Below are 121,896 nucleotides of genomic sequence, written 5' to 3' on the forward strand. Positions count from 1 at the left end.
GCAGGGGAGAGATTTGCTGGGCATGGATGGGGAGAGGGGGCAGGGGAGAGACATGCTGGGCATGGATGGGGAGGGGGCAGGGGAGAGACCTGCTGGGCATGGATGGGGCAGGGGAGAGATTTGCTGGGCATGGATGGGGAGAGGGGGCAGGGGAGAGATTTGCTGGGCATGGATGGGGAGGGGGCAGGGGAGAGACCTGCTGGGCATGGATGGGGCAGGGGAGAGATTTGCTGGGCATGGATGGGGAGAGGGGGGCAGGGGAGAGACCTGCTGGGCATGGATGGGGCAGGGGAGAGATTTGCTGGGCATGGATGGGGAGAGGGGGGCAGGGGAGAGACTTGCTGGGCATGGATGGGGAGAGGGGGGCAGGGGAGAGATTTGCTGGGCATGGATGGGGAGAGGGGGCAGGGGAGAGACTTGCTGGGCATGGATGGGGAGAGACCTGCTGGGCATGGATGGGGAGAGGGGAGCAGGGGAGAGAGGAGAGTTTCAGGACATGGATGGAGGGGAGAGCAAGAGAAATTCTGGACATGGGTGGAGGGGAGGGAAGGGAGAGAGAAGAAATGCTGGACATGGAGGGAAGATAGAGGAAGGAGATTAGATGAGGGAAAAGGAATTGAGGACAGAAACTGCACATGGATGGAGAAAATAGGAAGAAGCTAGATCCATTGGACAATCAAGTCTGCGGAGGATCAGAAATGAAGAAGAAAGGAGGAAAGAAAAGAAATAAATGGAAAGGAAGCCCTGGAAACGGAGTCAAGGGAACAGATAGAGAGCAGCAGAATCAGATACTGGACCAGCATGATCAGAGAAACAAAGTCACCAGACAACAAAGGTAGAAAAAAATAATTTTATTTTCATTATAGTGTTTGGAATATGTCCACTTTGAGAATCAGGTGCTGAACGTTAAAAGTTTATATTTATTTACTTATTTATGGCATTTTATCCCATATTAAACATGAATTAGATTGGAACCTGGGATCATTTAATTTTTTTTCCTGGAGAGAGTAATGCATTGCCCCCTCCCCCCCGGCTATGGCCAGCTCTGCAATTTTGGGGGGGGCGCAGAGGTGGGTGGGTGGGCGCAGCGGTGGATGGGGGGGGGGGCCAAGGTGGACCGGGGAGAGAGCCTGTTGTTAAAAATTTACCGGCACACCACTGGCTGAGTGCGTCCTAACACAGGACTTTCCCGGGTTCTAAGCCTATTTCTTGCACAGCTGTAAAATAGTCATTTTTCTATTTGTTTCATTTCCAGCCGGATGCTAATGTTACCATTAAGCAGGTGGCAGTATAAAAAAATGTAAAGAGCCCCTACCATCTCCTATATAGTTAGCATGTGGAAGTATCAGTGCACTAACCCCCCAATTCTATAAAAACTGCCAAAAAATTACGTGCACACCTTTGGGCACACACCCAAGTTGCATGCACAATTTAATTGAATAACAAGCCAATTAGCGCCAATAATTGGCCTTTTAATAAGCAATTATTGGCACTAATTAGATTTAATTGGCATTTACAGTACATGTATATATTTAGGCATGGGATCTGCACCGAAAATGTACGCGCGATCTGAGAAGGGGCGTGGAAGTGGGAGGGGCATGGGCGGAACAGGGGGCCAAAACGTTGCCTGCAGTAGTGTGGATGCATGTATTGGACGCTCACTGGACCATTTCTTCAGCGCGTTTGGAATAAAGGTGGGTGGGGGCCAGGATATGGATTTGTGGCAAAATAAAAACCAGTGCATGTCTGTTTATGGCTTGAGCCCTTAACCCCGCCCATTGACTTAGCTGTAAGGACTAACCCGTACAATAACCATCTATGTTTCTATGTTTCTATATTTAACACTTTGTTCCATGTTCATTAACTGAACAGACATCTGATATTAGGTACAAATTGTGCTTGAAGAGAAGAGTTGAATAACTACTACTCTGTCTCCAATGTTATTTTCTTTCGCTTGCTTGTGCTTTGTTTTTCAGTTCCTCGTTATCGATCCAAGTCTGTTAGCCCAGATCAATGACGTTGTGGAGGACAGTAAAGGCCAATAAATAAACTCAGCCCTGATAGAAAGATTGGTCCCGGGCATTTATTTCAGACGTCACATCTCAACCAAAAATTAGCACAGATGAGGGTTGGCTGGCTGCCAGAGGACAAATTCTAAAGACATATACATTTTATTTTCTGGAGAGGGCAATCGATAGAGAGATAGACAGATAGAGAGATAGACAGACAGACAGTGCTTTTTTGTGCCGGCACCTTTTTTTGAGGTCCGGCTCATCTGCCCACTCCCTTCTGTTCTTGCATCCGTGCTTTGAAATCTTTAGTTTACCTGAAGTCGCGGTGAACCGGCAGTAAAGGCAGCAGGTAGGCAGGCACTGGCAGGCAGGCTCGCCTCCTCCTCGCTTCCCTTCCCTCTCAGCTCGTCTCACCTTCCTCTGATGTAATTTCCTTTTCGTGAGGGCGGGACGCGCTGAGAGGGAAGGGAAGCGATGAGGAGGCAAGCCTGCTTGCCTGCCTGCTGCTTTTACTGCTGGTTCGCCACGACTTCGGGTAAACAAAAGATTTCAAGGCAGGGAGCACGGGGGAGCTGAGGCTGAGGGGGGGGCTGGGGCTTGAACAAATCGCTGGACATGGATGGGAAGGGAGGGGAGGGCAGGGGAGAGAGGAGAATCGCTGGACATGGATTTGAGGGGAAGGCAGGAAAGAGAGAATTGCTGGACATGGATTGGAGGGGAGGGCAGGGGAGAGAGGAGAATCGCTGGACATGGATGGGAGGGGAGGTCAGTGAAGAAAGATTTGCTGGACATGGATGGGAGGGCAGGGGAGAGAGGAGAATCGCTGGACATGGATTTGAGGGGAAGGCAGGAAAGAGAGAATTGCTGGACATGGATTGGAGGGGAGGGCAGGGGAGAGAGGAGAATCGCTGGACATGGATGGGAGGGGAGGTCAGTGAAGAAAGATTTGCTGGACATGGACGGGAGGGCAGGGGAGAAAAGAGACTCATTGGACATGGATGGGAGGGAAGGGGAGAGAGGAGAATCACTGGACATGGATGGCAGGAGAGGACAGGGGATAGAGAAGAATCGATGGACATGGGCAAGGAGGGCAGGGGAGAGAGGAGACATGTTGGACATGGATGGAGAGGAGGGAAGACAGGAAAGAGATGCACATGGATGGAAGGGGAGGGCAGGGGAGAGAGGAAAAATGCTGGAAATGGATGGAGAGGAGAGCAGGAGATAGAGGAGAATTGCTGGACATGGATGGGTTGAGGAGTTGGTGGGGAGAGAGGAGAAATGCTGGACTTCGATGGAAGAGAGGGGAGAGAGAATTATTGCTTTATATGGATACAGGGGAGGGATGAGAGAGGAGAAGTGCTGGACATGGATGGAGGGGAGGAAAGAGAAAAAGAAGAAGATGCACATGGATGGAGATGAAGGAAAGGGAAGAGAGGAGAAAAACTGCACATGGATGGAGAAAATAGGCAAAAGCTGGATCCACGTTATACCTCCTCCAGTCAATTCCACGGAGGAGGATCCAGCTTTTACTTATGGATGCAGGGCAAGAAATGAAGAAGAAAGGAGGAAAGTAAAGAAATAAATGGAAGGAAGCCTCGGAAACGGTGTTAAGAGAACAGATAGAGCGCAGCAGAATTAGAGACTGGGACCAATATGGATAGAAAAACAAAGACACCAGACAACAAAGGTAGAAAAAAATCATTTTATTTTTATTTTAGTGTTTGGAATATGTCCAATTTGAGAATTTCCATCTGCTGTCTTATTTTGCACTGGTGCTGTAACAGCTTACAGAAATTATTTATAATGAAAAAAAATTGCTTAATTTTTTTCTCCTATACTAGTATAATATTTTCAATGATGTCTGTTTATATGTGCCAAGACTAGTATAAGGGGTGTGGCTAATGTGGGTGTGGCTATAATAGGGGTGGGGCCATACGTGGTGACCCCGCCCATAATGAGTACCGACACCTTTTTTTCTACAAAAAAAAGCACTGTAGATAGATAGATATAGGGAGAGAGAGAGGTCTTCAGATGCCCTATCACTTAAAAACTAAGGGCCAGATATTGAAAACAAGCTGAACTCCTAAGTTTATGCTTCTAAGTTAGAGGGACTTTTACAAAGCCGCCCTAGCATTTTTAGCTCATGGCAAAAATCAGCTGGCACTAAAAGCTGAGATGCCCATTGCATTCCTTCTTTATTGTAGTGGCCTAGTGGTTAGGGTGGTGGACTTTGGTCCTGGGGAACTGAGGAACTGAGTTTGATTCCCACTTCAGGCACAGGCAGCTCCTTGTGACTCTGGGCAAGTCACTTAACCCTCCGTTGCCCCATGTAAGCCGCATTGAGCCTGCCATGAGTGGGAAAGCGCGGGGTACAAATGTAACAAAAAAAAAAAAGAAAATCCAATTTACAGCTCAGTTACTTGTAAAGGAATTGTGGCTTTCTGCACTTAGTGTCTGTATCTAGCTACCTCAGAGGCAAGGAGATGGCCAGAACCTTAACCCAGCTGACAGGAAAAGCTGTAACACTCAAAGGGGAAGAAACTCAGGAAAAATAAATGGGGAATGACTTGGGAAGATGGTGAAAAAACTTGATGGAATTACAGTAGAACATCTGCTGATCACCAAGGCATGCTAGGAAGATTGGGCCAGCGTTGCCAGATAGTAAATCTTTTTCCAGCCCAAATAGCGCAAAAAGCCCCCAAATAGCCTAATATTAATATTAATAAGGTTTATATGAATACTAGTAAAAAAGGCCCGTTTCTGACACAAATGAAACGGGCGCTAGCAAGGTTTTCCTCGGATTGTGTATGTTTGAGAGAGTGTATGTGACTGTGTGTGAGAGAGAGAGTGAATATGCGAGTGTGTCTGTGAGAGAGACAGTGTGTGTGTGAGAATGAGAGTGTGTGCGTGAGAATGAGAGTGTGTGCAAGTGCGTATGTGAGACACAGTGTGAGAAAGAGTGTGTTTCACACAGATACAGTGTGTGCGAGAGAGAGAGAGAGTGTGTGTGAGACACAGACTCTGTGAGACTGAGTGTATGAGACCAAGAGAGTGTGTGAGTGACTGTGTGACACATAGAGAGTGAATGTGATACAGTGTGAGACATAGAGTGTGTGAGAGTGAGAGAGAGAAAGACATTGACTGTGAGAGAGAGAGAGTGTGTGTGTGTGACAGAGATAACTCTCCCCCCCTCTCTGGTGTCAGCCCCCCACTCCCTCCCTCTCTCTTGTTTCAGGCCCCCCTTCTCTCTCTCTGGTGTCTGAGTGTTACTGTGAAGGACGCTGAGCTCTGGCTGTGCTTCAAGGAACTGACCAATCCTATTTAATAGAATGCACCTCCAACATTCTGAAGCCGAGAAACCTCGTGTGGTTGGTCACTTCTGCTTGTGACGAACCCGGAAGTACGTGATGTCAATTCAGGAGATGTGGGTTTCACCACCATGCATTTAGAACGTTGGGAGTTGTGGAGGCTTCATAGAATGTTGGAGGTGCCTTTTATATAGAGAGATTAATAATGTCAATATTGCAATTATCGTACTCATCATCATCATAATTAGCATTATAATCAGTAGCATAATATTATTATTAATATTTTCAAACTATCTTCATGTTTCTTCTTCATACGCACTTAGCAGTCCACAACAAGTAAAGTCAGAAACAACACAGTTTATACCTAATTGTGCAACCACCCTTAGGATTCACCTTTAATGACTTACAATTTAGAACTACTTGATTACTCGAACTGATGAAACCAATACTTCCTCTCTGCACGGCCATACGCTGTACCAGCACGTTTGAAACTATTAGCGAGGTCGAATAAAAATGCTACCAACAATAAAGAACAACATGGATAGAGCAGCTGGGTGAATGGAGAAGACGACGGCTGCGTGAGCGGACTCCGTGGAAGAGAGGGAAAGGGAGAAATAAAAATTGGAAAATAACGTGCGCTGCTAGCAACTACTCAAAGCAGGCCCAAGGGCCCGACAGGCCTCTCCCATGCACTTGGTGGATCCCTTGCACAGGCTGCTCTCTCCTGTCTGCTGTCTGTCTCCCGCGCACCGCCCTCCAGTCCAGGGTCACCACGCATGGTTGGAGGAGATGCACGGGGATGCTCGGGCTTGGGAAGGAGGAGGTTGGCGAGGCATTGAGCGTGCCTCAGAGCCATGGTGGGCTTGACCTCCTTGGAGGCTGTGAAGAGGAAAATGAAGAGTTTGCCAGATGAAGTGGACCACGCCGATCAGCAGGGTGAGTGGCTTCAAGGAACTGGAGCAGGAGAGGAAGTGCAAGGAAATTGTAAGGACCAGTGTGACTCACTGGCGTTCAGAACTGGGAGGTGCATTTTCTTGGGCTGCAGCTGGGTGATGGGTAATGGCAGAGTCTCCTGCCCATGGCTGGTGTGCGCAGCAATTTAAGAGGGCCAGATTCCGCCTCCCTCGGCCTTCTCTTGGTCCAATAAGGACCAATAGGAGGGTGAGCAGTACAGAGCTCCCAACCTGTGGCCGCGGCGGTGAAAAACAGTCCAACCAGTGGCCATGGCACCAAAAAATAGCCCAAAAAGCTACGACCCACAGGCTTTCAAAAAAGGCAGTTGAGGAAGCGGAAAACTGCCCAATTCCGCGGTTTTCTGAGGAATTTGCAACTCTAGACTGGTCTCTCTCACACAGCCGGCAGGGGCGGAGAGGGAGGGCTGGCCCTAGCTCAGAGCTCACAGCCAATAGGGAAAGCTCACAAGGAGTCAATCACAGGAACTGCAAACTATAGGAAAAGCAGTCCTAATATACAGTGCTATGCATTACACAGACAATGCAATTGAATACAGATAATACCCATATGTCAGGTTCTCACAGATAGTCTGGAATCGTGAGCCCTTGGGCTGCTGATGAGGAGCGGCAGCAGCAGGCAAAAACCCACCAACTAGGACTGAAAAGGATACAGGATTCTCAAGCAGGATACAGGAACTAGCATGACTGGAACAATACTTCACCTGCGCTTGGCCGCCGTTCCCTAGGGGTTGAGCCCCTAGGTGCAGGCAGCCGGCAGGACTTACTGGACGGAGTGGAACAAGACAAACTTGGCTAGACAGGGATACAGGATACAAGGTCTCAAAACAGGCAGGAAACAACCACAAGCTTGGCTAGAACAGGGTTCAAGGTACAGGGTCTCAAGCAGACAGGAAACAAACACAAGCTTGGCTAGAACAGGGTACAAGGTACAGGGTCTCAAACAGGCAGGAAACAAACAAACAAACACAAGGTTCACAACCAGAAGGGAAAGGAAGCCAAAAGCAGACAGGGAGGGAGCAATCAGGACTGGATTCAAGACAGGATTCAGAAGACTCAAACAAGCAAGGAATACTGACAAGAAACAAGGCAAAATACAAGGCTGAAGTGCACAAAGCACACAAACCTCAACCTTTGGCGTTGCAAAGGCAAAGCAGAAAGTTTCCAGGTGGCTAATAAGCCCATCAGCAGCTGAGCTCAGCTGCAGCAATCTTAAGGCAGCTAAGGGTGAGGCTAGCTGCCAAACTTCCAAGCAAGACTGGAGGGCTACAATATCTGGACTGGACTGAAAAAAAGAGTCTGGAAAGTCTATGGCAGCCACCGGTTCTGGCCACCAGAGGGCGAGAGGAGCACAAACCAAGAAAAAGTCACAAACGTGAAACCATATCAGATCTACATAACAATGGGGTTCTTTTACTAAGCCATGTAGGCGCCTATGCGCACCAAATGCGTGCCAAATTGGAGTTACCACCCGGTTACCGTGTGGCCCTTGCGGTAATTTCAATTTTGGCGCACGACCGCTATGCGCCTCTGAAAAATATTTTTTATTTTTTGGCACGCGTAACAGAAGCGCACCAAGTGGCATTTGATGCCCGTAGGTCTTTATCACCCAGATTCTTTACCACTAGGTCAATGGCTGGCGGTAAGTTCTCAGACCCAAAATGGAGGCGCGGCAATTTTGATTTTGCCACACGTCTTTTTTTGGCAAAAAAAAAAGAAGCCTTTTTTACAGGTGCACTAAAATACGGATCGGCGCGTGCCCAAAACCCGCGCCTGCAGTACCGCAAGCCATTTTTCCGCACGCCCTTTGTAAAAGGGCCCCAATATATCCTGCCTCCATCGGTGGTTGCAACTGCTTCTACAACAGTCTCTACAACGTTTTGGACGTCCCTCCCTCCAGGTCTCTCTCAGCCAATCACAGCGCGTTTAGCTGATACTGGTAACAGCTAAACGCGCTGGGTTGGCTGAGAGAGACCTGGAGGGAGGGACATCCAAAAAGTTTTGATTTGGACGTCCTCGCACGTTCCGATCTTGTGGGGGGGGGGCGCAATTTGAAAACAACCTTGGAGGGGACTGTTGAGAGAACTGTGCTTGTGGTCAGTTCAGGCAGGTAAGAAAAACAGGGACGTCCTTTTTTTTTTCCTTCAGAGAAGTCCTTTCTAATTGCATATAAGAAAAAACGTCCAAAAAGGACGCCCATCACAAAAGCTGCAGGAACTACTACTACTACTACTACTTAGCATTTCTATAGCGCTGCCAGGGTTACGCAGCGCTGTACAAGTTTAAACATGGGGAAGGACAGTCCCTGCTCAAGAGAGCTTACAATCTAAAGGTTACAAACTATGTAGTCAGTGTAGGTATCATGAATGGGGAAGGTGGTTAGGCGCCAAAAGCAAGGGAGAAGAGATGGGCTTTGAGTAAGGACTTGAAAATGGGGAGGGAGGGCACATGGCGTATGGGCTCGGGAAGTCTGTTCCAGGCATAAGGTGATGCGAGGCAGAAGGGGCGGAGTCTGGAGTTAGCGGTGGTGGAGAAGGGTACAGATAGGAGTGATTTGTCCTGAGAGCGGAGGTTACGGGTGGGAACATACGGGGAGAGGAAGACGTCCAGCTCGTGTTAGACGTCCCTGACGAGCACTTGGATGGGTTTTTTTTTCTTTCCGATTCCCTCACAGCAGCTCCAACGAGAGGTGCAGACCTCCCGTTAGGGGTTTCCACGTTAAGGGAATCAGAAAATGGTAGTGCATCTCATTACAATACGGTTTCTACACATTATAACACTAATTTGCTCGTCTGCATTCCGTTTTCGTTAGCTGCTACCGTGATCGGAAAATGGCTGGGAGAAGCCTTTAGTGCATGCCAGGGTTTACTACTTGCTCGTTAATGGCTCGTTAAGTTTAGTGCATCTGGCCCTTAGACATGCCACAGGGCAGATGTTGATGTCTCTCTTTCCCCCAAACAGGCAGTGGCATACCAAGGGGGGGGGGGGGCGGTCCGCTCCAGGTGCATGCCGCTGGGGGGGGTGCCGCGCGCCGATCAGTGTTGTTGGTTTCCATGCTCCCTCTGCCCCGGAACAGGAAGTAACCTGTTCCGGGGCAGAGGGAGCATGGAAACCAGCGACGCTGACCGGCGCACGGCACCCCCCCCCCAGCGGCGTGCACCCGAGGGGGGGTTTCTTTCGCCGGGGTGGGGGGGGTGTCCCTTCACCATGGGGGGTCGTGCTGCCCGGGGGGGGGGGCGCTGCACCCGGGGGGGGACGGGGCGCATTGGCGATCCGCCCCGGGTGTCAGCGCCCCTCGGAACGCCACTGCAAACAGGTATGCGTTCCTTACATGAAACAGACCTGCCCAGAACACTCTCTCTCTCCCTGCCCTAACCAGCTTCCCCTTGTGTAAATGGCCCCTGTTTTGAAATGGGCTTCTCCAGACATTTTTAAACTCTGCCATTTACAAGTGGGGATGCTTCTAAAATAAGCACGTTAAAATTATTTGCTTTAGATGAACACACAGAGCTGGATTTAAAATGAAGAAATGTGGGCCTGCATTCTCCATATAAATCATGAAAGTGCATCAGCAAATATTGGACACCTATTACCATAGAGCTGTAAATCTTTCAGAGGCTGGCTGCATGCTTTAAAAAAAAAAATTGGTGATGTATTCTTCTGTCATTTCTAAACTTACAAATTTAAAAGACATTTCTGTACACCAAGCACCGTGGCTTTATATGCAGGGAAATAAAATTGCGAGTGTAATATGCATGTGAAGTTATTTGCACATATCCTGAGATTATGTGCATAGTTTATAAAATATATGTGCATACATGTAAATTAACTCAGGAAATCTGTGCATGCTCAAAAGCAGCTGTAAAAGTCAGCACTGAGGGGTCCTTATACAGAGGAGCGCTGAAAAATGGCTTGTGGTAGTGTAGGCGCGGGTTTTGGGTGCACGCAGAATCGTTTTTCTGCACACCTGTCAAAAAGCCCTCCCTCTTTTTCTCTCTCGAAAATGGACGTGCGGTAAAATCAAAACTGCCGCGTGTCCATTTTGGGTCTCAGACCTTACTGCCAGCCATAGACCTAGCGGTAAAGAATTTGGGCGGTAATGACCTACGCCTGTCAGATGCCACTTGGCGCGAGTCCGCTACGCGCGCCAGAAAATAAAATATATTTTTCAAACGCACATATCAGACGCACACCAAAAATGAAATTACCGCAAGAGCCACGTGGTAGTCAGGTGGTAACTCCATTTTGGCATGCGTTGGGTGCGTGTAGCTCCGTGCGAATTTGCATTAGCAGCTCTCCGGCTCCCACGGTCGTATGGTGAGGACCCTTGATATAGCGGTAGTGAAACGGGTCCGTCGGGACCTCACTCTATCAGAGTATCTACGGAGCAACGGAGCACTGACAAAAAGATAAGTGGTTTCTGATGATGACACCACGACTAGATCAATGAGAGGTTTTTTTTTTACCCATGATTACTTTTTCACCGTGAACCAAAAGTATTTTTCGGTTAAAGTTAACCAAGCAGTGGCGTTCCTAGCCTCGACGACACCCGGGACGGATCGCCGATGCGCCCCCCCCCCCCCAGCGAAATGACACCCCCCCCCGGGTGCACGCTGCTGGGGAGGGGTGCCGCGGCGCGCGCCTGTCGGCTGCGAGTTCGCTACGCTAAATTCTCTCGTTCGCTCCCTCCCTCTGCCCTGGAACAGGAAGTAACCTGTTCCGGGGCAGAGGGAGGGAGCTGCAGCGAACGAGAGAATTTAGCGTAGCGAACTCACAGCCGACAGGTGCGCGCCGCGGCACCCCCCAGCGGCGTGCACCCGGGGCGGACCACCCCCCCCCCCTTGGTACGCCACTGTAACCAAGTGGTAGGGAAGGGAAGGGAAATGGGACATGATATACCGCCTTTCTGAGGTTTTTTACAACTACATTCAAAGCGGTTTACATATATTCAGGTACTTATTTTGTACCAGGGGCAATGGAGGGTTAAGTGACTTGCCCAGAGTCACAAGGAGCTGTAGTGGGAATTGAACTCAGTACCCCAGAATCAAAGTCCACTACACTAACCACTAGGCCACTCCTCCACTGTTGCTACTATTTGAGATTCTACATGGAATGTTGCTATTCCACTAGCAACATTCCATGTAGAAGTCGGCCCTTGTAGATCACCAATGTGGCCACGCAGGCTTCTGCTTCTGTGAGTCTGACGTCAGACTCACAGAAACAGAAGCCTGCGCAGCCTTCTACATGGAATGTTGCTAATGGAATAGCAACATTCCATGTAGAATCTCCAATAGTAGCAACATTCCATATAGAAGTCGGCCCTTGCAGATCAGCAACGCGGCCGGGCAGGCTTCTGCTTCTGTGAGTCTGACGTCCTGCATGTACGTGCAGGACGTCAGACTCACAGAAACAGAAGCCTGCCCGGCCGCGTTGTTGATCTGCAAGGGCAGGCTTCTACATGGAATAGCAACATTCCATGTAGAATCTCAAATAGTAGCAACAGAATTTCAATAGTAGCAACATTCCATGTAGAATCTCAATAGTAGCAACATTCCATCTAGAATCTCCAATAGTAGCAACAACATTCCATGTAGAATCTCAAGTAGGGAAAGGGAAATAGTACTTGATATACCGCCTTGCTGAGGTTTTTGCAACTACATTCAAAGCGATTTACATATATACAGGTACTTATTTTGTACCAGGGGCAATGGAGGGTTAAGTGACTTGCCCAGAGTCACAAAGAGCTGCAGTGGGAATTGAACTCAGTTCCCCAGGATCAAAGTCCACTACACTAACCACTAGGCTACTCCTCCTGCCACATTAGTATGAGGTTTTTCCTCTCATTGTAAGTATAAATGCAGGCACCCAGTGGTTGTGAGTGTGCATGAGAGATTCACTGAGTGTATAGGTTTCAGTTATACAATAGCCCCTGCTCTCCCCCCACCCCCCACCCCAATCCCCATACGTGCATTCTCTGTCTTGCATATTTTGCTTGGAAAGGGCAATGATAAGGAAGCATTTTGGATAAAATTCTTATTTTTTTTTTCTCTCTATTTTAAACGCAGGTGACAGAAGGATGTATTCAAAGTGCTTTCCTGTTTCTAATATGCTTTGCTTTGCACTTCAGCCTTTACTTTTTCTCATCAGCACAAAACCAGTCTGTCCATGTGAAATAATGCTTTTCACTCTTTTGGTCCCATAATTTCCTCCTGTCTGCAATATTTTACAAATTTTGCTGTCATGCATAGAAATAAATTTAAACGATATGCCCAAGCGCTGAAACGTTTTTGTGTGATTAAATAACAAGGCACTGCAAACGAACAAATATTTTCAATGTCTCTTTTCACATAGGATCACAGAACTATGATTTATCAACCTCCTTTTTTAGAAAAGCTGCATTACTGTGCGGCAGCCGCTAAAGCGGCTTTGTAAAAAGGGGGGGGGGGGCAGATTCGGCATCGGTCTCAGTTTTTACTTATTTTAAACAAATTTAATTTCAACTTCTTACATTTTTTTTTTTAAATAGCAGTTATCTTCAGAGACGGACCCGCAACCAACATGACTCATGTTTTGCCAAAGGGCTGCATCAGGGTATAGTCCTCTGAAATTAATAAAATTTAGGATTATAAAAAGCATAAATCAAGATTCATCTCATATTCTAAATAGACATAATGGCTAAATCCTCTAATGTATACTACTAACTCCAACGGCTATTATCATGGATATTCCTCTCTGGGACCACGCTTAAACTCGCTGCTCAACTTCCTGTTCCCAGAAATGTTCCCTTAGTATATAGTATAATTATCATGTATATATGTATATCTCTTAGCTAATAGTGTCCTCAGCGGTGCTCATTACTAGAAATTATTATTATTATTAGCACTTGTATAGCGCTACCAGACGCACGCAGCGCTGAACACCTGATACAGAGAGACAGTCCCTGCTCAATAGAGCTTACAATCTAAAAATACAGACAGACAAGACAATTAAGGGCAAGGGAAGTACTGGGTGAGAAGGAACAAGGGGAGGGCAGTTGAGTAGTGGCTAGGAGCCAAAAGCAGTGGTGAACATAACATAGTAGATGATGGCAGAAAAAGATCTGCACGGTCCATCCAGTCTGCCCAACAAGATAAACTCACATGTGCCATTTTTTGTGTATACCTTACCTTGATTTGTACCTGTCTTTTTCAGGGCACAGACCTTATAAGTCTGCCCAGCACTATCCCCGCCTCCCAACCACCAGCCCCGCCTCCCAACCACCAGCCCTGGCACAGACCGTATAAGTCTACCCAGCACTATCCCCGCCTCCCAACCACCAGCCCTGGCACAGACCGTATAAGTCTGCCCAACAGTGGCGTAGGAAGGGGGGGGCGGTGGGGCGGTCCGCCCCGGGTGCACGCCGCTGAGGGGTGTCGGCGCCTCGCTGGTTCCTTGCTCTCTCTGTCCCAGAACAGGTTACTTCCTGTTCCGGGCGAGAGCAAGGAACCAGCGAGGCGCCGACACCCCCCAGCGGCGTGCTCTCGGCGGATTGGCCCGCCCACCTGCCCCTCACCGCCTTCCAGGTATGTTCTCGCGGGCGGGGCGGGGGGTGTTGCGCTACGGAGGGGGGAGGGTGTGTCGCGCTGCACCCGGGGGGAGGGGGTGCGCAGCGGCGATCCGCCCCGGGTGTCAGCTGCCCTCGCGACGCCACTGCTGCCCAGCACTAGCTCCGCCTCCCAACCGTCTCTGCCACCCATTCAAGGCTAAGCTCCTGAGGATCCCTTCCTTCTGAACAGGATTCCTTTATGTTTATCCCACGCATGTTTGAATTCCGTTACCGTTTTCCTCTCCACCACCTCCCGCGGGAGGTTCTAGTAATGTTCAGTTTCTAGTAATGAGCACCGCTGGCACTGAGGACACTATTAGCTAAGAGATATACATATATACATGATAATTATACTATATACTAAGGGAACATTTCTGGGAACTGGAAGTTGAGCAGCGGGGTAAATCTCTAATGTGCCATAATTATCCATCATCTCAATTCTAAAATGGCGCTGTCTCAAGAACGCCAACATTTAAATATCACATGACCCTTGCACCCACCTATCAGATAAAGGAGCCCCATAGGGGTCACTGTGTTTAAAGAAAAAAAAATCCATTGTTGTTCAGCAGATCAAGAGACTCAATTACTACAGCGCTCGTCCTTATTGGACGTGAATGACAGTTCAACCGGCCTATCGACACGGCGGGATCTTGAAAATCTGCAAAAAACATTTAGGGCCCCTTTTAGAAAGCGGCGGTAAGCCCAACGCAGGCTTACTGCTCGCTAAAAAGGAAGCACCGCTGGGCTACTGCAGCAGCCTGTCGGTACTTCCCACCTCCAGCACGCTGTCATTTCCAGCGCTAGATTAATATATTTATATTTGTAGCACCGGTGTGTACCTGGCGGTAATCGGCCAGTGCCGCGTGCTGCCTAGTTACCGCTAGGTTAGTACGAGAGCCCTTACCGCCACCTCAATGGGTGGCGGTAAGTGTCCCCCCCCCCCCCCCCAAATGGCCACACGGCAAGTGCTTTACTTGCTGCACAGCCATTTCCTGTAGAAAAGCAAGACCTACCTTTTAATCAGCTGTGGTAAAAGGGGGCCTCAGCACGCATGAAAAACACGTGCTGACACCAGTCGCCACTGATGACCCAACAAGAGCTGTCGCTAGCGGCCTTGTAAGGGACGGTCCTTGAGGCAGCCCTTGTTGGGCGAAACGTGATCAGGTCCCCTGCGTCTGACAGAAGCTAAAAATCTTTAAGCTAAGTATTTGTAATAATTACTTAATGGTCAAGTGAAAAAAGTACTAGTTTGAAGTGCTATAATTATTTCAAAAATTATAAAAAGCATAAAAATTCAAAATGTAAACCAATCAGTTAAATTTTACATATCCTTTACACCGATGAGGAGGTAGGTGCTGTAAATCTTGCAAACGTTGAAGTAGATCAGCGAGTTGCACCGCTGAGGTGTTTTGGATTAAATATCTTTATTTGTTGAAGATAGGACGTATTTGGATTTTTGAATATTCTTGGACCTGCATGCATAAGTGTTGGGCACACTCGACCCACCCATGTCCTTCCCAGGTCCACACCCCCTTGCAGTTACGCACTATGGGGCGATGCCATAACAGGCCTTTGTAAGCCACATTGAGCCTGCAAATAGGTGGGAAAATGTGGGATACAAGTGCAATAAACAATAAATAAATAAATAAATAAAAAAGTGGCCTGCGGCAGTGCGAGCACCTCTTTTGCGCGCATTCTGGATCAGTTTTTGTCATGTCATGGAAAAGGGCCTTTTTTAAGGGGCCCGAAAATGGACGTGCGGCAAAATAAAAACCAGCTCGTGTCCATTTTCAGCCTGAGACCTTACCGCCACCCATTGACTTAGCAGTAAGGAGTCACACACTACCTGGGCGGAAGGCATGCAGCATGCGCTCACTGCTGTTTACCGCCAGGCAGTGGCGTAGCCACAGGTGGGCCTGGGTGGGACAGGGCCCATCCACTTAGGGCTCAGGCCCACCCAACAGTAGCACATGTTTAGCAGTAGCTGGTGGAGATCCCAAGCTCTACCAGCTGAAGACTTCCCCCTGATGGTAATGAAAATGGTGTGCTCTATGTTACTGGCACCTGTGAATGCTCAGTTTTCAGCGCATGCCTGCTGCAGACTACCAAGGTGGAGAGAAGCATTTTCCTCTCAGCTGAGATGTCTTTTGGTGGTGGTGGTGGTGGGGAGGAGAAAATTTGGTGCCCACCCACTTCTTGCCTAGGCCCACCCAAAATCTGTTGTCTGGCTACGCCCCTGCCGCCAGGTAAGCGCCATGCAGTTGAAATGGAAAATATTCTCCACCTGGGGCATGTGGTAGCCAGGCAGTAATGCTGATGTGGCATGCACTGGATGCGTGTAGGCCCTTATGTGCCTTTGTAAAAGGTCCCTTCTGGATTTTGCATGCACAATAAGCAGAATCTAGACTAGGAGGATGCATAACTGCTAATAAGCACCAATTAAACATCAATTAAAGCCAATAATTGTTAGTTAACACCAATTAACAGCTAATTATTATATTACTAGTAAAGAAGGCCTGTTTCTGACACAAATGAAACGGGTGCTAGCAAGGTTTTCCTCGGAGTGTGTATGTTTGAGAGAGAGTGTATATGTGAGAGAGAGTGTGTGTGTGAGAGAGAGAAAGAGTGAGATAGAGAGAGACAGAGTGTGTGAGACACAGAGTGTATGTTTGTGTGAGAGTGAGAGTCTATGTGAGACAGAGAGATAGACTCTGTGTGTGTGTGTGTGTGTGTGTGTGTATGTGTGTGTGTGTGTGTGTGTGTGTGTGTGTGGTGACAGAGAGACAGAGAGAGAGAGAGAGAGAGAGAGTGTGTCAGAGTGTGTATGTGAGAGACAGAGAGTGAGTGTGTGCCCCTGCACCCCATCTCTGAGGACCCCTTCCCCCCTCTTTCAGGACTCCCTTGCCCCCCATTTATGGTCTCAGAACCCCCTTCCTCCCCCAACTCTCTGGTCTCAGGACCCCCTCCCCCCACCTCTCTGGTCTCAGGACCCCCCTCCCCACCTCTCTGGTCTCAGGCTCCCCACCTGTCTGGTCTCAGGACCTCCCCCCCCACCTGTCTGGTCTCAGGACCCCCTCCCCCCCCTCTCATCCCATGCACCCACTGTTGGTCTTTATGGCCTTGGACTGCAAGCAGGACGTGTGCTGCAGGCTCTCCCCTTCGTTATTCTGCCTGTTGTTAAAGGCTTTTACCTGCTGCTGCGCCACCAAGAGTGAAGGGGAGCAAGGACGGATGCCGCTTCAGAGTGCCTTTGTTTTCAGTTCAGTTTCAGCTGTTTCTGTGGTCCCGCCCTTCCGGAAACAGGAAATGAGGGCGGGACCAGAGGAACAGCTGAAATTGAAGCCAAAGCAAAGGCAGCCTGAAGCGGTTCAGCTGTCAGTCGCGATCGTGGGCTATTGCTCGAGTGTTGTAGCGGCTAACGTGTTCCGTGCTCCCGCGGTCCCACGTCCCAGCCCTATCTTGTTTGTTTTCGCCGCGCGCTTCCCGCCTCCTGGCTTGGAATTGTAGCATCTCCTGACGTCAGGCACACAGGGTTCTACTGTGGGAGAGTGACGTCAGGAGATGCTTACGAACACAGCCAGAGACATTGGAACATTGGAGGAGCAAATTATTATATTAGACTAGTAAAAAAGACCCGTTTCTGTTTTGAAGGAAATGGGCGCTAGCAATGGGGTTTTTGTTAGTGTGTTTTTGGTAATCATACAGTTGTTAGTAAAGTATTATAATGAGAAGGAATAATTGTTAAATTTGTAAATCATTCCAAGCCCCTCCCCCCTCTTTCTCCCCCTCCAGCCACCCATGTCCAGCGACCCTCCTCTCCCCCTGCCCCCCTCGGCGCATCACCCAAGTCCCTCCCCTCCCGGCACATCACCCAAGCCCCTACCCCCCACCCCCCCCCCCCCCCCGGGCACATCAACCCCCTCGCTACCCACAACCCCCAATAGTAACGGTGTCCGGCCGCTGCTGCTTCTCATGTTGAGCAGCAGCGGCTGGTACAAAAAGGAAAAAACAAAAAAAAAATTACAACCTGAAAAACGTGGCTCCGTAGACAGCCATCTGGCATTGGCTGTCGTCTCTGCAGCTGGGCCTCCTTTCCCCTCTGACGTCGCTGCATTCCTTCGGGGTCTTCCTCCAGGGGCAGTGATGTGCAGGGGAGAGGAGGAGCGGCTGCAGAGATGACAGCCAATGCCAGATGGCTGTCTACGGAGCCGTGTTTTTCAGGTTGTTTTTTTTCTTTTTTTTCTTGAGTGATGTGCCGGGGGGGAAGGGGCTTTGGTGATGCGCCGAGGGGGGGGGCACTGACAGCTGATTCCTAGGTAGGGGGAGGACCATTATCGACCCCCCCCCCCCCCCGCCGCTGCTGACTCCCTCCCCCGCCATTGCCCCCCCCCCCCGCTGCCGCCAACTTTGACGACCCCTTTCCGACGACCCTCTCGACCCCCCCTCCCGCTGCCAACCCTCCCCCCGCCGTCGCCTACCTTTGCTGGCGGGGGACCCCAATCCCCGCCAGCCGAGGAGGTCCTCTTCTTTCCGCGAAGGCTTCGCTCTGTTTCTGACGTCCTGCAAGTTGTACATGCAGGACGTCAGACTCACAGAAATGCAACGAAGCCTGGCTGATCTGCAAGGCTTTGATCTGTTTCTGTGAGTCTGACGTCAGAAACAGAACGAAGCCTTGCGTGGGAAGAAGAGGACCTCGGCTGGTGGGGATTGGGGTCCCCTGCCAGCAAAGGTAGCCCACGGCGATGGAGGGGGAGGGTTGGCGGTGGGAGGGGGGGTCAAGAGGGTCGTCGGCAGGGGGTCCAAGGCAAAATCTACGGGGGCACAGGCCCCCCTGGCCCCACGTAGCTACGCCACTGGTTGTGGGCGTTTCAAAAAAGCTATGTGTACTATCATGGAATACACCCGATCTGTGCCTGTTAGATGCAGGTATTTAGGCCTGGTTTTAAGTGACCTAAATGGGTGCACCTAATTTTGAGTCTCAAGAATGGCACATGTGCATATTCTATAAACTAGGCCTAAATTTAGGTGTAGTTTATAGAACTGTGCTAAGCTTGTGGTTTTTCAGTGCCAATTTTTAAGGCGCGATTTATAGAATTTGGCCCTAAATGTCACCAGAAATTGCATGTGCATATTTGGGCATGTGCCCAATTTGCGCACGCAATTTCAATTAGTGCGTATAATTGGCATTTTTAACAAGCAATTATTGGTGCTAATTGAAATCAATATATATGCAGGTAAATTTAGGCACGTGATCCGTGCCTAAATTCTACATGAATCCTCTGGAAAAGGGGGCGTGGAAATGGGAGGGTCATGGGCATTTCAGGGTGGAGCATGGGTGTGGATTTGAGTTGTATGCGCTATTATAGAATAAGAAGTTTCACTGCACAAATGTAGGCAGGGCATTTACACCACATTTTCGTTGTTGCAAATGGACACGCCTAAACTTACACGTGACCCTTGCGCTTAAATGCTATTCTATAAACCATGCCTAGGCATAGCTTATAGAACACCACTGAAGCATTTTTTTCCATGACAATTTTTTGGTGCAATTTATAGAATACTAGTAAAAAAAAAAAGGCCCGTTTCTGACACAAATGAAACGGGCGCTAGCGACCCTCCTCTGGACATGGATCAGCTGTGACGCATGTTTTTTTCCCCCCGGGTTCTGAAGTTGACATCATAATGGCTATGGTGATGTCAGCCTGATCTACGGAGCCTAGCAGACCAACTCAGAATGAGCCATGGTCCCAGGCAGCAAGTCAGAACGTTGGAGGTGAGAATTATTATATAGGACATCCTTAAGCCAATATTCTAACGTGGCTTAGTAAAAGGGCCCCTAAGACATGTAAATCAAGAAAGGCTCCAACCTGCCGAGGTCCTCATGCGACCTAATCTCTGTTGCCTTTTCAAATGCCCGTTTCTTGTTATTTGTTTTACTGTCCACTTTCTGAAATCTCTCTTAATTGCCCAGGGGCCCTTTTACTAAGTCACGGAGGTACCTATGCACGCCCAACACACGTCAAGTTTGAGTTACCGCCCGGCTACCATGTGGCCCTGGCGGTAATTTCATTTTTGATGCGCGTCCGCTAAGCGCGCCTATAAAATATTTTTATTTTCTTGGCGCGCAGGCGGTAATCGGGCGGTAATCATCATTCTACACGCACAGGCCATTACTGCCCGGTTACCGTGTGAGACCTTACCGCTAGGTCAATGGCTGGCGGTAAGGTCTCAGACCCAAAATGGACGCGTGGCAATTTTCATTTTGCCGTACGTCCATTTTGGGGAAAAAATGTTAAAAAGGCATTTTTGTTTTACAGGTGCGCTGAAAAAGGATTCTGCACACGCCCAAAACACGCGTCTACACTACCGCTGGCCATTTTTCAGCATGCCTTTGCAAAAGGGCCCCACATAGTCTCTCAACAAACCAAACATCAAGAAAGAGAATCATGTTCAGGCTTTATTCATAAGTGAAAGGATTCCGAGCAGGCAAAGATCACAAGCACATCACAATCCATTGATTATACATGAACAACTTTGTCATTCTCATACAAACAGCAAGAATGGGATAGCACCAAGAGTGGTGTGTGTAACACATTACATTAGACAATGTGTGATATGCAACAAAATCGAGGCCACAAGACTCATTAGATACTCTCTATCTGCTGTCTTTTCATGTCTATGATTTTATTAAGTGTATATCGTTTTGATGGTACTGCCCTAGGCGATTAATCAAATAAAAGTAACCTTGACCTTCAAACAGTGCCTAGCTGTAATCTGAACAATGCAGGGACCATTAAAAAGAGCAGACGGAAATGAAAGTGATAGGAAAACACAGGGCAAGATTTTGCAAGAAGGAAAGGAAAGGGGAGTGAAACAAGGAATCAAAACTAGAATGGAGATATGGTATCAGTCAACATTGGTCAGTGTTGCTTTGCTTGCTGTACTGATACCAGGCTAGTCTTGGCTGGAATATCCATCCCACTCTGCATCTCCATGGGATATACTCATTTTCAACCGAGCAATCAATTCAACAACCAAAGCAAACATAAATGAAGGATCTTGCCTTTTTCTTTCCCAGTGTGATGGTCAAATAACCATACAGTTAAGAAGGGTTCACGTGCAGATCTCAAACGTGTTGATATTCTAAACTCCACTGCCCTGCAGATGATTCTAGGCAACCGGAAAAATGCAAACATGTTAGATGCTACATTCTGGTGGAACACAGTATGTATGGTATCAAAATCTGAATTAAAATCTGAAAAAAACAAAACAAATAATCGACAGGCCATTCTTCAGACATGGAAACCTTTGGATACATATTTTAATACAAGATTTGTAATCACATTGACATTCTATGTATGGATATATAAAGGCTCAAGGCAACCAGTGTCTTATATATTTTGATATTCACAGAAAACGACCAGGTTATTATGTCTCTCTATATCATCTCCATTTTTTTTGATTATTGTTATTGTTATTTTCCATAATTATTTTATAGTTCTATTCATTTGAGCATGTAATGTATTTCTCTGATGAAACATCATTTTGTATACATGTTTTGTTACGTTAAAAAATAATAAAAAAGATTTGAACTATAAAGAAGGGTTTGTGTGTAAAGGACTAAAATACAAGCTGATACACGCCACCACCTTCTCTTACACGAGCACGCAGCTGTGGAATGCACTACCTACAGCCCTGAAAGCTATTGACGAAATAACCAACTTCCGCAAATCTTTGAAGACACATCTCTTCAACAGGGCCTACAAAGAGAACCCATAGCCTCACAAAACTACCTCACCAATCCACCCAGTTATTAAAGTCCACCTTCTATACCTTATATCCTGCCTAACACCTTCCTTCTCTCTTCCCTTACTTAATCTTTGTACATTAATAACTGTATCTGATATCATGGAATGACTTTGTCATAACAATACTCTCTGTAAGCCACATTGAGCCTGCAAATAGGTGGGAAAATGTGGGATACAAATGCAATAAATAAATAAATACTTTTGTGTATGTGCTTCCTTCTCCATGGCAGACATCACACCTGAGTGAGAAGCAATTGTAGAAAAGATCAGTGGGATGTGACAGTAGATAAGATTACACAACAAATCTAGTTTATCCATTTCTGGGTTATCCAACACACAATTTATCAGGTCAATATTCAAAAGCCACAGTCAGTATTCTTTTTAATGCTGGACATGACACCTAAGGGGTTGATATTCAAAGACTCTGTGCTCCTTAGGGGTACTTTTACTAATGTGCAGTGGGCCTACCAAACGGTAAAAGAGCACTACTCTGGGACATGCTGAGGTATCCTGTGGTCAGGTCCAGCCCAAGGCGAGATGCTACCTGAGGTGGAGCTAACATGCCGCCCCCCCCCCCCCCAAGCATTTTACCTTACATAGTAACATAGTAACATAGTAGATGACGACAGAAAAAGACCTGCACAGTCCACCCAGTCTGCCCAACAAAATAACTCATATTTGCTGCTTTTTGTGTATACCTTACCTTGATTTGTACCTGTCCTTTTCAGGGCACAGACCGTATAAGTCTGCCCAGCACTATCCCCGCCTCCCAACCACCAGCCCCTCCTCCCAACCACCGGCTCTGGCACAGACCGTATAAGTCTGCCCAGCACTATCCCCGCCTCCCAACCACCAGCCCCGCCTCCCGATCTTGACTAAGCTCCTGAGGATCCATTCCTTCGGCACAGGATTCTTTTATGCTTATCCCTTGTCACAGTAACGTTCCAAACCCAGCAGCGATACCCATACGCTGCCCTGCCGCCGCTGGCACCCGTCTCTTCCCTTTACTGCAGCTGCCTGAGCCTCTGACAAAACAGGAAGTTACTTCAGAGAGGCGGTCACAGTAAAGGGAAGAGGCGGGTGCCGGCAGCGGCAGGGCAGCCTATGAAAATCGCTGCCACTGCCGGGGTTTGGAACATCACCGTGACGAGGTTAAACACTGCGAAGCCGCTCCCCAAGATGCCGCTCCTGATGAGTGCTGCCTGAGGCCCCCGCCTCAGGTGGCCTAATGGTCGGGCCGCCCCTGCCTGTGGTAGTGTTCTGCTTAGCATGTGCTAATCCTACGCTGGAAAATATTTTTTTTATTTTACAGCACTGGAGGCATGTTTGGGGGTGGGGAGTAGGTGTGCCTGCGCTAATCTGGTGGCGCAGGCACATTACCGTGTACTAGTTGATTAGTGCAGGAGTAGCACGTCCTTACCGTCTCCTAAATAGTATTACATAAAGAGCATGAGTGACATAATAGAATTAAGCAATCAGTATGCAAAGGTAGTATTCGGAATAATAAAGCGTTAATGCGATATAGTTCTTATGATGGATCGTTGGAGTATTGCTTTGTTGAAGAGATAAGTCTTCAGTGATTTCCAAAAGATGATTAGATCGCATGATTAGTTGCATGAACTCCATCTAAGCATATTCTAAATACTGTGCAAAGATTTACGCACGGTATTTAGAATACTCTTAGGCGTGATTGCCTAACGCGCATTAGTTTTAGGCGCCATATATAGAATCGGGCCCTTAAAGGCTGAATAGCAGCTCTTAAGTGGTCAAGTGCTCACTCCAACCCCCAGAACGCCCTCAAAATAGCTTGTTTTGTGCTTTGGTGCTAACAGCGAATTTTATTGGTACTTAGCCGGTTAAGAGCTCCTTTTACTAAGTGGCGGTAAATCCAACATTGACTTACCGCTCACTATACAGGAAGTACAGCCGGGCTATTGCAGCAGCCCAGCAGTACTTCTCACCCCTAGTGCACCATCATTTCAACCGCTACGAAAATTTATTTATTTTTGTAGCGCCGGAGGGTACCTGGCGGTAATTGGGTTAAAACAGGAGATCTTACCGCCACCTCAATGAGTGGCGGTATGGGCCCCCCCCCCCCCAAATGGCCACACGGCAAGCAGGGGTGTAGCCAGACCTCGGCGGGAGGGGTCCAGAGCCCAAGGTGGGGGGCACTGTTTACCACCTCCCCCCGCCATCGCCTCCCCTCCCGCCACTTTGGACCCCCCCCTGCTGCCGCTGCTGCAACCCCCCCCTGCCACCCGCCCCCCCCTGCCCCACCGCCACATCAGGTGAGGATGTAAGGTGTCAGAAACAGATGATCACACAACGAAGACGCCGGAGTCGATCAGCGCTGAAGAAGACTCTTCAGCTGGCGGGGATTGGGGATCCCCGCCAGCAAACAAGGTACCTGATGATGCGGCGGCGTTGTTGGGGCGGGGGGCGGTGGCGGGGGGTCAAATGTAGAGGGGGCCAGGGCGTAATCTGTGGGGGTCCATGCCCCGTGGCCCCATGTAGTTACGCCCCTGATGGCAAGTGCTTTATTTGCCGCCTGGCCATTTCCTGTAGGAAAGCCAGATTTCCCTTTTACCAGCTGCGGTAAAAGGGGACCTAGGCAAGCGTGTAAAACACACGCCAACACCAGCGCCGGCCACCTTTTGCTGCAGCTTGGTAAAAGGGACCCAACTGAAAATTAGCAGCTTGCCCTGACCAAGTGATTCAATCGGTCGGCTACATTGTTTTGAATATTGACTGGTATATATATATATTTTTTTTTCCTTCAAATAATACATCATAACAGAATTGCTGCATCCCCAGCATAGAAGACGTTTTTTTTTTACTGTGAGAGGACATTGTTTAAAGCAGGTATCACTCACTGCAGGAGTAAGAAAGGAAATGGAGATGATTGACATCTTTCTCATCTTTAAAGTGGGGGGGGGGGGCATTGTTGTTGAATATGTCTGCTCATTAGGATAAGGCGTATTTCTGTGTGTCCCACGCATAGACATTCCTAGGTACAGTTATCCTATATAATAATTCTCACCTCCAACATTCTATGCGTCTGCCTGCCTGTGTCCATAACTTTCTTCACAGATGGGCTCCGAAGCCCTAGCTGATGTCACTAGACCCATTTTGACGCGTCCTATATAATTCTCACCCCCAACGTTCTATGCGTCTGCCTGCCTGTGTCCGTAACTTTCTTCACAGATGGGCTCCGAAGCCCTAGCTGATGTCACTAGACCCATTATGACGCGTCCTATATAATTCTCACCCCCAACGTTCTATGCGTCTGCCTGCCTGTGTCCGTAACTTTCTTCACAGATGGGCTCCGAAGCCCTAGCTGATGTCACTAGACCCATTATGACGCGTCCTATATAATTCTCACCCCCAACGTTCTATGCGTCTGCCTGCCTGTGTCCGTAACTTCTTCACAGATGGGCTCCGAAGCCCTAGCTGATGTCACTAGACCAATTATGACGCGTCCTATATAATTCTCACCCCCAACGTTCTATGTGTCTGCCTGCCTGTGTCCGTAACTTTCTTCACAGATGGGCTCCGAAGCCCTAGCTGATGTCACTAGACCCATTATGACGCGTCCTATATAATTCTCACCCCCAACGTTCTATGCGTCTGCCTGCCTGTGTCCGTAACTTTCTTCACAGATGGGCTCCGAAGCCCTAGCTGATGTCACTAGACCCATTATGACGCGTCCTATATAATTCTCACCCCCAACGTTCTATGTGTCTGCCTGCCTGTGTCCGTAACTTTCTTCACAGATGGGCTCCGAAGCCCTAGCTGATGTCACTAGACCCATTTTGACGCGTCCTATATAATTCTCACCCCCAACGTTCTATGCGTCTGCCTGCCTGTGTCCGTAACTTTCTTCACAGATGGGCTCCGAAGCCCTAGCTGATGTCACTAGACCCATTATGACGCGTCCTATATAATTCTCACCCCAACGTTCTATGCGTCTGCCTGCCTGTGTCCGTAACTTTCTTCACAGATGGGCTCCGAAGCCCTAGCTGATGTCACTAGACCCATTATGACGCGTCCTATATAATTCTCACCCCCAACGTTCTATGCGTCTGCCTGCCTGTGTCCGTAACTTTCTTCACAGATGGGCTCCGAAGCCCTAGCTGATGTCACTAGACCAATTATGACGCGTCCTATATAATTCTCACCCCCAACGTTCTATGTGTCTGCCTGCCTGTGTCCGTAACTTTCTTCACAGATGGGCTCCGAAGCCCTAGCTGATGTCACTAGACCCATTATGACGCGTCCTATATAATTCTCACCCCCAACGTTCTATGCGTCTGCCTGCCTGTGTCCGTAACTTTCTTCACAGATGGGCTCCGAAGCCCTAGCTGATGTCACTAGACCCATTATGACGCGTCCTATATAATTCTCACCCCCAACGTTCTATGCGTCTGCCTGCCTGTGTCCGTAACTTTCTTCACAGATGGGCTCCGAAGCCACGAGGGTTGGCGGCGGGAAGGGGGGCTCAAGAGGGTCGTGGCAGGGGGGGGGGTCCAGGGGTCCGAGGGGGGTCAGGAACTCTGAGGGGGGTCGGGAAATCGGAGGGGGGTCTGCAAATGGGAGGGAGGGAGGCAGGGAGGTGGGGTCTGGAACTCGGAGAGAGGGAGGGGTCTGGAACTCAGAGGGGGGTCTGGAATTCAGAGAGAGGGAGGGAGGGGGGTCTGGAACCCGGGGGGGGGAGGGAGGGGGTTCTGGATCTTGGAGGTGGGGACAAGAGGGGAGGAGGGGGGTATGCACCATCTGTACAAAAACTAAAGATAAACCCAATAAACGGGGGGAAGACCCTGGAACTTGGAGGGAGGGAGGGGGAACGACGACCCTGGAACACGGAGGAAGGGGGGGACACTGGAACTGGGTGGGAGGGATGGGCCCCAGGCACACACACTCTCTCTCACAGACACACTCGCACCCAGTCTCACTCTCTCTGTCACACACACACACTCGCAGATTCACTCTCTCTCTCTCTCACACACAGTCAATCTCACACACAGTCAATCTCACACATACTCTCTCAAACATACACACTCCGAGGAAAACCTTGCTAGCACCCGTTTCAATTGTGTCGGAAACGGGCCTTTTTTGCTAGTAATTTTATAAAATATGCAAATACATGCAGAGAATACGTCTAGAAAGGCACAGGTGTAAGGTTTGTTCAAGAGAATTTGTGTGCTACAGGGGCTGGTTCTGGGAGTCTATTTTACAGGCGCATCAGTGCCTAGGTTGCATTTAGAACACAGCTAAAAAAAAATAAAGGCGGTCATTAAAAATAGCACAGCAGACTTAGAAACATCAACAACCAAGTGCGTCTGCTATGAACAAAAATTAGCTGGAATTATTGTTCACAGAAGATCCTACTTGGTTATGGCCTTCATAAAACAGACACCGAATAAGCATTATTCTATCATTTAAGGAGGTAATAAATCAGCCCGCGGCGGTAAGCTGCTTGTACGTCACTCACAGCCGCGAGCTGCCCTAACCCCACATAATCAATGCTGGGGAATGCAAGGCTTCCGGACCTGAATATCCATGTATGTGCGCTGATAGCAGGAATTAACTGGGCACTGGCCGATATTCGGACTGGTGCCTGGTTAACTCGGTATATAAAGTTTGGACAGCCTTTTTGAACATTGGGCTCTGAGGGGCCCTTTTACTAAGCCTTTGTGCGCCAATTCGGAACTATCGCGCAGCTACCATGTGACCCAGATGGTAATTTCATTTTTTATGTGTGTCCACTACGCGTGCCGGGCGCTAACCGGGTGGTAATCGGCATTGTACGCAGACGGTTACCGCTCGATTAATGTTTGAGACCTTACCGCTAAGTCAATGGGTGGCAACAGTGGCGTAGCTACGTGGGGCCACGGGGGCCTGGGACCCCATAGATTTGGCCCTGGACCCCCTGCCGATGACCCTCTCGACCCCCCCTCCCCGCCGCCAACCTGCCGTCGCCTACCTTTGCTGGCGGGGGGCCCCAACCCCCAGCAGCCGAGGTCCTCTTCTTCTGGCGCAAGGCTTCGTTCTGTTTTTGTGAGTCTGACGTTGTGCAGGACGTCAGACTCACAGAAACAGAACGAAGCCTTGCAGATCAACCAGCAACGCAGGGGACACAAGATAAAGCTAGAATATGGTAGATTTAGAACAAATATGAGAAAGTTTTTCTTTACACAGCGTGTAGTTGGACTCTGGAACTCATTGTCAGAGAATGTGGTGGCAGCGGCTGGCTTTACGGAATTTAAAGGGGGTTTGGACAGATTCCTGAAGGAAAAGTCCATTGAACATTATTAAATTTTTTTATTTTTTTTTTTGGGGGGGGGGGGGGGTTGCCGGGTTCTTGAAGCCTGGATTGGCCACTGTCGGAGACAGGATGCTGGGCTTGATGGACCCTTGGTCTTTTCCCAGTATGGCGGTGCTTATGTGCTTATGTGACTCACAGAAACGGAACGAAGCCTTGCGCCAGAAGAAGAGGACCTCGGCTGGCGGGGGTTGGGGTCCCCCGCCAGCAAAGGTAGGCGAAGGCGGCAGCGGCGGGTTGGCGGCGGGAGGGGGGGTCGAGAGGGTTGTCGGCAGGGGGGTCCAGGGCCAAATCTACGGGGGCCCAGGCCCCCATGGCCCCACATAGCTACGCCACTGGAATACACTTAGTGGATATTTCAGCACCTAAATCTTTGCGCATCCATTTACACCAAGGAAAACACGTAGATTGAGGTGCACAGGGCCATGTTATATAACTGGCCACCTAAATTTTCGGCACTGTTGATAGAATCCAGCCCTTAGAGCTAAATAAAAAAAATGTCACCACCTTATTCAATTTTTTTTTAACAGCATGGCAATTTGAACACTGGGCTGTTATGAAAAGCTATGGGCAGTCAGAAGCAATCTGTGGAATTTCTACGCACTCCACCCAGCCATGATCATTCAGGATGGAACCAGCAGGCAACCAAGCAGCAGACCAAGGAAAGGACAAACTGCAAGTCACACCACAATTACACAGTTTCACTCTGGGGAGGATTTCCGAAGCACTGAAGGTACCATCACATCAATATCCTAAGTGGTTCATCACTGCACACTGCAATTGCAAATATTACACTACCACGTCTTCACGTTAAGACTGCTGGAGCAAACGTTATAACACTAGGTGAAAAATACACAGCTTCATACATAGCCATTCTTCAGGTCACTATTGTCTCTAGATCGTTTATTTTCTTATGTTAGGGACTGCTTAAATTCTAAACTTTTCGTTTCCTGTTATCTGTGCATATGTAGTTTTATTTCACAAGACCATTTAGCAGCACAACGATGAATTTTTATGTCACTTTTTTTTTCCAATTCTACATAACTTGTAGAAGAAGACTGAGCTACAGTGAAACCTGAATATGTCTGCTAGATATATGAAAGGAATAAGGGGAAAAAAATCAGTATTTAAACAGTGATTGGTCCAACAGTGCAGCTTATATTTGTGAACTGGTGTATAGTATCAAGTACAGTGACAAATCAGAGGCAGAATAAAATAGACAGAATGCAAAAATCTCACCTACTGTACTTTTACGTTCCTGAAACGGAGTCCCAGCAGCAGAGCTAACCCTGCTGATGGGCATCACAGTTTCTCTTCTGCATGGGATGAACTTGTCGTGCTCCGAAGCAAGCTACAGTCTCTGAATAAAAATCTGATTTCAGAAACCAAATCAAAGTGAAAACGAATGCATTTAAGGGAAATTCTCTAACCTAGGCACTCACATTTAGGAACAAAGACATATATGAACAAAGGACCCTCGCACAGGTCAATACAAGCAGGCAAACACAGCGAAGGTGACACCAAAGATGATGGAAAACAAAACGTCCAACGGACTCAAAGGGTTCACATCGGAAGCTTTATTCAAAGTATATAATGGAGTCGACACGAATTGTGTTTCGGACACAGAGACCTGCTTCAGGAGTTCTTGGGAAGTGTAAATATATTAACTCCTCAGCGTTCTACGGCATTTGAAAGTAATGACCTAGTCTCTGGTGTATCAAGTACAGGAGCACCTGCTTCCAAAGTAGCAGCAAACATGTCGTGTCGACTCCATTATGTACTTTGAATAAAGCTTCTGATGTGAACCCTTTGAGCCCGTTGGACGTCTTGTTTTGCATTATCTTTGGTGTCACCTTCGCTGTGTTTGCCTGCTTGCAAAGACATATATGCACCAGGGGCATAGCTACGTGGGGCCGCGGGGGGCATGGGCCCCCACAGATTACGCCCTGACCCCCTCTACATTTGACCCCACCCCGCCGCCGCATCAGGTACCTTGTTTGCTGGCAGGAGTCCCCAAACCCCGCCAGCCGAAGAGTTTTCTTCAGCGTCGGTCGACTCCGGCGCCTTCATTGTGGGATCATCTGTTTCTGACGCCTTACGTCCTGCACCGTGCGTGTAGCCCCGTGCAAGATGTAAGGTGTCAGAAACAGATGATCCCACAACGAAGGCGCCAGAGTCGACCGGTGCTGAAGACGACTCTTCAGCTGGCGGGGATTGGGGACCCCCACCAGCAAACAAGGTACCTGATGTGGCGGCGGGGCAAGGGGCGGGCAAATGTGGTTTGCAGTTGTGGCAGTGATCCAAAGGGGGGGTTGCGGCGGAGGGGGGGTCCAAAGTGGCTAAACAGTGCCCGCCCACCTTGGGCTCTGGCACCCCCCCTCCCGCTGAGGTCTGGCTACGCCCCTGATATGCACATCTGTGCAACAGAGGCATAGCTAGGTGGGGTGCAAGGAAAGCGTCTACTCCCCCAAATGGATTTTGAATAAAATAGTGCTTATGCAGATCAGCTTTCAGCTTCATACTGACGCCTATTTTACAAAACATCTGCAACCCCCCCCCCCCCCCCCCCATGTGCAGATACTTGCTTAACTTACATAAAGGTATTTGCAAAGACAGGGCTTCCACTTATGCCCTTGCAAATACCTTACAGAGGGGTCCTTTTACTAAGCCGTGGTAAAAAGTGGCCTGCGGTAGTGTAGGCATGTGTTTTGGGTGCACGCCGGGTCAGTTTTTACCGTGTCTGAATAAAGGGATTTTTTAAAATTGAGACGGGAAAAGAGCATGCGGTAAACCTGAAACCAGCACACGCCCCAATTCAGCCTGAGCCCTTAACATCACCCATTGGTCTAGCGATAAGGGCTCACATGCTACACACGTGGTGACCGGTCGGCACGCGCCAACTGCAGATTACCACTGGAACTGCCGTGCGTGGAAGGAAATAAATGAAAAAAAATCATCCAGGTGTTATGGGCACGCAGCAAATCTGAAATTACCACCAGAGGGCACAGTAGCCTGGCAGTAGTCTTACTTTGGCGCACACTGCGTGCGCATAGAGTTTAACACACCTTTGTAAAGGGCTCCTTAACGTTGTAAGTTACACACATCCCTGCCGCATTCAGGTTCTTGCATTTACGTCAACTCTATGGCTGGTGTATGTGTGGGCACCACAAAAAAATGTCACAATTTGCCCCAAGATTGGATGTGGAAAATACACTTTAGTGAAGGACCCGACACAGCCGTGTTTCAGCAGTAACTTTGATAATTCAATACAATTCAATAGTTCTGCTCAACCCAAACGATTGAGGAGAAGTTGCTCTCAATGCTATTTGCCATCACTCCTACAGTGCAGCCGTGGGGTACCTAAATAGAGGTGCCCTGTTATAGAATTATCCCCTAACCTCCGGATTCTATATAGCATGCCTAGATTTACGTGTGGTTCTACACGTAAATCTAGGCGTATTCTATAACTCCGCGCATAGATTGTTTTAACAAGCTGTTAAGCATTAACAGCTCTTAAGCAATAACGAGCACTAATTGGCAAAAATTAGAATTTGCGCACGTACATTGCTAAGCAAAAAGGGGTGTGGTTAGGAGGGCGTGGAAATGGGTGTTTTATGGGCATTCCAAACTCTACGTGCGTATTTATAAAATATGGGCCAATGCGCATAAATCTATGTGCAGGGATTTACGCCAGCTTTTCGTTGGCGTAAATGGACGCACGTGGATTTAGTCACATCAACCACACCTAAGCGTATTCTAAATAAAATACGCTTAGGCATAATTGCCTAAGGCATGTTAATTTTAGGTGCCATCTATAGAATCGGGCCCTAATTCTATAAAAGTCATCAAAAGTTGTGTACACAAATTTGGGCTCAATTGGTATGCGCAATTTAATTGAATAATGAGCCAATTAGAGCCAATAACTGGCTTTCTAACAAACAGTTATTGGCACTAATTAGATTTAATTGCTATTTATACGCGGGATCTGTGGCTAAGTTTTACAAGTGGCTCAAAAAAGGGAGCACAAAAATGGGAGGGTCATGGGTGTTTTGGGGTGGATCGCGGGTGTGATCTTGAGTTACTTGTATAACTGGGGCACTGCACGTAACTTTAGGTATGGATATTTGCACCACATGTTCGTTGTTGCAAAAGGCGGCATTTCAATTTATGCACAACTCCTGCGCGTAAGAACAATTCTGTAAACCACACCTAACTTTATGCATGGCTTATAGAATAGTATTTTTTTTTTCTCTGCCAGTTTCTTCAGTGCCATATATAGAATTCTCCTCTTAGTTATTAAAAATCAGTAAAAGCATTCCAAGAAATGCTAAGATGAGGCCCGCACTGTTTTAACATAGCAACTTACTTTGTTAACGATATTATTCTCCCTCTTTCACGATTATTACTGGAGGTTTCCTTATATTCTACCAGGAAGAAGAGACCCTCAACCCAGTGGCGTAGCCAAGGGTGGGCCTAGGTGGGCCCAGGCCCACCCACTTTGGGCTCAGGCCCACCCAGTAGCAGCACACTTATGATGTGGCTGGCAGAGATTCCCAAGTCCCACCAGCTGAAAACTCCCAACAACTGTTCCTCCTGCAAACCTTGTAAATAGCAGATCTTCGCCTGCAGCAAGCAGTGACTGATACATACTGCTCCCAACACCCCCACAGCCTTCCCTCTGACGTACTCCCACCTATGCGGGAACAAGAAGTTGCATCACTGGGAAGGCTGTGGGAACAACATGAGCAGTGTGCATTAATTGCTGCTCGCCGCTGGTGAAAATCTGCTATTTAAAAGATGTGAGAGAGGGTGGATGTTTGAGAGACCATATGGCACGCAGGAGAGACCAAATCACCTGTGGAATGGGGCCGGGTTCTTTTGACCACCCATCTTGGGCCCAGGCCCACCCAAAATTGGGTGTCTGGCTACACCCCTGCCTCAACCCATACCAGAGAAAACCCGAACAGCTGAAAGGAATTTAATTCATCACATTGGCTGGGAACAGGTCAAAGTTCCATCATTCACACCAAGCTAAAGGGGGCAGGATCTTGCAACGACAAACAGACAACAGACAGACTCTATTCTCCCATGATGCACTGGGAATTGCACAAGTTTCACAGTCAGTGTACAGAAGTGTGAGGACTGTGGACCATTTTGGAGAAATGTGAACTTTTTAGTTAAAACCCCTCTGGAGCATTCCCAGACCTTGTCATTCTGGTCTCACAAGGTATAAAAACGCTGACCTGCATATGAACAGGTATACTTCAGGCAAAATTATTCTATTTCTACAACTGATTTCTAGCTTCAAACTCATTTTCTCTATCTAGAAAAGACAGATACTCGAGGTGACATTAACATAAAAGTTAATACTTCTGAAAATGACGCCCGGAAAGGCAGAAAAACAGCATGAAGAGAGGGCATAATTCTCAGATACAGCCTTATATAGAAATCACTTTGATCTATGTCTAGGGTTTGAATTTTTTTCCTCTTGCTGCAGCTACTAGTACAAGACACAGCTTATTCTAGATTTTCACCCCATGCTGCGGATTACAAGCCACTTTTGAAATCTTACAACCCCTTTCGCCTCCATATTCTGCGTGACTCTAGTATGCAGTGAACAGCTTGTACGATCCCTGATCTCAGACGTACGACTCTTCCCTAGTTCCTAATGCACTTAGACCAAAAGCAGATTAGAAGTCTCTAATTAATTTTGTGGCCCTTATCTCCCCAAAATAAAACGACAAAACTAAAGGGCAGTGTGGTAAACCGTTATTCTTTCGCCTCAGCCAGCTTATTGTTCATCTCTTTGCTTTTCTCCTGGTCCTCTGGTTTTGTTCCACCACCGACGCATTCTGTGCCCTTTTTCTTTCACAGCTCGGCTGGAATGCACTCTGCTTGTCTTTGGCCTTTCTCACTGGTTTATGGCTTGTTGATGTCTTTTTTGGTTTGGAAGGCTGAAAAGGAGGTGTTTCTCTACCTGGGACAGACATACAGACAACCCAGAAACGCAGAAAGCAAGAAGCAGACATGGAAAAGTGGAAGGGGGATTTGGGTGGGGGTTGGGGATGGGAAGAAAAGCATTAGTTAGAGTACAGTATTATTAAACATTTATTCCCTAATTATATAATCTTGCGTGCCCATTTTCACACTTGCATGCAAAATTGTGTGCACGGGTTATAAAACACTGACAGTTAGGGTCATAACTTAATTGTTAAATTAGAGGTTGATATTCAAAGTGATTTAATTGGCCAGAAATGGCTCCTGGAAAACAGCAAGGCAAACAATCTGCAAACTCCAAGGTGGAAGGACAAAAAAAGCAGATCAATCAAAGAAAATAGATTATTGAATGACAACCAAAGGTTCAGGACGGTATTCACGTCACTATCTTTTATGATTCATTCGGTTCATGCTGTTTTTTACTGCATTTTGGAAGATTCATGATTTTAGACTTCCATAACTCCCCTGACGCAGCCCTGTTGGGCGAAACACGGCCAGTGTCGGGTTGATTTGTTTATTTGGTTGTCATTCAATAAACTATTTTCTTTGATTGATCTGCTTTTTTTGTCCTTCCATCCAGAAATGGCCCCTGGCCAGTTAAAGCACCTGTTCAGGGCTAACTGCTAATTTTCGGTGCCACACTGAAAACCAACTATTTTTTTGGGTGGAGTGGGGGGTCTGGGGGTGGAGTCAGCATCTATCCTATATATGAAAAAAAAAATCTTTAAAAAATCAAAACTTCCTTTCCTCTCAATTGCAAAGCTGCTTGCTGCTACAATTTGCTATATTTCTGTCCTCCTGCTGACTTTATAGCTAATCTTTTACCTTGTGTGTTTTTCGTGCTGAAATTGTTCAATAAGGGTGCTTATGACAAGAACTGTGTTTGAAACTTCTTCCTAGTACAGAGTTGACTGAGGTTTAATTTAATTAATTTGACTCCTGTTGAACCTGGTGCCTAGTAGAACCTGCTGCTTCCTGGAGAGTTGGGATTGGAATTCCTTAGAAGCACTACAAACCTTAAAGCTAAGCTTTTCTGAATGTATATATTTTCAGATTTTTGTGTTTGGTTTGATTCATAGATTCTATACTGCTCTCTTACCTGTGTGTCTCTCTCTAATTTCTTCCCAGAACATTGCTGATATGCAAGGGGGTGTATGCAGGGTCAGTATATGGATGGGGTTTCCCACTTACAGAACTCTGCAAGTTCTGTGCATCCCCGCTGTAGCTGAGGGTCTCACACTTATAACACCTCTATGGCTGACATATTTGTGGGCACCTTGATGTTATGCGTGCCAGTACTGGAATGTAGTAGTCGAACCTAGGTGTCGAGATTCCATTTTAGAAAAGTCTGCTACTACATGGCTTTGGGGTGCTTGTAGGCACCCAGTTACAGAATTATTTCCCAGAGTGGCTTTTATAAAATTACCCCATGGAGTGTGCCCATAAAAATATGCATGGTGATAAAATAGCGTGTAGGTCTACATGATACATGTGTAGGTATGTTCGTGGGTGGAGCGTGTATAGAGTCACAAAGTATGCACAATTTTTGTAAAATATTTGAGTGTAAATGTCCACAACGTAAATCTTTATTTATTTATTTGTTGCATTTGTATCCCACATTTTCCCACCTATTTGCAGGCTCAATGTGGCTTACATTGTACCGTGAAGGCGTTTGCCAACTCCGGTAGAGAAACAAGTACAAAGTGATGTTATAGTCGAATAAGGGTCATATGTTACAGACACATTGGGAATCAGAGGAGGAGAATTATGTAGTGTTCATTACGAGCTTTAGTTACGTTGTGTTGCAGGGTTCAGGCACTTAACCCCTAAAATGTTATAAAGACACATAGGGAGCAATTGTATAACTGGACCCCTCCATTTAGGTGCCCTTAGGACACTCCATTATATAATACCAGCATAATCTGGAATCAGTGCACCTTAGAGTTATGTGCCTCCTGTTACACGAACCATAGACCTGGTAACTACAGTAATCTGTAAGTTTTGTGCATAAGTGGGAGTTCCGCCTTTTAGGGGATAATTTTATGTTTAAATCATCTTTATTAAGCCATGCATCCAATAACAAGTCACAGTAGTAGTTTGTGATCTATGGCCATATATGGTGTACAATTTATCCACTAACCCACAAAAACCAATCATCTCCTCCCCCCCATCTGGAATTCATTGCCAGAGAATGTGGTAAAGACGGTTAGCTTAGCAGAGTTTTAAAAAGGTTTGGACGGCTTCCTAAAGGAAAAGTCCGTAGACCATTATTAAATTGGACTTGGGGAAAATCCACTATTTCTGGGATAAGCAGCATAAAATGTTTTGTACTTTTTTGGGATCTTGCCGGGTATTTGTGACCTGGATTGGCCACTGTTGGAAACATGGATGCTGGGCTTGATAGACCTTTGGTCTGTCCCAGTATGGCAATACTTATGTACTTATGACTTTACCTCCATCTATCCTATAGAGGAAAAAAAAGGGGGGGGGGGAACTTCCTTTCCTCACACTTGCAGAGCTGCTTGCTACTACAATTTGCTATTATAGCCCCTCCCTTAACACCATTCTCTCACCCACTCCTAGGCTAGCTTTCCCTATATAGGAAAACAAAAATACAATTCTCTTCAATCAGCCCTCTATTGGACAATCCTGCTCATTGATATTTCTTAAGTACACCTTCTCACACTTATCATACGCGACCAGCTTCTCATACATCTGCACGCAGCTATGGAACGCACTACCGAAGGCCATAAAAACAACGCAAGACCTAACCATCTTCCGAAGGCTACTGAAAACAGATCTTTTCAAGAAGGAATACCATAAACATCCATCTTAAATACTAACTAATAACATTATACACGATCTATACAAAACCGAACTTTTATCGCATGACTGCTTAATCTCACTGCTATTAATAATCAAGCACTACCACTTTAAACCTTATGTCGAATAGGGTCTCTCTATAGTTGATGACCTAATGTATATTACAATCCAATTTATTACTCAGGAACCTTCATGCAATACCATAATGTATTCTTCTTTACCATGTATGTATGCACATGGTATATATATACACCATGATCTGTTCCATATACTGTATATCATGTTCCATGTATGTTACCATGTATGTATGCACCTTAATGCAATACCATTTGTAATTCTGTTACCCGGAAATGGCAACCGCCATTACGGCAAATGTAAGCCACATTGAGCCTGCAAATTGGTGGGAAAATGTGGGATACAAATGCTACAAATAAATAAAATAAATAAATAAATAAATATCAACATGACTTTCATTCAATGCAATATTTGTTATGCCTTAGTCCTAAGGCAAACCATGTGGAACCTTAGAGTTTGCTCCATCTGTCTCCAAACATCAGCTAAGAACGATGACATGAACAAACTAAAGAAGGAATTGGCAGCAATTAAGGAAGCATCCATGACTACTCAATTCCCAGCCAATTTACCACGGCACTGCCATGGAGAATAAAGCAACAGAGGAATAGATGGGTCAAACTAGGCTCAGGTAGATTTATGACCTGTGTCACAAAGGATTCCACCCTCCCAGTCTTTGCCCCTATGTAATTCCTTTGCTGCATTTGAGTATTATGATGATTAGAAAAGAAGTACTGAGGTGGAGCCAGAGGAGGCAAGGAATGTAACTCAATCGAAAGGACCTCCCAAAAACAATGACAAATCAGCTCAGAGGAGAAAATTCTTACTGCTAGGAGACTCCAATACAACAAAATACAATACAATAAGTGCTTATACCCTGCAAAGTCACAACTGAGTTCTACGTTATGAGAAAAAATATAATTTATTAATGAATACTAAAAATGTATGTACAAATCAAATGTATATACTGTCAAAATATGGTAGATTTGATGAAACCAAATGTACTGAAAACCGCGATCGTAAATCTTCTGACATAAAATACGCTGCGTTACCAGAATCAAGAGAGTGTCCAACATATTTTATGTCGGCACTTTTTTTTGGTTTATTCGATTGAGCTGTTTTTTTCAACATATATACTAGAAGATTTACGATCACGGTCTACCATATTTTGACAGTAAAGGATCATTGTGTAGCCCCTGAAGCAGCCCTGCTGGGCGAAACACGGCCTGTGTTGGGCTGATTTGTATATACATTTTTAGTATTCATTAATAAATTATATTTTTTCTCATAACGATCTGCTCTGTTGATTTTCCGTCTTGGAGTTTGCAGATCGTCTGCCTTTTTGCTTTCTTGGACCCCCACAACTGAGTTCTATCCAGTTTACAATTAAAGAGGTTGGGTATACCCAGAATCTACAACTTATACATAATTAAAAGAAGAGTTTAACAATTATTAAAAAGTTGAAAAAGATATAAGAGGCATTAACTTAGAAATCTCTTGCACTATGCCCTGCACGCCACCAAGGATCAGATCCAAAATGGCTCCCCCTCTCATCGGTGACTGGACCAGCTTCTCCAAGAAGCTGTCGTTTATTACATCTAGAAATTTTATTTCCCTTGCGCTCCCTGATGTAACATTTATCCAGTCACTATTGGGTAGTTGAAATCACCCATTATTATAGCATTGCCCAATTTGCCAGCTTTCCTAACCTCTGTAAACATTTCTTCATCCGTCTGTTTGTTCTGTCCTGGTGTCTCTATCTCCCACCACTACAGGCATGTCCCTCCTCCTTTCTCACTATAGATGCTTCTTTCCTCTAGTCACCCTATCTATTCCTCCCTATCTAGAGGATTTTTCTTCCATTTTTTTGTTCCATCCTTCTCTTTCTTCCACCCCCCCATGAGAAACTACCCTCCCTGTCAATCAATGATTTTCTCCCATTCCCACCCACACTGACCCATTCAATCAGGGTCGGTCCTAGGGTCTCTGGCGCCCCCCAGCAGACTATGAGTTGGCGCCCCCCCAACCTCCTTTCTCTCTTCTCCCACCCTGCCCCTGTCCAACGATTCTCCTTCGCCCTATCCCCCGCCATTCCACGCCACCCTTGGTACTTTAAATCTTTAATTTACCTCCATTCCAGCAGCCACGTCATTTGAAAGCCCTGCCCTGTCTCTAGCCTTCCTTCCCTTCGTAAGTTCGTTCCCTCAGAGACCCGCGCTCGAGGAAATGACGTCAGAAGGCGGGACTGCGGAACGAACTAACGAAGGGAGGGAAGGCTAGAGACAGGGCAGGGCTTTCAAATGATGCGGCTGCTGGAACGGAGGTAAATTAAAGATTTAAAGCACCAAGGGCAGCGCGGTATGGCAGCGCCCTTGAAGGCAGGCGCCCCCCTGCGGTGCTTACCCCGCTTACCGGGTTTGACCGGCCCTGCATTCAATGTTTTATTTCTCATTTCCGCCATGCCCCACCCCACCAACTCAATGTTCTCCCTCCCTCCAATTGTCCAACTGACTAGGGGTACCACCCTTCTTCTAGAAGGGGTCCCTCTTCCTTTTTCATCCTCTAATTCTTAGCATCAGGAGCAGGAGACACGTTAATAAGATGTCATCTCCTACTATTATGGAGTCAGTTTTAGATTAGGATTGGTCCTCTGGCAACAGGAGATGGTGTTTTAACATGTTTCCTGATGCTGACATAGGGAAGACCATCGGACCATACCAGATACGCTGAGGAATTTGTAATCCCTCAACGGGAGTGTGGGACATAATCCACAAAAGTGACAGTCTCCTCTGAATGCAAGATACTTGGCAAGTGCAAGGAACCAGATGAAGGACATGAAAAACTAGAAAGTGAAGAAGTTTGGCAGAGTAGAATATTGAGTTTCCCTTCTTCTCTATCTAGATGAGAGCTGGAGCTCACAGCTGTAGGTGCCAAACTCAGTAGAGTGAAGTCTTACACCTGCTTGTCCACTGTTGCCTAAAAATCAACATGGCCATAATGGAAATTCTCATTGTCCTCCCAAATCTCACTTCCCCTCCCCTCCCCCCCCCCCCCCCCCCCCCCCCCACACACACACACTTCTTGATTACTGTGAACAACATAACAATCCTCCCAGTCTCCTCAGCCAACATCCTCAGGGCCTTATTGACTCATCCCTTTCCTTCTCTACACACATTAACACAATTAAAAAGCACTATCTTTTCTGCACAACCTCTCTAAAAACCACCACTTCCTGTCTGAGCTTACTACCAGCATCTATTTGCTTCTTCATCACCGTCTTCCTAGACTGCTTCAACCTGGTCCTCATGGGTCTGCTGCTGAAGGATCTCTCTGTTTAGAACTTGGAAGAACTATTTATCGTTTTCTGATACTAACATAGAAACAGAGAAACATGACGGCAGATAAAGGCCACATGGCCCATCCAGTCTGCCCATCCTCTGTAACCCCTAACTCTTCCTTTTCCTAAGCGATCACACGTGCTTATCCCATGCCTTTTTAAATTCTGGCACAGTCCTCCACAACCTCCAGTGGGAGGCATTCCACGCTTCCACCACCCTTTCTGTGAAATAATACTTTCTTAGATTACTCCTAAACCTAATCCCTCTTAACTTCATCGTATGTCCCCTCGTTCCAGGGCTCTCCTTCAGTTGAAAAAGGCTCACTTCCTGTACATTAATGCCCTTGAGATATTTAAACTTCTCTATCATATTGCCTCTCTCCCAGCCTATACATGTTGAAGTTCATAAGCTTGTCCCTATATTTTTTGTGTTCAAGACCGCTTACTAATTTTGTAGGCGCCCTCTGGACTGAGTCCATCCTCTTTATATCTTTCCATAGGTGTGGTCTCCAGAATTGCACACAAGTACTCTAAACGGGGCCTCACCAGAGACTTATACAAGGGCACTATCACCTCCTTTATCCTGTTGGTCATCCCTCTTTTTATTTATTTATTTATTTGTAACATTTATATCCCACATTTTCCCACCCATTTTATGCACCCAAGCATCCTTCTGGCTTTGACCGTCGCTTTTTCTACCTATTTTGAAGTTTTAAGGTCATCAGACACAATCACCCCCAAGTCCAGCTCTTCTTTCATACACAGCAAACCCTCTTCCTGACTCATTACATTGGAGCTCCATCCAATCCTGCATAAAATTCAGGTTCTAGGTCAGTTCCTACCTGGACAGTTCCCACTCATCAATTCCCATCTGGACAATTCCCACCGAACCAATTCCCACCACACCAGAGAGGGCAATTCCCACTCGTATAAAAAAAATATGCCAAACACATCCCTTTCCCCTTCCAGACATGCAGTTTATTGGAGGGGGGGAATGCCCCCCCCCCCAAACTACACCCATGCTTAACACACTCGTTTTTTAAGTTTGGAAACATTTCATTTTTTGTTCACTTCCGTTCAATTTCAGTTTTTTCACTATTAAGAACATCTAGCTCAGTATCCTGTTTTCCAAACAGTGACCAAGTCAGGTCACAAGTACCTGGCAGAAACCCAAATCGTGGCAACACTCCATACTACAAATCCCAGGGCAAGCAGTTGCTTCCCATATCTGTCTCAATAGCAGACTATAGACTTTTCCTCCAGGAATTTGTCCAAACCTTTTTTAAACCCAGATACACTAACCGCTGTTACCACCTCCTCCGGCAAAGAGTTCCAGAGCTTAACTATTCTTTGAGTGAAAAAATATTTCCTCCTATTTGTTTAAAAAGTATTTCCATGTAACTTCCTCGAGTGTCCCCTAGTCTTTGTAGTTTTGGAACAAGTAAAAAATGGATTTGCTTCTACTCGTTCTACACCACTCAGGATTTTGTAGACCTCAATCATATCTCCCCTCGTTCGTCTCTTTTCCAAGCTGAAGAGTCCTAACCTCTTTAGTCTTTCCTCATATGGGAGCAGGCCCATCACCCCCTATCATTTTAGTCGCTCTTCTTTGAACCTTTTCTAATTCCGCTGTATCTTTTCTGAGATAGGGTGACCAGAACTGAACGCAATACTCTCAAATATTAACATCAGAGCCATATGCTACATGTAAGAGCTTCTGTCTGTATATGTTATTTTATTGCCTTTTTTATATTCTATTGGTTTTATTATATATATGGATTGTTGCTATGTTGCTTTGAGTGCTGCTTTAAGTTTGTTTTTGTTTATTTTTTGTAGTTTTAATAACACATTTTGTATTTATGTTTATTGGCAGTTTTGTCATTGAAGCCCCTGATGCAGCCCTGGTTAGGGCGAAACAAGATATTTTCGGGCCTTTTCTATGATTTATGATTCATATACATGTGGTGAATAAATTGGACTTTTTTATTTCTACTCCTTGTGATCTGCTACTTCTTTGCTCCGTTCTGGACATCGCAGATTGTCTGCCTATTTGTTTTCCTGGACCTTAAAAGTAGTGATGTACGGACTGCGTAATATGTAACGTTGATCTGTGGAGACTAAAGCTGTTGGGCCCCCGAGGAAATTCTTGCGCAGCTGGTCTGCATATCTGGATATCCTATCACCTAGATTACGCTCTGCTCTCTTTAACACCTCGGAGTTTTAATTGTGCTTGTTGACAGTTCTGAATGTGTCACACACATTCTATGACACAGGGTGGTGGTTTGTTAGTGAAAGCTTTTGCAAGGGGGGGAGGGGGTTTGGAATATTTGAGAGGATGGGGGTCGGGTGGGAGAAGGGGAGTGGGGGTATGATGAGATCTCTGTTAACCGTTTGCTATGTTGTTTTTCTTCTTGTTTGAAACTAATAAATATACTTAATCATAAATAAGCCTTATAAAAAAAGTGGATTCATTAGAGTAAATTTGGTTAATTTGCATGCCTTAAAAAATTTAGTACATGCCAGGGGCGTAGCTACTAGGGGGCCACGGGGGCCTGGGCCCCCATAGATTTGGCCCTGGACCCCCCCCTGCCGACGACCCTCTCAACCCCCCCCCTCCCACCGCCAACCCGCCGTTGCCGTCTGCTACCTTTGCTGGCGGGGGACCCCAACCCTGCCAGCCGAAGTCTCCTTCCTTCGTTTGGTTTCTGAGTCTGTCGACGTCAGACTCACAGAAACAGAAAGAAGCCCTGCAGATCGCAAGGCTTCGTTCTGTTTCTTTGAGTCTGACGTCCTGCACGTTGTACGTGCAGGACGTCAGACTCAGAAACAAAACGAAGGAAGAAGACTTCGGCTGGCGGCGGTTGGGGTGCCCCACCAGCAAAGGTAGGCGACGGCGATGGCGGGCGGGGTCAAAGTTGCTGGTTGTGGCGGCGGGGGGTGACGGCAATGGGGGTGGGGGGGACTCGGTGGCACCAGGGGGGGGGGTAAAATGTGCCCCTCACCTCGGGCTCTGGACCCCCCCCTCCCACCGAAGTCTGGCTACACCCCTGGTGCATGCTAAATCAATTTAACTGGTGTTAACCTATGAATTAACACACACTAAGAAGATTAATGCACATTTTAAAATAGTCCAAAATTCACCCTATAAGGAACCAAAAATGTTCTGTACACATCCCTAATTAAAAGATTACTATTTGCTCGGGACTGAGTTTCTTACCTTGCTGATTTCTTTGTAAGGTTCACTGTAGAGACTGCGTATCCTTCGGCGCTCAGTAAACTTGTTGTCACCCGATGCTGGTTGGTTACACTCCCCTTTGAACGTGGCCTTGTAGCTGGTCTCATGGATTACCTTCTCTTCAGGTGGTTTGTACTGGGGCTTAGCTTTTATGGGCTTCGCTGGCTTGACATCTGTCCAAGGCCTGAATTCATTTCTAGTGATAAATAATGAAGAGGGAACCATATTAAAATTCCATCATATTCAAAGCGTTATTCAAATTAACAAGTTCTAATATTTTGTTTGAATGGTAGATATGTTAAATGTTGGTGTGCCAAGCTATACTACAGTGCAAGTTTATTTATTTATTTAGATTTTGCTGACACCTTTTTCAGTAGTAGCTCAAGGTGAGTTACATTCAGGTACTCTGAATATTTCTCTGTCCCAGGAGGGCTCACAATCTAAGTTTGTAACAGAGGCAATGGAGGGTTAAGTGACTTGCCCAAGATCACAAGGAGCAGCAGTGGGATTTGAACTGGCCACCTCTGGATTGCAAGACCAGTGTTCTAGCCACTAGGCCACTCCGGGTAAACGCAACATCAGGGCATGCTAGGGAGATAAAATTCCTTGACGAAATTAAGGCCTGCTTTATGGAGCAGCTGGTACAGGATCCAACAAGAGAAGGAAAAAATCTAGACTTAGTCAGTGGAGCGCATGATCTGCATTATTAATTTCCAGAACTTTATATACCACAAAATAGGGCCAGTATTTTTTTATTTTTTGTTACATTTGTACCCCGCGCTTTCCCACTCATGGCAGGTTCAATGCGGCTTACATGGGGCAATGGAGGGTTAAGTGACTTGCCCAGAGTCACAAGGAGCAGCCTGTGCCTGAAGTGGGAATTGAACTCAGTTCCCCAGGACCAAAGTCCACCACCCTAACCACTAGGCCACTCCTCCACTGTTGCACTATTTGAGATTCTACTTGGAATGTTGCTATTCCACTAGCAACATTCTATGTAGAAGTCGGCCCTTGCAGATCACCAATGTGGCCGCGCAGGCTTCTGCTTGTGTGAGTCTGACGTCCTGGGACGTCAGACTCACAGAAACAGAAGCCTGCACAGCCTTCTACATGGAATGTTGCTAGTGGAATAGCAACATTCCATGTAGAATCTCCAATAGTAGCAACATTCCATGTAGAATCTCCAATAGTATCTATTTTATTTTTGTTACATTTGTACCCTGCGCTTTCCCACTCATGGCAGGCTCAATGTGGCTTACATGGGGCAATGGAGGGTTAAGTGACTTGCCCAGAGTCACAAGGAGCTGCCTGTGCCTGAAGTGGTAATCAAACTCAGTTCCCCAGGATCAAAGTCCGCCACCCTAACCACTAGGCCACTCCTCCACTGGCGGCTAAGCAGTATGATAGTATTATAACAGAATCTGGCCATCCAGGTGCTGTTATAAAAGAGGATCTCATCATGTGGTATTGGTACACCAACATGGACGTGCCCACTTAAACAATTACCTCTATTGCCCCTATAGTCACCAAAAATTGTATGCGCAATGTAATTACATAACAATCTAATTAGTGCCAATAACTGGCTTTTTAACAAGCAATTAACGGCACTAATCAGATTTAGGGGGTTCCTTTACTAAGGTACGCTAGCTTTTTAACATAAGCCAAACATCTCTCCAAAACATTAGAAACAGCAGGCTACAATTCATTTTCAATCAACTGGGCTGATGCTGGTAGGTTAGTAGTAAAAAAACAACAACAACAACAACATAAAAAATAAAAAAAATAAAAAAAATCTACATACAAAAAATTAAACTTAGTGTAGAAAATCTTATTTTGAAAAGTTAAATTTTTTTTATTAGTGCTTATACTGAATGATATGCCAAAGTCACATCGGGGTCCTTTTACTATGGTGAGCTAATGAATTTAGTGCGCTCTAAAGGGTACTTTTATCAAACTGCGGGAAAAAGGGCCCTGTGTTAGCAGCGGGGGCCGCTTTTCCCTTGCACCATGGCCCTTTTTACGTCAGAGAGTAAAAAAGCCCCCCAGCGTACCTGGCCATGTGGTAAGAGAACTCTTCTCACATGGCCATGCGGCAGGGAGCCCTTACCACCACCCACCCACTGAGGTGGCGAAAAGGGATCCCGCGCTAATCCAGCGGTAACCGGGCAGCGCACGGCGATGCTCGATTACCGCCAGGTTATCACCGCGCAAGCCATTTTGAGGGTTCTCTTTTTCCCCAGGAAATGGCACGTGCTCGGGGCGGGACTACTGGCGGCCGCCGCATTGGGCCGGCAGTAGTCCTGGAAGAGCGAGCGGTAAGTCCACGTTGGGTTTACTGCTGTTCTGTGTAAAGGGCCCCTAAAGAAGTTGCCTTGATTTTAGCTAACCATCAAATTATTCCAACCGACTCTGTCCCACGCGTCTTGTTCCCATCATATATCTGCTCTTGGTCCCTCAGCTATATGGTAAGCCGTATTGTAGAAAATCTTTAGCATCATATCTATGTTAGTTGAATGCAGGGGCGGCCCAACCATTAGGCAGCTGAGGCGGGGGCCTCAGGTGGCACTTTTCGGGAGTGACACCCCAGCGTTACCTGGCAGCAGCGGCGGCGATTCCCATACACTGCCCTGCCGCCAGCACCCGCCTCTTCTCTTTACTGCGGCCACCTCTCTGATGTCACTTCCTGTTTCATCGGAGACTCAGGCAGCTGCGGTAAAGGGAAGAGTCGGGTGCCGGCGGCAGGGCAGTGTATGGGAATTGCCGCCACTGCTGGGTAATGCCGCGAAGGGGAAATAACAGGTGCTGGCAGCAGGTAGGAAGGGAGGAAGCATCTCAGCCTGGGGGGCGGGGTGGCATCTTAGCTCCGCCTCAGGCGGCATCTTGCCTTGGGCTGGCCCTGGTTAAATGTTCTAATGCGTGCTTAATAGGCGGATCATTAGTATTATGCTAACATTGTATTATATCTCTGGTATTTGAATTCCAGGGTAGTTCTATTATTAGATTTCAATTTACTGTTTCCTTCATTTATTTTATTTATGTATACACTTGGTTATTTTACTATTGCTATACTGTTAACACAATTATATTAAACTGTACCTGCTGTACACCGCCTTGGGTGAATCTCTTCATAAAGGCAGTTAATAAATCCCAACAAATAAATAAGTGAATGATTAATATGTGTTAAATGATAAGACACCCATTATATTCCTATGGGTATCTTATCAGTTAACATGTGTGAAATCTGTTAGCATACCTTAGTAAAAGGACCCCATTATAAGCAATGAAGAATTGTCTCAACCAAGTGTCATTAAATTTTACATTTGTAACCTTCCAGATAAATATGACAGCAGATAGGAGCCAAATGGCCCATCCAGTCAGGGCCGTGCCTAGGGTCTCTGGTGCCCCCCTGCAGACTATCAGTTGGCGCCCCCACCCCCTCCGTCTAGCAGAGCAGGAACAGAAGGGAGCAGGCAAGTAAGCTGGACCTCAGGAAAAAAATAGCACTGTATGTATCCCTAATTGATAAGTCTCTGACTCTAAAGTTTAGCAATTTCATTAAAGCAAAATGTATTTTCATAACACTTCAAAGATTTCCAACTCAAAATAGGAATGCTAATTCAAAATGTGAGCAAAGTCCTCTTAGTTTCCAAAGATTCTTTTTCTAATCTCCTTTGCACCAAAGGATATAATTCAGATCAAACATTTGTCTCTGATCAACTATCTCAGATCAAATATTTATTTCAGATTAAATATTAAGGTTTCCTTGCTTACAGTCACTTAAATCTACCTAGCCTTTATATAGCTTATAGGATTTAAACACTCTTAAACTGAAATTCACCCTTTTCTATTCTTCATAAACTTCAAGTAATCCTGAAATATTCAGATCCTTTTTCACTAGAGAAATCTCAAACTTCAATCTCCACCAACCTCTTTTCATTCATATTTTCTCATTTACCACATAATCTGGCAGTCTTTTATAATTTCAGTCAACACACACAGGAACTCACAGCTGCATGTCTCTCTTGGCCAAACCCACAGTCAGTTGCTGTCTCACTCTGTTCCCTTCCCTGCAGATTTCTAACAAAAGCTGATCATCCAATCAGAGAGCTCTATTTGAATGCAGATTAACATACAGACACTGTAATGGGAATTTTTAGTGAAAAACACTAGATAAACCCTTCGTTTTTGGACCAAACTTCACACTTTTGATCAGAGCCATGCCCTAACATTAAGGCTGTAAACACTTCCATCATTTTTTATTCATAAATATGCAAATGAGAACCTCCCAAAAACGGACTAATTTGCATACGATTTAAACAAATCTGAGCATATGACAACCAAGTACAGACTCCCAGCACCTGAATTCTGCAATTAGATTTAATACAAATACTTTAAAAACTTATTTTTAGCACTTTTAAAATTTCAGGTTGTCTTTAATTTGAATGCGGTTCAAGCTCTAAAGCTCACCCTGAGTGAGGAATTAGCCCCAAACCACAGCATATATAGCAATTTGGTTGCATTCTTTAAAATAACTTGAAGAGCCTGCCTGCCTCAGTGAATACTGCTGTTGCTTTCACTTCCAGATTTTGCAAGTGAGTGGAAAGCAGGGACCGCAGGGCAGCAGCACCCTCTAAGGCAGGCGCCCCCCTGCATTGCTTACCTGGCTTACCGCATTGGCACGGCCCTGCATCCAGTCTGCCCATCCATCGCAACCACAATCTCCTCCTTTCCCAAAAAGATCCCACATGGCTGTCCCACGCTTTCTTAAATTCAGACACAGTTCCCGCTTCCACTGGGGGGGGGGGGTCAGTTCCACGCATTCACCATCCTTTCCGTGAAAAAGTATTTTCTTAGATTACGCCTGAGCCTATAACCTCTTAATTTCATCCTATGTGCTCTCGTTCCAGAGTTTTCCTTCATTTGAAAGAGGTTCATCTTCGGCACATTAATGCCACAGAGGTATTTAACCATCTCTATCATATCCCCTCTCTCCCGCCTTTCTTCCAACGTATACACATCGAGAGCCTTAAGTCTATCTATAAACTTGCAAGTTTATTTTTACACTTTACACACAAGCAGGCAGATGATCAAAAGCAAATGCCGGCGCTAGAGGCTGTTAGCGCCATACTAGCGCCGGCGTTTGCTACTGCCCCATGATCAGAGCCCTCGAGAGCGTGAAACAATGTGCTCGAGGGCTCTTAGTGCAAGAAGCATGCAAATGCATGCTAATCAGCGCTAAACACATTCATCCCCAATGATCAGCGTCCAGCGCGCCAAAGATTGGGTCGCTGGCCGCGACAAACCCTACGCCAGCTCTGAGCTAGCGTTAGGGTTTGCAGATCATTGGGGAGGAATGGTGAGCGCTGTCCAGCATGCATTTGCATGCTGGCAGGCCCCCATTCCCCCCTACAGCAAACCTGCCAGCGAGGGCAGTTAAGGACGTCCAAAATTTGGACGTTTCTGTGACGGGGCAGTCCAATTTTGGACGTCCTTAACTGCCCATTGCAGAAACGTCCAAATTTTGGGCGTCCTCAACTGCCCCGTCACAGAAACGTCCACATTTTGGACGTGCTCAACTGCCCCGTCACTATACCTCCAACACCCCCTTGAAATTTGGCCGTCTGTGCAACAGGGCAGTTGAGGACGTCCATCTTCCAATTTAAAGATGGGCGTTCTTCTCTTTTCATTGGTCTCCAGCCCAGACCTGTCAAACAATTGCGGGAGGATTGTGCTGAGCGCATGCTCGGGCACAATTCTCCCGCACTTCTACCCCATCATCAGAGCTAATTGCGCTGCTTAAATTTGCATGCATTATCTCTGATCATAGGTCTAATAGCGCCCTGCGCTGTTCCAGCGCTATTTTAGAGCGCTGTTTGCAACAGTGCAGGGGTTTTGATCATCTGCCTGAAGGTTGTATGTGCAAGTTATAAAACAGTAGAAGTTAGGCACATAATTTAATAATGAGCTTTTAATTAATGCTAACAAGCAATAATTGGCTATAATTGCTATTAATTTGCACTCATTGCCTAATTAGCAGTTATGTATGTTATTGCCATTAGTCGATATTGTACAAAATGTGTAAGCAAGATTGCATGGACCTGGGAGGGGCAGGGGCACACTTAGCACTTACGTGCATGGGTTATAGAATACTAGCAGTTACGTGCTTAACTGTGTACATTTAGGTGCGAGCATTTAAACTAGCCTAATGGCATGCGCGTAACTGCGCCGTTACGCTAGTAGTCCATAATGGCAGTGGTGTGCTCAATTGCCAATATAGAATTTGCGCTTGGTGAGCACCATCTTGGTGTGTAACTTTATGTAATCTATAGAGCCGCGTTTTTCAACCGGTGTGCCACAGCTGATCCCCAGGTGTGCCACGGCAGTTGGGTCAGCTTAATTGGTGCCAGAATGGAGTAAGTTTTCTTGCCTCTAGTGCTCGGTGGCAGAGAACAACGATTCATACTACCTGCTCACACCAACGGAGCCTTTATCTGCTGCTTCCTGGAAGCAGGAAGTTACATCAGAGAGAAGGCTCGGCATTGGCACGAGCAGGCTGTATGAATCGCTGCTCCCTGCCACAGACTGCTAGAGACGAGAAAACTTTTAAAAGGTACACGGTGAGGGGGGAGGGCAAGAGAGACAAGGGGAGGTGCCTGGTTGCTGGCTGGAGAAGGGGACAGGAGGGGGAGATGCTGGACTATTTTGGTGGGAGTGGGGGAAAGAGAAGGTAAATGCTGTACTATTTTTGTAGAGGTGGGGGTGGGGGGGGAGGTAAAATACTGGACTCTTTGTGAGGGGGTGTGCCTTGACAATTTTAGTGCCGTATTAGTGTGCCGTGAGGCGAAAAAGGTTGAAAATCTCTGCTATAAAGAATCACCCCTATAGTGGCACTGAATATACACAGACAATTTAAATGCCATAGCCAGCATTTTAAAAAATGCGGAGTGCGGCATTTGAATATTACTCTTTATCTGCCAAATGGTGGAACTCAATGCCCAAGGCCATGAGAAGCATTAACAAGTATCTCTAGTTCAGAAAAGAACTAAAAACGCACCTATTCAAGAAAGCTTATGATTAATCCCATAAATCTCTAATTGTTCCCCAATGCACGTAATGAAACCTCACACTGTAATCCCTCTTGCTGGTTGTAAGCCACGTTGAACCGAAACTTGTTTGGGGATAATTGTGGGATATCAGATTGTAGAAACAAATAAATAAAATGATCTACAATCTTATTATCTTACTAAATCAACTTTTTGGGATCGTGCTTCCTATCCTGAAACTGATTCTCAGCGTCTAATGTGTACCTACAATCTCAGCTCATGCTTTGCAGCTCTTACGAGGGATTTCACGCTTTTTTCAGAGTGAAGTGCCCACGTTAAATGCCATGATCCCCTTTCTCGCTGCGGCTAATTATGATCACACCACTGAGCTCTAAAAAGCGATGGAAACCCAAACGAGGCGGAAAACGAACACGTGACTCACAACATTGTTTCACGTAACACTTGAGTGCTGAAAAAACAGTCCTGTAGTATTTTAAAAAACAAAGAGAGAGAATGAGACTGTAAGAAGTTAAATCTCCAGCACACACACATATATATCTGCTTTCATTACCTGAAACTCTGGCATCATCATTACCAGATTTTCTGTGCAGTTCCTTCCTACCATTTCAGCCTTGCTTCTTGCAGGCCACCGGATTCTGGATTAACCCTTTCTGATCCCTCACAGATTGAGAGAAGTCCCAGGAGAATTGGGAAATAAATGCAGCGCAAGACCGTGGAGGCAGATGGGCCAAAATATGCTCATTTTCTACTTAGACAGCCAAAACTGAACAATGGGCATGAAGGCGAGATGAATCAGTTCTTGGCCAGAGTATGAAAAACGGTATTTTTCACTTCTTACTCTTAAAGCAGAAGTACTAGCTAGATTTTTCGACTCATTCGATTCCAGGCAATGCAGGTTCTTCTTTTGTTCTCATTCTGAGTTGTTTATTCTTTGCTGCCTTTACATTATTTTTTTTTTGTTACATTTGTACCCCGCGCTTTCCCACTCATGGCAGGTTCAATGTGGCTTACATGGGGCAATGGAGGGTTAAGTGACTTGCCCAGAGTCACAAGGAGCTGCCTGTGCCTGAAGTGGGAATTGAACTCAGTTCCTCAGGACCAGAGTCCACCACCCTAACCACTAGGCCACTCCTCCACTGTTGCTACTGTTTGAGATTCTACATGGAATGTTGCTATTCCACTAGCAACATTCCATGTAGAAGTCGGCCCTTGCAGATCACCAATGTGGCCGCGCAGGCTTCTGCTTCTGTGAGTCTGACGTCCTGCACGTACAGAACGTCAGACTCACAGAAACAGAAGCCTGTGCAGCCTTCTACATGGAATGTTGCTAGTGGAATAGCAACATTCCATGTAGAATCTCCAGTAGTAGCAACAGAATCTCAATAGTAGCAACATTCTGGAATCAGATAGTAGCAACAACAGCATTCCATGTAGAATCTCCAATAGTAGCCACATTCCATGTGGAATCACCAATAGTATCTATTTTATTTTTGTTACATTTGTACCCTCCGCTTTCCCCCTCATGGCAGGCTCAATGCGGCTTACATGGGGCAATGGAGGGTTAAGTGACTTGCCCAGAGTCACAAGGAGCTGCCTGTGCCTGAAGTGGGAATCGAACTCAGTTCCTCAGTTCCCCAGGACCAAAGTCCACTAGGCCACTCTGAAGTGGGAATCGAACTCAGTTCCTCAGTTCCCCAGGACCAAAGTCCACTAGGCCACTCCTCCATTGTTGCTACTATTTGAGATTCTACATGGAATGTTGCTATTCCACTAGCAACATTCCATGTAGAAGTCGGCCCTTGCAGATCACCAATGTGGCCGCGCAGGCTTCTGCTTCTGTGAGTCTGACGTCCTGCACGTACAGAACGTCAGACTCACAGAAACAGAAGCCTGTGCAGCCTTCTACATGGAATGTTGCTAGTGGAATAGCAACATTCCATGTAGAATCTCCAGTAGTAGCAACAGAATCTCAATAGTAGCAACATTCTGGAATCAGATAGTAGCAACAACAGCATTCCATGTAGAATCTCCAATAGTAGCAACATTCCATGTAGAATCACCAATAGTATCTATTTTATTTTTGTTACATTTGTACCCTCCGCTTTCCCCCTCATGGCAGGCTCAATGCGGCTTACATGGGGCAATGGAGGGTTAAGTGACTTGCCCAGAGTCACAAGGAGCTGCCTGAAGTGGGAATCGAACTCAGTTCCTCAGTTCCCCAGGACCAAAGTCCACCACCCTCAGTTAAGAGGTTTCTGTGAGTCCCCGTCTCACAGACATACAATTATGCTTTTGGGTGGGCCTGGGCCCAAGATGGGTGGGCAGAAGTACTCCGCAAGTGATTTGGTCTCTCCCTCTCTCACCTGCATGCCATGTGGTCTCTCAAACATCACCCCCTCCACTGCATACCTTTTAAATAGCAGATTTTCACCGACAGCAGCAGCAACCAATACACACTGCTCATGTTGGCCCCACAGCCTTCCCTCTGATGTAACTTCCTGTTTCCGCATAGGCGGGAATACATCAGAGGGAAGGCTGTGACAGTTGTTGGGAGTTTTCGGCTGATGGGGCTTTGGGAATCCCTGCCAGCCACATCATAGATGTGCTGCTACTGGGTGGCCCTGGGCCCACCCGAGCCCACCCTTGGCTACACCACTGCAATTATGATGTCATAAAGGAGGTCTATTTATTTTCCAGACAATCCCCACTGGAAATTCTCTATGGTTTGGAGGACTGAGTGTCCGATGCTCAGAAGTAAAAAATACAGGTGCTAGAGACTCCAGACCGCTCAGAATACGACACCCAGACTTATCATCGGAAAAACACCTCTGTGAAAATCTACATTGGCTCCCAATTAAAGAACGCATTGCTTTCAAGATCTGCACAATGGTTCACAAGATTATCTACGGTGAAGCCCCGGGATACATGACAGACTTGATTGACCTACCTATGAGAAACACATCCGAATCATCACGAACGTACCTAAACCTGCACTACCCAAGCTGCAAAGGACTCAAATACAAATCAACCTACGCATCCAACTTTTCCTACATAAGCACCCAATTGTGGAGCGCATTACCAAAAGCCATGAAAACCTCGTACGACCACCTACACGTCCGGAGAATGCTAAAAACTTGTCTTTTTAAAAAGGCATACCCTACCAACCCAACAAATGCCTGATCTCTGCAACACAACAACACTAGAATTCAAAATGCACAAAACACAACTCTCCCACTGTTCAACGACCTTATGTGGCTGTCCCACATGCAGGGCCGCTGAGAGACTGGGCCGGGCCCGGGGCAAGGCCGCCCCTCCCTCGCCGCCCTCGCTCCCCCCATCGCCCTGCCCCTGCTCACCCTCCACCACCCCATCACCACTGCTCTCCCCTCCTCCGTCCGACCCCTCCGTCTACCACCGGGCCGGGCCCCCTGCATTGAAATCACAGTGCCTCTCACTTCCGTGTGAAAGCGCTGCAGGCAGCAGGGCAGCAGATCACCTCCCTTTGGCTCTCCTTCCCTTGTGTCCCGCGCTCGGGGAAGTTACGTCAGCCGAGGGCGGGACACAGGGAGAGAAGGAGGCCCGAAGGGAGGCGATCTGCTGCCTGCAGCGCTTTCACACAGAGGTGAGAGGTGCTGTGATTTCAATGCAGGGGGCCCGGCCCAGTGGCAGACGGTCGACGATGGAGGGAAGGTGGGACTGCGGCGCTGGGCCCCCCTTGGAGGCCCGAGCCCCCCTTGGAGGCCTGAGCCCGGGGAATTTTGTCCCCCCTGCCCCCCCCGCTCGGCGGCTATGCCCACATAAACTTTATCTCAAAATCACTCTGTATCTGTAAACACCGGAGACTGCAAACGCACCTCCGGTCCGATGTAAGCCACATTGAGCCTGCAAATAGGTGGGAAAATGTGGGATACAAATGCAACAAATAAATAATAAATTCATAAATATGCAAATCTATCCCATACATAGGCATTGTGGATATCCTGAAAACCTGACTGGCTGGGTGTGTCCAGAGGACTGCATTAGACCAAGAAAGCAGGCTGGGCAGTGGCGATGCCAGGAGCAGGCAGGGAAGACGGTGACACCCAGAAACAGCTCCAGAAGCAGAGAGACACAAGGAAGAAAGAGGCTCTCTCTTTTGCATGCTTTTGTATAAGGGATGAATAGAATTCACTAGAACACTGGTTCCCAGACCTGGTCCACTCCTGGAGGCACCCCAGCCAGTCAGGTTTTCAGGATACCCACGAGGAATATTCAGGAGAGAGATTTGCATGCTCGGCCTCCACTGCACGGACATCTCTCTCCTGAATATTCATTGTGGATATCCTGAAAACCTGACCGGCTGGGGTGCCTCCAGGACTGGGTTTCGGAACCACTGCACTAAACCAAGACAGCAGGCCAGACAGTGGGAGGGCCTGGGACGGGCAGGGCAAGCAGTGACAAAGGCTGCAACAGGACAAGAAGCAGAAAAGGGAGAACTGGGACTTGATATACCGCCTTTCTGAGGTTTTTACAACTATATTCAAAGCAGTTTACATATATTCAGGTATTTATTTTGTACCTGGGGCAATGGAGGGTTAAGTGACTTGCCCAGAGTCACAAGGAGCTGCAGTGGGAATTGAACTCAGCTCCCCAGGATCAAAGTCCACTGCACTAACCACTAAGCTATTCCTCCGCCATGGAAATAGGAAGTTTTTCTGTAATGTTCTGTTGTTTTCTATTGTGGGGCTCAGGGGCATAGCCAGACAACAGATTTTGGGTGGGCCTAGGCAAGAAGTGGGTGGGCACCAAATGTTCTCCCCCACCACCACAAAAAGACATCTCAGCTGGCAGGAAAATGCTTTTTTCAACCTTGGCAGTCTGCAGCAGGTATGTGCTCAAAACTGAGCATGCGCAGGTGCCAGTATTGTGGCGAGTAGAATTTTGTTACTATCATGGGAAAGTCTTCAGCTGGTAGAGCTTGGGATCTCCACCAGCTACTGCTAGACGTGTGCTGCTGTTGGGTGGGCCTGAGCCCTAAGTGGATGGGCCCTGGCCCACCCAGGCCCACCTGTGGCTATGCCACTAGTGGGGCTCACAGAACCAAGATAGCACTGGAACAAAGAGAGCAGTCCAGTTGCAGGGCCTGGAGCAGACAAGGCAGATAGGACACAGGCAGTAGCAGTAGAAGCAAAGAGGGCACAGGGGAAGAGGAGGTTTTCTCTCTGTCTCTGTTTTGGACCCTTTTACTAAAGGGTTGCCACACAGCAATGGGCTTGCCATGCAGCAAATCAGAACTACTGCCAGCCTGACATGGATGCCAGCGGTAGTTCTGCCCCCAGCGGGCGCTATTTCTGGCGGGCCCACTATTTTCTTTTTTTACCGCAGGGGGTTAGCTTGGGAACCCTTACTGTGAACCAATTGATACAACTGCCAGTTTTAGTAAAGGTTGAGGGGGTGTTTTACTAAAGCTTAGCCCGAGTTATCTGCAGCGGGGCCCATTTCATTCCAATGGACCCTGCTGCAGAGTGGAGGAGTAGCCTGATGGTTAGTGCAGTGGGCTTTGAGCCTAGCAACATGGGTTCAATTCCCACTGCAGCTCCATTGCCCCAGGTACGAAAAACTTAGATTGTGAGTGTTCTGTCCTCTGACAGCCTTGCATTAGTTTGTAATGTGATCCTAAAATGAGTTTAATGCCTTACTGTTATTCTCATGTCTAAGGACTTTCATGGCTGCAGTTCTCACTGCAAAGATACGTGAGCAATGCATTGTGTGTAATGTAGTTCGCCGGTAAATGCAGCCACACTTGCCTACTTGCATAAGAACTGTTACCATTGGTTTGTGTCTCTGCCTAGACCTCCTCTCTTTCTCAACCAAGCTTGGCTCCTTTGTCTAGCTGCTGTCATTTCCTGGTCATTCATGCTATCTCTGTCCTAAGAGGTCAGCCAGGCACGACCTTTCCCTCCAATCAAGGGCTGTCCTCTAGGACCACCCCTTGCTACCCGATGGCAAGCTCTGTCCCCATTGGTCTTCCTCCTCCTCCCCGGGCTTGTGTGAACCTTCTTGACCCCCCCCCCCCCCCCCCCCCATCACTCTGGCCATGAGACATTCACCATCTTGCTTCAGACCAGCACTTGTCCTGGTTCCAACTCCCTGGAATGAACTTGTTTTTTTACCTTGAAAATATCTCCTCCCTAACGAGATATCGCACATTCCAGTCACCCAGCTTTGAACCACTTCTATCTGCTCAACTATTTCTCCCCTGCAATAAAGCTACCTCTCTTCAGATCTCCACCTCCAACCACTGAAACAGCTCTCATAATTACAGAGTCTCTGTGCCCTGGGGCAGCACTTCTGAACATCTGACTGTGAGTAAATTACCTGTGATTTATTTAATAAAAGAGACTTCATAAAAATAATAGAGACTTCAGGTGTGGCTGGTGTGCCAAGGTTATACTTTCAAGATATGAAGGCTTTGTAGTCAAACAAGTCCTGAGAGGCTTGAACAGTGAGCCCCCTTGGGACAGAGAAAGTACCTGTATATAATGTGTACAGCACTGCATATGTCTAATAGCATTATAGAAATGATGAGTAAGCTTTAGTAAAAGACCCCCTGAATATTTTTACATGCAATTGAGTTGTGTAGCTTTGTTATTCATGCTGATAGCCTAAAATACGAAAGAAAATTAAGAAGACAAAGGCTACAGGCTCAACAGTATAGAATCAGACCTTTAATATTTGCTTATTGGGTTGCAAAGAATTATAGATTGCAAAGGTTACTCAAGTCATGAATGATACAGGCCCATAATATGCCTTGCTACTGACAATATCTATTCACTAGGGATGGGCGGCTAGAATTTTTCCAGTTTTTTCAGGGGTTCCCTGCCCTTGTGTCATCATGGGAGATGACACAAAACAAACATTTTCTGGCTGTCCCTCATGACCCCCTTCCACATGATTCACCCCCCCCCCTCTCCCCAGGCCTACTTCAATTCCTGATGTCCAGAAGGAGTGGTGCCCATTCCCTCCTGGCCATGGCTATGGACACATCCAATATGGCAGCCATGAGACTAGGGTGAAAGGGCATGACTGCCATGTTGGATGCAGCTGTGGCCATGAGCAAGAGTAAATTAGCATCACAGCTGCCCCAGCGATACCCTGCTGGACCACCAGGGTCTGAAGTAGGCCTGGGGAACTATGGAGAGTGGGGAGGAAGGGGTCAGAGGGGGGGGGGGGCTTGGACCAAAGAAATGGTTGTCATTGGCAAACCTGTCATTGGCAAATGAAACCCTGCTCTATGAAGCCTTGACAGCCATCTTTGCTTTGCCAGTGATGTCTTCATTTCCTCTGTTTAACAATTGCCCATCTCCACTGTTCACTGGACATGTTGGTTAATGGGCAGGAAAAGAAATGGTGGGCAAACATGCGCCCATTATGCCAATGAGTCTGTAGCCATGGCTTTGATGGAATCTAAAAGGTCCTGTGTCACCGCTGTTCATGCAGGTGGCTACAGATGTAGCAGGCTCATACTGCTCTCTGGTCCTTACCACTGTACATATGGCCTTTGTCAATAAGGATGGTGTTTTGGGAATAGGTGGGGAGCAAGTGGATCTGACAGGGTGCTTCTCATGCTGCCAATAATGCTTGAAAGTTTACCTGTTCTTTCCACTGCACCTGGCACTCCCTTTCCTCCACCTGAATCACCAGATTATCCCTCTTGGGGGGGGGGGGGGGGGGTCAGTGTTTTGCACTGGACTGGAGGACAGCAGTTCCGTTCACCGGTGGGTCACAAGCATGGTTAGCATGTACTCATCTTCCTTGGAGAGGAGTGTGTCAATCTATTTTCCATTTCCACACTCAAGGAATCCACCAACACCTCTGCTGTCTGTCTCTCTCACTGCCAAAACCCCTCTAACCCTGTTTTCAGGATATTCACAGTTGGGATATCAAGACCCAGAGTGACCCTCTTGAACTCATAGTAACATACTAGATGACGGCAGAAAAAGACCTGCACGGTCCATCCAGTCTGCCCACGAAGATAAATTCATATGTGCTACTTTTTTCTTTGTACTGTCCTCTTCAGGGCACAGACCGTAGAAGTCTGCCCAGCCCTATCCCCGCTTCCCAGCCACCAACCCCGCCTCCCACCACCAGCTCTGGCACAGACCGTATAAGTCTGCCCAGCACTATCCCTGCCACCCACCACCGGCTCTGGCACAGACCGTAGAAGTCTGCCCAGCCCTATCCCCGCTTCCCAACCACCAACCCTGCCTCCCACCACCAGCTCTGGCACAGTCCGTATAAGTCTGCCCAGCACTATCTCCGCCTCCCAACCACCAACCCCGCCTCCCACCACCGGCTCTGGCACAGACCGTATAAGTCTGCCCAGCACTATCCCTGCCTCCCACCACCGGCTCTGGCACAGACCGTAGAAGTCTGCCCAGCCCTATCCCCGCTTCCCAACCACCAACCCTGCCTCCCACCACCAGCTCTGGCACAGTCCGTATAAGTCTGCCCAGCACTATCCCCGCCTCCCAACCACCAACCCCGCCTCCCACCACCAGCTCTGGCACAGACCGTATAAGTCTGCCCAGCACTATCCCTGCCTCCCACCACCGGCTCTGGCACAGACCGTAGAAGTCTGCCCAGCCCTATCCCCGCTTCCCAACCACCAACCCCGCCTCCCACCACCAGCTCTGGCACAGACCGTATAAGTCTGCCCAGCACTATCCCCGCCTCCCAACCACCAACCCCGCCTCCCACCACCAGCTCTGGCACAGACCGTATAATTCTGCCCAGCACTATCCCTGCCTCCCATCACCGGCTCTGGCACAGACCATATAAGTCTGCCCAGCACTATCCCTGCCTCCCACCACCGGCTCTGGCACAGACCGTAGAAGTCTGCCCAGCCCTATCCCCGCTTCCCAACCACCAACCCTGCCTCCCACCACCAGCTCTGGCACAGTCCGTATAAGTCTGCCCAGCACTATCCCCGCCTCCCAACCACCAACCCCGCCTCCCACCACCAGCTCTGGCACAGACCGTATAAGTCTGCCCAGCACTATCCCTGCCTCCCACCACCGGCTCTGGCACAGACCGTAGAAGTCTGCCCAGCCCTATCCCCGCTTCCCAGCCACCAACCCCGCCTCCCACCACCAGCTCTGGCACAGACCGTATAAGTCTGCCCAGCACTATCCCTGCCACCCACCACCGGCTCTGGCACAGACCGTAGAAGTCTGCCCAGCCCTATCCCCGCTTCCCAACCACCAACCCTGCCTCCCACCACCAGCTCTGGCACAGTCCGTATAAGTCTGCCCAGCACTATCTCCGCCTCCCAACCACCAACCCCGCCTCCCACCACCGGCTCTGGCACAGACCGTATAAGTCTGCCCAGCACTATCCCTGCCTCCCACCACCGGCTCTGGCACAGACCGTAGAAGTCTGCCCAGCCCTATCCCCGCTTCCCAACCACCAACCCCGCCTCCCACCACCAGCTCTGGCACAGACCGTATAAGTCTGCCCAGCACTATCCCCGCCTCCCAACCACCAACCCCGCCTCCCACCACCAGCTCTGGCACAGACCGTATAATTCTGCCCAGCACTATCCCTGCCTCCCATCACCGGCTCTGGCACAGACCATATAAGTCTGCCCAGCACTATCCCTGCCTCCCACCACCGGCTCTGGCACAGACCGTAGAAGTCTGCCCAGCCCTATCCCCGCTTCCCAACCACCAACCCTGCCTCCCACCACCAGCTCTGGCACAGTCCGTATAAGTCTGCCCAGCACTATCCCCGCCTCCCAACCACCAACCCCGCCTCCCACCACCCGCTCTGGCACAGACCGTATAAGTCTGCCCAGCACTATCCCTGCCTCCCACCACCGGCTCTGGCACAGACCGTAGAAGTCTGCCCAGCCCTATCCCCGCTTCCCAGCCACCAACCCCGCCTCCCACCACCAGCTCTGGCACAGACCGTATAAGTCTGCCCAGCACTATCCCTGCCACCCACCACCGGCTCTGGCACAGACCGTAGAAGTCTGCCCAGCCCTATCCCCGCTTCCCAACCACCAACCCTGCCTCCCACCACCAGCTCTGGCACAGTCCGTATAAGTCTGCCCAGCACTATCTCCGCCTCCCAACCACCAACCCCGCCTCCCACCACCGGCTCTGGCACAGACCGTATAAGTCTGCCCAGCACTATCCCTGCCTCCCACCACCGGCTCTGGCACAGACCGTAGAAGTCTGCCCAGCCCTATCCCCGCTTCCCAACCACCAACCCTGCCTCCCACCACCAGCTCTGGCACAGTCCGTATAAGTCTGCCCAGCACTATCCCCGCCTCCCAACCACCAACCCCGCCTCCCACCACCAGCTCTGGCACAGACCGTATAAGTCTGCCCAGCACTATCCCTGCCTCCCACCACCGGCTCTGGCACAGACCGTAGAAGTCTGCCCAGCCCTATCCCCGCTTCCCAACCACCAACCCCGCCTCCCACCACCAGCTCTGGCACAGACCGTATAAGTCTGCCCAGCACTATCCCCGCCTCCCAACCACCAACCCCGCCTCCCACCACCAGCTCTGGCACAGACCGTATAATTCTGCCCAGCACTATCCCTGCCTCCCATCACCGGCTCTGGCACAGACCATATAAGTCTGCCCAGCACTATCCCTGCCTCCCACCACCGGCTCTGGCACAGACCGTAGAAGTCTGCCCAGCCCTATCCCCGCTTCCCAACCACCAACCCTGCCTCCCACCACCAGCTCTGGCACAGTCCGTATAAGTCTGCCCAGCACTATCCCCGCCTCCCAACCACCAACCCCGCCTCCCACCACCAGCTCTGGCACAGACCGTATAAGTCTGCCCAGCACTATCCCTGCCTCCCACCACCGGCTCTGGCACAGACCGTAGAAGTCTGCCCAGCCCTATCCCCGCTTCCCAACCACCAACCCCGCCTCCCACCACCAGCTCTGGCACAGACCGTATAAGTCTGCCCAGCACTATCCCTGCCACCCACCACCGGCTCTGGCACAGACCGTAGAAGTCTGCCCAGCCCTATCCCCGCTTCCCAACCACCAACCCTGCCTCCCACCACCAGCTCTGGCACAGTCCGTATAAGTCTGCCCAGCACTATCTCCGCCTCCCAACCACCAACCCCGCCTCCCACCACCGGCTCTGGCACAGACCGTATAAGTCTGCCCAGCACTATCCCTGCCTCCCACCACCGGCTCTGGCACAGACCGTAGAAGTCTGCCCAGCCCTATCCCCGCTTCCCAACCACCAACCCTGCCTCCCACCACCAGCTCTGGCACAGTCCGTATAAGTCTGCCCAGCACTATCCCCGCCTCCCAACCACCAACCCCGCCTCCCACCACCAGCTCTGGCACAGACCGTATAAGTCTGCCCAGCACTATCCCTGCCTCCCACCACCGGCTCTGGCACAGACCGTAGAAGTCTGCCCAGCCCTATCCCCGCTTCCCAACCACCAACCCCGCCTCCCACCACCAGCTCTGGCACAGACCGTATAAGTCTGCCCAGCACTATCCCCGCCTCCCAACCACCAACCCCGCCTCCCACCACCAGCTCTGGCACAGACCGTATAATTCTGCCCAGCACTATCCCTGCCTCCCATCACCGGCTCTGGCACAGACCATATAAGTCTGCCCAGCACTATCCCTGCCTCCCACCACCGGCTCTGGCACAGACCGTAGAAGTCTGCCCAGCCCTATCCCCGCTTCCCAACCACCAACCCTGCCTCCCACCACCAGCTCTGGCACAGTCCGTATAAGTCTGCCCAGCACTATCCCCGCCTCCCAACCACCAACCCCGCCTCCCACCACCAGCTCTGGCACAGACCGTATAAGTCTGCCCAGCACTATCCCTGCCTCCCACCACCGGCTCTGGCACAGACCGTAGAAGTCTGCCCAGCCCTATCCCCGCTTCCCAACCACCAACCCCGCCTCCCACCACCAGCTCTGGCACAGACCGTATAAGTCTGCCCAGCACTATCCCTGCCACCCACCACCGGCTCTGGCACAGACCGTAGAAGTCTGCCCAGCCCTATCCCCGCCTCCCAACCACCAACCCTGCCTCCCACCACCAGCTCTGGCACAGTCCGTATAAGCCTGCCCAGCACTATCCCCGCCTCCCAACCACCAGCCCCGCCTCCCACCACCGGCTCTGGCACAGTCCGTATAAGTCTGCCCAGCACTATCCCCACTTCCCAACCACCAACCCTGCCTCCCACCACCAGCTCTGGCACAGTCCGTATAAGTCTGCCCAGCACTATCCCTGCCTCCCACCACCGGCTCTGGCACAGACCGTATAAGTCTGCCCAGCACTATACCTGCTTCCCAACCACCAACCCCGCCTCCCACCACCAGCTCTGGCACAGACCGTAGAAGTCTGCCCAGCCCTATCCCTGCCACCCACCACCGGCTCTGGCACAGACCGTATAATTCTGCCCAGCCCTATCCCCGCTTCCCAACCACCAACCCTGCCTCCCACCACCAGCTCTGGCACAGTCCGTATAAGTCTGCCCAGCACTATCCCCACCTCCCAACCACCAACCCCGCCTCCCACCACCAGCTCTGGCACAGACCGTATAAGTCTGCTCAGCACTATCCCTGCCTCCCACCACCGGCTCTGGCACAGACCGTATAAGTCTGCCCAGCACTATCCCCGCCGCCCAACCACCAGCCCTGGCACAGACCATATAAGTCTGCCCAGCACTAGCCCCGCCTCCCAACCACCAGCTCTGCCACCCATTCTAGGCTAACTCATTCTCTTCATGGCATCCTCAAAGTTCTATAGGATTTCTATGACTTGAATCCTGTTTATCCAATCCTAACGCCCCAAGGGGCTTTTAATACCTATCTTAGTATCTAGTGATGGAGGGCTGCCAGTAGAGGCCGACCGAATTTCAGTTACGGTGCTGAAACTGTCCCCAAATCTTTTTTTCTGCCTGGTTTTGGTTTCAGCCAAAAGTCTACGGCTATCGGTTCGGTTTTGGATGAAACTGGTTGTGTGTTTTCAGTGGAAGCTGAAAATTTGTGCTTTTGTCATGTTTATCTCCCTCCCTCCCCCTCCCCTCCTCCAAACAGGAGTTTCCTTTCCTCCATGTCACCACTAGGGGGCCGGGGCCCCCCTTGGGCCTATCTTACAATTCCTGGCATTCTAGGGATGTCACTCCTGCCCATGCTGGCTCTGCTCTCAAAATGGCTGTCAGGACTTCTAGTGGCAGTCTCGGAGACTGCTGCAAGAGGTCACAGTAGCCATGTAATGCTCTTGATTGTCATTTTTTCAGAGCACATAATCATCGCATTCAGTGACATCAATGTGCTTTTTCTTATTCTGGATTGTGCATCAGGCTGGTATAATGTCTGCAGTGTAGACCAGTGTCTGGACTCCATTATCTATTTTAGTAAGAATCTATATCATGCTTGTACTTTAATTAAATGCAAAATGGAAAAACATCTCAATGCTACTTTCTCTTTTTACTTGTGCACAGTTTGGGTAAGCATATAAAAGCTGGTAATCATGATTTTTTTTAAACACATTCTCACAAGGGTCCTGTATCAGAGGATATTTATCTGCGTTGACTTGGGAACATAAACATGCCAGAATTGTTAAGAAGTCTTTGTTAAAATGATTCTCCCAATTGTCATTCTGGCACTGTCTACCAGTTCCAGAAAGTACGCAAAGCACTGGATGCCGTAAAAGCCCCCTTCACCACCTTAACCCTGTTCTTCCTGCCTGTGCCATTTATTTTGTCAGGAAACATGGCTGTTTCTATCCAGCTTAGCTGCCAGCCCTCTATCGTTACTGAGAGTGCTCTGGGCCCCCCCGCCCCATCACTGCCCGACACTCCCCTACCACTGCGCTGCTGCCCCCCCCTACCGCCGCAGCTGACGCCCCCAACTGCCCCGGTCCTAATTCAACGGCCCTGGTGGTCTGGTGATCTCTGCGGGGGGGGGGGGGGAAGCATGTTCTTTCCTGCCTGCTGAACTGCCGCTATTCCCCCACCTGCTGGCACCACCGTGTTTTCAAAATGGCAGCCAAGACGTCATGCAGTAGCCTCGCGGGTCTCGACAGTCTCACAAGGCTTCCGCAAGGAGTCACAGCCGCCATTTTTAAAATATGGCGGTGCTGGGCTTGTGGAATAGCGGAATACAATGGACAGGAAAAACATGTTCCTCCTCCCCCCCCCCCCCCTGCCGCAGAGGCCACTCACCAGCGGCACACCTTTAAAGGTAGGACCGGGGAAGGCTATAATGTGTGGTGGGCATCTGGGCCCTCTAGATCCTCTGGGCCTTCGGGCACTGCCCAGTTGCCCGAATGGTCAGTCCGGCTTTGCTATTACCTGCTATGATATGGGATAATTATGGATATCATCCATCATCTTGGTGTGCAGTACTGCCTACCTATATTCTGGTGCCCACGTCCTGCCCTGGCCTTCAGCTGCCATTAGTGTGCCATCTTGGAGAGGTAATACATCTGCAGTGTTCTGATTTCTAGTTCTCTCCAATTTCTTCTCCTATTCCTCCATCACCACATCATTTTTATAATAACTTGTTTCCTATCAGGGCCGCAGAGAGGGGGGGGCAGGGGGGGACAAAATTCCCCGGGCCTCCAAGGGGGACCTGGCGCCGCAGTCCTCGATCTCACCCACCCTCGGCCCCGCACCTGAGGTCACCGTGCCGCAGTCCCCACCCGCCCCCCCTCCATCCGCCACCGGGCCGGGCCCCCTGTATTGAAATCATCACAGCGCCTCACCTGTCACCTCCGTGACTGAAAGCGCAGCAGCGGCAGATCGGATTTGCCTCCCTTCGGGCCTTTCCTCCCTGTGTCCCGCCCTCGCGAAAGTTACATCAGACGAGGGCGGGACACAGGGAGGGAAGGCCCGAAGGGAGGCGAATCCGATCTGCCGCTGCTGCGCTTTCAGTCACGGAGCGAGGTGACAGGTGAGGCACTGTGATGATTTCAATGCAGGGGGCCTGGCCCGGTGGCGGACAGAGGGGGGTGGGTGGGGACTGTGGCGCGGCGGCCCGGGGGTGATGGCAGCGACGATGATGACGACCTCAGGGGCGGGGCCCCGGAAGCAGCCTTGCCCCAGGCCTGGCCCAGTCTCTCGGCAGCCCTGTTTCCTATCCCTCAATATTTTTTACCCCTTTCCTTTACCAGTCCTTCGTTTCCCTCTTGCCCTGCCTCTTTACTTCCTTTCCAACATGTGTATCTCCAGCCTTTCCTCACCCCCTTCCCATGCATTTCCTTCCGTCTCTTTCTCCTTCTGTACGTTAGCATTTCACCCTCTGCTTCTTCCCTAGCACCTGTCCCGTCTCTGACTCCAGTATTTGTCCCCTGACTTCTCCGCCCACCTCACCATATCGTTTACCCTCATTTTTATCCCTCCCCTGATTCCTACCTTTTCCCCAGGTTTTGCCTCCCTCAGCCTACCCATCCGCAACACTTCCCTGGCTACGTGAGCATATCACAGAATCTGGAAAGGAAGCACTGGGAGCCCACTTGAGGACTGCTGACCACCCTCACAACATTTGTGTCAGCAGTAGAAGCAGGTTCAAAGTTCAAAGGGCTGAACAAACATGTGGATAAAGGTGAGCCGGTTGATATTGTGTATCTGGATTTTCAGAAGGCGTTTGACAAAGTACCTCATGAAAGACTCCAGAGGAAATTGAAGAGTCATGGGATAGGAGGTAGTGTTCTATTGTGGATTAAAAACTGGTTAAAAGATAGAAAACAGAGAGTAGGGTTAAGTGATCAGTATTCTCAATGGAGAGAGGTAGATAGTGGGGTTCCCCGGGGGTCTCTGCCAGGACCGCTGCTTTTTAACATATTTATAAATGACCTAGAGATGGGAGTAACTAGTGAGGTAATTAAATTTGCTGATGACACAAAATTATTCAAAGTAGTTAAATCGCGGGAGGATTGTGAAAAATTACAAGAGGATCTTACGAGACTGGACGTCTAAATGGCAGATGACGTTTAATGTGAGCAAGTGCAAAGTGATGCATGTGGGAAAGAGGAACCCGAATTATAGCTACGTCATGCAAGGTTCCACGTTAGGAGTCACGGACCAAGAAAGGGATCTAGGCGTACGTTGAAACCTTCTGCTCAGTGTGCTGCTGCGGCTAAGAAAGCAAATAGAATGTTAGCTATTATTAGGAAAGGAATGGAAAACAAAAATGAGGATGTTATAATGCCTTTGTATCGCTCCATGGTGCGACCGCACCTTGAATATTTTGTTCAATTCTGGTCGCCGCATCTCAAAAAAGATATAGTGGAATTAGAAAAGGTGCAGAGAAGGATGATGAAAATGATAAAGGGGATGGGATGACTTCCCTAGGAGGAAAGGTTAAAGCAGCTAGAGCTCTTCAGCTTGGAGAAAAGGTGACTGAGGGGAGATATGATAGAGGTCTATAAAATAATGAGTGGAGTTGAACGGGTAAATGTGAAGCGTCTGTTTACGCTTTCCAAAAATACTAGGACTAGGAGGCATGCGATGAAGCTATAATGTAGTGAATTTAAAGCGAATTGGAGAAAAGTTTTCTTCACTCAACGTGTAATTAAACTCTGGAATTCATTGCCAGAGAATGTGGTAAAGGCGGTTAGCTTAGTGGAGTTTAAAAAAAGGTTTGGACGGCTTCCTAAAGGAAAAGTCCATAGACAATTATTAAATTGGACTTACTACTACTACTACTACTATTTAACATTTCTAAAGCGCTACTAGGGTTACGCAGCACTGTACAGTTAACAAAGAAGGACAGTCCCTGCTCAAAGGAGCTTACAATCTAATGGACAACATGTGAAGTCAGCTTACAATCTAATGGACAGTATGTGCGGACAGACAAATTGGGGCAGTCTAGATTCCTGGGTAGAGTTGAAATGGTTAGGTGCCAAAGGTGACATTGAAGAGATGGGCTTTGAGCAAGGATTTGAAGATGGGCAGGGAGGGGGCTTGGCATATGGGCTGAGGAAGTTTATTCCAAGCATAGGGAGAGGCAAGACAGAAAGGGCGGAGCCTGGAGTTGGCAATGGTGGAGAAGGGAACAGAGAGGGACTTGGGGAAAATCCACTATTTCTGGGATAAGCAGCATAAAATGTATTAAACTTTTTTGGGATCTTGCCAGGTACTTGTGACCTGGACTGGCCACTGTTGGAAATAGGATGCTGGGCTTGATGGACCTTTGGTCTGTGCCAGTATGGCAATACTTATGTACTTATGGCACTTTTTGCCTAAGCATCCCACAATGAACGAGACCGGTAGGCACAAGCCCCTAAATTTTATATATGGCACCTTAAGTTGTGTGCACTAATTTGGTCACATGGCCAAACTGCATGCATAACTTAATTGATTAACAAGCCAATCAGTGCTGATAATTGGCACTTAACAACCAATTAGGCGCACTAATTGGCTTTAATTAGAATTTACGTGTACAACTTTCTAGGCATATTCTATAATGCGGCGTGCGTAAATTCTAATGTGTACAGTTGAAAAGGAGGTGTGGCCATGGACGTGGAATGGGCTTGTGGGCATTTCAAAAAAACTATGTGCGCTACTGTAGAATTCACCGGATCTGTGCCTAAATTAATAAAATCAACTCAGAACTATCTAAAATTTAGAAAATTATTAAAGTCCATCCTGTTCAAAAAGGTTTATTCTCTAGATGCGACATAATCAGATCAACGTCTTTGGCTTCTAATAACTCAGAGACACTAAAACCTTATATTTTCTTTAATATCCTGTTGTTTATTATAATGCCAACTTTGTTAATATTTTACTGTTTATACTGTAGTCCTACTACAGCTTATGTAAGCCACATTGAGCCTACAACTAGTGGGATAATGTGGGGTATAAATGCATTAAATAAATAAATAAATTAGGCACAGGTATTTAAGCCTGGTTTTAGATGGCCTAAATTTTAGTTGCAAGGATGGCTAGTGAGCGTATTCTATGAACTACACCTACATGCTAACCGTGTGGTTTGACAGCGCCGATTTTTAAGGCGCCATGAATAGAATTTCCCCTAAAGTGCTGATCCACACGTGCAACTTAAGGGACATAACAACAGGAAATGTTTTTCTACTCCAATGAGCACATGCCCCAAGAATTATTCGTGCTTTCCCACCTATTTCCCCATCACTGATCTATAGTATAAATACAAAAATCTTCAGACTGCATCCATAACGTAAAGAGGGGCATAATTGAACGGGGTGCCCAAGTTTTCCTGGGGCTGTCCTCGCAGGACGTCCCCACGAAGGGGCGGGGAAACCCGTATTATCGAAACAAGATGGGCGGCCATCTTTCGGGGACGCCCAAATCTCCACACTTAGGTCAACCTTAGAGATGGTCATCCCCGATTTTCGGCCATAATGGAAACCGAGGACGCCCATCTCAGAAACGACTAAATCCAACCCATTTGGTCATGGGAGAAGCCAGCATTCGTATTGTACTGGTCCCCCTGACATGCCAGGACACCAACCGGGCACCCTAGGGGGCACTGCAGTGGACTTCACAAATTGCTCCCAGGTGCATAGCTCCCTTACGTTGGGTGCTGAGCCCCCCAACCCCCCCCCCAAAAAAACCCCACTCCCCACAATTGTACACCACTACCATAGCCCTAAGGGGTGAAGGGGGCACCTACATGTGGGTACAGTGGGTTTCTGGTGGGTTTTGAAGGGCTCACATTTACCAGCAGAAGTGTAACAGGTGGGGGGGATGGGCCTGGGTCCACCTGCCTGAAGTGCACTGCACCCACTAAAACTGCTCCAGGGACCTGCATACTGCTGTCATGGAGCTGGGTATAACATTTGAGGCTGGCAAAAAAAAATTTTAAAGTCTTTTTTTTAGGGTGGGAAGGGGTTGGTGACCACTGCGGGAGTAAGGGGAGCTCATCCCCGATTCCCTCTGGTGGTCATCTGGTCAGTTCGGGCACCTTTTTGAGGCTTGGTCGCAAGAAAAAATGGACCAAGTAAAGTCGGCCAAGTGCTCGTCAGGGACGCCCTTCCTTTTTCCATTATCGGTCGAGGACGCCCATGTGTTAGGCACACCCCAGTCCCGCCTTCGCTACGCTGCCGACACGCCCCTGTGAACTTTGGTCGTCCCCGTGACGGAAAGCAGTTGAGGGCGCCCAAAATCGGCTTTTGATTATGCCGATTTGGACGACCCTAAGAGAAGAACGCCCATCTCCCGATTTGTGTCGGAAGATGGGCGCCCTTCTCTTTCGAAAATACGCCTGAAAATGCCAGTTCATTGATACGGCAAAACATTAATATTCATTTGTACAACTAGAGGAACAATTAAAGTGTAATATCAAGCTAAAGAATGCATTTCTGAATTTCTTTTACTCCACAAATGTTGGGGTAAAAAAACACCAGCCAGAAGGTAAATATCCTTTTATTTCTAGCATAGCTTCACAGCTAAATCTTTACCGACTGTTGGCATGAACATTTATTTTATAAACACAGTTTAACTCCCCCACCCCCAAATGTGGCTTGTCCTATTCACAAAGACATTCATCTCTGTTTTTTCATAGAAAAATATGATTTTTTTCAGTCAAAGTTTAGTTTATGGGTTTAATACCATCTTGCAGTGCAATTTTTCATTGTATTACATTTGTTGAATGTTAATCTCACTCTTATGTAGCAGAAAGGAGACAAAATAGGGTTATTATATTCACATGGCAGTGGCGTACCAAGGGGGGGGGGGCGGTGGGGGCGGTCCGCCCCGGGTGCACGCCGCTATGGGGGTGCCACGGCGCGCGCCTGCTCCTCCGAGTTCGCTAAACTTAATTTGTTCGCTGCAGCTCCCTGTGCCCCGGAACAGGTTACTTCCTGTTCCGGAGCAGAGGGAGCTGCAGGTGCCATCCAGGGTGCCATCCAGGCCAGGAACGCCACTGCATGGAGCCTCATTTGATAATAGGGCACTTATATAAAGGTGACACAGAGGGGCATTTATTCACATTGAAGGGCATTTTCAATATAACGCCTAAGGCCAACTTTGGTCGTTTTACTAAAAACATCTAAAATTCAAGTGGGGAATATAGTCATTTTCAAAACAGAAAAATGTCTTCTTCTTTTTTTTTTTTTTTTTTTCAAAAATGGCTATTTGCTAGATGTTTTTGTGCTCTGTACGTTTATCTTTTTGGTCCATTATCAAAAAGAAAAAAAAAAGTCCAAGAGAAGAAAAACACATAAAATCAAGCATTGGGATATAGGAGGAGTCGGCATTCTTAGTAGACTGGCCACACAGACATCCCAGGAGAGCAATGGGACAGCCTAGGGGGCACTGCAGTGGACTTCAAATAAATGCTCCCAGGTACACATCTCACCATTGCTCCCTTATCTTGTCTGCTAAGCCCCCCAAAACCCAACCAAAACCCTCTACCTCCAACTGTACACCACTACAATAGCCCTTATGGTGAAGGGGGAACCTATATGTGTCACGGTCGTGCCCTGGTTTCAGGCTCTCAGTCATCTCGCCCCCTGGTGGCCAGGCCTGGTGGCTGCATTAGATTGTCTGTGTGCTGTTTCCAGTTCCAGACTTCAGCTCAGTCCAGTCCGGATCTTCCGGCCTGCCAGACTTGCTTGTCTTGTTTGAGCCTGCACAGCACCCATAGCTGCCTGGTGATTGCTGCAGTGAATCTCAGCTGCTGCTGGGCTTATTAGCCATCTGGAAACTCTCTGCTTTGCCTTTGCATTGCCTAAGGCCCTGGTTTGTTGGTGCTTGTTGCACTTCTGCCTAGCTTAGTTTTTATTCTAGTTCCTTGTCTGATTCTAGTTAGTCTGTGTGTAGTTTAGCTTAGGGTTATTGTTTCCTAGACTTGTTCCTTGTTTGCCTTTTGTGCTTAGTCTCGTGTTTGTCAGTGTTTGTTCCCCGTTTTAGTGGCTGCTTGCAGCTTCCAGTTCCTACCCTGTCCTGTAAGTCCTGTCGGCCGCCTGCAGCCAGGGGCTCAACTCCTAGGGAAGGGCAGCTAGTGCAGGTGAAGTCTTGCTGTTCCTATCTGAGTTCTGTCTTGTTCCTGGTGTGGGGTGGTTTTGCCTGCCACTGCCGTTTTTCTCTTTTGAAAATGAGTCCCACTGGTATCTATGTACCTTTAGAAAATAGACACCAGAACCAAACCCTGAAACACTCAAATGTCGACGCACACATTCACACCTGCTCCGAAGTAAATGTAAATGCGTGAGTACTAGATCGCTAGGGCAGAAGATGTGTCCATGTCCTTGCGATCTTGGGCAAGTCACTTAACCCTCCATTGTCTCAGGTACAAACTTAGATTGTGAGCCCTCCTGGGACAGAGAAATACCCAGTGTACCTGAATGTAACTCACCTTGAGCTACTACTGAAAAAGGTGTGAGCAAAATCTAAATAAAAACATGAGGTACTGGAGTACATGATACCCTATCAGGGGATACACACCTCCTTCCCAATACCACCCCCATTGCTGTTGCTGCTTCTCTAGACCAGGTGGAATGGAAAAGGCATAAGCTCACAGCGACCAACCAGGACCCAAACACTTAACACACCTTTCCAAAACTTACAACTCAACCATCCTACGTACTACGTATCCACTGACCACTGGAACAACATCCCACCTGACCAATAATGTAACCCTACTTGTAAGCATACAGAGAAGCAGAATGTGGGCTGGTCTCAGACTTCTGCAGCACCTTGTAGAATATTATAAGTACATCAGCTGTATGGGTATTATAAGTATTTGCATCTCAGTGCAAATCTGTGCATATACCTGGTTACATTAATATAGGAGTGTAGGCACTTAATTTCCTTTAAAGAACAGGCTCCAGTTAGTCACCCCTTTATAGAACTGATATTCATAGTAACATAGTCTAAGACAGCAGATAAAGACCTGAACAGTTCATCCAGTCTGCCCAACATGATAAACTCATTTTACATGGTATGTGATACTTTATACCTCAGTTTGATTTGTCCTTGCCTTTCTCAGGGCACAGACCGTAGAAGTCTGCCCAGCACTGTTCTTGCACTAAAAGTTCTGAAGATTCTGAAATCCTAAAGAGCTACAAGATTCCGGAATCCCAACTAGTAGCAACATTCCATGTAGAACCCCAAAGAGTAACATAGTAACACAGTAAATGACAGCAGATAAAGACCTGAACGGTCCATCCAGTCTGCCCGACAAGACCATCAGGGCAGTAGTAACTAAGGGGAGGGGAGGCTAGCAATCTGGCCATTTGTCCGGATTTCTGGACAAATGGGCAGGCTGGCGGGCGGTATAAAGTTTTACATGGTATGTGATACTTTATACTCGAGTTTGATTTGCCATTCTGAAGGCACAGACCATAGAAGTCTGCCCAGCACTGTTCTTATACTAAAAGTTCTGAAGCTAACGTCGAAGCCCATTAAAATTTACACTCCAACCCATCCATATCTATTCAGTCACGATCCGGGCGCAGACCATAGAAGTCTGCCCAGCACTGGTTTTGCTTCCCAATTACCGGTGTTGCCACCCAATCTCCGCTAAGATTCTGTGGATTCATTCCTTTGTGTCTATCCCGCGCATGTTTGAATTCCGTTACCGTTTTCATCTCCACCACCTCCCGCGGGAGGGCATTCCATGTATCCACCACCCTTCCTGTGAAAAAAATTCTTCCTGACATTACTCCTGAGTCTGCCCCCCTTCAACCTCAATTCATGTCCTCTAGTTCTACCGCATTCCCGTCTCCTGAAAAGGTTTGTTGCAGATTAACACCTTTCAAATACTTGAACGTCTGTATCATGTCACCCCTGTTTCTCCTTTCTTCTGCTTGACGTATGCAGTTTACATGTGTACAGTCTGCATCAAGAACGTTCAAAACAAGCAAATCCTTTCTGAAAATGAAAATTCACAGGAATAAAGATTCCGTTCTCTCAAATCAAATATTAATTGAAATGCACTTATATCCACCATCAAATCCTAATATTTATGCATGGTTACCACTAGATTCTCTTGACAGACATTAAAGTCGTCAACAAATTGCAAGCTTAATGAATCAGAGCTTTACTGTCAATGGTACTCAGTGTTATTTATCAGTGATCAGGAAATGGCAAAAGACTGAAAGAAGATTAGCCAAATCCAGCATAGGGGAACTGAAGCCAATAATGGACAGACTTCTATGTCCCACAAATGGCTAAAGACTGAAAGAAGATTTGGCAACTCCAGCATTGGGGGAAGCGAGGCTGATGCCAGACTTCTACGGTCTGTGTCCCGCAAATGTCAAAAGACAGATGAAACTTCAGCAAATCCAGTGTTGTACATCACTTTATTGTCACATGCTGCGAGTGAGGATGCTGTGCAGCTCAGAGTGGAGGGGAAGACATCTTGACTAGTAAGTCTGAATACTGTCAGCTAGGGTTACCATATGTCCGGATTTACCCGGACGTGTCCTCTTTTTGAGGACATGTCCGGGCAACCGGGCGGGTTTTGCCAATCTGCCTGTTTGTCCGGATTTCTGGACAAACGGGCAGGCTGGTGGGCGGGCCGGCCTAGGATGGCCTGCCCGCCAGCCTGCCCATTTGTCCAGAAATCCAGACAAGCGGGCAGATTGCTAGCCTCCCTCCCCTTAGTTATTACTGCCCTGGTGATCTAGTGACCTCTTCTGCCTTCAGGGCAGGAAAGAGCCCCCTCTTTCCTGCCCGGAGAGCTGCCCTGCATGCATCCTTCCATCCTGTTGGTGATCTCGGCGCTGATTCAAAATGGCCGCCGAGAGTTGACGTGACCTCACGAGACTTCAACTCTCGGTGGCCATTTTGAATCGGCGCCGAGATCACCAACAGGATGGAAGGGTGTATGCAGGGCAGTGCTCCGGGCAGGAAAGAGGGGGCTCTTTCCTGCCCCGAAGAGGTCACTAGACCACCAGGGCAGTAGTAAGGTAAGGGGAGGGGGGTGACAGGGAGGGGGGGTCATGGGGTGTGTGACAGGGAGGAGGGGAAAATGTGACAGAGGGCGAAGCGAGGGCGTGAAAGGGGGTGGGGCAGTGGTGTGTGGTGGGGGCGGGGCATGTGCCCTCCTTTTTGGGGGACAAAATATGGTAACCCTACTGTCAGCGATACTTGGTGTAATCCCCTGTTAAACTGGGATTACTAAATAGAGTGAGTCCCTGTGAAGGGTCACTGAGGGGTGTGACTGGGAGGTTCCCTGGGTGGGAGGAAGCCCAGCCCAAGGGAGGGTTGTGAAACAAAATGCAGAAGGAAAGTGCAGGGAGAAGAGGGTCTCTGAACTGAGTGACAGATTTGGAAGGAGTTAGGAGTTTATGGTCCTTGGTTTTGCCTCTATCCAGAGTACTGTGTGAACCCTGATAATCCACCAACCACTGCCAAGTTACCCGGGAGGAGAAAGGAGGTCCTGGAAAGCCAGTTACAACTGGGCAGAAAGTTAAGAAGCAGTTGTTGCCACCTGCATAATAACTGCAGAAGGAGTGAGAGCTCTAGTGGGATTGGGTAGTCCTGACCAGAAGCGGGGACTAGAGCAGTACAAGGGTCTGCTCATAGCCGGGGTCTGATCCAGCCGGGTGCACCCTCAGAAGGGGGACCGCCCAAGAAAGGTTCTGTACCAGTCGGAAAAGGAGTGAGAGACAGCAGAGAAAATTCAGCCCTTGAAAACCATTTCTGGGTACCAGGATAGGCGTTGGACAGGTGGACTTGAACAAACGTGAATAACCCGGAGTTAACTGACTCATACATAAATATACCCTGAAGTAAGAAGGGGCTGTGATTAGGGGCATTTCTCAAACACCAGTAATAACACCACTAAACCTCTGGAACTGTTGGCTATGTTTGGATTGCATTGAAGAAAGCTCAAGTTATTGACTGCTTGTTGCAGCAAAGTTTAGTAAAAGTTCAGTAGGTTTATAAACCCTCTGACGTGCCAAGTGGTTCCTGAACTGAGGAGTGCAGCAGAATCCTGCAAGTTGAGGTGTCTCCCAAATCCCCGGATCGCTATTCCAGACCATAAACTACCACCCCCCCCCCCCCCCAGCTCAACTGGCGATTGACTGCACAAATGTGTGGAGTGAGAGTGGCCTGAATGTGTAGTGACTATGGTTTATGTACCCGGGACCAGAGCTAGATCCGGGTGTCACCTAGGTTACATTGGTTATAACCAAGACTCCGTCATGTCTGGTTGCCTATATGGTTGGCGTGGTGGAGACTTAACAACCAGTGTTTAAGCATGGGTGACTGGAGCCCACACAGAGTGGCGGGTGTGTGGTTCTGGCCACCTTGTTGGGTAGACTGGATGGACCGTGCGGGACTTTATCTGCTGTCATTTACTGTATTACTGTGTGTTATGTTGCTTTCTCTCTCTTTAGATCTACTGGTTGAGGTGGAGGAATTGTTTTACTTGCTCACAATTCATTCCGTGCTATTGAGTTTTACTTAGATTCTTTCTGTTACCTTGAAGCGTTCATAGTTTGCTTGGTTCTCCCCACTCCTCTCCATGTTCTGTTGCTTTACTATCCTCCTTCAGCTGATACTGCCCTCTGGGATCTTCTAAGTGCTATCATTTCTGAAGCCACGGCCCACTATCTTAATATTCATACTATTGGAGACGTTAATTTCCATGTAGATGCTCCAACCCACCCCCAGGACCAGCATTTATTGAAGCTATTATCTGATCTTTCTCTGTTGCAGCAAGTTCCTTTTGCTGCACCCCTTGATCTTGTCCTTACTCACCAGGCCTTTCTTTTCTATCCTCATTCTTTTTCCTCTTTACTCGTCTCTTGGTTGGACCACTTTTTACTCTCCTTCACTCTTTCCACCACTCAGTTTCCTTTCAATGACTCTTCCTCCCTTTATTCAGATCTTTTCATGACGCTGACCCAGCTTCTATCCCATCCCTTTCCGTGGCCATTCCTGACAACTTCTTCATTTTATTTATTTATGACATTTATATCCCACATTATCCCAAACAAGTTTGAGTTCAACGTGGCTTCCAATAAACAGTACAGGATACACAACAAAGAGTAATGCATAAGAAAGTAATTTGTTGTAAGAATCCAATTTTACGAAACAGTATCATAAACATACTGGGATAACTATGGATATTAACATTTAGAAAATCTATGATGAATGAGAAATTGTACATGAAGCAAAGAGAAAGTTAACGGTAAATAGAATAATAACCAATTCAGGTAATAATTAGTTGTTTCAGTTATGGTTGTTTTTTGTGAGGGTTTGTTTGAGTAGGAATGATTTGAGGATTTTGCGGAATCTAGTATATTCCTGTACATAAGTAATGCCATACTGGGAAAAGACCAAGTGTCCATCGAGCCTAGCATCCTGTCCACGACAGCGGCCAATCTAGGCCAAGGGCACCTGGCGAGCTTCCCAAAAGCTTGACTAGTATCTACCTCCCCTCTCCCTTCCCATAGGGACTTGAGTTTGCCTGTGAGGGCCATGTGAAGTACTGTAGCTGCGCCCCTGAGCCACAGAAGCATACTCATATTTCTTATTTTGGGTGGTCAGGAGTTCCATCATTTGGTTCCTAGGTAAGTGAAGTCTGCAGAGTGGACAGTTTTGTAGATCACCTTTTTGCAATTTTTTGCCACTCCAAGAGCAGGCAACTCAATATAACACTTGCCTACGTTCTGCAACTGACTCTTTTGTTTCTGCCTATTCCTGTTGCCCTCATAAGAACTCCCCTTGATTTCATGCAGATCTTCATCTTCTGAATTACTACATGTTACACCCCTATCAGTCTGGATTCAGGCTCATCACCCTAATGTCCTACATGTAGGCTTTGGGCAAGGCAAGGTTGCCTTGGACATCTCTCTTGACCTCATATCTGCGTTTGATCTGGTTGATCATGATCTTCTCAACAGGCTTCTCTCTTTCTGCCTTTCCAGAATTGTTCTTAAATGGTTTCAGTCATTTCTCTCAGATCGTATTTACACTGTACATACATCCTCAACTACCTCCTCTGCTACCTACACTCTACTCTCCCTTGCGGGGTCCCACAAGGTTCTGTTCTCGCCCCTACTCTCTTTAACATCTACCTAAGCCCTATCTTCACCTTGATTCAGAACCACAACATCTGTGCCTACAATTAAGCGACAACATTCTCCTCTTCTCCTTTCATAATCCTGTCCACCTAAACTCCTCTAGTATTCAACCCTGTTTAGATACGTCTCTTCTTGACTTCAGAACAACTGTTTGCTTCTTAACCCCTCTAAAACAACTACGTGCTAGCTTACTGGTTGGGCTTCTTACCTAGCACTTCTCCCTTGCTCTCTAACTCATCCATTCTACTTTTTTCTACTACCTTGGGGTACGCTTATACTTGTCATGATTTTCGTTGTTGTTGGGTTTTGTTTTTTTAAGCTTTATATTGGTTTCATTCCATCAGGAAATATTTTGATCCCCTGTCTCTCTGTCAATACTGTATTCCACTGTCACAGCTTGACAACTGTAACGTCATCTATAATGGTCTTAATTGCTCAAATGTCTTCAGTCTATCCAAAACACTGCCATCTCTACATTTTCTTGAGCAAAGAAATTTGACAGGGTAACCAAGATCCTTATTATGACCCACACAATTCTCTTTGGCATTATCACCTCTACCCTTCTGCTGATTATGACTCTCTCTGTGCAGCCTAGCATCCTTCTGGTAATGGCCACCACCTTTTCACATTGTTTCACCACCTTGAGATCATCAGATACCATCACCCCGAGGTCCCTCCTATTCCATGCAGCTCCTTTGATTTTCTGCACCCACAATGCATATCTTTGCATTAAAACTTAACTGCCAAACAGCCCAATCGTCTAATTTTGATAACTTCTCATATTGTCTGCTTCCTCTGGAGTGTCAACTCTGTTGCAAATTTTTGTGTCATCTGCACAAAGGAAATCTTTCCCCTCCTATCCCTTCAGCCATATTGCTCACAAAGACACTGAACAGAATCCGTCCCAGGATCAACCCCAGAGACACTTCACTATGCACTTTTCTTTCTTCTGTCAGTCAAGCCATTTCTGAAGCAGTTCAGCATAACTACATAGAAACATAGAAACATGACGGCAGATAAAGATCATATGACCCATCCAGTCTACCCATCCTCTGTAACCCCTAATTCTTCCTGTTCCTAAGCGATTCCACATGCTTATCCCATGCCTTTTTAAATTCTGACACAGTCCTCGACTCCACCACCTCCACCGGGAGGCCATTCCACGCCTCCACCACCCTTTCTGTGAAATAATACTTCCGTAGGTTATTCCTAAGCCTATTCCCATTATGACATCACAATATGAGCTCTGGTTACCAGAGACTGAAACTCTTCACACTAAGGGGGGAAAGTAAGCCAAGAATGGGACAATTGAGCCATTGTGACATCACTGATGAGGTTGGCTCTTAGGCATTGGTGGAATAGAAACATAGAAACATGACGGGCAGATAAAGGCCATATGACCCATCCAGTCTGCCCATCCTCTGTAACCCCTAATTCTTCCTGTTCCTAAGCGATCCCACATGCTTATCCCATGCCTTTTTAAATTCTGGAACAGTCCTTGACTCCCACCACCTCCACCGAGAGGCCATTCCACGCCTCCACCACCCTTTCTGTGAAATAGTACTTCCTTAGGTTACTCCTAAGCCTATTCCCTCTTAACTTTGTCATATGCCCCTCATTCCAGAGCTCTCCATTTGCAAAAAAGGCTCTCTTCCTGTACATAAATGCCCTTGCAATATTTAAATGTTTCTATCATGTCTCCTCTCTCCCTCCTCTCTTCCAGCGTATACATGTTGAGGTTCATAAGCCTGTCCCTGTAATTTTTGCATTCAAGACCACTTACTAATTTCGTAGCCGCCCTGTGGACCAACTTCATCCTGTTTATATCTTTCCATAGATGTGGTCTCCAGAACTGCACGCAGTACTCCAAATGAGGCCTCACCAGAGACTTATACAATGGCACTATCACCTCCTTTTTCCTGCTGGTCATCCCTCTTTTTATGCACCCAAGCATCCTTCTGGCTTTGGCCGTCGCTTTTTCTACCTGTTTGAAAGCTTTAAGATTGTCAGACACAATCACCTCCAAGCCCTGCTCTTCCTTCACACACTGAAGCACTATACCCCCTATACTGTACCGTTCCCTCAGATTTTTGCGACCCAAGTGCATGACCCTGCATTTTTGGGGATTAAACCTTAGTTGCCAAATATTGGACCATTCCTCTAGCTTCGCTAGGTCCTTCCTCATGTCATTCACACCCTCCAGGGTGTCCACCCTGTTGCAGAGTTTAGTATCATCCGCAAAGAGACAAACCTTACCAGACAGCCCTTCTGCAATATCGCTCACAAAGACGTTAAAAAGAGCCGGCCCTAGGACCGATCACTACGGTACTCCACTGACTACCTCCTTTTCCTCAGAGCAAGGTCCATTTACCACCACCCTCTGTCTCCTACCATTCAACCGATTTTTTACCCAATCAGTTATTCTAGGTCCCACACCGAGGGCACAATTTGTGGTATTGCTCAACACCGTGTGTTAATTGGGGAATAATACTTCTTATTCCTCTAACCCCTCAGACTGTAAACTCTTTGAGGCCAGAGAAATGTCTACTGTACCTGAATGTAAGTTGTCTTGAAATATTGAGAAAAGGCATGAACTCATGCAATTTTATTGTTAATTTTAGTTTGAATGTTATGTAAGATGTCTATAATCATAGATAGTGTGGATACAAATAAAAAAAAAAACCCTACATGTAAATTAATGATATATTTGCCCTTTAGAATCAAAGCCATTTTACGTGAATAGACCCCCTAAGTGGACTGGTTCACCCTCTTTGCATGACTGATCTGCAGTTGTGCATCTTCACTGGCATGAGCCATCAATAATCTGACTGTCCAAGTCTTTCCTCTCACGCAATGTCCTCTAAGATGCACAGCTGCATACTTGTCACGCAAACAGCCTTAATTAGCCTCCAGAGACTTTTTTGTTATTGCAGTTCAACAGAACAGGATTCTATGATGCAATTTTTGAAAATGAATGAAGACTCGTTAGCAATTTGGCACAAGACTTTCTTCTGACATTTTTGACAACTGGAACCAGATTATGAACAAGAAACACTGTAGCTAATACACCCTTCTTGAATAAAGGACTACAAATAAAGACTTAATACAATCTAACAATACAAGTAGAAGACCATACATAACCTTAGCAACGAACACTTGGGATGTAAACTTGCAGAGAATATAGGATGTAATTAGACTCAGAATTGCAGAGACAGGACAAAGGAAAGCCTAGACCGTTAATTCCCAAACCTGTCCTGCAAAGCATCTATCCAACTGGGTTTTCAGGTTATCCACAATGAATATTCATGAGACAGATTTGCATGCGCTATCTCCATTGTATGCAAGTTTAGCTCATGAATATTAATTGTGAGTATCCTTCCTTTGTAGGTCTTGGGCACTGGTTCTGTCATGTTTTGGGGATATCTGCAAAGGAATTAAATATAAAACCTCCTATGCATCCAGCTTCTCCTTCTTGGGCAGCCAGCTTTGGAACACTCTACCAAGATCCATCCGAGCAATGAACGACTATCTACCCTTTAGAAAAATGTTGAAAACCCATCTCTTCAAGCAAGCTTACCCAAACGTCCCGAATTAACCTTATAAACCCACCATCATGACTCCTGTTCTGACGATGATTATATCTTTGACTTTGTTTTCCAATCTCCTTCATTCTCATGCCCTAGTCCTTTCTTTGCCATCTTACCTACATCACACCCCTCCATTCCCTTTCCCTTTTGCCTATCCTATCCTTGTTGCACCTTTCCATGTTCATCTTATATATCCTTGGTCTTCCTATTTCTATGTTTATTACAGTTGTAATATTCTCCTTCAGGACTTTGTAATTTTATTTACTATGTAAGCCGCATTGAACCTGCTATGTGTGGGAAAGCGCGGGGTACAAATAAATCTGCAATGAAAATTCAGGAGAGAGTGCTTGCAAATCTATCTCCATTAATGTACAAGTTTATCTCAAGAATATTCATTGTAGGGATCTAAAAATCCTGACTGGCCGCTATACAATAACGATTGTTTCTGTAGAGAGTCTATCTAGCTCAAACTCTCCCACCATTTGCTTCTTTTAAGACTAGTGTGTAAGGGAGTGAGCTGAACACTAGGACTGGGGGTAGGACAGAGGAAGGAAGAGGTTTGGGGGAAGGAACTGGCCACCAGTTCTACTACAGTCTGGACTGTTCGTCAGTTACTCTGAGGGGGATGAAGTGCCAGAAGGCAATTTTTGGGTGGGCCAACAGGTTGGATGGGTGGGCACCTGCCACCTGATGCACCCATGCCCGGCTGTAATATTTAGGGCATATTTTGGGGAAGCAAATGTGTGTTAGAGGACTGTGGCTCAGTGGAGGATGAAGATTGCACCCCCCCCCCCTGTATTTCCCCTAGCTCTCAATGTGGCCTGTAGCCACTGAGGCCAGCATTGCTACTCCCATTGAAGTTATTGGGAGTGGGGTAGGTGTGCAGTAGGGGTAGGGGTGTGGGCAGGACATGGGTGCATCAGGTGGCAGGTGTTTCTCTATCACATACTTTCCACCATATTTTAGCTAAGTGTAGCTCAGGTTTTGTTTCTTGTTACAGTAATTTTGTTTATAATTTTCTTCACATTTCATTTAACCTTTTGTGCAAATAAATGTTGAACCTGGTGCAGCTCTTTTGACATTTGGGTGAAGACACAGCAGCACGTACATGCAGTCTGTTTCTTTAACTCAATAATGGATGTGAAGTCATCAGTATATTTTTACATATGCGAAAGATATGCCTGCTTTACATACCTTTCACGCTGTACGTAATCCTCCTTTTTAAATGACAGTTATTTTGGCACCTTCTATAGTCCTCGGACGCAGATGCTAATCTTTGGCGGCATTCTTGGAATGTGACCTTTATATGTAAGTATGAGGGGGTTTATAGAACACTGTCCCTTATCTTTAAGAAATGTCAATCTCTAACTATCCTGGGCCACCTTAAGACTACTACTACTACTTATCGTTTCTAAAGCGCTACTAGACGTACGCAGCGCTGTACACTTGAACATGAAGAGACAGTCCCTGCTCCACAGAGCTTACAATCTAATTAGGACAGACAAACAGGACAAACAAGAGATAAGGGAATATTAAAGTGAGGGTGATAAAATAAGGGTTCTGAACAAGTGAATAAGGGTTAGGAGTTAAAAGCAGCATCAAAAAGGTGGGCTTTTAGCTTAGATTTGAAGACGGCCAGAGATGGAGCTTGACGTACCGGCTCAGGAAGTCTGTTCCAGGCATATGGTGGAGCAAGATAAAAGGAACGGAGTCTGGAGTTAGCAGTGGAGGAGAAGGGTGCAGATAAGAGAGATTTACCCAGTGAACGGAGTTCCTGGAGAGGAATGTAGGGAGAGATGAGAGTGGAGAGGTACTGAGGAGCTGCAGAGTGAATGCACTTATAGGTCAATAAGAGGAGTTTGAACTGTATGCGGAAACGGATAGGAAGCCAGTGAAGTGACTTCAGGAGAGGGCTAATATGAACATAACGACACTGGCGGAATATTAGTCATGCAGCAGAATTTTGAACAGATTGAAGAGGAGAGAGATGACTAAGTGGGAGACCTGTGAGAAGCAAGTTGCAATAGTCTAAGCGAGAGGTGATAAGAGTGTGGATGAGGTTTCTGGTAGTGTGCTCAGAAAGGAAAGGGCGAATTTTGCTGATATTATAGAGAAAGAAACCACAGGTTTTAGCAGTCTGTTGAATATGTGCAGAGAAGGAGAGGGAGGAGTCGACGATGACCCCAAGGTTACGAGCTGATGAGACAGGAAGGATGAGAATGTTATCCACAGAAATAGAGAATGGGGGAGGAGGAGAGGTTGGTTTAGGGGGAAAGATGAGAAGCTCAGTCTTGGTCATGTTTAGTTTCAGATGGCGCTGAGACATCCAGGCAGCAATGTCAGACAGGCAGTAGAAGTATCTCAGAGTTGGGTGACTGGAATATATGATATCTCATTAGGGAGGAGATATTTTCAAGGTAAAAAACCAAATTCATTGCAGGGAGTTTCAGCAGGACAGTGCTGTCTGAAGCAAGATGGTGAATGCCTCATGGCTGAAGGGACAAAGAGGCCTTGAAGCCTCACACAAGCTCAGGGAAGAGCAGGTAAAGACCAATGGGGACAGAGCCTGCCATCGGGTAGCAAGGGGTGGTCCTAGAGGAAGGCTCTCGATTGGAGGGAAAGGTAATACCTGGCTGATCTCTCAGGACAGAGATAGTAAGACTGACCAGGAAATAATAGCAAGTAGACACAGGAGCCAAGCTTGGCTGAGAGAGAAAAGAGGTCTAGGCAGTAGCACAACCAATGATACCAGTTCTTATACAGATAAGCAAGTGTGGCTGCATCGCCTGTGAACTACATTGCACACAATGCATTGCTCCTGTATCTTTGCAGTGGAAACTACAGCAGTGAAAGTCCGTAGAAATGAGAATAACAGTAAAGGCATTACATACATTTTAGAATCGCATTATAAACTAGTGAAAGGCTGTCAGAGGACAGAACAATATCATTCTAGCCCATGAAATAAACAGAATTAAAATTAAAGATGACAAACTGAGGCTGCTATAGACATGCATAATTTTATTATCTATATCAAAGAGAATGTATTGCATCTCCATAAATATTTTTTGAATATTTGGAGTTTTCATCTGCTGAAATGTTTCAAATGTTTTCATACAGAGGATAGCAATTTTGTCTCCTACAAGCGAGGAGCAGGAATAATGGAGCTTAAACTTTCCATTTCCAGCGAAGACAGAAAGGTACATTGCTGATCGTGCATAACATATTCTGCAGTTTATATCATATTTCACGGACTGAGAATTATATCATATTTCAGAGACTAGAAAACCCTTTTTTTAATGCTAATGTTGGTTTTATATGGGTGCAGGTTAAAATCTGTGGAGAGCATGGTTATTGAATAAGTTCTCAGCGTCCCACTGTGACCTTGACATATAGACTAAACAAAGAAACAGAGAAAAATGAAGGTAGATAAAGACCACATGGCCTATTTCAGACAGCCTGAAAATTCTCGGAGTAACAATCGACCGTAACCTATCACTAGAGACCCAAGCGAAATCCACCATAAAGAAAATGGTTTTCTCAATGTGGAAACTCAAACGCGTAAAACCATTCTTCCCGAGGGAAATATTTCGTAACCTGGCACAGTCCATGGTGATAAGCTATGCAGATTACTGTAATGGAATCTATGTGGGATGCAAGGATCAAATCAGAAAGAAACTTCAGACCGCCCAAAATACAGCAGCCAGGCTTATATTTGGAAAAACACGTTTTGCCAGCGCCAAACCACTCAGAGAAAAATTGCACTTTGCTACCGATCAAAGAACGCATCACTTTCAAAATCTGCACGACTGTTCACAAAATTATTTACGGCGAGGCACCGGGATACATGACAGACCTCATCAACCTGCCGACCAGAAACTCCACAAAATCTGCACGATCATATCTAAACCTCCACTACCCAAGCAGCAAAGGACTCAAATACAAATCCACCTATGCAACTAGCTTTTCCTACCTAAGCGCACAACTATGGAACGCATTGCCAAAAGCAGTAAAAACTACGCTCGACCACCTAAATTTTCGGAAAGCACTAAAGACAGACCTGTTCAGAAGAGCATACCCCACTGACCCAACACAAAAATACCGGTCACTTGCGACACAACATAACCAAAGACTGCAACGGACATTACCTGACTCTTCTTCCCCCTTTCCCTCTCTAAGTTCCCCCCAACTGTTTCCTACCATACATATACCTCATTATACCACATTATCACTTTGTATTCATTCATACTATGTATTTGTTCAAACCGTAATCGGGGTGATATGATACAGACGTTCAAATATTTGAAAGGTATTAATCCGTAAACGAACCTTTTCCGGAGATGGGAAGATGGTACAACGAGAGGACATGAAATGAGATTGAAGGGGGGCAGACTCAAGAAAAATGTCAGGAAGTATTTTTTCACGGAGAGAGTAGTGGATGCTTGGAATTCCCTCCCACGGGAGGTGGTGGAAATGAAAACGGTAACGGAATTCAAACATGCGTGGGATAAGCATAAAGGAATCCTGTGCCGAAGGAATGGATCCTCAGGAGCTTAGTCAGGATCGGGAGGCGGGGCTGGTGGTAGGGAGGCGGGGATAGTGCTGGGAAGACTTATACGGTCTGTGCCAGCCGGTGGTGGGAAGCGGGACTGGTGGTTGGGAGGCGGGGATAGTGCTGGGCAGACTTGTACGGTCTGTGCCAGAGCCGGTGGTTGGGAGGAGGGGCTGGTGGTTGGGAGGCGGGGATAGTGCTGGGCAGACTTGTACGGTCTGTGCCAGAGCCGGTGGTTGGGAGGAGGGGCTGGTGGTTGGGAGGTGGGGATAGTGCTGGGCAGACTTATACGGTCTGTGCCCTGAAGAGCATAGGTACAAATCAAAGTAGGGTATACACAAAAAGCAGCAAATATGAGTTATCTTGTTGGACAGACTGGATGGACCATGCAGGTCTTTTTCTGCCGTCATCTACTATGTTACTATGTTACATTGAGCCTACAAAAAGGTGGGAAAATGTGGGATACAAATGTAAGAAATAATAATAATAATATTCAGTCTTCCCATCCACACCATCAACTATCCCTTCTTCTCCCTTAGAGATCCTACTTATTAAGATCAGCCCCTCCAACTTTAATAACAGGATTATTTGCCATACTAGACAATTTGTTTAACTTTGGATGATTTCCAGATTTCATGAGGACTATAAGCAAGCTCCTGACAGAAACTCAAAAAGAAGAGTGGCACGCATCCTTGCAATATATCCAGCTGCAAACTGTGCCAACACACTTGGCACAGGATCCCACAGTCATTCACAAAGGAAAAATATTCAGCATAAAAGAATCCTTCACATGCTCATCTTCCAATGTGGTATATATTATTCAATGTAAAAAATGTGACGCAGGGTGCTATATTGGAGAAACAAGCCAGATGCTAAAGAAGAGATTTCATCTACGTGGAGGGGGGCATAATTGAACGTCGCCGGCCAAATAGATCGCCGGCGATCTATTTTGGCGGCGGCGCTACAGGTGGCCGGAACCGTATTATCGAAAAAGATGGCCAGCCATCTCTTTTTTTCGATAATACGGTTTAGCCCGGCCAAATGCCAGAGTTCGCCGGAGTTGACATCGCCGGTTTTGTTTTTCAGCAATAATGGGAAAAAATGCTGGCGATCTCCAACCCAGCGACATCCAAGACATTTGTCGTGGGAGGAGTCAGCATTTGTAGTGCACTGGTCCCCCTCACATGCCAGGACACCAACTGGGCACCCTAGGGGTCAGTGCAGTGGACTTCAGAAAAGGCTCCCACATGCATAGCTCCCTTGCTTTGGGTGCTGAGACCCCCAACTCCTCCCCAAAACCCACTACCCACACATGTACAACAGTATCGTAGCTCTTAGGGGTGAAGGGGGCAACTATATGTGGGTAGAGTGGGTTTTGGAGGGCTCCCATTACCAGCACAAGTGTTACAGGTGGGGGTGGGTGGGCCTGGGTCCGCCTGCCTTAAATGCACTGCGGTACCCACTAACAGTGCTCCAGGGACCTGCAGGCCTCTAGGACTTTTTGGTGCTGTATAACCTTGGCACACCAGTTGACACCTGAAGACTAATCTCTTTGAAAAAGTCCTTTATTTGAATAATCACATCTACTCACAGTTAACTGCAGATCAGAGGTTGTGCCCCACTGGTAAAGAGTCTCCCTGGTACTGAGATTAGCAGTAGGTCACAGCTGGCAGAATGGTGTACAATGCCCTCTTTCAGCTACATTCAAGGTAATAACTAAGTTCTCTAACATGGGTAACACATGAAAGGAATCTAAAACTGGCTTACAAAAATGGCCACTACCTCATGGACTACTGGAAACAAAACAGAGCACACTCTGACCCAGTTAGCAGTGGGAAAAGCACCATAGGAGTAGAGCCCACTACCCTACACCCACCACAATGCATTGCTGATGTGACTCTGCAGTGCACCTAACAGAAAAGGTGTCACACTCACCCGAGAGCCACATCACAACCAGGGAAAGGCTGTCAAAGGATAGAACACATTCTGCTGTCACAGAGGTGGGTACGGCATTTGAGGCTGGCATAGAGGCTGGCAAAATATGTTTATAATTGTGTTTTTTAGTGTGGGAAGGGGTTGGTGACCACTGGGGGAGAACGGGGAGGTCATCCCCGATTCCTTCCAGTGGTCATCTGGTCAGTTGGGGCACCTTTTTGAGGCTTGGTCGTGAAAATAAAAGGACCAAGTAAACCTGGCGAAATACTGCTTAACACCGCTTTTTTTTTTTTCCATTATCAGCGAAAGCCGGCCATCTACATAGTAACATAGTAACATAGTAGATGACGGCAGAAAAAGACCTGCACGGTCCATCTAGTCTGCCCAAGATAAACTCATATGTGTATACCTTACCTTGATTTGTACCTGTCTTTTCCAGGGCACAGACCGTATAAGTCTGTCCAGCAGTATTTCCCGCCTCCCAACCACCAGTCCCGCCTCCCATCACCGGCTCCGGCACAGACCCCGTATAAGTCTGCCCTCCCCTATCCTAGCCTCTCAACCACCAACCCCTCTTCCCCCCGCCACCCAATTTCAGCTAAGCTTCTGTGGATCCATTCCTTCTGCACAGGATTCCTTTATGCCTATCCCACGCATGTTTGAATTCCGTTACCGTTTTCATCTCCACCACCACCCTCTCTGTGAAGAAATACTTCCTGACATCTTTCCTGAGTCTGCCCCCCTTCAATCTCATTTCATGACACCTTTTCTGTTAGGTGCACTGCAGAGTCACATCAGCAATGCATTGTGGCGGGTGTAGGGTAGTGGGCTCTACTCCCATGGTGCTTTTCCCCCTGCTAACTGGGTCACAGTGTGCCCTGTTTTGTTTCCAGTAGTCCATGAGGTAGTGGCCATTTTTGTAAGCCAGTTTTAGATTCCTTTCATGTGTTACCCATGGTAGCCACGCCCGCCCATGTCTCACCTTCGCTAAGCTACTGACATGCCCCCTTGAACTTTCGCCGGCGAAGCGACGGGAAAGCGGCGATGCTGTCAAAAGTGCCGCTTTCGATTATACAGATTTCACCGCTTTTAAGAAATCGACGGCCATCTCCCGATTTATGTCAGGAAATGGCCGGTGATCACTTTAGAAAATGAGCTGCATAGACATCATATGAAAAATGTCAGTGCCAACCAGGATGTCACCTCTGTGGGGCAGCACTTTACAAAACCAGAACACTGCATCAATGATTTTATGGTGAGATTACTAAAAGGTAACTTTCAAAGAATCCAGTAACGTAAGACCTTTTGAAGTCAAATGATTAAATATTTTGACACCCACCAGACAGGACTTAACAAAGATCTGGGTTTTCTAGCCCATTATAACCCTTAAAATTCTACTGCTTTGTTACCCTCTTATCTACAATCCATCTCTCCCTGTCTCTCATCCACCCAGCTCCCCGTTTCTCACCTAACCCACCCCACCCTGTTCCTGTGGGACTGTCATTGGAATGCTTTTGTGTTTCACTTATATATACTGATATTTATCAACGTTATTTTCTTATTTCTGATCTGAAGAAGAAGAGTTATCTTCAAAAACTAATAAAAAATGTATTGTTAGTCCAATAAAAAAGGTATCATCTTATTTTCTTGTCTATGTTTTTGTTTTATTTCTATACTAGTACAAAAGCCCCGTTTCTGATGCAAATGAAACAGGGGCTAGCAAGGTTTTCTTCAGAGTGTGCATGTGGGAGTGTGTGTGTCCCTGCCCTCTCTCCCTTCCCCTGTGCTGTCTGTTCCCTCTGCTCTCTGTCCCCTCCCAGTCGAGTCCTTCAGTGTTAAGTTTGCTGCTGTGCTGTGTTTGTGTTACAGAGAGAGTGAGGGCGTCTGCCCTCTCTCCCCTCCCCCTTCACTGTTACAGAGAGAGCTATTTCGATTTCGTCCTGTGCTGTGTTTTCCTTCACTGTTTGTGTTACAGAGAGAGCGAGGGCGGGGCAGACACTCATGGGGAAATCGGATATCTCTGTCCCTGCCCTCTGCCCTCTCTCCCCTCCCCCCTCTGAGTCCTTCACTGTTACAGAGAGAACGATTTGATTTCGTGCTTTGCTGTTTTTTCCTTCACTGTTTGTGTTACAGAGAGAGCGAGGGCAGGGCAGACACTCATGGGGAAACCGGATATCTCTGCCGCTTCACACTTCCAGCTGGAGGCTTCATTTAGAACGTTGGTGGTGCCTTTTATATATAGAGATTTTACCATGAGGACTACGGAATATAACCCCAATCCCCCATCTTTGGGGAAGAATGAAACATAAAATTACTGACCGATTGCAAATGTGCCCATCTTTGCGAGAACAGCAGAAGGAATAGTTGTTGAGGAATTAACCATTTTATTCCGTAGAGGTTACAGAACAGAAACACTCCTGAGTGCATTAACAGCGGAGATGAAATCATTGACATCCAGAGGCTATCAGGCTGTAGTGATACAATTTGATCTATCATCAGCTTTTGATATTGTAGACTATGATATATTAATACAGATACTGAATGGAACAGGTATTACTGGAAGAGTTCTTGACTGGTTTCAGGGCTTTCTGTGAAATAGAATATATAGATTAAAAAGGAAAATGTTATTTCAGATTTATGGAAAACTGTGAGGTTTCACGGGGGTCACCACTTTATCCAGTTCTTTTTAATATTCTTATGACAGCTCTTGGTCAATATATGCTACAGCTAGGCGTTAGCTATTATACCTCTGCTGATGACTTAACGGTATTGGTTCCTATTTTTACATCCTGGGGCAAAACCTTCAAGATTGTTGGAGAATGTTTTCACAGGGTTGAAAAATGGGCAAAGCATCATTATTTAAACTGAATAGTGATAAAACCAAGCCTCTGTACTTCCTATCTCTGGCACACTTGTCTACTCTTTCCAAAAATACTAGGACTAGGGGGCACGCAATGAAGCTAGAAAGTAGTACATTTAAAACGAATCAGAGAAAATATTTCTTCACTGAACATGTAAGTGAACTGGATTAGGAACTGGTTGACGGACAGAAGCCAGAGGGTGGTGGTGAATGGAATTCGCTCGGAGGAGGGAAAGGTGAGTAGTGGAGTGCCTCAGGGATCGGTGCTGGGGCCGATTCTGTTCAATATATTTGTGAGTGACATTGCCAAAGAGTTAGAAGGTAAAGTTTGCCTATTTGCGGATGATACTAAGATCTGTAACAGAGTGGACACCCGGGAGGGAGTGGAAAACATGAAAAAGGATCTGAGGAAGCTAGAAGAATGGTCTAAGGTTTGGCAATTAAAATTCAATGCGAAGAAATGCAAAGTGATGCACTTAGGGAATAGAAATCCACGGGAGATGTATGTGTTAGGCGGGGAGAGTCTGATAGGTACGGACGGAGAGAGGGATCTTGGGGTGATAGTATCTGAGGATTTGAAGGCGACGAAACAGTGCGACAAGGCGGTGGCCGTAGCTAGAAGGTTGTTAGGCTGTATAGAGAGAGGTGTGACCAGCAGAAGAAAAGAGGTGTTGATGCCCCTGTATAAGTCGTTGGTGAGGCCCCACCTGGAGTATTGTGTTCAGTTTTGGAGGCTGTATCTTGTTAAGGATGTAAAAAGAATTGAAGCGGTGCAAAGAAAAGCTATGAGAATGGTATGGGATTTGCATTACAAAACGTATGAGGAGAGACTTTCTGAACTAAACATGTATACTCTGGAGGAAAGGAGAAGCAGGGGTGATATGATACAGACGTTCAAATATTTGAAAGATATTAATCCGCAAACGAACCTTTTCCGGAGATGGGAAGGTGGTAGAACGAGAGGACATGAAATGAGATTGAAGGGGGGCAGACTCAAGAAAAATGTTAGGAAGTATGTTTTCATGGAGAGAGTAGTGGATGCTTGGAATGCTCTCCCGCGGGAGGTGGTGGAAATGAAAACGGTAACGGAATTCAAACATGCGTGGGATAAGCATAAAGGAATCCTGTGCAGAAGGAATGGATCCTCAGGAGCTTAGTCAAGATCGGGAGGCGGGGCTGGTGGTTGGGAGGTGGGGATAGTGCTTGGCAGACTTATACGGTCTGTGCCCTGAAGATCACAGGTACAAATCAAAGTAGGGTATACACAAAATTAGCACATATGAGTTATCTTGTTGGGCAGACTGGATGGACCTCCAACGTTCTATGGGTCTTGCTGCCTGTGTTCGTGACTTCTTTGGAGTTGGGGTGCTAGGCTCCGTAGCACAGGCTGATGTCACCGTAGCCATGACAGCAAAAGAAAAAAAAAGTGGTTCGAGCCTGCCTGATGCCACTGACGTGCTCAACAGCCGCCATCCTGACTTACAGCAGTGGCTCAAGCCTGCCTGCCTCGCGAATTAGCCGCCTTACTCGGAGGAAGGGAGGGACCCTGAAACTCGGAGGGAGGGAGGGGGACCCTGAAACTCGGAGGGAGGGAGGGGATGACCCTGAAACACGGAGGGAAAGGACAACCCTGAAACTCGGAGGGAGGGAGGGAGGGGATGACCCTGGAACTGGGAGGGAGGGAGGGATGGGGGGACGACCCTGGAACTGGGAGGGAGGCAGGGAGGGGGGGCCCTGGCACACACTCTCATTCTCACACACACACTCTCTCTCTCACAGACACACTCACACCCAGTCTCACTCTCTGTCACACACACACACTCGCACATTCACTCTCTCTCTCTCACAGAATCACTCTCACACACACTCTCTCAAATATACACACTCTGAGGAAAACCGTGCTAGCGCCCGTTTCATTTGTGTCAGAAACGGGCCTTTTTTACTAGTAACTTAATAATCTGCAGTGCTTTGAAATCAGATGCTGGTAACCACTGTTCCCTCTAACCTAAGCAGGAGTTCTCCAACTGTATCGCTGCCTGTGGGGGGTGGTGCTTCACTATTGAAAATGTGATAATGAAACAGCACCCCCTATTGATGAAGGACTCCAGCACTGCTTACAGGGAAGAGTGCTGATAGCCCCACAAAAATAATATTACAGTAATTGAAACAATATAAATAATGACCTGAAACACAGTATGAAAATCATTCAATGCTCAACAAGGAAAAGAACTAAAATTTTTACAAAAACCTAGCTGTACTACTTTCTTAGGGGTACTTTTTACCAAGCTGCAGGAATCACTAACACATGCTTACAGCAGCAAAAAAAAAAAAAAAAAAAAAACGCCTTACCTTGTGGCGTGCACAGCCATCCCACAGTGATTTTTGCATGCGCGTACGCTACCCACGCGCTAAAAAATAAAGGAGGAGATTCTATATATGATGCCTAAAAAGTTGGCGCTGAAATCAGTTCTGACTAGAACACCTATGAAACACCCATTTCCCCGCCCAAAACTACGCCCCTTTTTGCCTTTGTGCATTAGAGGTTTGGCACACATCATTGCAGAATACGCTTAGCGAGTAAACTCACCATAAATAAAATGTTTCTCTCAATGTGGAAACTAAAACGTGTGAAACCATTCTTCCCGAGGAAAATATTTTGCAACCTTGTACAATCAATGGTACTAAGCCACGCAGACTATTGTAACAGAATCTATGCGGGATGCAAAGAATAAATCATAAAGAAACTTCAAACCGCCCAAAACACAGCAGCACGGCTTATATATGGAAAAACACGTTTTGACAGCGTCAAATCACTCCAAGAAAAACTGCACTGGCTTCCAATTAAGGAACGTATCGCATTCAAAATATGCACGACAGTTCACAAAATCATCTACGGCGAGGCATTGGGATACATGACAGACCTCATTGGCCTACCACCCAGAAACACCATAAAATCAGCACGATCATACCTAAACCTCCATTACCCAAGCAGCAAAGGACTCAAATACAAATCCACCTATGCTTCCAGCTTTTCCTACCTGAGTGCACAATTGTGGAACGCACTACCAAAAGTAGTAAAAACCTCACTCGACCACATGAATTTCCGGAAAGCACTAAAAACAGAACTGTTCAGAAGGGCATACTCCACCGACCCAACATAAAAAACCTGGACATCTGCGACACAACTTAACCAAAGATCGTAACGGACTTATCCTAACTCTTCCTTTCCCTCTACTACTACTAATACTTGACATTTCTAAAGCGCTACTAGGGTTACGCAGCGCTGTACAATTTAACATAGAAGGACAGTCCCTGCTCAAAGGAGCTTACAATCTAAAGGACAAATGTACAGTCAGTCAAATAGGGGCAGTCTAGATTTCCTGAAAGGTATAAAGGTTAGGTGCCGAAAGCAACATTGAAGAGGTGGGCTTTGAGCAAGGATTTGAAGATGGGTAGGGAGGGGGCTTGGCGTAAGGGCTCAGGAAGTTGATTCCAAGCATAGGGTGAGGCGAGGTAGAACGAGCGGAGCCTGGAGTTGGCGGTGGTGGAGAAGGGTACTGAGAGGAGGGATTTGTCCTGTGAGCGGAGGTTACAGGCGGGAACGTAAGGGGAAATGAGGGTAGAAAGGTAATGAGGGGCTGCAGACTGAGTGCATTTGTAGGTAAGAAGGAGAAGCTTGAACTGAATGCAGTATCTGATTGGAAGCCAGTGAAGTGACCTGAGGAGAGGGGTGATATGAGTATATCGGTTCAGGCGGAATATAAGACGTGCAGCAGAGTTCTGAACGGATTGAAGGGGGGATAGATGGCTAAGTTCTCTAAGTTCTCCCCAATTGTCTTTACCATACATGTATCTCATTCTACCATAATATCACCTTGATATTAATTGCAACTTGTATGTGTTCATACCAAAATCAGTTAACGCCCATTACAGTACCATGTAAGCCACATTGAGCCTGCAAAAAGGTGCGAAAATGTGGGATAGAAATGCAACAAATAAATAAATAAATAATCAGTGCCAATTAGTGCTCATTATTGCATGTTAAGCAGAGGCGTAGCTAGGTGGGGTGCCAGGGGAGCACCTCTTTTTCAGCAGTCCATCATGCCTATGTAGTGCGTGCATGCGCCTACGCTGTCCATTCTCCGCTCCCCTTGGTGTCACAACCTGGATACACTTCTGATGTTAAGTGCTATTATCAGCTCATTAGCTTGTTAAGCCAATTAAGTTACACGTGAAGGGGCATAATCAAACGGGAACGACCATCTCTAAGGGCGCCCATCTCTGAGGAAGTCCCCATGAAGGGGCGGAGCATCCGGTATTATCGAAACAAGATGGGCGTCCATCTTTCGTTCTGATAAAACGGTCGGGGACGCCCAAATCTCAACATTTAGGTCGATCTTAGAGATGGTCGACCTAAATGTTGAGATGGTGGACCTTAGAGATGGTCGTCCCCGGTTTTTGGCCATAATGGAAACCGAGGACGCCCATCTCAAAAATGACCAAATCCAAGGCATTTGGTCATGGGAGGAGCCAGCATTCGTAGTGCACTGGTCCCCCTCATATGCCAGGACACCAACTGGGCACCCTAGGGGGCACTGCAGTGGACTTCACAAATTGCTCCCAGGTGCATAGCTCCCTTACCTTGGGTGCTGAGCTCCCCCAAACCCACTCTCCACAACTGTACACCAATATCATAGCCCTAAGGGGTGAAGGGGGGCACATACGTATGGGTACAGTGGGTTTCTGGTGGGCTTTGGAGGGCTCATATTTATCACCACAAGTGTAACAGGTGGGGGGGGGGGGGGGATGGGCCTGGGTCCGCCTGCCTGAAGTGCACTGCACCCACTAAAACTGCTCCAGAGACCTGCATACTGCTGTGATGGAGCTGGGTATGACATTTGAGGCTGGCATAAAGGCTAGAAAAATGTTTTTTAATTTTTTTTTTGGGTGGGAGGGGGTTGGTGACCACTGGGGGAGTAAGGGGAGGTCATCCCCCATTCCCTCCGGAGGTCATCTGGTCAGTTCGGGCACCTTTTCGAGGCTTGGTCGTGAACAAAAAGGGACCAAGTAAAGTAGGCCAAATGCTCATCAGGGACACCCTTCTTTTTTCCATTATCGGCCGAGGATGCCCATCTCTTAACCACGCCCCGTCCCGCCTTCGCTACGCTGCTGACACGCACCCGTGAACTTTGGTCGTCCCCGCAACGGAAAGCAGTTGGGGATGCCCAAAATCAGCTTTCGATTATGCCGATTTGGGCGACCCTGAAAGAAGGACGCCCATCTCCCAATTTGTGTCGAAAGATGGGCGCCCTTCTCTTTCGAAAATGCCCCTGACAGTGTTACAGATTTCAGCGCCTAAATCTAAGCGCACTATATGGAATCCGGAGGGGAAATGTATTTCTTACTGCTAGGGGTGGGTCTGAGGGTAGACAGTGGGTATATTCTGCACTAATTGGTTAGTACAACTGCAGTGTCACATGCTAACCAATTAGCATGTGCTTAGCGTGTGAGCCCTTACCACTTACATAATGGGTGGCAGTAGGGAACTCACACGCTAATAGCCACCTGCTAATCGGAAAATCAGCATGTGGCCATTAATGAGGAACATTTTAAAAATTGGCCATTTTACCCCATGGTCATACTGCACGGGAATGACCCGTGTAAAGACGTGCTAAAGGCCACTTTTTACAAAAGGGTCCTTTAATATGTTGGTAGAAATTCAACAAACAATCAAAAATCACCCCAAAATAAATTACTGGCATTTTCAATGGAAGCACAACATCATTTAATTGTACTGTACATAACTGATTTAGAGTCACATCACTAGAAACTATCACGGCCTCAGTCTTTTTCAAATTAATAGACAGGGCCGGCTGTTCTATGTAAGTCATCTACTATAATAAAACTCACCCTCAACGTTCTGAAGACAACGTTCTGAAGTCACTCAGTCACTCCCTGAAGGGTTCATGGATTCATGGTGGTGAAGCCAGAACACTGACCATGTCTCTCTGCCCCGCCCTCGCATGACGGACCAATCAGAAAAAACACCCTCAACATTCTGAAACACAAAGGACCATCACAACACCGTTCCCAGGCAACACTAGGCAACGTAAGACGGACCAATCAGAGGAAACTACGTGACAATAAGGGAGGAGCATTCCCCAGCAGAATGGCTCATTATCTGTGCAGCACGGAGAGCACAGAACCACCGCTGGAACGAGAGAAGAATATTCCTGCTGTGTGGGTATGTGCAAAAATTTACATTTACATTTCACCAACAGAAAGACCCCCCTCCACAAACCTCCTTGACAGACAAAACCACACACACACAATACAACAGAAACACACCCTCAAAGCCACACACCAATCCAACCCACTTTGCCAGCACAGCACAGCACAGCACAGCACAGCACAGCACATCCCCCAACCCCCAAGCAAAAAACAAAACAAAAAAAGACACACATCAACAACCTGCACACACACCGCACCCTCACTCACACGCACACACACACACACACACACACACAAAATAACTCTGACACATACACACACACACAAAAAAAAACACATGCTAGTGCCCGTTTCATTGGTTTTGGAAACAGGCCTTTTTTACTAGTGTCATATATTACCTGAAAAAACGAAGCAATATTCGTTGATTGAACTCCAGCTCATGTAGAAAAGGGAATATAAATCATGATATCATTGTCATCCAAATGATAAAAGACCCCCCCCCCCCTCCCCAATTTTTATAATGTCATATATAAGGGCTAATCTATATCTGTATTCATTTCTATTTCTATATATCTATATCTATACAATGCAGAATCCTGAAGTCCACCCTGCTTATTTTTCATGCCGATGTTTGCATTCCTACTCTCACCTGCTGGGCTTGTCTATTAAATAAGTCTGAAACCAAACCAAAACAGTTAACCCAATCTCTAGTTGATACAGACAAAGGTGAATTGCATGGTCAAAGGCAAAAGAAATGTCTAAAAAGATCATTATATAGGCCACAGCATCCTTCTCTGATCCCTGTAGTAACCAAACAGAAAAGTGGAAGACAAGGTATTGAATTATATGATCTGGGATCATTTTATTTTTTTGTTACATTTGTACCCTGTCCTTTCCCACTCATGGCAGGCTCAATGCGGCTTACATGGGGCAATGGAGGGTTAAGTGACTTGCCCAGAGTCACAAGGAGCTGCTGCCTGTGCCTGAAGTGAGAATTGAACTCAGTTCCTCAGGACCAAAGCCCACCACCCTAACCACTTGGCCACTCCTCCACTCCTCCACTGTTGCTACTATTTGAGATTCCACTAGCAACATTCCATGTAGAAGTCGGCCCTTGCAGATCACCAATGTGGCCGCGCAGCCTTCTACATGGAATGTTGCTAGTGGAATAGCAACATTCCATGTAGAATCTCCAATAGTAGCAACATTCCATGTAGAATCTCCAATAGTATGTCTAAAAAGATCATTATATAGGCCACAGCATCCTTCTCTGATCCCTGTAGTAACCAAACAGAAAAGTGGAAGACAAGGTATTGAATTATATGATCTGGGATCATTTTATTTTTGTTACATTTGTACCCTGCACTTTCCCACTCATGGTAGGCTCAATGTGGCTTACATGGGGCAATGGAGGGTTAAGTGACTTGCCCAGAGTCACAAGGAGCTGCCTGTGCCTGAAGTAGGAATTGAATTCAGTTCCCCAGGACCAAAGTCCACCACCCTAACCACTAGGCCACTCCTCCACTCCCTATTAGGGCTATTTAAGACTGGGTGAACACTATCTTTATTTAATAAAGGAGTAACAATTCTAATCAAAAACAAGATCCACTCAATACGCTGCCAACAATTTTATTTACACCATCATCTGTATAAGCCACTTTTAATTTTGGTGCATCATAATTATAAATGTAGGCATTTCACGCATCACTGCAGTGTTTATTCCATGCAAGAGCCAATTAAGACCTTTAGGAGCCCTTTTATTAAAGAGGGGGAAAATCTGGGCTTCACGGGTTTTAACGTCAGACTTTCCACGCACTAAGCACAGATTTAATGCCTCAATATTTTAGGGCTTTTAAAAAAAAAAAAAATTGGAGGTTGTACATAGAGAATGACATGGGGCCAAAGTTTGTACCCATCTCTGCCCTGTCTCCGCAGGGCCGGTGCTAGGATCTCTGGAGCCCCGTTTGTGCTCCCTCCCCCCCCCCCCCCCCCCCCCCCCGTCCACCATCTCCTTTCTCTTTTCTCCCACTCCCCTTCTCCCGCCCCGCCCCTTTTTCAGCCCAGTGGCTTAACAGGAGAAGAACAAAAGTTTGGGGTTGTTTTTTTTAACTCAACAGCTTTTTAATTTATTTGAAAGCATCCCATATGTAGATATAAATATCATGAAATAAAATTGAATATCACTAAAACTGCTTTAAAACATTATTGTAGCTGGTGGAAACAGCACTGATAAAGGCTGTATTTCGTGCTCCTTTTTCTACATTGTTCTATAAATACAGTAATACATGACCAAATTTCAGTGAGGATATCCTGTTTGCTGATGGGTTCATCTTAACTGTTGTTGTAATCTGCCTTGGGAAGCCTGATGTTATAAAGATTGGAAGTAAAATGAAACTTTAGAGTGGTGGACTTTGGTTCTGGGGAACTGAGGAACTGAGTTTGATTCCCGGCACAGGCAGCTCCTTGTGACTCTTGGCAAGTCACTTAACTCTCCATTGCCCCATGTAAGCCGCATTGAGCCTGCCATGAGTGGGAAAGCGCAGGGTACAAATGTAACAAAAATAAAATAGATACTATTGGAGATTCTACATGGAATGTTGCTACTATTGGAGATTCTACATGGAATGTTGCTATTCCACTAGCAACATTCCAAGTAGAAGGCTGCGCAGGCTTCTGTTTCTGTGAGTCTGACGTCCTGCACATACGTGCAGGACGTCAGACTCACAGAAGCAGAAGCCTGCGCGGCCACATTGGTGATCTGCAAGGGCCAACTTCTAGTGGAATAGCAACATTCCATGTAGAATCTCAAATAGTAGCAACAGTGGAGGAGTAGCCTAGTGGTTAGGGTGCTGGACTTTGGTCCTGGGGAACTGGGTTCAATTCCAACTGCAGGCACAGAGCTCCTTGTGACTCTGGGCAAGTCACTAAACCCTCCATTGCCTCAGGTACAAATAAGTACCTAAGCTGCATTGAGCCTGCCATGAGTAGGAAAGCACGGGGTACAAATAAAAAAAAAAAAAAAAAAACCTCTCCTTTCATTGGGGCACAGCAAATCACATCTTCACCTCATCTCTTTTGTACAAATGGATTATTCTCTTTTGAGCATGTTTCAGGGACAAGTGGTTTTCATAAGTCAAAATAATAAAAATATTTTATTTCATGCAGATCTCTCATTTGCTTAAACATAACTAAATGGGCGATATGCCTCTAAGACCGAACAGAGAGGGTAAACAGCATACATAGAAAGTATACAGACCAAAAAAGCAACACTGGGCCTTCAAGACTGAGACAACAGGAGTGATTGATAAGCGACCCGACACGGGCCCTGTTTCGGCGTGAAACAACGCCTGCCTCAGGGGTCAGGGTTAGGTTGTAAGTGGTTTGTAATGTGTACCTGTCCAATATCTCCAAAGAAAGCCAGGTAAAATCTTTACCTGGCTCGCCTGTCTCAAAGGACAGCCACAATGTAGAGTTTATAAACTCCTGTAGTAATCTTGTCTTTTTGTCGGGTCACTTATCAATAAATCACTCCTGTTGTCTCAGTCTTGAAGGCCCAGAGTTGCTTTTTTTTGTCAATATGCCTCTAATGCAGTTTATACTGCCACGTCCCCCCTGCCACCATCCCACTCCCGCATCCCATAACCCCCACACACTACACAGTCCTACCTCGAAGGGCCCGCTCGCCCTGGTGGTGTAGTGGCCTCTGCGGCTGTGGGGGCAGGAAAGAATCCCACTTTTTCCTGCCTGCTACTACTACTCTGTCTCTTGTTTGCTCTTCTGTGCTGCGGACGCCGCCATGCTGAAAAAACAGCTGCCAAGACTTCCGGCGGCAGTCACGCGAGCCTGCCATTGGAAGCCTCACAGCCATTTTTAAAACAAGGCAGCGCTGCCTGAGGCGCAGAAAAGCAAACAAAAGATGCAGTAGCGGCAGTGGGCAGGAAGGAGTGGAATTCTTTCCTGACCCCACAGCCGCAGAGGCCACTACACCACCAGGGCGGGCCCTGGCCTTCAAAGGCTGTAGTGTGTGGTGGAAGTGGCCAGTGGAGCGCAGCACAACGGGTATGCATGGCAGTTTCTGGCGCCCCTTGAATGTTGGCGCCCCCTGTGTGCATACCCTGCTTACTGCGTTCCCTGTGTCCCCGCAGGCTCTGTTCCCATCTGCACAAGCCTCAAACACTTATTTTATATTTCAATCTTTTTTAATTAAAGTATAAAACGTAGATGACGGCAGAAAAAGACCTGCACGGTCCATCCAGTCTGCCCAACAAGACAACTCATGTGTGCTACTTTTGTGTATACCCTACTTTGATTTGTACCTGTGCTCTTCAGGGCACAGACCGTATAAGTCTGCCCAGCACTAGCCCCGCCTCCCAACCACCGGCTCTGGCATAGACCGTATAAGTCTGCCCAGCACTATCCCCGCCTCCCACCACCGGCTCTGGCACAGACCGTATAAGTCTGCCCAGCACTAGCCCCGCCTCCCACCACCAGCTCTGGCACAGACCGTATAAGTCTGCCCAGCGCTATCCCTGCCTCCCAACCTCCAGTCCCGCCTCCCACCACTGGCTCTGGCACAGACCGTATAAGTCTGCCCCGCACTATCCCCGCCTCCCAACCTCCAGCCCCGCCTCCCACTACCGGCTCTGCTATCCAATCTCGGTTAAGCTCCTGAGGATCCTTTCCTTCTGAACAGGATTCCTTTATGCTTATCCCACGCATCTTTGAATTCCGTTACCATTTTCCTCTCCACCACCTCCCGCGGGAGGGCATTCCAAGCATCCACCACTCTCTCCGTGAAGAAATACAAATATAAATATAAAAGAGATAATATTCTATACAACTGTTGTCTATATATCACAAATTGAAAACAATAATAACAATGAGCAACTGAAACACCCTCACCCCCGCTACCCGCTACCCTTCCAACTCCAATAATATCTGACTTCTACTTCCCCAAGGAACCCTAATCCACCCTGTTAAAATGTCCAGGGGTACAAAATACAACCCAGCAGAAGAGAAATATGCCCTATGAAGCAGTGTTCTGATTTTTTAATCCATGGATGAATAATAACTCATCAACAATCTCGAGATTCAGTCTAGCTCTCCTGTCTTGCACAGTCCTTCCCACAATAGAAACTGTCCTCTCAGAAGACGTGCTGATAGCAGGAATGCACATGATCCCCCATGCAAGTTTTGCCAGTTTTGGCCAGCACTTTTGTTTGTTTTTCCAAAAGAATCAAAACATCATTGTCTGCATCACTCGAACATAAATAACTGTCCAATTCATTAACAATAGCCTTCAAAGGAGGCATTGTTCCATAAACGTCACTCATAAAACTGCTAACATCCATTTTCATTCTTCCACAGATGTGGTGCTTTCTAGGAATGTGGATTGCGGAGGATCACGAGTTGTTGATGGTCTCGAGTCTTCCATTTCGATCTGGTTTTGGTACAATCCTCTCAAAGACTTGGTTGCCTATGCTTTTACATCATCTGGGAAGATAATTGAATTGTCTTTCAGACGTAGGTGTAGAAGACAGGGCCGCCAAGAGACTGGGCCGGGCCTGGGGCAAGGCTGCCCCCGCCCCCCCTAAGTCCACCACCGAGCCGGGCCCCCCTGAATTCAAATCATAGCGCCTCACCTCGACCTCGCTCCGTGTGAAAGAAGCACAGCAGTGGCAGTCTGCAGATCGCCTCCTTTCGGGCCTTCCCTCCCTGTGTCCCACCCTCGTCTGACGTAACTTGCGTGAGGGCGGGACACAGGAAGGGAAGGCCCGAAGTGAGGCAATCTGCAGACTGCCACTGCTGTGCTTCTTTCACATGGAGCAAGGTCGAGGTGAGGCAGTATGATTTGAATTCAGGGGGGCACGGCCCGGTGGTGGACGGACGGGGGTGGGTGGAGGGGACTGCGGCACCAGGCCCCCCCTTGGAGGCTCAGGTCCGGGGAATTTTGTCCCCCCCCCCTCCCCCCCCTCTCAGCGGCCCTGGTAGAAGAGATTCTAACACTGTGTATTAGATAAACTGGAAAAAAAGGGCCCTTTTACTAAGCTGCGTAAGCATCTACGCAAGCCCAATGTGTGCCAAAATGGAGCCCGGTTACCAAGTGACTCTTGTGTTAATTTCATTTTTGGTGCACGTCTGATACGCATGTCTGAAAAATAAATTTTTATTTTCGGACGCGTGTATTGAATGCACGCCAATTGGAATGAAGTGCATAGGTCATTACTGCCCGGTTACCGCGTGAGACTCTACCGCTAGGTCAATGGCTGGTGGTAAGGTTGCAGACCCTAAATGGATGCATGGCAATTTTCATTTTGACACACATCTATTTTCGGCAAAAATATAAAAAAGGCCTTTTTTTTACAGGCGTGCTGAAAAATGGATCGGTGCACGCCCAAAACCTGCACCTACACTACCGCAAGCCATTTTTCAGTGCACCTTAGTAAAAGGACCCCTGAGCGTCAATTTAGTGGTGGAAATGCTCCTTGATGCCAGCAACAAACCATGAATCTGTTGCAGTAGCAGTAAGATGCTTGAGCAGGAAGGACGTTACAGATGGTAGGAGAAATCTCGGAGAAAATAATCACTGCCATGAACATCCTAGCATCCTGGGCCAACGCTTTCAAGATGAAAATGAACAAATAAAAAACTCAATGCCTAATACTTTCATCACGCTAAGCTGATCCCAACCACCCTGATCACCCCCGACGTTACAATCCCAATAAATGACAATCTAAAAATCCTAGGAGTAACATTAAACAACCACCTAACTTTGGAAACTCATGCAAAAGCCACGACGAAGAAGATGTTCAATATGATGTGGGTACTGAAAAGAGTAAAACCATTCCTCCCACAGAAAACTTTCGGCAACCTAGTACAATCCACAGTACTCACCCATGCCGACTACTGTAACAGCATCTTCATCTTCATTGGTTGCAAAGCCCAAATCATGAAAAAACTCCAAACCGCCCAAAACACAGCTGCCAGACTCATTTTTGGCAAATCACGATTTGAAAGTGCAACACCACTTCGTGAAAAACTTCACTGGCTCTCTCTATCATGGAACGCATAAACTTCAAAGCCCACACAACGATCCACAAGATCCTCCATGGCGAATCTCCAAGCTACACGACCAACTTGATTGATGTTCCAGCCAGGAATGGGTCCAAATCTTCACGTACATATCTCAATCTTCATCTTCCCAATTGCAAAGGCCTCAAATACAAAACCTACTATGCATCCAACTTCTCTGTGATAGGCAGCCAACTCCGGAACGCAATACCTCGACACATCCAAACAACCAATGAACATCTACCCTTCAGAAAGCTGATAAAAACTTACCTCTTTAAACAAGCCTACCCCAACAACCCAACTTAAATGTCGAACCTAATCCACACCAATCGCACCACCCATACTCCTATCCTCTCCCCCACATCTCTTCCTATTGTCCTACTCTTTATAACTGGATCATCTCTTTACACTTTGTACCATACTTTGTGTTATCTCTGTGATACTTGTACCATACCTTGTAAGCCGCTCTGAACCTGCTATCGAGCAGGAAAGAGCGGGGTATAAATGCTATAAATAAATAAATAAATAAATGGTAGGAGTCTGATCAGCAGACAAGACTCTTGTTGCCACATCAAAGGCAGACAAGACACAAATGATGTCACTTAACAGTGCTTCATTGAAATCCAAAAGCAGCTTCTCCAGTTTAGCGTTGAATTCAGTTGCCAGTTGTCTAACATGTAAGTTTTTACATACTGCCACTAGCGTTTTATAGATGCTGTTCCATGTAGTTGGAACAGCCTGTTTCAGGCTAGTCTCAAGCTTTTAGAGAATGACACAGGGACAAAATTTATCCCCATCCCCATCCCTGCAGGCTCTGTCCCCAACCCTGCCCTGGGGGCTGTTCCCTGTCCCTGCCCCATCCCCGTGGGCTCTGTCCCCACAGTTAACCGTAGGTCCCCATCCCAGTATCATTCTCTAGTCATGTACTAATGTTCCCAGGATCATGCAGTACCTGCAAAACATTAATACACGAGACTCTTACCACCTCCTATTTAGGAAGTGCTAAGTGTTTCTAAGTTAACTACTACTACTACTACTACTTATCATTTCTATAGTGCTACTAGAGGTACGCAGCGCTGTACACTTGAACATGAAGAGACAGTCCCTGCTCCACAGAGCTTACAATCTAATCAGGACAGACAAACAGGACAAATAAGGGATGACAAAGACTAGCAAGATTCCGGAATCCCAATGTAGCAAGATTCTGTGCAGAATCCCAAAGAGCAGCAAGATTCCGGAATCCCAAAGACTACTACTACTATTTATCATTTCTATAGCGCTACTAGACGTACGCAGCGCTGTACACTTGAACATGAAGAGACAGTCCCTGCATGACAGAGCTTACAATCTAGTTAGGACAGACAAACAGGACAAACAAGAGATAAGGGAATATTAAAGTGAGGATGATAAAATAAGGGTTCTGAACAAGTGAATAAGGGTTAGGAGTTAAAAGTAGCATCAAAAAGGTGGGCTTTTAGCTTAGATTTGAAGACGGCCAGAGATGGAGCTTGACGTACTGGCTCAGGAAGTCTATTCCAGGCATATGGTGCAGTAAGATAAAAGGAACAGAGTCTGGAGTTAGCAGTGGAGGAGAAGGGTGCAGATAAGAGAGATTTACCCAGTGAACAGAGTTCCCAGGGAGGAATGTAGGAAGAGATGAGAGTGGAGAGGTACTGATGAGCTGCAGAGTTGAAAAAGTTGGCAAAAGAGGCAGAAGGATGTGTTTTTTTTTTTTTTTACCAAAATGCTATTTTTAAACCCATTTTTAGGATGGTTTTCTATGCCATGCATCCAGATGACAAGGGGGGGGGGGTGTTAGGGGCATGTTCGGGGTGGAATTTGGGTGCTCCCAAAACCTGGATATTTTTCTGTCATAATAGAACAAAGCAAAAACGTCCAGGACTAAAAGTTGGGCATTTTGTTCTAAACCTGTTTCAATCAAGACTAATTCACAAAAAGGTGATCTAATGACCAGAGGACCACTGGAGGGAGTAAGGCATGACTTCCCGTTACTCCTTCAGTGGTCAATGACCCCCTTCAACCCCCAAAGATGTGAAAGAAACAGAACATACCGGTCTCTATGACAGGCTATTACAGCAGCAAGCAGGTCTTTGGAGTAGCCTAGTGGTCAGTGCAGTGCACTCTGGAGAGGGGAACCCAGGCCTATATCCCACTCTAACTGTTACATTTGTGGTGGAAAATGTCAGTTCTCCAAAACTCACCAAAAACCTACTTTACCTACATATAGGTGACACCTGCAGGCATAAGGGCTATTGTAGTGGTGTACAGTTGGGTACAGTAGGTTTTTGGTGGGTTTTGGAGGGCTCACTATACAATATAAGGGAGTAAGGGTGAGATGTGTACCTGGGAACTTTTATGTGAAGTCCACTGCAGTGCCCCCTAGGGTGCCCCACTGCTCTGCTGGGATGTCTGTGTGGCCAGTCTACAAAGAATACTGGCTCCTCCTACATCATAGTAACATAGTAAATGATGGCAGATAAAGACCTACACACTCCATCCAGTCTGCCCAACAAGATAAACTTATTTTACATGGTATGTGATACTTTATATCCGAGTTTGATTTGTCCTTGCCTTTCTCAGGGCACAGACCGTAGAGGTCCGCTCAGTACTGTTCTTGTACTAAGTTCTGAAGCTAACATCGAAGCTCCTTAACATTTACACTCCAGCCCATCCCTATCTATTCAGTCACGATCAGGGCGTAGACTGTAGAAGTCTGCCCAGCTCCCGTTTTGTTTCCAATTACCGGAGTCGCCACCCAATCTCCGCTAAGATTCCATGGAACCATTCCTTCTAAACAGGATTCCTTTGTGCCCACGGGAGGGCATGCCACATATCCACCACCCTCAATTCATGTCCTCTAGTTCTACCGCCTTCCCATCTCCGGAAAAGGTTCGTTTGCAGATTAATACCTTTCAAATATTTGAACGTCTGTATCATATCACCCCTGTTTCTCCTTTCCTCCAAGGTATACATGTTCAGGTCAGCAAGTCTCTCCTCGTACGGTTTGCAATGCAAATCCCATACCATTTTCGTAGCTTTTCTTTGCACCGCTTCCAGTCTTTTTACATCTTTAGCAAGATACGGTCTTCAAAACGGAACACAATACTCCAAGTGAGGCCTCACCAACGACTTGTAGAGGGGCATCAACGCCTCCTTTCTTCTGCTGGTTATGCCCCTCTCTATGCAGCCTAGCATCCTTCTGGCCATGGCCGTCGCCTTGTCGCATTGTTTCTTCACCTTTAGATCCTCCGACACCGACACCGACACCAACACCCCACGGTCTCTCTCCTGAGTCGAGCTTACTAATCTCTCCCCTCCTATCCGGCATCTCTCTTTTGGGTTTCCGCACCCCAAGTGCATCACTCTGCACTTCTTGGCATTAAATTCAGCTGGAATTAAGAGTAAACCAGTAAAGTGATCTTTGTTTGATGGCTATCCATGTGAGCCTTTCTCATGCTGCGAAACGGATCCACAAGACAAGTTAAACCCTGTTGTTCGAGGGTGAAGTATTAACTGAGTGGTGCACACACAATGTGATTTGATATCCTGTCAATGGTGAATACTGTGAGAGCTTTGATGATTACCATTTTAATGATTTGGATCAAGCAAGATCCGTGAGTTAATGACTCACAACGGGAGAAGTTAAAAGACAGCAAATTTTTGAATGGAGTACTGATGCAAGCAATGGACTCTAGTTTAAATGATAATGAGGAATATCTTTAATGTAGGAATTATATGTGTGCATAATATACACCGTTGTTTTTCATTGAGTGGATGATGATGCGCATGACATGTGGAAGTAAGCTGCATGGTGGTCGGACTGTCCGTTCACTTGTCTCTTAGATTGTAAGCTCCTTGAGCAGGGACCGTCCCGCTATGTTAAATTGTACAGCGCTGCGCAACCCTAGTAGCGCTTTAGAAATGTTAATTAGTAGTAGTAGTGTTTGGAGTAATTAATTAACGTGCAAATAAAAGAATTATTTTATATGATTAATAGGTGAGTAGAGTACCATTTGTATTACTGATTTATAGCTATTGTACTTTCAGAATAAGCTATTTCCCTCAGTTAGAAATAAGATTAAATTTTAACTGCCAGAACCTCGACCATTCGGAGATCCATTCTCATCGTTTCTACTCCCTCCAGGTTATCCACTCTATTGGCTATTAGAAACATCCCAATGGCTATTAAAAACATCCCAATGGCTTGTTTTTATGCGGTTTTCTCTTGGACTTTGGTTGTTTGTTTGTTTTTCACTTGTCTCTTAGATTGTAAGCTCTTTGAGCAGGGACCGTCCCTCTATGTTAAATTGTACAGCGCTGCGTAACCCTAGTAGCGCTTTAGAAATGTTAAGTAGTAGTAGTAGTTTTCAAAAATGGTCCAAAAACTTAGATGCACCGGGCACAAAAACAACTGGCAAATGGCCAATTTTGAAATAAAAAGATGACATTTTTCTGGTTCAAAAACGGCTACATTCGCAACTTAAGTTTTGAAAATTTCTAGCAAAAAGTCCAAAATCAGATTTAGACATCATATCGAAAATGCCCCTCCAAATGATTAGAAAAACACTGAAATCCATGTTGGATAATGGGTTTGGCAAACTGCAATGAAAGAGTTAAAGGCATGCTAGGTACAGGAAAACATTCTGTGGTGCCCCCCCCCCCCTTCCTTTGGTGCCCTAAGTACCTGTTTATTTTTGTTATTGGTTAATCCAAGGGGTTTTTTTTTGTTACATTTGTACCCCGCGCTTTCCCACTCATGGCAGGCTCAAAGCAAGCATAGGTACACAAGCAGGTCTGCTGGGTTAAACATGTATTCTGAGGCCCCACCCCCACCCCCACCCCCACCCCAAACTCCACCCTGGCAATGCCTACATAGGGAAGCATATGCATGATGTCCTGACAAATTTCACTTAGTTCATTTCCTACCTGTATAATCTGGCTTTACATGTAGAAAGCATTTCTAAACCTCTCCTCCCTGTTAAAATGTTAGGGCATCTGTGCATCATTTACACAATACTGTTCAATTCAGCAATATGGACTCCAAGAATAACTACTGTGAGGGAAAGGGGGATTTCTGTTATCCAAAGAGTTTTACAGCACAAATACAACTGGAGGAACCCAGCTTCATCCATCACTTTAAATTCTAACCTAGAAAATAAATCCCTTTCTATTGTCAAGCAAACACTGGCACTCCTGAATCGCTGGGGTGTAGCTTTTGTTGTGCATGCATGCCAATTGAAATGTGGCATTTGCATAAATGTATTTAATTAAGGATTTAATTAGGGATCTAGTCAAAGAATATTCCCTCCCATCTTATGCCCATACTGAGATTCATATGAGGACCCCTTTGGCTGTAGACTTTCCTTTTCATAGCTCCCTTTCCATTTTCAGAATTATGCCATTTGAACAGGGATGCCTGCTTGTGTTTAAATCTTGTTTGCACAGAGCACCTGGGGCTTCAGCCCTGCAAAATTACTTGGCCCAATAAATGGTTGATAATCTGGAAATCATTGGCCCACAATCATTTTTTTTTCTTTTGTACTCTAAAAGAAAGGATTCTGGTGAGAGTGGAGATATATGTGGCTTACCCTGTAGAGATTCACTTAGGGGCCCTTTTACTAAGCCGCATAAGTGTCTATGCGCGCCAGGGGAATAGCCAGACTTCAGCGGGGGGGGGGGGGGGGGGGGTCCGGAGCCCGAGATGAGGGAGCACATTTTAGCTCCCCCGGCACCGCCGACCCCACCCCTGGCCATTGTCGTCACCCCCCCCCCCCCCCCCCCCGCCGCCACCAGCACCACTGACTTTGACCCCCCCCCCTGCCGACGACCCTCTCGACCCACCCTCCCACTGCCAACCCTCCCCCACCGTCACCTACCTTTGCTGGCAGTGGACACCAACCCCCGCCAGCCGAGGTCCTCTTCTTTCTTGGTTCTGGTTCTGTTTGTGAGTCTGACGTCCTGCACGTTGTACGTGCAGGATGTCAGACTCAGAAACAGAACGAAGGAAGAAGAGGACCTCGGCTGGTGGGGGTTGGGGTCCCCTGCTAGCAAAGGTAGCAGACAGCGATGGCGGGTTGGCGGCGGGAGGAGGGGTCGAGAGGGTCATCGGCAGGGGGGTCCAGGGCCAAATCTACAGGGGCCCAGGCCCCCACAGCCCCACGTAGCTACGCCCCTGATGAGCGCCCAACGCTCGCCAAAATTCAGTTACCGCCTGGCTACCACTTGGCTCTTGCAATAATTTCATTTTTGGAGTGCATCTGATACGCACATTTGAAAAATAATTTTTATTTTCGGACATGCGTATCAGAAGCGCGCCAAGTGGCATTTGACACAAGTAGGTCATTACCGCCCGGTTACCGCATGAGTCTTTACCACTAGGTCAATGGCTGGCGGTAAGGTCTCAGACCCAAAATGGACGTGCGGCCATTTTGATTTTGCCACACATCCATTTACGGCAAAAATTTTAAAAAAGGCTTTTATTCCAGTCGCGCTAAAAAATGGTTCAGCGCGCACCCAAAACCCGCACCTACACTACCGCAAGACATTTTTCAGTGCACCTTAGTAAAAGGAACCCTTACTTTGCTGTTAAAAAAACTTGCTTTTGCCTTTTCAATGGTAGCTCAAGGCGAGTTACCTTCAGATCCAGTTAGCATTTCCGCCCCCTCCCCCGAGGACTTGCAATATAATTTTGTACTTGAGAAGGCTGACCTGTCTTGTCCTCATTGGGTTTTGAACCCTGGCTTTTTTACCTGCTGCTCTAACCGCTAAGCTACTCCTCTGCTCCAAGAATGGGGCTAAAGGTGCAAACATTTGGGGGGAAACTCAGCTTTATTAGCATTCCACTTGGAGAACAGTATTGTTGGAATATTTTCATGAATACATTTTCATATTTATTGAGGGCTTTGCAGAGGTTCTAGGGTTAGGAGGCATCTGCAGTAACCCTTCAGTGCTGTCAGGAAAGATAGATCATGGGCAGGACACATTTTGAAGTGCCTGGGGAATAAAAGCATCCATTCACTCTGAATTTTAATCAGCTAGCACGGAGGAGGATTTATATTCAGGATATCAGAATCACAAAGGAATAATTTGGATCACCTGTGGATTTTTTTTTAAACGCGTGAAATGTTTGATTGCTTATGGTGGTTTTTAGGTAACGTATAGCTCCATATTTTTAAAATGTATGGCATTAAAAGCTTTCAGAAGGGAGAAAGGGATTCAAATGACTATGGTTACCAGGAAAAGAATACCTCACATTTTGAATTATTTACCCCCCTGAAAAAATCTCCATAAAAATGAACTCTCTCCCTGCAAAGAGGAGTTTGGTGGGTTAGGTTGAAAGGAGACCAAAAAGCTATCATGTTGAATTGTTTTCAGCTCTTTCCCCTAGCAGACCTGGAAAAAGTTATAAAAAGAAACCCTGACCAGTCCAGTGAACCAGATGGCAAATTCTGTACACTGGAAAGCAGAAGATTTCTTTTTTCTATTCTGCCCTTATCCAGGGAGGATTACAATAAAAACATCCATTAGAATTTATACGCACCATGTTGTAGAATACACTTAGAAATTTGTGCGCATAAATTCTAATTAAAGCCAATTACTGTTGCTAATTGGTTGTTTAGTACAAATTATCGGCGCTGATTGGCTTGTTAAGTTGTGCACGCTAATTTGGCCACATGGTCAAATTACTGCGCACACCTAAAGGCGCCATATATAAAGAATTTGGGGGTTAGGCACAATTCAATAACTGGGCGCCTAAGTGTTATAGTGAATAACTGAATAGGGAATGTTCATATGGGAGGGGCATGAGCGTGTCATGGGTTGTTTCGACTTCCGAAGAAGTTGAGAATGTTGCAGAATGCTGGAATTCAATTACTAGAGGGTGTAGGTTGGAGGGAACATGAGGCACTACTGTATATTCAATACCACTAGTTACCGGTTGAATATCAATCATTTTATAAGATTTTGATTCTGGTGCAAAAATATTATGTTTCAACTAGAACTTTAAGGTCAGCTAGTGGGTTTTTGTTGGCGCTCCCGTAGTATCACAAGCTCGGTTGACAGTTACTAGGGAAATCGCCTTTTTTTGGCTTGCTCCTGTTCAGTGGAACCAGCTTCCATTGGAGTTGCGAAGGGAAGTTTCATTAGACCAATTTAAAGTGAACCCAAAAGCGTATTTTTTTCAAAAAGTGTTTGGATCGGTTGACAGATCTTTGGCAGTGTCACTTGGAGACCCGTGAAAATAATCAGATAAATCTATCTAGAGTGTAACGTTGAGTGTGAGATTGATTCTATTCTATTTATATTGGCGTTCTTTTTGGTTCACTGATTATTTAGGGTGGTATATCAAGTACCGTGTTTCCCCGAAAATAAGACACTGTCTTATATTAATTTTTGCCCTGCTTTCAAACAAAAATTTGCTAGGTCTTATTTTCGGGGGAGGCCTTATATCTACCAATTCAGGAAAACCTCTACTAGGTCTTACTTTCGGGGAAAGGGTATTTTAAACAAACCACAGGAACTCTTATGCATCTTTTGCTAGAATGTCCTAATCTGGTATTGTTCTGGGCAGATGTTTGGGATAAGTTGCAAAGGATTTTTGGATTTCAGGACTCTTTTCTACCAAAGTATGCAATCTGGAAGTCAACTAGACTGAAAGCCCACCTCTTTAACATTGCTTTTGACTCGTAACCACTTGTAACCACTCGCCTCCACCTACCCTCCTCTCCTCCTTCCTGTACACATTAATTGATTTGATTTGCTTACTTTATTTTTTGTCTATTAGATTGTAAGCTCTTTGAGCAGGGACTGTCTTTCTTCTATGTTTGTGCAGTGCTGCGTATGCCTTGTAGTGCTATAGAAATGCTAAATAGTAGTAGTAGTAGTAATTTGCACCCCATTTATATTTGAAGAGAGCGATAAACTGCTTTTCGACTTCTTGGTCTCTATTGCGTTGAAATTAATAATATCGCATTGGAAAGACAACTCTCCAGTCAATGTCATTCTTTGGTGGAATTAGGTCTTATTGTACAAGAAATATGAGCAGCTTTCAGTAAATGATATCCCTGGGTCTCATTATGGTTCTCAGAAATGGAAAACTCTCGACCTCTTTCTGTCATCAGCTGTCTAATTGTATTGCCTAATGTTTGATCTCAGCTTAATTGAATAGCATTGTTTTGTATAGTTTAAGTTGTTGGGTTTTTTTTCTTTTGTTTGCTGTATTTTTGAAAACCTCAATAAAAATATATATATTTTTTAAGTATTTTAAACTATTAAACTATTCCAGCACATGCTTTATTGAATACTGTCAGTTAGGCACCTAACTCTCATTTATGTGCACCCATTTACTCCTCTGTCAGAACAAGCATAAGGGGTGGTACCTAAATTCAGCACCTAATTGATAACATGCTAGTATTCTGTAATATATTAGGTGCACAAATTTGCCCTTATAGCACCCAGTTTTTAGGCATCTAACTTTCAGTGTCCTTTATAGAACTGCCCCCTAACTGGGTCATGCTGGTCTTTATCTGCTATCATTTACCATTCTACTATCCCTCTGATATTCAGGCCCCAGTGGTCAGTATTTTTTTTTTAAATGCCGACCACTGTATCCAGATATCATCCGAGTGCTATATAGAAACATAGAAAAAAATGTAGATAGATAAAGACCATATGGCCTATCCAGTTGGCCCATCCATGCCATCTACTCTTCCTATCAATCCCTTAGACTTCCTATGTATTTGTCCCAAGCTCTCTTGAGTTCAGATACTCTTTGCATCTCCGTGAATTCACCACCCTTTCCATGAAGATGTATTTCCTCAGGTTACTTCTGAGTCCATTCCCTTTCACCTTCATCCTATGCCCTCTCGTTCTAGAGCTTCCTTTCAATTGAAAGAGACTCACCTCCTGTGAAATATGCCATGTAGGTATTTAAATGTCTCTACCATATCTCCACTTTCCTGCCTTTCTTCCAAAGTATACATATTGAGAACTTTAAATCTGTCTCCATATGCTTTATGATGAAGACCACTGATCATTTTAGTAGCTGCCCTCTAGACCAACTCCTTCATGTTTATATCTTTTTGAAGATGTGGTCTCCAGAATTGTACACAATATTCTAAATGAGGTCTCACCAGAGTCTTATACAGAGGCATCGTCACCTCCTTTTTCCTACTGGCCATTCCTCTCCCTAAGCACCCAAGCATCCTTCCAGCTTTTACCATTGCCTTTTCTACCCATTTGGCCACCTTAGGTCATCACATGCGATCACAAGATCATCTAGGCAATCAGATAATAATAGAACAGCCTTTTTTTTTTTTTTTTTACATTTGTACCCCGCGCTATCCCACTCATGGCAGGCTCAATGCGGTTTACATGGGGCAATGGAGGGTTAAGTGACTTGCCCAGAGTCACACCAATGTGGCCGCGCAGGCTTCTGCTTCTGTGAGTCTGACGTGCAGGACATCAGACTCACAGAAACAGAAGCCTGCGCAGCCTTCTACATGGAATGTTGCTAGTGGAATAGCAACATTCCATGTAGAATCTCCAATAGTAGCAACATTCCATGTAGAATCTCCAATAGTATCTATTTTATTTTTGTTACATTTGTACCCTGCGCTTTCCCACTCATGGCAGGCTCAATGCGGCTTACATGGGGCAATGGAGGGTTAAGTGACTTGTCCAGAGTCACACCAATGTGGCCGTGCAGGCTTCTGCTTCTGTGAGTCTGACGTCCTGCACGTATGTGCAGGACGTCAGACTCACAGAAACAGAAGCCTGCGCAGGTTTCTACATGGAATGTTGCCCAGAGTCACAAGGAGCTGCCTGTGCCAGAAGTGGGAATCGAACTCAGTTCCTCAGTTCCCCAGGACCAGAGTCCACCACCCTAATCACTAGGCCACTCCTCCACTTTTCTCTATCCTGTCTTTCTTGGGACAGTACCTGATGAGCAGACAGAATATCACCAAGCATTCAAGCTCCATTTCCAGACTGGTACTACTTGAGGCAGACTAACCAGATTTTCAGCAGCATTATTTTTTTTATTTATTTTTGTTACATTTGTACCCCGTGCTGTCCCACTCATGGCAGGCTCAATGCAGCTTGCATATTTGTACCTGGGGGCAATGGAGGGTTAAGTGACTTGCCCAGAGTCACAAGGAGCTGCCTGTGCCTGAAGTGGGAATCGAACTCAGTTCCTCAGGACCAGAGTCCACCACCCTAATCACTAGGCCACTCTTCCACTGAACAATGCCACTGAAAATCCAGGCATGGACCGAGTCAGTGGAACTTATCCAGGTAGGAGCCATCCCTACCCAGAAAGGTCCCAGAAATTTTGACTCTATGCTAGTAACACTAATTCTAATCTCCTAAGTCCCCCTTTCCAAGTCTTATTACCAAGTCTTCAATCTACACCACCATCACCAACACTAGCAAAATCACTGAACAAAACAGCCACCGTTCGATCATTTGTGAAATCCAGATTATACTTCAAAACAGTTACTTTTGTTTTCACAATTCTACATGGAATGGGCCCAGACTACATGTACACGTTAATAGATCTTCCACTGAAAAACACCTTAAGGGGTGCAAGGAACTTCACCCTGTTATGTGTTCCCAACTGCAAAGGAGTAATTTACACATCCATCCACAGTGTTGGGTTTCCTTCTTGGCAACCAAATCGTGGAACTCCTTGCCAACAGACATAAGATAGATAATCGACTACCTATCCTTTTGCAAAAAACTGAAATCCTACCTCTTTATTAAATTCCTACTAGAAGATGGTTAACCTACTAGAACAGATCGTAATATGATGGTCGTAATAATATGAATCACTGTACTCTGTTCACTCCTATGGCCAATTCCTTGTCATGTACACATGATCACTTGTATAACCTGATTCCATGATTTGTATATATCACCTAAAAACTATAAGCCATGTCTGTGTAAAGACTGATTCCACTGATTTGAAAACATCATTCAGAAATTGTAAGCCACATTGAAATGACACTGGTCGGATAACGTGGGATATAAGAACCAATACATGGAAATGGAAATCACTGAAGGTTGGGTTTTAACCATGCACATCTATATGGATTTCCCTTCCTTGTCTTATTACCAAGTTTTCAGACAATCTACATTACCACCATAGGTAGAAAAAGCACAGAACAAAACCATGCTGCGGACACTTGGGTTTTAACCATGCGCATCCATACAAGTTTCCCTTCCATGTATTATCAGCAAGCTTTTCAATGAATCCATACAGCTACAAAGCTGGTGGAGCAATGGAGCAAATCCATGTGCATTTGTCAGCATTGGAGCAGACGGCCAGAAATGCACGGCCAGTAATTACTCCCTACCATTATCTGTTTAAAAGCTGGCTGCTTGATTATATGGGAGTTATATCTAAATCCTAATCAATTCAAATAAATTCAGTAAAGATCAAAAAGCCAAGGAAGACACAGCAAAAGAAGAAGCTTCAGTGTATGTCTTTTTCAGGCACAGAGTTAAATTTAGAAACAAGATCATACACGAAGCAAATTTTAGATGGATAGTCTATAAGTGTAATCAAGAAAATGGAATCTTAAATCAGCTATGTGGAAAACTCACAAAACAAGTCTGATACTGTAAAATATGTCTGTTAATATTTGTACAGAGGAAAAGGCCGGTGGGTTCAAGGACAATAAATTGAAGGCTGGCTATCCTTTAACCTCTCTCTCTCTCTCTCTCTCTCTGAACAGAAGAAAGCTCTGCAAAAGATACTGTATAAAGAGGCACCTTGATTCAGTGCGGACTCTGGCCAGACATTAATAATGTGATATTTAAGTGACACCTGCATTTACCAGCAATCACAAGACAGTTCAGGGAACCAAAGGTCCCCCAGCAGAGCCTGGAATCTTTAACAGGACATTCACTTGGAGAAACATGCCGGCCAGAGAAGATGACTGTTGTAGAAAGCTATAATTTATTAATTGTGAGGGTTTGCATCTCTGCCAGCCGAATGCTTGCAATTCTGTTTGGGAAGCCAGGCTTTTGCAATGAATGAATGTCCTGTGCACCACAGAACCCGAGAACATGTGAAACAACTGAACATATATATATATAACCATTTCAGTGACAGATGTTTCACTTATATTTACTGTCACCTACCAACATTTGCTTATTTCCGATCTGACGAAGAAGGGCAACCTTCGAAAGCTAATCAAGAAATGCATTAAGTTATGTCCAATAAAAAAGGTATCATCTTATTTTCTTTTCCATGTTTTATTTTGTTTGATTTCTATAGATTCTACATGGAATGTTGCTATTCCACTAGCAACATTCCATGTAGAAGTCAGTCCTTGTAGATCACCAATGTGGCCGCGCAGGCTTCTGCTTCTGTGAGTCTGACGTCCTGCACGTACGTGCAGGACGTCAGACTCACAGAAACAGAAGCCTGCGCAGCCTTCTACATGGAATGTTGCTAGTGGAATAGCAACATTCCATGTAGAATCTCCAATAGTAGCAACATTCCATGTAGAATCTCCAATGGTATCTATTTTACTGTCATAGTAATGCTTGAATGTTTTCACTTATATACACTGTCAGCTAGCACATTTGCTTATTTCCGATCTGAGGAAGAAGGGCAACCTTCGAAAGCTAATCAAGAAATGCATTAAGTTATGTCCAATAAAAAAGGTATCATCTTATTTTCTTTTCCATGTTTTATTTTGTTTTAATTCTATTGATTACCTTTAAAAGTGGACTAACACGGCTACCACACCTCTCTAAAGCAATGAGTGAAACCAACATTTATGAGCCAGTGCTCTGAACCGCCAGCTCTTCCAAAGTTAATGCCACAGCTTTATAACAGTCTTTTTGAGTGTCTCTCATCAAAAAGCGAAGGGATTTTAGTTGCTTTTCATTCGGTATTGCCAATTCAGACACAGATCTAGCAAAAGCAAAGTGTAAAAAGAACATTTACTAGACGCTGAAAACCAAACATCAACAGAATTGGAGTAGCCTAGTGGTTAGTGCTGTAGCCTGAGAACCCGGGGACCTGGGTTCAGTTCTCACTACAGTCACTTAATCCTCCATTGCCCCAGGTAAAAATAAGTGCCTGCTTTGATTGTAACTGCAAAAAGGTGGTATACCAAATCCCATCCTCTTCCAAATATGAAAAAAAGGTAAGTTAAATTGCAAAGGTAGGGGTATTTAACCCCCTTCCCTTCCCCACTCCAACTGGCAATGAGTAGCTTGTAACATAAATGAAAGGAATAACACCCAGACAGAGAGAATACACAGGACGTTTTCATAATAGTACAGCCAGCAACCACCACATCCCCTGGGTTTCCTCAGGCCTATCATTTCTTGTAGATTCTGCGGAAGGAGCTGTCACCCGGGCTTATTCTTTGTGTTCCTTACATGGCTCTGCCAAATTCCCCACCCTGATAATATATAATGGATTCCAATTATGCCATGCCCTGTTTAACCTTCTGAACCTTAATGCTACATATCTGCTTTTCATTACTGCTAATCTGATGTAGGTGTGGCTGCATAGATTGTCAGAGCTACAGAAAAAGCAATAAGCATTTTCTCACAGTGACCGCCCGGAGATCTGCATTTCAACCAGGCTCTGAAACTCTCCTTTGCTAAAGAAACGCACGGGTCCCTCTCCTAAGCTGCATTAGGTGCTAATGGACACCTGCCACAGGAAAACTGGACTAATGCAGAGCGCGCTAAAGCAGCCTGCGTTTTGCCACCTGCACGCACTAATTGCGTGGTGTTCGTTTTTTGTATTGTTTGGCAGGGGGCGTGGCAGGGGCAGAGAACTGGCATGGATGCACTAAGGGGCCTTTTTTTTACTAAGCAGCGGTAAGCCCACCGCGGGCTTACCACATGCCAATCCGGAACGACCGTCGGGCTACCGCAGGAGCCCGGCAGTAGTTCCCACCTCTAGCGCATGCCTTTTCCGGTGCTACCGAATTTGATCCTAGTTTTGTAGCGCTGGAACTTAACTGGCGGTAATCGCGGCCCGGTTACCGCCGGGTTACTGTGGGAGCCCCTTATTGCCATCTCGACGGATGGCGGTAAAGGCTCCCCGCTGACATGGCCATGCGGTATGTAATTCACTTACCGCACGGCCATTTCTTTTTACAGCCTTTCACCCACTGTGGTAAAAGCGGGCCTCGGCGCGCATGAAAAACCCACGCTGATGCTGGCGCAGACCCCCTTTTACTGCAAGTTAGTAAAAGGACCCCCAACATGCTAACATAACACGGGAGCCATTAGTGCTTCCTAAATAAGAGGTGGTAAGTCCTCCCGCGTTTATTCTTTTTTAATGGCCAGGCATTAATGCTGACATTAGTGCAGAGCCAGAAATGCAGCAAACAAACAGCCCTTTTTGACAGCCATGCTAGAAACAGGCTGTGGAGGGAATTTAGTAACCGGCATTGAAAAATTTCAGTGATAAGCATCATTCTATAAAGGGCACGTGCCTTATAGAAACATAGAATCATGACGGCAGATAAGGGCCAAATGGCCCATCCAGTATGCCCTTCCTCAGCAACCGCCAACTCCTCCTTTTTCTAAGGGATCCCACGCACCTGTCCCCCATTTTCTTAAATTCTGACACAGTCCTCGTCTCCACGACCTCCACCGGGAGTCCATTTCACGCTCCCACCACCCTATCCTTGAAATAGGACTTTCTTAGATTCCTCCTAATTTCCTAATGCCCTCTCATTCCAGAGTTTTCCGTCATTTGAAAGAGGCTCACCTCGTGTACCTTAACGCTACTGAGATATTTAAATGTCTCTATCAGATCCCCTCTTTCCCACCTCTCTTCCAGCGTATACATGTTGAGGCCCATAATATAGAACCGGGTTTCGCACAGATCCCATGCCTAGTTTTTGGGTACCGGACTTACGCCTACTAAAACCTGCTGTAAAGGCCGGCACCCAAGTTAGGCGCAGTTAGGCAGTATTCTGTAAATCCACAAACAAATGTTCTGAATGCCCCCAACATGCCCATGGCCATGCCTCCTTTTCAGATACACGCCATGGGAGTTTTGTGCCCTGCCATGTAGAATAGTGTGCATCCAGATGTACATGCAAATTTTAACGAGTGCAAATTAAAATCAATAATTAGATATTGGCACCCAATTATTGACAGTTCAGAGCTCATTATCCGATTTATTTGAATGTGCATCTCGGAAGCGCGCTCAAGGCTAGACTTGTAGCTTGGGATCCCATATATAGAATCTGAGGATTAGTGCACAGGAAAGGCCTGCGTAAGGATAAGTACATAAGCACCGCCACGCTGGGAAAAGACCAAAGGTCCATCAAGCTCAGCACTCTGTCTCCGAAAGCGGCCAATCCGGGCCCCAAGAACCTGGCAAAAACCCAAAATTTAATATTGATCAACGGATGCACTAAGCCATTAACTAGCATAGCTTGGTAAAAGGGCCCCACATTCAGCAGTAGGGATCTTTGAATGTTGCAAGCTGAAAACTCAGTTCACCCTTCCTGTTAGCAACTCCAGCTACATTATGCACCTCCCCCAGATTTAAATGGCAGCCATTCTCTCCCAGCATCACAATTCCTCTGTGCTAACTTGAAATCAGTTTTAAAAGAAAAAGAACCAGCAAATTGGTTGGGTACAGATGCAAATCTGTTATAGCCCTTCTGCTCCAGGAGAATGTTCATTCTTTGCTGATGCTGCTTCATTTTATAGGAGCAACACCAGAACTGGCCAAACATGAGGGATTCTGTGTGGGATCATTCCAGTCTACATGGGTCCCTTATTGGGTAAAGAGGGCCAGATGTGCTAAGCATGGTGTGTTTGTTTTTACATTTGTACCCCACGCTTTCCCACTCATGGCAGGCTCAATGCGGCTTACATGGGGCAATGGAGGGTTAAGTGACTTGCCCAGAGTCACATGGAGCTGCCTTCTTGGAGTACCTAAAATAGGAAGAATCCCTTTAGTGCTTCGGGTCTTTTATTAGGCAAAGGGATGCACAGAGATGTAACCTGTTGAAGCTACCAAGTGCATTCCTCGCAGTCTCCTCTGTTCCATTTACTAGCCCTTAAATTAAAGAAGGTATCATCTCTTCCCAGACCCTTTCCTATTTCTCTAGGAGGTCACTTTTTTTATTTTGAGGTTATAGATGCTCCTCCTCCTTACCTGTAGGAGGTGCCAGGTCCCCTTTCCTCCTTGATTTGCCTGTTCACGGCATCGGCCACAGCCCGTCCTTTGCCCTCACGTGGCCCTGATTGGGAGTCCTTTGCCGGTGAAGGTCCTGCTTTCCTCTCCTGGCCCTCTGCTACCTTCTCCTGGGGCTCAGAGCTCTCATGAGCTCGCAGCTTCTTGTCAGCGGGACCATCAGCAGTAGGCTTAGGGATCCAGGGATGGTCACCCCGCCGTGGGATGGGCCAGGCTTTGAAATCCTTCTTGTACTGTGTCTCTCGTTCGAATGGGGTGCCTGAAGGCTGGTACTCACTTTTGGGTTTGCAACTGGGCTCTGGCTTCACCTTCCAGGGCTTGTAGTCCTGTCGCATGACTGAGCCCAGGGGACATACGGTAGTACTCTGCTCCACTGGCGGCTCCCCAAGGCAGGGCTGTGTCTGTATGGCATGAGCTGGAACAGGACTGGGGCCTGCAAGAGGTGGTGGTGCTGGTTGAGCACTGTTGGTCACCTCCGAGTACTTGGTGAAGACCAAAGGCACTGCGATATCCGCCTTGTCCAGCTGGTTCCAGAATCGAGCGATGCAGCAAGCCCTGGTGATACAGGGCCATGCCATGCTGCTGGTGGAGTTATCAATTTTTGCTCCTTAAAAAAAAACCTATTTCCCCAGCTGCAACAACAGTCCTTTAATATATATATATATTTAAATATGATGCAGATAAGGGAAATAAAATCCAAAGTTACTGCTACAAATCTGCAAAACTGGACTTTTGCAATATTTACTGCAAAGGGTCAATCAGTTAAGACAAACAGATTTCAAACGTGTTTATCCTCGACCTTAAATCCAGAATATCAATAAGAATTCATCTCCTTCCTCTCCACTAAATTAAGCCATGGTGCCAGCAACGAAGGAGGCGACGGGGAGATGGCAGGATTCCCTTCCCCGC

The 121,896-nt window shown here is 46.7% G+C and overlaps 1 protein-coding gene across 1 annotated transcript; it reads right to left on the reverse strand.

Moving 5' to 3' along the window:
- Positions 1 to 33,343: 33,343 nt before the first annotated feature.
- MAP6 (microtubule associated protein 6) lies at positions 33,344 to 121,565 on the reverse strand. Its single transcript, XM_030199327.1, has 4 exons — positions 120,949 to 121,565; positions 43,453 to 43,666; positions 40,914 to 40,934; positions 33,344 to 33,960 (listed from the first exon to the last, which is right to left on the reverse strand). Exons 1-4 carry the CDS (start codon positions 121,563 to 121,565, stop codon positions 33,805 to 33,807), a joined length of 1,008 nt encoding a protein of 335 aa, XP_030055187.1. The 3' UTR covers positions 33,344 to 33,804.
- Between the last annotated feature and the right edge of the window lie 331 nt (positions 121,566 to 121,896).

Source organism: Microcaecilia unicolor, chromosome 4 (assembly GCF_901765095.1).
Source record: "Microcaecilia unicolor chromosome 4, aMicUni1.1, whole genome shotgun sequence".
Lineage (NCBI taxonomy): Eukaryota > Metazoa > Chordata > Amphibia > Gymnophiona > Siphonopidae > Microcaecilia > Microcaecilia unicolor.

Bases quoted from the DNA above. Each gene is read 5' to 3' on its own strand.
- MAP6 (XM_030199327.1), bottom strand. From the start codon at position 121,565: ATGGCATGGCCCTGTATCACCAGGGCTTGCTGCATCGCTCGATTCTGG. The intron at 43,667-120,948 runs GTAAGGAGGAGG...ATTTATCACTAG, and splicing joins GGACCTGGCACCTCCTACAG to AAATGAATTCAGGCCTTGGA. The intron at 33,961-40,913 runs GCCAGAAGGATG...CCTCCTTTTCAG, and splicing joins TAGAAAAAGCGACGGTCAAA to CCTTCCAAACCAAAAAAGAC.